This window comes from Uranotaenia lowii, chromosome 2 (genome assembly GCF_029784155.1).
Source record: "Uranotaenia lowii strain MFRU-FL chromosome 2, ASM2978415v1, whole genome shotgun sequence".
Lineage (NCBI taxonomy): Eukaryota > Metazoa > Arthropoda > Insecta > Diptera > Culicidae > Uranotaenia > Uranotaenia lowii.
This window is the reverse complement of record NC_073692.1, coordinates 83,269,671-83,410,967: the sequence shown is the minus strand read 5'-3', so window position 1 is coordinate 83,410,967 and position 141,297 is coordinate 83,269,671. Positions and strand designations below refer to the sequence as shown.

The 141,297-nt window shown below is 34.9% G+C and overlaps 8 protein-coding genes and 1 long non-coding RNA gene across 10 annotated transcripts; 2 read left to right on the top strand and 7 right to left on the bottom strand.

Moving 5' to 3' along the window:
* Positions 1 to 16,398: 16,398 nt before the first annotated feature.
* LOC129746003 (succinate--CoA ligase [ADP/GDP-forming] subunit alpha, mitochondrial-like) lies at positions 16,399 to 17,697 on the bottom strand. Its single transcript, XM_055739421.1, has one exon. It carries the CDS (start codon positions 17,530 to 17,532, stop codon positions 16,546 to 16,548), a length of 987 nt encoding a protein of 328 aa, XP_055595396.1. The 5' UTR covers positions 17,533 to 17,697; the 3' UTR covers positions 16,399 to 16,545.
* An 18,463-nt stretch (positions 17,698 to 36,160) lies between these two features.
* On the top strand, positions 36,161 to 71,964 carry LOC129747667 (uncharacterized). Of its 2 annotated transcripts, none has more exons than XM_055741972.1 (3): positions 36,161 to 36,304; positions 70,836 to 71,599; positions 71,744 to 71,964. In XM_055741972.1, exons 1-3 carry the CDS (start codon positions 36,287 to 36,289, stop codon positions 71,883 to 71,885), a joined length of 924 nt encoding a protein of 307 aa, XP_055597947.1. In that variant the 5' UTR covers positions 36,161 to 36,286; the 3' UTR covers positions 71,886 to 71,964. The 2 variants fall into 2 exon arrangements, with proteins under 2 accessions (XP_055597947.1, XP_055597948.1); XM_055741973.1 differs by lacking the exon at positions 36,161 to 36,304 and adding an exon at positions 63,185 to 63,507.
* LOC129747666 (deoxyribose-phosphate aldolase-like) lies at positions 71,905 to 80,106 on the bottom strand. Its single transcript, XM_055741971.1, has 4 exons — positions 79,922 to 80,106; positions 79,499 to 79,852; positions 72,378 to 72,610; positions 71,905 to 72,310 (listed from the first exon to the last, which is right to left on the bottom strand). The coding sequence occupies exons 1-4, from the start codon at positions 79,947 to 79,949 to the stop codon at positions 71,966 to 71,968; spliced, it is 960 nt and encodes a 319-aa protein (XP_055597946.1). The 5' UTR covers positions 79,950 to 80,106; the 3' UTR covers positions 71,905 to 71,965.
* Positions 73,214 to 76,029, bottom strand: LOC129747668 (uncharacterized). The gene is made up of 3 exons (XR_008737553.1): positions 74,994 to 76,029; positions 74,679 to 74,938; positions 73,214 to 74,621 (listed from the first exon to the last, which is right to left on the bottom strand). It is a non-coding gene; the product is annotated as an uncharacterized LOC129747668 (long non-coding RNA).
* A 343-nt stretch (positions 80,107 to 80,449) lies between the features above and the next one.
* On the bottom strand, positions 80,450 to 83,194 carry LOC129746679 (putative ATPase N2B). The gene is made up of 6 exons (XM_055740528.1): positions 82,542 to 83,194; positions 81,986 to 82,171; positions 81,390 to 81,631; positions 81,157 to 81,328; positions 80,947 to 81,093; positions 80,450 to 80,835 (listed from the first exon to the last, which is right to left on the bottom strand). Exons 1-6 carry the CDS (start codon positions 82,935 to 82,937, stop codon positions 80,593 to 80,595), a joined length of 1,386 nt encoding a protein of 461 aa, XP_055596503.1. The 5' UTR covers positions 82,938 to 83,194; the 3' UTR covers positions 80,450 to 80,592.
* Positions 83,195 to 86,024: 2,830 nt separating this feature from the next.
* On the bottom strand, positions 86,025 to 95,548 carry LOC129747593 (endocuticle structural glycoprotein ABD-4-like). The gene is made up of 3 exons (XM_055741881.1): positions 95,353 to 95,548; positions 86,669 to 86,844; positions 86,025 to 86,605 (listed from the first exon to the last, which is right to left on the bottom strand). The coding sequence occupies exons 1-3, from the start codon at positions 95,362 to 95,364 to the stop codon at positions 86,260 to 86,262; spliced, it is 534 nt and encodes a 177-aa protein (XP_055597856.1). The 5' UTR covers positions 95,365 to 95,548; the 3' UTR covers positions 86,025 to 86,259.
* Positions 95,549 to 116,973: 21,425 nt separating this feature from the next.
* On the bottom strand, positions 116,974 to 118,325 carry LOC129748958 (endocuticle structural glycoprotein SgAbd-3-like). The gene is made up of 3 exons (XM_055743774.1): positions 118,102 to 118,325; positions 117,200 to 117,370; positions 116,974 to 117,096 (listed from the first exon to the last, which is right to left on the bottom strand). Exons 1-3 carry the CDS (start codon positions 118,236 to 118,238, stop codon positions 117,030 to 117,032), a joined length of 375 nt encoding a protein of 124 aa, XP_055599749.1. The 5' UTR covers positions 118,239 to 118,325; the 3' UTR covers positions 116,974 to 117,029.
* A 9,024-nt stretch (positions 118,326 to 127,349) lies between these two features.
* Positions 127,350 to 128,253, top strand: LOC129741608 (endocuticle structural glycoprotein SgAbd-3-like). Its single transcript, XM_055733347.1, has 4 exons — positions 127,350 to 127,440; positions 127,578 to 127,725; positions 127,788 to 127,887; positions 127,971 to 128,253. The coding sequence occupies exons 1-4, from the start codon at positions 127,350 to 127,352 to the stop codon at positions 128,136 to 128,138; spliced, it is 507 nt and encodes a 168-aa protein (XP_055589322.1). The 3' UTR covers positions 128,139 to 128,253.
* A 3,796-nt stretch (positions 128,254 to 132,049) lies between these two features.
* Positions 132,050 to 140,045, bottom strand: LOC129746783 (endocuticle structural glycoprotein ABD-4-like). The gene is made up of 3 exons (XM_055740662.1): positions 139,882 to 140,045; positions 133,054 to 133,175; positions 132,050 to 132,576 (listed from the first exon to the last, which is right to left on the bottom strand). The coding sequence occupies exons 1-3, from the start codon at positions 139,888 to 139,890 to the stop codon at positions 132,306 to 132,308; spliced, it is 402 nt and encodes a 133-aa protein (XP_055596637.1). The 5' UTR covers positions 139,891 to 140,045; the 3' UTR covers positions 132,050 to 132,305.
* Positions 140,046 to 141,297: the final 1,252 nt, after the last annotated feature.

The window sequence follows — 141,297 nt, the reverse complement described above, 5'->3', positions numbered from 1 at the left end:
ATTATTGGGTATACCCTATACCACCTGCTGCCAACGTGGCCTTTTGTTGACTTTCCACTATCTACAGCTCGGTCTTTTGTCTTCGCTGCTGGAGAACGCCAACGATGATTATCACTATGGCCGAGGGGAACACTGCTGTGACACAATCTCGTGCCTGGTCCTTCTCCCAGAACGAACGGCACATAAGACCGGATCTATCGGGAGACACGGAACGGCACGGACGGTATCCACTCACTGGTTGGTATCAACTTCTCACAATTCGGTTCACTAACTTTCACGGGGAAAAAACACAACCGCTTGCGTCAACTGTTGCGAGACGAAAAAGTCCTTCGAATTATCCAAATAGGAATATTCAGTCACATAGTTTTTTTTTATTAGACTGGAACAAATATCAATTTCTTATTTTGTCACTCAAAACAAATCCCGAAGGGGGAATAAATGAAGTTTGAAGTATTTTAAGTAAATTTCAAATAAAAATTCAAATAACCGAAAGATTACAAGTTCAAGAACCGAATTCTGGAAGATGGAAGTGACTTCAGTTTGTATTCTTAATTTTAATGAATTTTTCGATAAAAAAAAAACTTGATTTATAGGTTTTATGCAATAATATAGTATGCAGTTTGGTTGCATACAAGCTTTCGTGCAATTTATTCCAACTTATTTATTTTTCGCATTACACACAGACCGGGCTTTTTCTCTTGAAAAAGCAGGCAGTCTGGAATGCTTAGTCATCAGTGCTGTAAATTTTCAGTGTCAGCTTTCAATATTCAATTGAATTTATTGCAGTGTATCGGTCAGTTCAATTCCAATTGGATTCATATGAGAATGAACAGAAAGCTCAATCCCGAAAGCACTCTGCACACTCATTCACCAATCAGAGACATCGATTGTTAGTATACATTCAGGCTCTTTGCAGGTTCATGAGATTAGCAAATCTTCATTTTCAGTTTCATGCAAACAATGCTGATAGTGATAAAAGCTTCATTTCAATATCATTAAGTTTAGTCGAATGGTGACAAAGCTTAGGCGAATCGACTCGCTAGGCTTGCGGAAGAAACTATGTTTACAACAATCAACGATGAAATGAATTATGAAAAAACCTTTCAAAGATGCGTTTTTATTTGCGTAGTCGGTCTCTTGCATGAGATGTAAATGTTTTATATTGAATTTGTTGAACTTCTAACATTTTGTTTTTAATTTTTTTCCCTGAAACTTATCAAATCCCTTTACGATTGCAGGTTAATATTATGGAATACTTATGAATTTGTTAGTGAAATTAATGCAATAATATTGATGAATTCATGGGGTGGTCATTTTAATTATCACAAGGATGATCTGAGAAAAACTAAAAGAAGGTTAGTAAAAAACACTATGTGCAGATAGTTCGTCACAAAAATAGACTTTATATTTTGTCATTCAAGTCATTGTCGCTAAAATACTACCCTTGAGAAAGTTGTAGTAAAGTCTGCATCAGCAACAAATTTCTAACCTGCGAAGCCTCCCGTCCCTCATCTGAAAAATCGTTTAGTCATTGCGGTTTACAAATCGTGTTTTCATTTAAAATTCCAATTGCAAAAATAGCAAAAACAAATGTCTGGCGAAATTATCAGCAACTTTTGCTGACACTGATTGAATGCTAAAGCTGCATTCACTGATCGAATACAAAGAGCGAAAATCGCTATCGTAGCAGTCGAGCGAAACAAGTTTGTTCTGGTTCATGAATGAGCTTTCAACTGACTGACAGATATATCGACAAAGCTCGACGAAAGCATGAGAATGACTGAGTCGATCAGAAGCTTTTGAATTTGTTGACGTCTCGGCTCCATTCATGTCAGCTTGAGCTTTCTACACTGATAGAAATTAAAAATCATTCTCATTCTGTGCTTTCAGAAAATTGCAGCACTGTTAGTCATACCTATATTGCTCCCAACAAATATTCAGTATTTGAATGACTTTTAATATCTTTGTTTTTTTTATAGAGTTTTCCGCACTCTTTTGGAAATTTTTTTCAATGTACTCTTTTTAGTATTGCGGGATATGTTAACGCAGTTAAATGCCTACACAGCAAATTTTTGTTAGAACCAGCAAAATCTTGCTGTGACGATCAGCCACCTGTAAAAATAGTTTTGATTAGAATATTTTAGAGAATATCTATCTGTCCAAGAAAAACTCACCCTTGTCTTGTTATATGGTTGCTAGAATATAGAGGAAAATAAAATAGTTATATTAATTTAACCAACATTCGTAAAATAGAATCTCACCTTGCTTAAGCGTACGAAACAAAAACAAACTCCAAATTGACAACTCGCTTGCTGATTTTCCAGCAAATTAGATCAATTGCTGGAAAGTCCAGCAACTTAAAAATCGATTGCTGATTTTTCAGCAAAAATGACAAGCACACAACCGAATGCGTAAAAATCCATCAATTCGAAAACCGATTGCTGGTTTCCAGCAAAAATTTGGATTGCTGAACGTTTCCAGCAATTTTTTTTGCTGGAAATCGAGGCAAAAATTTACAGTGTATGGAAAGGCAAGCTATTGCAACAAAGGCAGAGCGAATAAACGAGTAAGGTTTCTAATTTTTCGGCGAATTAGCATATTCGGGAATCGGGGAATCCAGAAGTCAATTCTTCGGGAAATTCGAAACATGTTTAGAAAAAAAGGACATTTTCATTCGACATAATTAGAATCAAATCATTTGTTAGTGTTTTAGATGAGTTCACTGCAACTTGAACAAATGGATACGAATTAAATATAAAAACATTAAAAAAAATTGATAAAATCATTAAATTGTATTTCTTAAATTAACTACAAGAATTATTTTGTTGGAAAATGTTCATAAATTTGACTAAGAATACTAATGCATTCGTTTCAAACAATTTCATACCTATTTTTTGTTTTCTTGATACTGATACGCTAGACTTTTGCTTGCCCATTTCCAATTCGAATAGATAGATTGACTTTTTAATTATTTTTTTTTCATGAAATTTTGACTTAAAAAAAAAGATACTATCTTATCAATTATTCAATTAATTTGATTGATGAATCGTCAATTGTCTCGTGTTGATGAAATTTCATTTTTATTTATATTTCGCTTTAGAATTTTTTTGTTCTAATTGGGCAGAGAAGGTGACATGAGTCATTATTTCATCTATTTTTTCGAAACTCACATCAATTTTTTTTTTCAATTGCCACTAGGTTTTAGTGCTAAAACTGCTGAGTATCACAAACCATAGGGGAGATAAGGGAGATTGTTCCTCAATTTTCACCATCATGTAATTTTTGATTTTTCTATATAATCAATTTTAAAACACGTTTTTACTTTAATTTGATGACTCGGGGCGAACAGAGCACCAGTGATGGGGGCACGATGAGCTCTTTCTGTCGCAGAATCTAGCAGCGAATTCAACTCGATGAAGTCAACTGAATTATAGAGCTACAGCTTGACTAGTTAACATCTGACGATTTAGCCTATTGGTAAGGTGTCGGAGAGGTAAGGCTATGATCATTTAGTATCCGGGCACTTTATTTCGGTGATAGCTACGTTAATAGAGCTCGCATATGCAAAACTTTAATAGCGTTGTGTTGGTTATAAAAATGACTATCTTTCCTATTTTTGATAGATTTTAAAGTTAACGTGTGTTTGAGATATTTACGATGCAAAAAGACATGGTAAAAATAATTTTGCACAAATTTGCTCCTTTTACGCATTTTGCGTCTCGAAAATTCTTCATTGTTCACTTGAAATCTCATGAACTGTTGTTTTTTCTGATTTTTTTTTCGGACCAAATGGTTAAGAAATATAAGGAGCCACTCTAGGATCCACACCAAGTTCAAATCAACCATCGGAGTGCAACCCTTGATCTTAAATATGGTAAAAAGTCTATGGTTGTGGGGATAACTGAATGCAGACTTCTTAAATAATGCAAAAAATCAATTTCCGACCGGCAAAATGTGTTTTCTGACTAGTAGACACCAAGTAAATAACTCATAATGATCAGTTCCGAAGATCGCAATCTGTGCATCCGGTTTTTACGCAATATGACAGATGTGTCCTGATAGACGAAGAAATTTATGTTAAAACCGGATTTAAGAGATCAAACTTTTCGAGATGCCTACTCATGAAAAGGTTCCAACCAGCTTCCAATTGCTTTTTCCAGGTGAGTTTGTGTAAAATATCATGATTTTGCAAAGGTTTTGCTTTTAAGGTAAAAATAATAGATCAATACATGACTGAAACAAGTGTGCAAAGATAAAAAAGAGATTTTATGAAAAAGTAAGAGTATTTCTTGAAATCATTGTTCAAATATTTTTTTTTATATTAAATGTCATATTAACACCTTCATTTCCTCCATAGAATTTTTTTCGATCAAATGAATAGTTTTTAAAATACACACGTTTGTAACTGCCCGGATACTAAATGATCATAGCCTTAGTCAGAAAACTCGAGTTCGATTCCTGGTCTACGCGATTTTTTTTTCATTTACCAATCATGATCGATTATTTTGATCTTCGTCCTCTGATTATCTCTCAGACATCTTACCAATAGGCTAAATCGTCAAAAGAAACTTGTCAAGCTGTAGTTCTATAAATCAGTTGCCTTGTCGAGTTAAATTCGCTGCTAGATTCTACGGCAGAAAACGCTCATCGCGCATCGATTCATGGTGCTTATACTGCCCCAGAAGGGTTTCTTCTTATACTCCTACAGTGACTTATTTTCAGTTTTCGTTGATTTTTTTTTTTTTAAATAGATTTCTAACGTTTTTATCTGATTTTTTAAATTTAAGTCAGTTAGGAAATAGTCTTTTTTAGTGTCTGAACACGAAACAGTGATGTAACTCACATATTATGACTGTTTTCTATGGTAAAATAAGCGTTCTCGGTACCCGTTGAAAAATAATATTGATAATGCATCGTAATATGTATCAAAAAATCAATTTTTTTGAGAAAACGTTGACGTTAAATTTTTACCGCTTGTGTCCTCAGTCCTCACTACATACGTATTGCCATTTTTCATAGTTAAGTAGACGATTTTTCTCTTATTACATTTATCCAACCCTTCGACAGAGTTAACCAAGTAATGTATGTTAATGTCGGCTTCGATTGTGTAATATTTAAAAAGGAACATGACTGACTCTCTTTCAATTGGTCTTTGATGCGGTTCGCTGCACCAGAGTGACTAAATCTCTGTTTACCCTTTCGGAGGTCGTCGATTAGCCGGTCTGGTTTTTTTCGCGTGTGCTTAACTATTGTGTGTGAGCATAGACTCTAGCTATCCATCCATCCATCCATCATACCTCATGGCATGGATCCTATACCTGCAGCCATCATTTCGAAACCCCGAATTATCGCAGGCAGAAAAGTAAATGCGCGATTCATTTATTGTTCATCTTTATGAGCAGCCAGAAGTAAATAATGGAAGCGAAAAAGATCTCCGGACAAATCTCGTCGAAGCAACCCCCAAGTGCAGAGCGTGTGTGTGCAGGTGCCGTGTAATTGTTCGGTTCAAAGTAATTCAGTTGCAGACTCGCGTTACGTTACTCGGTATTTACTTAACCTATAGGGAAGCAGAATTCAAATTGATGCTTAATGAGACCCATCTTAAACCTTGGGGTTATGAGTGTCAAGCTAATAAGAACGCGTTCTTAGAATTGGACTTAATTGGAAACTTGAAACGGGTTATCGATTTTCAGAATAAATGAAGTCCAAAAAAGTATACCAAATTGAATTCCATTTTCGGCCTAATCACTATATGAATGGAAAAAAATTAAGTCATCTGAGCCTCTAGTATGAGATTTGCGTTTTACTAACAACAGTTTTATTCAAAACAGTTTTTGTCACGTACGAGATCTTGTCTTTCCTACTGTGCATGTTTACTAAATACCACAGGTTGCTGCTGTTTGGGTTAAACCTGTGGTTAAACGTTGATACTCACCTGTTCTATTTTTATGTACCGGATAATTTCTGTAACAGCTGTAACTATCCTTAAGACAATCCGCTCTTTCGAAGCTGCGCTGCTGCCATCTGGGGTAGTACGATGTAGCGTGAGCAACATTCTGGGTGAACGATTAATTATAGACAACTTTACATTGCTTCGAGTTAAGTTTTCATAAATCCTAATGATTTTGAAAAATAAAACACTTCTTTGAAAAATTGGAGTTTGTTTTAAAGTAAATTTAAATAAATTAGCCTGGTAGGAGAGTCAATTCTATCAGTTCCATTTTAAAAAAGTCAGTCGGTCAGAGAAAACTAACATGGGGCCGTTCAGATACCACCTGGACAACTTAGGGGGGAGGAGGGGGTATGAAAATGTCCACGGAGAGGGGGATAGGGGTTTGGGTAGTGTCCACGTGGACATACTGTTACCGGTTGAGCGTCTTGCCCTACACCACCACACCAAGAACACTCAGGAAAAGCGAAGGTGAGTGTGAACGCACTCCACCTTAAGCTTAGCTGGCACCTGAAAGTAGGCAAGCGACAAAAATAACGTCGAAAGAATAACGTCCTTTAAATCTAGTTTATGTAGTCTAATTATTAAATGTTCTTTTTATATGTAGCATGTTTAATCTCAGTCGCTTCTAGGAAAATCGTTTACGTTATTATTCAAGTTCACTCTAGCATTCATAATCAAGTAAAGTTAACAGCTCAGGGACTCCCAACGGTCAACTTGAAAGGAGAAAACAGTTTTACACAATACACACATGAAAACACTTTACAAATCAAGGAACAGTACAAGAGGCTTTTTAATTGGAAAATGTTGGTCATGAATGATTATTAAACGGAAAAGTATAAGAAAAAGACAACGGTAGGGGTCTGCAGGCAAAAAGAAGTCTAAAGCCAAGTCTTTTCCACTCTGAAACGCCAAGCTGATAAGTCGTTACATATCTTATCACGCAGTGTCTAGCAAAGTGACAAAAGTGCGATATAAGTAACATCCGGTGTCCACATCTAACACTTAGGATAGTTAACAGTGGAATAAAAAGAATTTCGCTTGGAATAAGAGAAAATCAGGACCCATTATTTTAACCTGCTGAATTCCGGCCGAAGTTAGGTTAGGCCAGGCGGTCTAAAGGTACATCTGACCATCACTAAGGACGGTACCAAGGATTGGTTGGTCCGCCAAATCCAGCCAGCGACCCAGTGAAAGGCCACCTAACCAAACATTACTCCAGCTAACCGTCGGTGCAGTTCACCGGGGTTTGAGCCAGTAGCCGATTCAGTCGATCACGGGTTCCGTCATCCACCGGTGAATCCGTCTATCCGTCCAACCAACCACCCACATCAGCCAATACCAGCCATCGTCGAAGCAGCGTTCCTTCATCAGCCGGCCCATACTTCACACTACACGACACGAGGTTTGTAACAATACAATTCTTAAACTAAATGACCGGTGTTTTACTGCTATCCAGTGGAAGTCCTTCCTTGCCCAAGACCGCCCTCGAAGGCCTCCGTTGCCGTCGAGAGCCAGTCAAGTCGCCGAAAAAGAGGCCGATGTAGTGCCCACCCCGGATCAGTTATCGTGGCTCTAGACCAAGAACTGGGGGGATTGCTCTTTGGTCGAGGTCCCTCCGACTTAGACAGTATTAATACTTACTTTCAAAACATTTTCTAAAGGTGAATAAATATTAAGATGTTTTAATCAAAATCTTAAAATTGCAAAGCTTTCCAGTTTAAGTTAAAGCAACTAGTAGCCACTTGAAAGCAAGCTATAAATATGATAATTTTGAAATTAATAATAATTATAATTATTACAAATTAGATTAAAACACAACAATTTCAAATCTGTCCACGTGGACATACGGGAAGGGAGGCAGGGGTTTGCCAAATGTCCACGGAGGGGGAGGAGGGGGTCAAAAATCTCATTTTTTTTTTTGTCCATGTGGTATCTGAACGGCCCCTATGTGAATCAATCTTTTAGTCCATTTTCTTAACTTTTAATTTTTGCCAATAATCTATATTTTTTATCATATCTTCATATCAAACTTTATGCGATTCTCGTTAGTCTATATAAAAGAACGATTTTCTCGTTGTTACTTTAAACTATAACTATTGGATTTGGTTTAGTTGTTACATTTAATAAATATGTTATATAAAAATTTAAATAGTTTCAGCCTAAGACAGTATAAAATTTTAAGTTTTAATTTAAAATTTTCTACGGCTAGTGGTTGTATAAATATAATTTTCAATAAAATTTTCCAAAAAAAAAATAAGATCATGAGGTCCGATAAAAATACAAAACATTTTATAACCCTTGAACGATGGCAATTGAAAAGCATTTAAGTAAACTTGAATTGTGTAGTAATCCAAGGATATAATTTTTTTTCATGTCAACCACCATCAAATATAAAAATCCGCTTTCCAGCTTTAAAATTATTACGCCTGATTGTATGCAGCTGCAGAAGGAAACCTAATAGAAAATAGCAAAAATTTATGTTTTTCGAATAAAAAATTCTACCTTTCCAATTGTTGGGTCTTTCCCAAATTTTAAAGGAACGTTAATTGACTACTCTTTTAACAAACTGCAATTGAAAATGTGCATTTGGCTCGAGTTTTCATTCAAAAATATGTGAAATACTCAGAATAGTTTTTGGAGTAGTAAAAAATTGACCTTTTTTGATGTCGATTTGCGATGCTTCACGGTACATACAGAATTTCTCCTATAACTCACAATAATCTCTGAACCTTCTACTTCAAATCTGTATCCGTCATTTTCTGAAAATCCTAACCAAATCAAAGAAAATAGTGATTTATTAGAAGCTAGTATTTCCACCCGTTTGTTTACATTTTCTTGCACACACACGAGCTGTCAAAAATTAGCTTCGAAATCGCGAATTCTGAGCTAAATACCCAGCAAACATTTAAGAGGGTATATCGCAGGAACAGCAGAATTAATCAAACGAATATATCAGATGAAAAGATTGTATTAAACTTACCAAAATAGCATATAGCTATAAAAGTGGAGGCGATATATCTACAATGACAAGATTTTAACGATTCGATTTCCCCACAAAATGTAAAATATACGATTTGAAGTAATTTGAGTAAAACTCAAAAAAAAAAATTTCCCCGACCGAGATTTGAACTCCAGCCTCCGAGTTGTCTGTCCGGTATCTTACCACTATGCCAACTCATAAGTTGAAATGATTCGCGCTATAGCTCTATATGTGAGATTTTCTGTTCAGGAACCGGTCAAAGGAAGAAAGAAGGAAGGATCGCCCATTTATCGTAAATCAGTTTACTCAAATCGTAAATGTCGAATTAGCGTATTCTCAACTATTCGGAGACATATTTACGAATTGACTAAACTGCTATCCGATTCAACTTTTTTTGGGCAAAGCTTGTCGTATATGAATGATAGAAAATCACTCAATACCAGCTTGTTTACGATGGTTATTGATAATGTCTTAATATTCGATTTGGATTATCATTTCTATTACGATTTCATGTTAGCTGGGTAATCTGCTTTCCTACACAGCAAGAGAAATTCGTGTAAATTTAGATCGAAAACGATGCACGAAAACGGAACATCGATTTTGATGTAAAATTCTATCACGGTGTATTTTTTCCGAGGATGTAATTTTTGAGGCGCGTACATCAGGGGTGTCAGGTGTCCTGATTTTTCAGGATTTGTCCTGATTTTTGAGAGGCCGTCCTGATTTTTCAAAATCGATTGAATTGTCCTGATTTTTGAAAAATGACATTTAAAATGTCCTGATTTGTCCTGATTTTTTTAAAATATCTAAAATTTAACTAAATTTATTGTTAAATGGTGAGAAAATCAAACAAATATTATATAAAATAGTTTAACCGATGATAATCTTTGGTTCAAATTATATTTTAATAGTGTTTTTCGATGTTAACTTCAGGCCATCCAAGGTTCTTCTCGCTGTAGTTGCATAACTTTAGGCGTCTTCAGCACTTGTATTTTGCCTTTAGTTATGCAATCTAAGCAAAGCTGCATATTATTTTCATCAATTTAGTGGTGTCCTGAAAAATCCTGATTTTTATCATTGCGGTGTCCTGATTTTTATCAAAACCACCTGGCATCTCTGGCGTACATTTAGATCGAAATCAATGCACTAGATTGGATCACAAAAGCCGTCGTGTTAAAATACACAGGGATGAAAATTTTAAAATTTATCATCGTAAATATTGATATTTGTTCTACATATTAAGGGTTTTGCTTTTGTCTTGAATAAATACGCCGCATGTATAATTTTAAATTCACATTTATTTCCAAAACTGAATATAAAAAACACCATTCGGAAAGCGTCAGGCTGGAATTGTTGTTGCATCCGATGACTTCCAGCACGGGGATGTTTTTCGAATCAGCATGATCAGCATCCTCGAATGGTTCCGGAAATCATAATTTTTCGGTCAGCATCCTGCACACTTGAATTGTTCTGACAAAAGTTTCTCCGGATAATCACTGGCCGGATATCAGCCGCTGCGAAAAATCTGACCTTGCTATAATGGAGAGAAAACTAATCAGTTTCAACCATATTCTTCATTTCACGTCTTATATACTTACTACTAAGCCTCTTAAAGTGCTCCTGTAGCTACGCCTTTGAATGACTCATTTCCGAATAATTTTCCGACTTGTTTACTTTGTGCCCGACGCGCAAACTAACTTGAAATATAAAAAGACACAATTTAAATATTTGCATTCAATTTTAAATCAAACAGATATAATTTTACACCGTTTGTGATATAAATTTCATTGACCGGTTGATTTTTGCATGATGCAATGTAAAATTAAATCAAAACAGTTTATTTCTATTCAATTTTGGAAAATAGACTAATATTACATCGAAAGAAGATTAAAATTACATCTTTTTGTAATTACACTCAAGAAAAAATAGATCACTCGTGTTTTAGATTCCGTGTACTTATAGAAATTTTTTGCTGTGTACATTGATTTCTGTATCGAGACGAGACATTCCGGTCCAATATTTCTCTTTGTACACGTTATAGTGTATACATTACCTAGCTTCAGAACATTGCAGTCGTTTGCACAATTGTTCATAGTAAATTTATTATCATGGAAATTTTTCGAAATTATCTCTTACATATTATGTATGCGAGTCGTAGTGAAACTCGATTTCCAGCAAGTACTATAATTAACAAATTTCGCTGAAAACATTTGGTTTCACAACTCTATATTAAAAAAAATATGCATTGCATTTACAAAAGTAAAATAAAAAAACAAATTAATGCTTAGGTAATTGATTTATATTACAATCTTGACGAAATGATAAATTAGTATTTGTAATTCGTTTGGAAGATCAAAATTTTTGTTATTTTTTTTTAGTTTGAGATACCTTTTCAGTTTGTAGAAAAAAATTACCAATCGGAAAAAGAATCAATTATAATGTGAAATTTTAACTCATACTTTTAATCTGATATGTTACTCATCTATATATATAAAATTCTCTTGTAACGGTGTTTGTAGTACCTACTACTCCTCCGAAATGACCGAAACGATTCAAATGAAATTATTTTTAGGATATTCTATAGGCATGCGAATCGGTTTATATCGAATAAAAATAGCGAAAAGTCGCATCAATTGTTCCTAATAATTAAATTTGTAATAATTTGAACGAAATAAAAGTCATGGCTTCCATTTTTTAGAAATTTTCTTTCCTTTGGGCGCAGGGCGGTTTGTTTTTCGTCTCCATGGTCGAGGCGTTGCGAACAAACGTCGCGAAAGAATGTTAACCATGGCATAGCATACTGATTAGTGGGAACATTTGAGCGCGTATTTCTCAACCAGGCATACCTACTGTCAATGCACGTGGTGGCGCTATGAAGCCTAGATGTGATTTTTTACTTTATGATTCCCAGCTCTTTCGTACAGCACATATATTGATGAATGCGATCTAGATATTTTGCCGATCGAATCAAAACCATATAAATGATTAAACAAAATTAATACTACATATTTTGATTTCATGTTAATTGAATCAGCAATGGTTGTCTAAAAACATGAATTTAATACTGATGCATGTGAAAAAAATGGTATAACTCTTTGCGAACGATTGAAAAAAAGAAAGTGGGAAAATTTACGTACGATTGTATAATCCAATACGCCTATCCATAACAATCCATGACAGGATATGCATTTTGCCGAAGAATTTTCAGTTACGAAAGTACACTGAAGCAAGTGCAAACTTTCAACATTTACAAAAAAATTATAAATCATTTCTTCAACTATAAATTTTTGGGATTAATAAACAATCTGTCTAAATAAACTCAACTTTTTGTTATCATATTTCACCAAAAAAGTCTTTACTGTTAGTTTGCACACAATTCAAATACGTACTTAACATGAATGGTATATTTTGGTTTACATATTTTGGCTACATAGAAGAGACTTTTGTTGAAAAAATTTTTTTTATTGAGATTCCAGTTAAAGCAGACTTTTTTCGATACATGTTGATGATCTGAAAATGTAAAAATTGAAAATAATATTAACTCCTGTTATTTCACATGGTGGAAAAAGTTCAAACGCGCCTTTTTGCCATGAAACATCTACCTTTGAAGAATTTCCTTTTCAAAATGATTCAGCATTAGGTGAGAAAGGTCAGAAAGAAGTATCCCGTGTGTTGAATCTGAATATGATTTTCAAAATTAGTGGAGTATCAAACATTAACTTTTACTGATAACACAGAAATATCTTTAAAAAAAAGAAATAGAAATATCTTTTTGTCAACATTTTTGAATATTTTACTTTCAAAAAGAGTTTGTTGAGAACTGATTTCGTTATGTAACAAACGAAAATTGATTTTTTTTAAGATTTACATATTTTTCTTAGATTTATAAAAGTTCAACTATGGTAAAATCCGTTTCCACTTACCCCGGAGTATCTGAATTGAAGTTAAGATTGAAATTTAAAAATAGAAGCCAAAGAAACTTTGATACCTGTTGTTACGCTTCTGCGCGCAAAAATCATCATTTTAAGGTTTTGTGTGATGTTTACATTAAAAAAATAGGGAAGTTTATATCATTTAAACATACATTTTGACACCGTTACGAAGTCTATGAAGTTTATAAAAAATAGAGTAAAAGTTTCAGATCTTGAAAAACAAATTTAGAGACCAATTTAAAGAAAATAATATTAAATCATCTGTGCACTGAAACACGAAACACCATTTAAAGCTCTCTTTTTTAAGCGTTTGCTTCTTAATTATATCGAAATTCGGTTTAAAATGCCGTCTTAGAAAAAAAAACTAGATTTCCATAATTTTAACAAATTTAATTTATTTTTGGAAGATGTAGCAAAGCACAACGGGTCAGTTAGTATTACTATAAATTTCAATCCATAATAAACCATGATCAATTAACAATAAATTTCAGATTCCAAATTTCTTCACGTTCAGAATTCTGAAAAAGATTTTCAAAAGAGTTAAAAAACATGTCTTCAAAAAGTCTAAATACGGTTTCAGAAGAACATTAAAAGAGTTAAAAGAAAGTCAACAATAATCAGAAAAAAAAAAATTAAAAACAATAATTTAAAAAAAAATTAAGATAGCCTGTAAATAGTCTGAACATAGTTTTATTAAAAGCTCTAAAGTGTCAAAAGAAACTCAAAAGAGTCTCAAAATGGCCAAAAAGAGAGCCTCGAAAATCCCTCAGAGAGTCTCAAAAAGTAAAAAAAAAAAGTTTTAGAACAGTTTAAAAACAGTCTCAGATTAATTCCACGACTTTAAGAGTCAAGCCCTCAAAGTTTCAAAAGAGTCTTAATAGACCTTCAAATGGCTTCGAAAAGAGCTTTTGATGCTTTTCTGAGAACAGTCTACAAAAGGTGTCGAATCAATCTTGAAATAATTTTGAGAGGGTCTCAAATGAGTCTCAAACAAATCTCAATAACTCTCAAGAGTGTTTCAGAAAAGTTCCATATGAGATTTTCTCAATTTAAAAAAAATATTTTGCTTTTTTCTATTTCTTTTTCAATTTTAAATCGTGTATTTACACAATTTTTATCGGTTTCGATTCGCAATCACTAACTTTTCCCAAAACAGCATTCAAATTATCAAAGCATTATATCATATTTCGTAATTTTAATTTTTCTTACCTCGATTGTAAGTCTCTACAACAAACTGGAAATTTACATTTTTCTTTTTAAGTTTTGAATCTTCATATCAAATCGAAAAAATGTATTTCTGAATACGAATTCGGAGTGTGGATATACCTTGTGATAAGATTTTCAAGTTATAATATTTTTAATTTTTCCACACAGTCCAGATTCTAATTTTAAAGTAGAAAAACTGAGTATAAACGTGAATTCGGAATCTGGTTTAGAATTTTGCTTCTGCATATATGTTTTATTTTTCGTTTCTTTTTAAAAAGAATTCAATTCTATTCGCCTCTCTATGCATTTACGCATAGCCGTTGGAGGAGGGGTTTTGGGGGTATCCAGTTAAGGATTCTTGATTTTCAGTTTGAATAATCATAAGAAACTATAAATGAAAAGCTGCTTTGAAATCCTGGTTCAAACTTGGTTTTGCATTTCATTTCAAATTTGAATCATGTTTTTCGAAAATCATATGCATTTTTAATATTTGGATAACAGTTTTCTGAATATGAAAAAAAGGAAAAAATTGTTTTATATTCAAATTCAAAATCCTTAAACTTAATTCTTATACAAAATTTAAACATTTAAAGCATCGCAATGGCGATCCAAAGTTGAAAACTCGGATTCAGATTCATCATTTGAAATTCATATTTTAATTCAGACTCACAATACCGATTAAAAGAAAATATTTTTGATAATGAATTTAGATTAAACAAGAACTACAGAATCTAAATAATAGATTTATGAATGAGGGCTTCATAACTTGGCTCATAAAATTCTGATCTGGAATTAAGATTCGAAAATTGTAATTTTGGTACATTTCAGAAATCGTATAGAAATTCGGAATCAGATTCACAGTTCAATGTTCGAATTCAGAATCAGAATGCAGATTCAAAATTCAGAAAAAATATAGCTTGTAAATCAGTTTTACAATCAACATAAAATTGATGAGGAATTCAAGCGATCATGAACTTAAAATTTTGCTCGTCAGATAAATTTCCAGATTTCAAATTATCAATCAAAATTAGTTTGTACACACTTTTCTGCTGAAAATAACAAGTATAAAGTAGAATTTTAGCTTATTTTCTAAGTTTTATGGACAAATAACCAAATTTTATTTTAAAAAAATCTTCCACAGGATTTTCATTATGGAATTGATTATGGAAAATATGTGCTGTTAAAGAAATATGTACCTGATCTTCACCTGCAAAATCCGTCCAAAATTTGATGTTTTCTCGGTGCGTTGTTCAACATTTTCAATATTGCAGTCTTTTTAAAAGCCAAATTTCAAACTAAAATCATAAATTTGGTTGAAGTTTGCATCAAGAAAATTTAATCCGAAATTTTTTAACTTATTTTTTTTTTAATGATTTATTTTCATCAAAGGTTAAAATGTTTGAACTTGCAAGAGAGTTTGGAAAATTCGGTTTGTTGGATTTGAGAACAGGATAAGTTTGGTTTAAAGAAATCGAAGGTTCTCCTAAAAAAACTTATTTCATGCTCAAATCAAATAAGTTTGATCTACCAGACTCATAAACAAATTCAAATATTTTAACCATCGATGAAAGCGAATTCCATATTTTGTAACTGAAGGTGTCATTGTAAAAATCACTGTTTAGGTTTAGAATCTCTATTTTCTAAAGTTATGATTAAATACGGAAACTATTAATGAAAAAGTACCTACTTAAAATGAATAATCCAATAATTACAAACATGATTGGTTTTAATTTTTTTATTCGCGCATTGTTGGGCAAAAAATCAAAGATAAAATTAGTCACCAAACCACAATCCACAAAACTTTTCAGGTTCAGAAACATGCAGTCTGTGGCGTGTATGACGCCCTAATTCACGTATTTGGATGGTTTTAAACAAAACTTGGCTTAACAGTCGTAGTTATCTGAAAAATTGAATTATAAAAAAAATAGCAAACAACACTTGCTTGTTTAAAATTATCATTCTCTTTGAAAATAACTGAGAAATCATAGCTTGAGCTAAACCGCCCTCCTATGCATATGAGTCCCATGTGTGAAAAATGCAAACCGAGAAAAAAACTCATTCAAAGTTTTGTTTTGTCGATCCTTAGCACAGGTCAACGAACTTTGATTGGCATTTTATCCAAAACTTATGAGCAAAGTTTGTACAAAAACTGATTTTTTCCGGAAATTTAGGTTTGAAGCAAACGTTTTGCATGAAAATAATAAAAAATGCTCATGATACTCATACGCGCTGAAGGACAGTAAGGTTGTTTTCTCCAATAATGTGGTGAAACCAGGTTTAATCGAGGAAGGGTTTGGTGTTCTCAAATTCAAGTTTTTAAATGTTGATTTATTGTTTTAGAATTTTATTTCGGGTTAAAGACTTGAAATCTAAAATAAATTTGAAATTTAAATCAGCCTTATTAGGTTATTTTTTCTAGAGAAAATGTCAAATTGAGTTTCCACTTATCATTTATTGTCGAATTTCTTTAGATTTCAACCAATCAGTTCCCGTCTTTTCATTTCCCTATACAGTTCCTTGCCCATCTGAGCAGGGCTCCGGGTAACGATTACACCTGCCTTCTCGAGTGCATTAATCTTATCTTGCGCTCCGCCACGTCCACCGGAAATAATGGCACCGGCGTGGCCCATCCGACGTCCCGGGGGTGCCGATACGCCTGCCACGAATGAAACAACCGGTTTAGACTCGCCACTTTCCACAAACTGAGAAAGATATTCTGCGGCCCGTTCTTCTTCCACGCCTCCGATCTCTCCTATTAGTACGATTCCCTTGGTTTCCGGATCGCACATAAATATGTGAAGACAGTCAACGAAATCGGTTCCATTGAAGGGGTCCCCTCCAATTCCAACGCAAAGTGTTTGCCCCAGACCGACCTCGCTAGTTTGATGAACGGCTTCGTAGGTCAGCGTTCCGGAACGAGAAACAATGCCTACCGAACCTTTCTTGTGGATGTTCCCGGGCATGATTCCGATTTTACAAGCATCCGGGGCTATGATTCCCGGACAGTTGGGACCTACTAGACGAGATTTTTCTTGGGACAGTAAAGCACGTTTCACGTGTACCATGTCATGCTGAGGAATCCCTTCGGTGATGCATACGATCAGGGGCATCTCGGCTTCGATGGCCTCCAAGATGGCTTTGGCCGCCCCTGGTGGTGGAACATAGATGACGGTTGCCTCTGCTCCGGTAGCGTCTTTTGCCTCTCTAACACTGTTGAAAACTGGTAAATTTAAATGTGTTTGGCCTCCCTTTCCAGGAGTTACTCCCCCGACCAATTTGGTACCATATTTGATGGCTTGTTCACAGTGAAACGTTCCCTGTTTTCCAGTGAATCCCTGGCAGATGACTTTGGTATCCGCGGTTAATTTCAAATTTTTCCTGGTACATTCGTATGACGCATACCGAACCCCGAACGCGGCGCAATTCTTAACTCTATTTAAAAGCGACAAACTGGTCGCCATACCGGTTGAACGTAAGGTTTTATGAATTTAAATTAAATTCCACAACGGCTCTTCCGCGACTGCACCAGAACGATTCGTCTGCCTGTGATCACACCTCGAAGAACAAAACTCAACTAACAAGTGACGTTATCAAGAAGGGAACGCAAACAAGCTAGTTCTGGCCTACTGAATGAGCCCGGGACTGAATCAATAAAAAGCAGGAATGATAGAGACTGGAGAATCTCTTTCAACCAACCCAAATGTTATCGGCTGCACGCTGCTCTATACAATGTGTACTTTGACCCTTCGATGCGATCTGATGACCAGTCAGCCGTTTAGCTATTTTGTTCAAAAATGAATCCGGCTCTCTCACTCCATAGAACAGCATGGTCAAAATAATCGTGAGCACATGAAATATTTTAACTTTTTTACAAATTCAATTTCGTTTTAATTTTAGCAACCAAAAGTTTTTGTTGTTCAAAAAAATTTAAAAAAAATCAAATTGAGTTTATATAATTTTCTCACTCGTCAAAATTATTAATACACTTTTCTATTACTGAGTTCGGGGGGGTTTACAATCCTAAGTCTATGCTTTTGTGCCCACTCAACCAAATGAACGTATGAAGCTTTTCCATTCAGTAATGGGATGAACGACCCATAGATTCCGGCAGATTAAATTGTGATTCGTTCCATTAAGGGGGGGGTAGGGTCTAACACTTTCAAAAAATCGATTTTTTTATTTTTTTATTTTCTTATTGTAAAACATTTCAAGAATGTTGTGTCAAATTTTCAAGTCAATTGAAGCAAAACTGTAGAAGTAATAGGCCTTTATCTCCTCCTATCTAATACTGCAAGAAAGCAAGAGCAGAAACTTCAAACGCGTTTTTCTCGAAAGCACATTTTTAAAGACCGTGAACATCGTCATTTGAAAACTACTTATCCGATTCTTTTCAAATTTGGAACATAGTTTCTACATATAAAATACCAGACCCCAACGTTTTTCTTTTTTGATTTTTTTGCTTTGGGGAGATTTTATAGGTGAAAAATGGCGAATTTTTACGTGAAAAATCGTAGTTTTTACTTCAAACAGTCACAAAAATTTCATAAAAATATTTTTAAGTTAAATAAAAACGTTGGGGTCCAGAAAAACATCTATTAAAAATATTTTGCTCTGATTTTTTGAATTCAGATGATTCTGTGCTGAGATACAGTGTCCACCGCAAATCCTGTTTTCTAAAAGGCATCCTCGAAAATGCTCCGTCACCGGCTCATTTTTCAATATTTTTCTACGAAAAAATTACTAAATGTTCTTTTGACAATGCTTTGTATAATGCAAAAAATTTGAATACATTTGTTTGAACGATAGCTCTAGAAAAAAATCGTGAAAATGGTGTTTTTTTATACCCGTTAGACCCTACCCCCCCCCCTTAACATCGGGCAAGGTTGGGAATGAGTTGATCAGTACATTTATTTTGATTTTAATGAGGAACATCTTCTGCATTTGATAAAAATTGTTTGTGTTTTTTTTCGCTTGTTGTATATATTTATAAAGGCTTTAACTTCGCCTCTTTAATAAAAATTCAATACTGATAAAATTGTTTTATTTTAAAATCTTTCCGATGGATTTACACTACCTAGTTTACAGCAATTTTGAACTAAGTGAACTGAAGATTTTTTTTTCTTTTTGTATTGGTTATAGTCGTTTAAACATTTGTATGTCATTCGCGTTTCATATCAACGATGTAGTTTGCGGACAGTCAACTGAAGATCATTTCAAATGTTTAATCTTACGCGTAATCCGAAATTGCATTTTGAAAATATCTCAGTAGAACAGTTTTTGTGTTATGCTCTGAATTTGAAATTTGGTTGAACGAAAAATAGTATCTACTTCTACATAAATTGCCTTAATCATAATATGTCGGTCTACATAACTTTGTTTAAATTTTTGATCAATCATTTCAACTTAATTTTTGCGTACGATCAACAGAGTATTGTTAATATTTTTAATTCTTGATCGAAAAAACTATAAAGACATGTGATTTAAGGAAACGTTAAAAAAAGATAGCTCCTATGGACTTCTAATATAAATTTAACGAAAAGATTTAAAAGGTTTCTTCTCAAAATTTGTTTAAATTTGTTCGAGTTTTGATAATCTTGCTATAACAGAAATGTTTTTATTTTTTAATAAATAATACTAGTAAACCCGGTAAACTTCGTATTATCATGTTGAACTTGTCGTCCATTTTCCATTTATTCTTCGCTGATCAACTATGAAATGCGATAAATACTGAGTAGTCAAACCCGAAGAACCATAAAAACTTGTTTTAATTGCAATTTTACCCATGTCGAACATACTTAATTCCTTAGGGACTTGTTTTGGGCCACTCACCCACACCAGGCTGTTAATGTTATTGTACGTAATAAGAAGTGATACGACAATTTAAATAGATTGGTGAACACTATTTCATTCGCTTATGAAAAATAAAATTTGATACTAATCCATACTAATATTTAGTAGCTGTATGACAAGCAGTTCACAAAAGCTACAGCTTAGACAAACTAAAAAACATGAGAAATGAACCTTTTTTTAGAAAATTATTGTTTTTAATAGCTTTACGAAAAACTATTGACGTTAAGGTCTAAGAGAAACAACCATTCATGCTTGATGTTTTGAGCAGAATATGGTCCTAAGAGAGGTTGAAGTGATGAAATATAAACCCCGTCTAAAGGCGGGTTAAGTTAAAATCGACAAATATGCTTTAATTTTTGTATAAGTTGAAATATCTCAAATGGGTATCGAATTTTGAATACGACGAATGCCCCAACATCACTGTTTCGAGAAAAACGCGTTCAAAGTTTGACAGCTTCATAAGCTCTCAGCAAAAAATCTTTTTTGTTTTCTTTGTATCTCGAAAACCAAATATCCTTCAGAAATTTAGCGGAAATCGACCGAGAGCAGAGTGATGTGGGCATTCAAACGGCAGTTCGAGAAAAATTAGGTGGAAAGAGTGAGCAGTGAAAAAGAAAATTTGGTTCTGGAAAAAAGATTGGTTCTGAAAGAGCCGACGATAGCGGCCGGGGGAATAGTGGTGAATCTATGCAAGTATAGAAAGTGATGTGAAAAATTTAAATTGGTTAGGATGAAGGTGGAAAGAGGAAAGTGGATAAGTGGAAAAAAAAGTGTGGTAAGGTAAGGTAAGGTTAGTAGAGTTCGGCAGCAAGGTAAGATGTCTAGTGTATTTGATTTTTTTTTTTCATATAACAATATTAGAAAGATCAATCACCTGCAAACTTAACTATCCAGGTATAAACACGGATGCCGGAATACCTGATGAAAATTTATTAAAATTGTAATTTACAGTTTTTGTAAATTTTTGAATGGTTGTGTAGGTGATTGAAACGTTCCTCAAAAATAAATACAAACATTGACACAAAGTACATACAGCCACAACAGATAACACGAAGCCATGGTGCCGGGTATGGAAAATTCTGCATAAGAGATATGCCAAATTTTTAATACGAAAAATGCAGAGGTGCTCATACTTTGATAAAACTGCGGTGAATCCGTGTACCCATGGTGGATTACCAACATACATACATACATACATCTCGAAAACCAAATATCCTTCAGTTAATGTTGTACACTCAAAATGTAGGTCCCCGAACGTACCCAGCGAATAACTCCATTTGTTTACATTTGGCGCATTCACTCTATTCAAAATTCACTATCGAAATGTTTGTGAAAAAATTTAACAAAAATTATATAAAACTATAGCTACGAGACAATCGGATTGGTATTTCACCGAAAGAATAAAAACCAATGAACCGATTTTCAAAAATAATACTAGATTATGTGTGTGTCCAAACCATTTTTGTACGAAAATATGAATTCAATTTTGATGCGCATGAGAAAATGGCCCTTTTAACAAAGTAATTCGATATTAAAAATTCTTCCAAACAATAAACCTGAGAATGACACTTTTGCGAACGTTTATGAAAAATGAAAGAGAAAAGGTTGATTTACAATTTTTAAAACCTTGCATAAAGTAGGTAAATTTCGATTCATATTGGTAACATAAATATGAATAAAATGTTTTTCCAGAGATTGAACGAAAACATTTTGTTGATCAGAATGAATTATGACCACAAGCATTATATTAATTTTTGCATCCACAAAAGATCCGATGAAACTGAACATGTTAAAATCATTGAATTCAATTTATAAGTTGCAGTGATTCAAATCGATAGAAAAGAAGTATTGATGATGCAAGAGAACCTTTCTTATAAATATTTTATTTCTTTCTGAAATTCTTATTTATAAAATGTAATTTTAATGGAAATTACTGCAAAATAACTTGAACCCATTATCTTCAGCAATCCAAGCCTACTTCTAAAAAAAATGTGTTTCATTAAAAAAATTTTTTTTCTCATTAGTGATACTTAACCACTTATAAATAAAGTCCATTTTGTCTTTTACATTTCGAATAAGATAAGACTGACTGCATTAAGAGGCCGATTAAAGGAAGTTGATCAAACTAGTTCAAACATGAGCGAATAATAAATACTAACAAAATCGTTGTAGTTGATAACAATTTGATAACAATAAGTGAAAATATTCGTTTTCAGAAGAAGTTTTCGGTTGATTGCAAATTAAGACTGATTCCAAAACACTTAGTACACTAACAGGACATTTAATTTCGGTAAAGGGCGAACACGAAATTATTGCAACACATTCAACGGGGCACAACCAAACTTTGCACACTTTCTCATTGATGTGTATTGTTTACATGCTGTCAAACTCGAAGTCGTGTTTTTCGATTCAACGAAAATGGAGGTGAACCGACGCGAGTCGAGAGAACAAATTCTTTCCTAACACCTGGACTTTCATGACCTGTCGCACTAGGAGTTGGGAAAAATGTTAAACATTCACCATTCAACCGTCTGCAGAGTGTTGAAGCGTTTCCAGGAGCGGTTGACGTTGGACCACGCAAAGGAGCTGGAAGAAAACCGGGACCGGAGAACAAAAAGACGGAGAGAAAGATGAAACGGATGATTGAAGCAAATACCAACGTCTCGAGCCTTGATTTGGCTAAAAAGGATCGGCATGTCGCAAAGCTACGTCCAGAATGCAAAGAAGAGAGCTGGACTACATACATACAAGGTAGAGAACTACCCAAATCGCGATTAGCGGCAACAATCGATGGCTAAAACTCGAACACGGAAGCTCTACGAGAAGACGCTGACAAAATATATTTGCTGTGTGATGGACGACGAAACGAATATAAAAGCCGATTTTAAGCAAACTAAGGGGTTGGAGTTTTCCACCGACATTTCGATGTGGACGGCAAATTTAAGAAGAAGAAAATGTTAAAGTTTGTCCCCAAATATCTCGTTTGGCAGGGCCATCTGCTCTTGCGGACTGAGGAGTGAGCCTTTCGTGACTAAGGGCACAGTAGATCTACAAATCTGAGTGCCTCGAGAAGCGCCTTTTGCCGTTCTAGCAGCTGCACGACGAAGCTCCGTTATTTTGGCCAGATTTGGCATCATGCCACTATTCTAAAAGTGTCCTGGAGTGGTACGAGGCCAATTCTGTCCATTTTGTTCCAAAGGACATGAACCCGCCAAACTGTCCGGAGCTGCGCCCGGTGGAGCAATAAAGAAGCGGGAACTTCGAAAGAGCAAGAATACAGTCAATGACGAGAAGGACATGTTCAGAAAAAAAAACTGAGAAACTAGTACCGGATGACACTGTAAAGACTTTGATGGAAGTCAACAAACGAAAATACGTTAAATTTTAAACTCAAGGCTCCATCGATTAACTTTTCTTTTGATTTTTGAAGTAAATATATGTATAAAACTACCCTAAAATTTTGCATTTATCTTAAACATTATAAGAAAATTATAACCTTCTCGATGTCGCGATAATTTCGTGTTCGCCCTTTTAAAACCGGTATCGAGGGCTTATTCAAAAACAAACAACGAAATGATGGATATCTTATTGAGAATCGACTGCAATTTGTAAAATTCCAATTGATCCGAACATGAAGTGTTTATTCAACCTACGTTTCGGTGCTGATTGGCATAATCTTCAGGATAAAATAATGCATCTATTCTTTTTAATAATGCTTATGATAAGCCTATAGTCGTTTTGTTGGTCACTTGGTAGTTTGCAAATGAGATCTAATTTTGGTCTTGTAATCTGTATCTCAGTGACCGCCATAGATAACAAGACCGAAATTAGCTCTCATGTGCAAACTACCAAGTGACCAACAAAACGACAATAGGTATTATTAGAAAGAACAGATACAATATTTTACCCTGAGGAAGGTGCCAATCAGTACCAAAACGTAGGTTGATAGAAAACACTTCATGTGTTCACGAGACTTATTTTATGTATAAAAATACGCATTTTGTAAAACATAAACAAGTCGTAAATTATTTTCTATTTATAAAACAATTAAAACACAATGGTTGTTTTGTTTCTATCGAAGTCGTAGACACAATAAATTTTATATAATACTTTTCAATTTTCTCTTCGCCGGGATAACAAAAATCTGAAAAATTGTAAAAAAAATGGAATGATATTTTCGCAACATGCATAGAACATTTTGAAGCTATCAAATACCACTTCATTATGTAGAAGCAAGAATCTGTTTATATCGAATACAGTTGCTTTAAAAAGCGAACAAAAACAGTCGCAAATGAATTAGGCTCAACGTCTCGAAAAAGAGAAGTTTGGAATTTACGAGGAAAGTTTTACATTTTCAAACAAAAAGAACACAGATCTTTTTTGAAAAAAAAAAACGAGACGATTCTGTTACAAAAACAGTCAGAACTCGGAGAATGGATTTATCTAAAAATTGGTGACCAAATGTTATTTTCTGAGTATTGATTCGAAATGGTTCAGAAAATTAATGACCTCTAATATTGCGGCAATCCACTAAACAGGTTTGCGTTGTCGGCATCAGAATCAATGCGCTGGAAACAATCCTAAGGCAGTTATTTTCCCAAACAGTTTTTAACACCAATTCTACCGATTATTTCTCAACCCCCGTCTGGCAATGCCAATGTTAGCATGCTGCACCGCCACCGTCCGAAAGGCTCCTCCATGATTAAATGTTTGCAATTTTTTTCACTCGCTAACCGAAAGCTCCTTGTAAAAATGCCACACGCAGACATGACTAATTGATATCTATAGTCGTACTTATTCGGATCATTATTAACAATAATGAATCAGTCATCATAACGTTGTGTATGTATCAAAGTATAATTATTATCATTTAAAGAGCCTTTATTCTGAGATAATTTTATTTGATTCAAAAATTTATGCATGAATAAATTTTAAATGTTTAGTTAGAGTTTGTTTCGAATTTTACTCGACTTTTGTATACTTAGAATAACCCTAAAAAATTTGTGAAATTTTTAATCGATGTTGAACCGACCAGTCCATTTTTAAAATATGTTAAATGGCTGTCGTCTTGACGCCACTCAACTAGCTCAACTGTTAGACCACACACCAATCTCAATACAAATATGCTGAACACGACAATTTTGTGTTTATAGTTTAGCACCATGTTTTGGGTAATTTTCGGGTTGTCCGCTTGAGTGGGTAAGGCGGTTGTTGTAGGTGGCCATAAAACGTTTCTCATGCATATTTACCACTAAGTGGTTGGTGTTGGTCAGTCAGCCGGCCACCGAAACGTAATTGGCGATCGATGAAAGCGATTGATTGATACTCAAAATGCAGCAACAAGAACATGCTCTAGATAGACGATTCAAAGCGTTGTTGCAGTTGAGCATTGTGAAAATTGGTACAATGTTCTGATCGTGCATGTAGAATTATTAACTTCAACGAGCAGAACTTACGTTAGGACTGGAAGGGATTCTTAAATCGAGTGATCGGTCGTCGGTCGCTACCTTTGATGATACTGAGAATTTACAGAAATTTTATAGATGTTCAAATTATCATACTCATAGAAAGTTTTATTCAACGACACTATAGCATCAGGTGTTTAGTTTGAATATATGAATTAATTCATCTTTTTCATCAGATTAGGGATCAAGTGGTTCAGAGAAGAAATGGCTTAGCTCAAGCTAATTTTATTAATCGCTTAAAGCTAACCTATATCTCAACTGGCAATTGCTCGACAAATTATATTTCTCCAATATCACGACGCAACCTGCTTACACAATTTCTTTCTGCTAGAGCAACTTGCAACTCTCGATTTCCTCTTTCTTATTTAGTAACTTTCTGCAAGTCTCTTAGATCATAATGCTTTATACGCCAAATCGAAACGCAGCAGTCAACAGTTTGCTCTCACTCTCAGACTTCTTGATCAACGGTGGGTAAGAAACAAGACCTAAAACAGCAGAAAACAGCAGCAGCCATGCCAAGTCATACGCCCACCGTGCGTTGAAATCGATCGCATAATTTCCAAGACGAAACTTAATCTCTAGTTAACCAGTTTCATTGGCTTTCCCCATTCCTCATAAGCATAAGGGTACCTGCATAAGGTGGAAAACAGTTTTCTTCAACCAGATAGATGTATGTTGCATGTCATGCTTCCAGGAAGCTTCTCATTTGCATCAATTGGGGGTTAAAGACTGATTTTACACCTTTTCCATTCACACAATCGAGACTTATTGATGGTTTTTTCTTATGCATGAGTTTTTGATAATTTATTGGTTCATTTCAATGAACACCATGAACAATGAACACCAACCTTACTTGAAAATTTAAAAAATGAAAAACGACAAAAATGGCAAAAATGAAAAAAAAAGAAAAAAAAAAACAAAATGTTGGAAACGATTAAAAATAACAGAAATGACAAAACCAATAAAAATACAAAATGCTTATGCTTATGCTTATGATACATACACAGCCAGATCTTGTCAGCATCCCGGTGAGTAGTAAAAGTACATTTACTACTCATCTTAACTAGGCCGGGCCCACTGTGCAGTATTGGACGCAGAGACAACTGGAACACAAGGAGGAAGAAACGTGGACAACAGTACCATACGTTTCCATGGCTACTTAAAACTAAGATTCTAACGTTGGAAGCACATATGCTAATTTTTCTGTGCTCCTTGGTGATGGCCCGTATGCATTCGTCCTTCTGTGGATGGAAATGATGTTTTTCTGCACAGAAATCCAAAACTCCAATATTTCCTTCCAAATTTCCTTAATTTTCTTTTCGATCTGTATTGTATTAACGTGGTAAGTAATAGTAACTTAGAGTTTCGAATTTCGACGCACTATCATTTCTGGTCTTTGACCTTGGATATAGCGCCTTTGCTCGCTCTTGAAAAGAAATATTAGAACAAAAAAACATAATTAGTGTTTCTAAATCCCCTTCCCCCAGGAAAACTTGTTTCAAAATAATTCAACGATAAAAACATATTGCGCATTTTACAGCGTCAAATGCGGTTCAAACTATCAATATAATATTGGAGGTAATCCTGTGGATAACATTCAGGGGGTTAACTTTAAAGTGATTTTTTCTATTGAAACTTATTTGTTATAATAAACCTGTTGAAAATCTATTTTATTCATCGAAATTTATTGGAATTATTTAATTAACTGAAGATTAAGAAAAACACGTAAAAATCTATCACTAGTACGAAAAAACGAGAATCAGAAAGGCGAAAAATTGGAATTAGCTCACCGAGTTTGCTGCATTCGCTCGTAGTTATCACATATATTCGGATATGTGCCAAATGTGTTACGCCGACCCAGGGACATCATCAAGCACACATCGATTCAGCTTGCCTTTCTTCACTTCCCACCACAAATCTACCCCTTCCTCGTTTCACCCACACATACACTGAGAAGCCATGGAAAACATTGAAACTTTTCCATGTATCAGAAACAAAATTCAGAGCATTTTTGGGCATAAACTCATTCAGGACACATTTTTTTTCACTTTTTCAACGTCTTAAACATTGAACCAATTGAACTGATCGCAGTAAGCCTCGGTATGCAACTTTACGACGTTCGCTCAATCGTAGCAAAATAACAAATAATGTCCGCTTCCACATCCATTTCAAAATTTGTTTCTCAGATGCCTTCCAAAATACAAAAAATATGCACTCAAATGAATACAGAAATCTTACAAATTTTCATTTTTCTTCCAAGTCTCGTCTTGTGGTTGTAAAAACACTCTTAAACGCACAGTTATATCACTTCTGACACTATGGACTTCGAAAAAACGCGTGCGCTGCATCAAAGTCATCGCCTCTAACCTGATCTGAATGTTCTTTCTGAAAAAATGTTCACTAGACAACTTGAACTCTACGCATCGGAAGATTTGGTATAAACACTCAATCACTTCAACTCTCTCTGAAAGTTATAATTTCGAAAACTCGTAAATTTTTCTAAAAGTTATTACAAAATTTCCACGACCGAAAAAAACGCGTCAAAAACCAATAAAAATACAAAAACGACAAAAATTGCACATATAACACAAATGGCAATAAAAAATCAAAAATGACATCTAAAAAAAATTACACATAAAAAATGACCAACATGGCAAAAATGACCACAATGTCAAAAATTACAAAAATGAGAAAAAATAAAAAATAAAAAAATAAAAATGACAAAATTCAGAAATTACAAAGACCACAAATAAACAAATTATAACAAAAATTACAAAAAAAAAAAACAATTTTCCAAGTAACCCCACAAAAAAACCATTTTTAAGGGAAGGGTGTGTAACGTGACCCACTTTGATTATCTCGGATATGTGTTGAGATACAAATTTCAAGCCAACTGTCATCATCGTCGCTATGCGTACGTAAATATTTCCATACGTTGTTAACTTGTGTACGCCTTATATGTTTCCTTTATTTAACAAGCTCAAAAAATGAACTTACATAATTCTTCAAGCACCCACAAACTGCAGTGTAAAGTATCGTGGGCAAATTTTATTTTAATGTTTCTCAACACATTCATGACATTAAACATATTTTCCCTATATGTGACTTGTTGAACTTAAATAACTTAGATAAACAACTTAATCGTCTAGAATAACTAAAAAGACAAAATTTGACAAAATGTTTAAAATGACAAAAAATAAACACTAAAATTACAAAAAAACTACAATAATGAAAATCACTAGAAATGATAAAAATGTAATGCCTTTCTTTCTGTTTAGAATAGGATGATCGAAATTTTATGGGAATATCAGCAATCTAAAGAATATTCACAAATCTATATATATAAAAAGCAAATTCTGTATGTTTGTTTGTTTGTTTGTCCTCTATAGACTCAGCCGTCTTAAGAGCTAGAGGTTTGAAATTCGGCATGGATTCTCAAAAATGTTTTCAGATTTTCGGATGACCCCTTCTGGAGGGGGTCGTCCATACAAGACAAATATTGTTTTCGCGATATTGACGCTACTTTTTGTCGGATTGTGTTGAAAATTTGCACATGAGTGTTTTGAAAGATGAGCAATCGATTTCAGGTGTCAAATTTTGTTATATGATTTTAATCGCCGTAATTTGTATGAATATAGTTTTAATGGCCTGTGCGGCGGAATGAGAACTAGAGAGAATTTATTTTATAGAAATTTGAAAGAAAGGTGGATTGACAGGAATTAGTGCGCCAATAGGAGAAAGCTTTATAGGTGTTGAAATTTTAGGCTAGAGGGCATGTTGATGAAAAGCTCCCATGAATTGCTCCCGCCTTTGCTCTACACTAGCTAACTATACATGAGAAACCCAGAAAGAGAATTCCCATGTATAGCGAGCCCAGTGGTTTGAGAGCGTGTTTTTACGCACACCTCTAACGAGCGGGAGCAATTCATGGCAGCTTTTCATCAACATGCCCTCTAGCCTAAAATTTCAACACCTTATCAAGCTTTCTCCTATTGGCGCACTAATTCCTGTCTATCCACCTTTCTTTCAAATTTCTATAAAATAAATTCTCTCTAGTTCTCATTCCGCCGCACATGCCATTAAAATTATAATCGGTGTCAAATTTTGTGTATGGGGTCGGCCAAAGGGGTCGTCCATATTAACTCATCACTATTAATGTGATATTGTCGTTATTATACATCGGAATCAGATGAAAATTGGTACACGATAGTTTTGAAGGACGCTCAATCGATTTCAGGTATTAAATTAAGTGTATGGGGCCGGCAAAGGGGGTCATCCATATTAACTTTTCAATATTTTTGCGATATTGTCGTTATTTTACACGGATTGGGATTAAAATTTGCACACGATAGTTTTCAGGGACGGGCAATCGATTTCAGATGTCAAATGTTTTGCCAGGGATCGGCGAAAATGGTCGTCCATATTAATAAATTTTTTCACTATTTCTAGCAATATTGTCGTTATTGTTTTATGGATTCCTTTGAAAATTTGCACACGAGAGCTATGAGGGAAGGGCAATCCATTTCAGATATCAAAGATTGTATAAGAGGCCAACGATTGAGTCGAAATTTATACACGGGGGCTTTTTGGCACGGTCAGTTGTTTCCTGATTTCATATTTAATAGCGGACGACAGAAAAAGTGATCGTCCAATATTTTTGCAATTATTACTTAACAATGAATTCGGAAGTGCATCTGGAAAATGCTTGGCAATTGACTTTCATACAAACTGTTCATGACATATTCCAAGTTGAAAGCGAAACGGAGTTCGTATGGGATCAGCTAGTATACCATAATATCGCAAATTATCACGTATCACTTTTATCTTTAAAACTTGTTTGATTCTCAAAAAAAAAAAAATTCTCACCAAAATAGTTTTTAAACCATTGAGTTGCCGTCATTCTGCATCGTTTCCTAATTACTGTTTCTTTATAGATTAATATTTTGATTTTCCTTGCTTTTCTTCTGAAAATGGAAACGCGTGGATTATTGATCGATTCTAGCTCAAACAAAGTCATATTTTCGTGCTACACTGAAAATAATTTTCACTTAAAATATAAATGACCTCTGGAGTTAATTTTGGCCATAGGTAAATTCATGTGAAATTAAGTTACCATAAAGTGAAAATTTTCTTAAGTGAGCGGTCAAGTTAATTGAAAGTGATCGAGGATGTGGATTGTAAGTGTATATTCAGGGCATAAAATTTTTTCTGTGATAGCGATTTTTCTGTCATATTTTTTGTATTCGAGCAGATAACAATTTTTTTTAAAGTTTTTATTTGTTTAACCAATCAGACATTCAGATTTATATTTTAATTTATTTGTTTTGTTCTACAGTTCCTTAGCAGAAAAAAATGTTCCGATTCCGAGAAGTAATAATCGTCGCGAAAAACCGCTCCGGAACCTAATTTGTATTCTAATCTGGAAAAATTAATAAAAGATACAACCATTGATTGATTCATCATAATAACTTACAATTAAAATTTCAATGCTCGCCACGTTGATTGATGATTTCTCATAAAAATTGCAACTTTTTCCTATCTCCAGTTCTAGTTGCGTTATTGGTGAAGCGCTGCCAGTTCCAAACGAAATTGTCAACAAGCTCTGAAAAAATATAAAAGCTGTAAATTCAATAAATTACTATTTTGTTCTACTTACATCCGTTGAGTTTAATCGAAACCATGAAATAAAAACAATGATTTGTCCAATTCCAACGATAGAATTTCAAATACCAGTCACTTAAATTTAAGTGATGAATTAGTGGATATTGGATCGTTCACTCGAAACTTAATTGAAAGACAAATAAAATGTACATGAGTCATGAGTCACTTGAAAGAAAGAAGTCATCTCTACTATGAAGTGAATTCTCAAGTGTATTTTAAATGTTCAGTATAGCACAAGATATCTTTTATTTTTTATACCTGCTAATTGAGTGAAACACGAATAGACTGCCACTTATCCAATCTGTTTTTAATTTCTTTTAATTTTTTTTTTTTCAAATTAATGGTTTTTCAAGTTTTTTTTAGAGGTACAAACAATTCTCTACATTTTCTTTTATGTGATTCATACATGTATTCATGTAAACGACGGATTTGATACCGCGAATAAACATTCTGTGTAATAACTAGAGATGTACCGAATATTCGGTCGGCCGAATATTCGGCGCCGAATACCACGCAAAAACCGTTAAGCCGAATATTCGGCTCACCGAATAGTTGAGCTAAGTATTCGGCCGAATAAGCCGAATATCTATCACAGACTTGTAAATTTTTCAAATAATTTTGGATAATCAATAAAATATCCAAAAGTAATGTTGTAAAAGCTACACAATCATTAAAAACTTATGGTTTCAGCAAAACATCTAAGGTGTTTCGGCGTATTTTTCACTATAGATCGTACAGGAGAATGTTGAACGATATCGCTTTATACTTTTATTATAGTTTATTCCAGATTTTCTGGATATATTCAGGCTTGCCCATAAATCCAGTGAAGAATCCAAAAAAGTCACATCTGGCCGCGATGTCCAGATATTGTTTAAAACTTCCCAATTTTTGCGCAGGTTTATTCAGATCATTTGCTAAATGAAATAAAAAACTCAAATTCCTCTTTAAAAAATTTTAGATTTTGTGTTCTTTTTTTCAAAAATTTCAAAATATACACATACTTTTTAAATTTTTTTTTTTTCAAAAAGCGTTTTGAATGCCTGACTGTCTGGATACGTGTGGTTGAAAGTATTGTATGCTGAAGGTTAAAGATCATCTATCTTTTCCACAACTATTTTGAAGATATCTTGCTCAAATTCGACCTTCATCTAATTCAATATTAGAGAAGCAACTTCAAATAGCTTGGCACCTGTTTCGACACGTTTTTTATCCCAGGTAAAATTTCAAAAATCAGAAAGACCCTTACTTAGTAATAATCATCCGATAATATCATCTGGTTGAAAATAATCGACTAAGAAGCATGAGAGGCATTAATATGGAAGAAATAGTAAGCATTGAAATAATCGCTTAAATTTGTTTTCATTAAAAACTCAATAGAATATTCGTCCGAATATTCGGCCGAATATTCGTTTGGCCGAATAGTTGAAAAGGTCAATATTCGGTATTCGGCCGTTCGCCGAATACCACTATTCGGTACATCTCTAGTAATAACAAATATATTTCAAATTTGTTTTAAAAAATTGAAAATTTCCATCTTTGTTTTTCTTTCACAATGAAGTCTATGCATTGCATTGATGTTTTGCTTCAAGAATGGTTAGCTGAATCAGAATCTTACTGTAATGTTAAGAACATTAAAGTTATTCAGTATTTTCTTTTATAAACTTTGTTAAATGCTGCTTATTTTGAGAGAAAATACAAACATATTTCTCGTATGAAAGATTCTCAGTGTTGAACCAATGAATTCAAATTGAGGCTGAAGTTTGTTATTTTCTAGTGTAAATCGGTGAACTTTGTAAAAGTTTTCCAAGATAAAAAGCGGGAAGGCGGGACATTCAACAAAAAAGCGGGACCTGTCCGGGACGGATGGCAACCCTACCATAGATCTATTTGGGGAAGGAATCCAAAGTTATGACGATTTCAAAATTCAACAGTTATAGGAGCTCCCAAGTTAAATTGATGTAAGCTTTGAATTCGATAGAAAATAAAAGGAAATAGAAAAAAATAAAAGGAAATAAAAAATAACGTTTTGGAGCTGTAACGGTAATTTTTTGGTCTTTATAGCGAAACGTGTATTTCGAAACCGTGTAATATATAATTTTTTAAGGCCGTGTAACGAGTGGCCGTCTATCAAGGTATTGAATTGATTTTCAAAACTTTTTACTTAACAAAATTTTTCATACTGGAAAAATGAACCAGTAATAAAAAATCCATGGTTTAGCGGTCCCATCAACAGGGACAACTTCAAAGAAAAAAAAATCCATGGATCTTTTTTTTTAATTACTTCATAACATTTACATTATCGTTAAAAAAAAGAATGAAATCGCGCAGAGCAGACACAAATTTTCAACTTTGACACGATGGCATTTCTATCACTGTTTCTGTTGATATTATATCATGAATCTTTCACACAAGCTTCAACAGTTTATAACTCATCATTCATTGATTTCTGAATATTCTGCGTCGACTAGAAAAAGATATACATATATACAGCAATTTAAGTAACAAAAATAAGATAAATTTAGATTTCTTCTCATATAAAAAGTACATTGAAATTTCTTCTCAGTATTATTTGTAGTTTGTCGAATTTCATGTTAACAGGCGAACATTTTTATCACGTGTCAAAAAATCGAAAATTGTTTTTATATTTTATTAAACTTATAGTGCAGTACATAGTGAGTAAGAGTTGAGATGTCAACGATTACAAGCTCTTCTAACCTGTTGGGTTTCCCGATTCCCGGTTCAGCAAAATTTTTATTCTTGCAATGTTTTTCGCTGGACTGATTGAGCCTGAAAAGAAGGGGCTAGCACTGCGCCCTCTGGATCGATCCTGAACAATTTTTGCCGGGACTGGAAAGATGAGTACTTCTGTTTTTAATCATTTTTATTAAGTTTATTTAGAATGTTTTTCGTTGAAGGAATAAGTGACAAGAAACAGATGAAAATTGAACCGTGCGTTAGAAAGGTTTGACAGGCATAAATTTTATAACGGTTGCAAAATATTTCAACTTAAGGAATAATGATATGAGAATATCATAATTCCTTAAGAATGTCAATGTAACGGTATTGGCTTTCTACATAATTTTTTTTATCAATGACAAGGTCATCAATTAATCTAAACATTGACATTGACATCTATTGTTCCTTATAACGAACAAATATGGTGTAGAGATTTTAAAATTGAATATATGTTTTGGGCTCGGCCTTATTTTTAAGGAAGATAAACTTTGTTAAAATATTCTCTCCTCAGTTTAATCACCTATTCCTCCATGAACTCCTCTTGACTAGCGAAAAAGCTAGCTTGATAAAAGTCTAAATCTAAATGGTTAATAGTCAGGTTAGTTAACCTCGTGAACTTTATCGCCGTAGTATGAATTAAATATCATTATTTTAAACGTTAAAGGAATAATGCCTCATAGCTTAAAATAGGAATTTCTTTAGGAAATGTCTAGGAGCATAGAAAGTGTAGGAAATCGATGATCGCACCATTTACCACAAGGGATCCTGATCAATTACCTTGCCCCACTAACACAAACCCTTCTCTGAATACATAAATATAGATTCGCAGACGTATAGACGGTTTTTTTAAGTGGTGATATCGGTTCATTCTTGTTTCTCAATTTTTCAAAATAATCTTTTGAAACATGGGGAGACGAGAGGTTGCTGTAAGAACCTAAAAAGCATTTTACTAACATTCCTTCCTTTTATCCCCATTGACTACTAGAACGTGGTCAACGCCGTTGTTGATCATTTTTGAGAAGGACTGCTAGTCCCAAGCGCCATTCTATTGGACTTTGTACAAAATTGATGGCCTCGATCAATCACGGAGTAGCAACCATTGGTGATGTGGAACTTGTTCCACTTAGCCACGCCAGCGATCGTGAGCTTCGAAATGCACTATTGATTGATTACAAACAACTAAGTTTAGTGATAAGAAGAAAGGAATACATTATTTTGTAATTGGATAAATGAAATTACTGAAGCATTTCGGTTTTGACGATTTAAGGTGGATGTGAGAAGTCAAACAAGCTAAGCTAAGCTAAGCTTTGTCAAATTTCATGTTAATATCTTAAATATGGTGAAATTGATGAAAAAAGTATGTTTTAGTATCTGGTCAAATTTCAACAAAATCGATCGACGCATTCTTAATGAAAGCGATTTGCACATGAGGGTGGTGTTAAGGTAACATGAGATTTAACCTTTTTTGGACGGATGAAATGGATCAAATATAACAAGTTGACCAAAATACCACACACTTCCCTTTTTATCGCTTTCCTATTTTTAATGGCATAACAAATTTATTTGAAACTATTCTAGATGATAAGTTCGTTCAACAATATCATTTTCGTGTACAGTGGTTGAAATAACTCCAGAAATGCCTTCTTGATAGAATCTAACAAATGCTGGGAAAACAGCTTGAATTTTTTTTTTATCATTTCGGATTTTTATTGAAATTGTTGATTGTAGAGAAAATTATCATTTTCCTTATTGACCAAATAGAAATATGTACATGGCATTGATAACTATTTAAAAAGAAATCCCAGCCAAATTAGAATTCGCATTAGACATAGATTTTTCTTCTTCCACTAAACAAATAACATTTCACTTCGTCACTTTTACTGCGCTATTAACCCCTGCGCGCCCATCAGGTATTTACAGGTGTATTGTCCAAGGTCACTATCCGCGATTTCACGAGTTGGGTCACCCACCGGTCTTTCGTCACAAACCAGTTATTCCAGTTTCCCGGTAGCCTTTTACGAGCGCCATAGATAAACTATTTCAAGAAGATCTTTCGCTGTAGCCATGTATCTACGACTTCAGGCTGCTGTAGCAAGGTATCAACATAAAGGCAGAGCAGATCATCGTGCCATCGATAGGCAACGACGCTATAATGACAGGTTGATCCTTTGTGTTATTGGCTGCCTGTTATCTCATTCATTAGATGGCTACCGGCTGATTAGCCGATATTTCACCCGATCATCCTCTATCAATAATGGGCAAGCCGATTCACCTGAAGCTCAGCGAGGAAGATCATCTTCGCTGGAAGCTGCTGCTTTTGTTGATGGTTATGATAGAACATCTTCCTAGAACCGGTTGAGGAGGATAGCACTTCCTGTGATCATCTATAAAAGAATCAGCTTTGGCCGGGAAGACGCGCAGTCTGATCGAGGAACTACTCTGTGAAATATTTACACTTTTACAATTTTGTCAAGTTTGGAAGAGTTCAGGTTGGAAACCAGAGATGAAGCTGCTTCTTGTGGTGAGTCAACGTGTTTTCGTTTGTTTGTAATCACTTCGGAAGGAAATGTGTGAAAATCTAAATATTTGGGAATATAATGCAATAGTAAAATGTATTGATAGTGGAGCAGGATAAATCATTGTAGCCTGTATTGGATAATGTTGAAGTGATGAACCTAAACCTGAATCAGGAATTTCGAATCTAGTTTAATTTGTAGTCCGATTATGAATTTTGGATCTATGTTCTGAATCTAAATTTTGGATTTGAATTCTGAATCTAAATTTGAATTCTGTGCATTTTAATTTCCGCATATCGGTACACTGTACAGTAGGGTGAGTCAATTGCTTCTTTTTTCGAATTTCCAAACAGTACAAAATGTTTCTATTTTGGTGAAAACGAACATGGATGCTCTGTTGTGGTATGAGCCTACTTGGTTGAATGATTCAACTGAATCAAAGCAATCGAAAGATTCCTTTTAATTCAACCACGGTAAATGAAAAGTTCATATACCAGTATTTTGATAGGAACTTACTACCTTCTCCAGTGAACATCAATCGATCAATCGAAAACGTTCACTGGAGAAGGTAGTAAGTTGCTATCGAAATACTGGTATATGAACTTTTCATTTGCCGTGGTTGAATTAAAAGGAATCTTTCGATTGCTTTGATTCAGAAGATGGATGCATTTTAAAAATTTGTTCGGAGAATGTCACTTTTTTTGTTTTTTTTAGAATATTTTGTTCTCACGCAATGCATATGAAGTTCCAATGTATGGCGCTTACTGCAAAATTCTCTGACTACAAATTTGCCGAAGAAAACAAAGCGGTAGGAGTAGCGAGAAAAAGATATTGCGTCTCAAACAGAGCAATTTTTTTTTAAAAAAAACTAGCAATATTGACAGATTTTTCGTCAAATTCACAGTAATATTATTCTAAGAAGAATTGCAGAGTCTTGAAATGTTCTGATGAAATGATCTACATCAATTCTCTATCATTTCCAAAAAAATAAATAAAATAGAGTCACGAGATGCCATAGTGTTGCAAAAATTGAAATAAAATTAGGTCGAACTGTTTTTTTTATCATCACATTGTAATTAGGAACACATTTTTGAATCAGTTTGGGCATTTCCAATCGTGCAGCTTGTTGTGATCGACTTTTTTCAAAGAAGTAAAGCTTGTCTGAGGCCTCTGACAACATCTCAATCACTTATACTTGAGCATAAGGACTAAAACAATAAAAAATTTAATAATGAGGATAGATTTCTTTTTTTCAGCAAGAAAATTGTTTTTAATAAAGCTCGATTTTGGCAAAAAAAAATTGTCAAAACAATGTATTTTCGTATTCGTTTACCATTATTAGTGAGCATTTCAGTCCGATAGAAAAAACTAAAGGCTTGATTCATTAGGAACCCTTCAACGTCGTGTTAAACCTCTTCAGGAAAAACTTTGCTATAGTAAACTGTTGTAACTTTTTTGCCTAATAAGATACGAAATTACTGTCTTCAACAAAGGAATCTAGGCTGGAGAGAAAATTTGCGAGATTACGAACACATCTGTTACCTTTTCGATTTGGATTTATTAGAGAACCAACATCGCATAACCCGAGCAGACTTTTATGGCAAAATTATAGCAAATTTTGCTATCACGCCCTGAGAGTTTAATTTGCTCTCATTTTGCTTGACATAAGGTGGTACACAGCAAAAATGAGAGAAAAAATTTTCATACATGGTTAGCAAAGTGATACCAAATTTTGCTAAAACTGAGACCAAAACTACACCTCAATTTTCAAGAGCTTGGAGAGCAAAATGATGCCAATATAAGACATCACATGATAGCAAAATTAAGCATCATCGTGATTTCAAAATTTTCAAGAATACGACAGCAAAACAAGATATAGTTAAGGTTTCGATAAAAGGATAACAGGGAAGTTCTAAGCAATTCAGTATTAAAATTTTGTTCTTATATTTGCTATGTATCACAAGTCAACTCAAAAAACAGCAAATCAGGCTATCAAGGCGTGATAGCAATATTTGACCGAGTTTTTGCTATAAATTTTTGCTCCCAGTTGCTCGAGTAACCAGAAACGCCTACATGTATGCAACGTTCTAGCAAACTATATATGGAAATATATAAGGTACACCGGGGTAAGTGGGGACGATGGCAAATTAAACAATACTGGGCACTAATTTTTCTAACCTTTAAATGCAGAATGTTAAATTTACTTGTAATCTATCCAATAACTGTTAACGTTTCCAACAACAACACTGCCGTTGGAAGCATAATTGTCACATGTTACAAAAAGGCAAAGCGAGAAAAACGCAATTAAAGTTTCACCAAAACATTTTGCTGTTATCGCACAGTTTCGCAACTTTTGTTGACTTCAATTTCGTAGATCTCTAAAATATACTCCTATCATATGAGCCTCGATCAAATTTTTCGAAAATGAACTGTTTTTTCAATGAAAATCCTTGTGTGACATTTATGCCGCGAAATTCTATGAATAGTCGAAAAATGGACGCATATTTGTCACACCACGAACATTTTCTCAATAGTTGTTTGGTTTGGAATTTCGTGCGTGGCTCTTGTGTTTTATTCGTAAATGGAAGCTTAAATTAAAAAAATCAGGTCTGAATCGGATTATTCGAAAGCGTACATTATTTTGTGACAAACATGAAGTGTTTAACGGGTTCGATCAATAAAACGGCACGGGGAGCCATTTGCAGCAGCTCACTCACTGTACAAGAAGCAACATTTCTTCAACAAACTGTCAGCTGCCGTGCTGAAAATGTCGCAACCGCGAGAGAAGCGATACCAGAAGAGGACAATCAATCCGTTTGAAGTGAATACGGTCCTGGAACAAGATCCGGATGAAGTAACTCTGGCGGCATACTTCGTAAACATTAAAAAAACAGACATCTCCGGTATTTTGCGAGGTGCGTCAAAATAAAAACTCAAAGCAAAACTTAAGAAGAAATGGTCTGCTAAAACCACCGACAATCACTTATGGCCATACTGGACAATTTTGGATTACAATTCCACGGCGCCGGAAGAGTAATATTTGACTAATGTTGTGAAGTGTTTCGTCTGCATGCACAATTCCAAGCGCCAGCAACGAATCCGAAGCAGTTTGCAGAGTTTTTCTTGCACATATTGGGATGTCGCGAAAACAGTGACCCTCCCCCCTCTTTATATTTCCATGATCCCCTCCCGACTATCAAGGACACGTATGCCAAGATTGGTGAAAATCTATTTAGACGTTCCGAAGTTATAATACATTCATTTATTGGGTGTGACAAATATGCGTCCAATCGTCTCAGTGTGACAGTTATGCGTCCATTTGTCCCAGTGTGACAAATTGACTTTGAATTTTTCTCGAAATTTCTAGAATAAACTTTATGTTTCGACAAAGAATTTCAATAATACGTATAAAATTATCACGATTGGCATCAAAAAGTCAAAAACGTCGAAATGTCACATGTGACAATTATGCGTCCAACGGCAGAACAGATGTTTAAAGCAATTTTATATTTTTAACTTCGATGTCGAGTTGATGTGCACCTTTTTCAATTGCAAATTTCTTGTAAACTAGCTGGAAACAAACTCTACATTGAAACAATCCTTACATTCGAAATAACCAGTTAGGAAAAGAAACGGCGGAACTTGCTCCTCGGTGATTCATTAAAGATAACGCCTAGTCTTGAATGGGTTCATTACATTACATTTTCCCGATCATTTGAGCATGATATACTTATTTAAGTGGTTGATAACATTTCGTCGATAAAAGGATTATGTGATTAAATTCAGTTATTGCATGCTACCAAAATCAATCTGCAATGCTACCAAATCATCACTATGATCAATAAATTGGACATGAGAAAAAGAGAAAAAAAAAGTAATAATACAAATGTCTGTTCAGTGGAATGATTATATGGATGGTTAATTTTCCTCTTACTAAACATAAGTATGTTATAAACCTGAAAACAGTGGAATGCATGCATGCAAGTTCAAATTTTATCAAAAAACAGGCTATGTTTTTACTTTTCATTGTTGTTAACTGAACTTTGACATTCGAAAGCAATTGTAGGTTTTGTTTAAGTATTTTTTCTGAATTAAAGCAATGCCAATGACATTAAAAGTCCTGCTTCTAAACAGTGATTTTACCAAATGTTCTTCAAATCAAACAAGCTTGCAGCATTTACTAAGGATGATATTACTTTTACTTTGTAGAAACAATATTAATATAAAATTAAAGTTTCAACTTAAGGACATAATATATTTCAAATAAATTTTGAAGTTTCTCATCTTACCAAGCAAAAATAAGAAAAAAATACACTTACTTCGACTTTCCGATCTTTTCGGACATAATCAGAAACATGCATTCGAACTGGCTATGACAATCTCGTCTGGCAACTGGTGCAGGTACGTTGAATTGTTCCGGTGGACCATTAAATGAAACGACATCGCTTGGACACCAAAGGAAATGTCTGCAATCATTAAAATCAAAATTATAATGTTTATCAGAAGGATCAAAAAATCACTTACCAGCGCTACACACAACGAAAAAAATCTGTAAAATCACATCACATGTGATGTAAATAAAAAGAAGCATCATATATGACGGAATTTTCAGTGCTAGTTGGAAATTACACGCCAGTAAAATTTTGCAACGTGTAAAATAAAAGTGATGTAAAATTTTGCAACGTGTCAAATCAAAATGATGTAAATTATAAAATCACTGAATACTGGAATAAAAACTTTCCAATTGGAATTTGTTTTATTTAATTTATCGTTAATATGATTCAATAATGGAATTTTCTCATTTCCTAATAAAAAATAAAATCTTTCTGTAATTAATATAATTCATTTTATTAAACGGCAAAATTTTTTATCTCACAAATTTTGTTTGTCTTTAGGAGTTACATCCATACTTTTCTTTTCTTCCCCGAAGTACCGGATCCTAAATTTAATAACATGGAGCCACTTCCAGATCCGCATCAAAGATCTCCAGCAACCAGCAAGATCGATAAACTCACTCGCGGGAAAACTGCTTCAATAAAAAATTATAAAATATTATATATGGTGCACGACTAGACTTAACACTTTGTTGACATTTGTGTGTGCCTGTTTTCGATAGTCTGTATTTTTACATGACATTAACGCGTTCAGTGTTTTAAAATATTCATTGAATATTAATTCAATGTCCTATAACATTCCATGTCGTGTAATTTTAAGAAATTTCTATCTCAGTGCTGTTAAGAATTCTGTGTGACCAGAAAAAAGTTGTAAAATTACATCTACAGGCGTGTGGAATTTGAAAGACATGTAAAATATCAAAGACGTGTAATATTCAATTCGCACTGAAAATTCCATCATATGTGATGCTTCTTTTATTTACATCATATGTGATGTAAATTTCCATCAAATAATCGCGTTCCGTGTCAAGTAATATTTATGCCATTAGAATTCAGTGCTGTTAAGGATTCAATCTTGTTTTATTCTGTAAATTTACATTAATAAATCGCGTTCTATGTCATGTAACATTAAAGATTTCCAATTTCAGTGTTGTTAAGGATTCAGATTTTTTTTCTGTGTACCAGTAAATCCACTTCCGGAAGTCGGCACTTCAGTTTTGGAACTTCCGGACGCTTTCTTTGCTAACACAAATTCGGTTTCACTAATCCGTGTTTTTCCGTTTCTGAAGTTCGCCATCTCCATCTGAATGTACAGTTACAACCGGGATGATTCCAAGCGGCTGTTCAAGTGATTTAGCTCCGGAAAGGCCAGATGTGGGTTTTTACCTACGTGTTAATCCATGTACAAAGCAAATGCGGGATTCATTTTTCGAAGCACTTTCGCGAACAGGCGCGAACAACATTCCGAAACTAAACGAAAACTAAACACAAATGCAACAACTGTCAATTTTTGTTTGTTTTTATGCACGCTAATGAAATTGAACTCAAAATAAAGACAATAAGCTTTGCAGTGGTAAATTATCAAAATAAGTCTAAAATAAGGCCAATGACATAATGAGTGCGATGTGATGCGATGCGGCGAATGCGATTCAATGCGGTGAATCACATTTGATGAAAATGTATGTGAATCGCTTAAACCTGACATACTCATTGACTTGCGTCCGTAAATTGGCATCGCATCGCACTCACTATGTTATCGGCCTAAAACTTTACTACACACTGCGACATGAATGCAATTTGTTCAATCGCGACTATGAAATATTGCATGAAAACTAAATCACTTCTAAGGCAAGGGACATTATAAAAAGCAATGTATAAACACAGAAAAAGGTACACGTAGTAACTATGGAAATTTCAGTTAAAAATTATTTGGAGATTTAATATCAAAAGTTAAATTATTTTATACATTATAAAACTTTCTGTTAGGTACATACTTGTTTTACATACATTACATTGACTTAAAAAGTATAATTTTAAATGACATGATAGGTATTTATCAGTATTGACTTGAACAAACAATTCCTAATAGAAAATCATTTCTGCGAGAAGCTGAGTTGTAACAATCCTCTTCTAATATGTTTGGAACAAAAAATAGTTTTGACAACATTTAACTCTTTAATGCATGACTTTTTAAAATGAGAATAGCAATTATAAAGTCAGTAAAATAATAATATTGTAATTCGAGTAACATAACTAAGCAGGTTTAAAGCCGTTTTTTATGTCTTATAAAAGTAATGGGCCATAAAAGTTGAAAAATAATTATTGAGATTGTTGATTTATTTCAAAACGATTTTGCAAATTTCTTCAAAACATTTTTCATTGCACAAAGATGTTTAAGATTAAAAAAATTGTTAGAATTTTCAAATCTGAAGAAATTATAGCGATTTTCCAAAAACTACTTTCTTTAAAAAAAAAAATAAATTTGACCTTATAGATTTTCTTGCACACTTTCTTCAATATCTCACACATATATTAAAATATCGTAATTAAGATACCAAGGGCTCGTTTTTTTAAATCTCAAAAATACTTTTCGTGTTTCCGAGATGTTTGAATTTCAATTAGTGTTGATATAAAACAACACTGTGCATCAAAGGGTTAGAAGTTTACTGTTTACTACTAGTTTACTGAGTGATGACGTTTTTGTACATCGAAATAATTTTTTTTGAATATTTAGGAATTTTCCGTATTGATAGCTTTTTGAATTCTATGAAACTGAAAAACACTGCTAACACTGTAAAAGAAAAGCACATTATTTTGCTGCAATTTTGCTATATCAGGTAATTTGAAAAAAAAAAACAAATTTTGACAATCAACTTATTTCTACATTTGATAATGCTGTCAACTCCTAAATCTCAATTTTTATTTAATTCTTCCAAAACTTTATTTTGACCCATTTTCAATTTTTTTAAAATAATAAATGACAGCATAATGATGCCTAGTTTTGTTGTCTCACAAATATATCAACAGCTCATAATGCTATCATTTTGCTCTTGGTACCTCTTTTTGCATTCTGTTTGCTGTCAAATAAAAATAATTGAAAGCTTAGTGATGCCAACTTTTGCTATCGTCAATAAATGAAAAGCAAATGATGCTATCATTATGCTGTTTATACCTTATTTTGGTCTCGGTTTGCTTTCGATTTGGGCATCAAAGTCTGCTCGGGAAATGATCTGATGTTCTTTATGAAAGTTGAACGCGGTTTGACCAACTTAACATTTCTACGCTCACGATTGACAGCTAACACCAGCAATGTGGTCTTAAGAAGACGAAGACTTTACGCTCCTAAGAATCGCCGAACAAACTACAGTCGCAACGAGCCAGCCCTTAGGTTCATGAGGGAAATAAACAGTATTAACAGTGTCATTGATTTCAATTTAAGTTTATCTATAATCAAAAATCAAAATTTTATTATTAAGAAGACAACTGTATGTAAGAAAATTTTAAGACAGTAGGGATGACGGGCTCAGCCCATATATCCGGCATTCAAAGTTGTTCAGCGGAAAATTTCCTTAAAAAAATTTATAAATTGGCATAAAACCTTGAGTTGTTGATTTTTCAGTATAAAATATTCGATATACCCAAAAAAAAGTTCAAATTTAATCATATAAACGTTACCTTAAAATTCGGCAACAAATCATGGGTGAGTTTTAAAACAAAACGAAGCTTTTTAGACCCCAGGGTTTGAGTAATTCAAAAATGGCCCCAAATCGACTCATATGCATCATATTGCTTAGAGCTCGAGTCTTTATGCAAGTGATGCTTTTCCAATTTGTTGTTTTGTTCTGTTTGGAATTTTATTCAAAAAGATAAGATCTATGTAAGACATTAAAGTTTAAAGATATAGCTGAGGAATCAAGAATCCCCAAGGATCAAGTATTCTCATCCTCCATACTCACTCGCTTGTAGGCTCTGACCACTTATAAAACAACCATTCGGACCTCAAAAATTTTCTGTTGGTTCTCGGAAATGCGTTGTAACATTCAATTACAAACTCATAGCTCCAGGCTGCAGCACGACTTGTTGGTTTTAAACGTCTTGTTGAAAAAATTGAGTATTTTTCCGAAGTTTGTGCAAAATTAATTTGCACTATTGCTGTTTGAGTGACTCTATTTTTACAACTTTCAAAATACAAGAAAATTTTAAGCACGTTGAAAAATATACACTTTTAGCATACTTCATGCAAATTTTCAAGCAGTTCTTTTAGTATCCGGGCACTTTATTTCGGTGATAACTACGTTAATAAAGCTCGGATATGCAAAACTTTAGTAGTGTTGTGTTGGTTATAAAAAGAACTATCTTGCCTATTTTTGATAGATTTTTAAGTTAACGTGTGTTTGTGATATTTACGATGCAATAATACATTGTAAAATTATTTTGCACAAATTTGCTCCTTTTACGCATTTTGCGCCTCGAAAATTCTTCATTGTTGACTTGAAAGCTCATGAACTGTTAATTTTTTTTTTCGGACCAAATAGTTAAGAAGTATAAGGAGTCACTCTAGGATGCTCACGAAGTTCAAACTAAGCATCGTAGTGGAACCCTCGATCTTAAATATGGTGAAAAGTCTATGGTTATTGGGGATAACTGAATGCAGACTCCTTAAATAATGCAAAAAATCCATTTCCGGCAGGCAAAAAGTGTTGCCTGACTAGTAGACACCAAGTAAATAACTAATTATGATCAGTTCCAAAGATCGTAATCTGTGCATCCGATTTTTACGCAATATGACAGATGTGTTCTGATGGAAAACAAAATTTATGTGAAAACCGGATTTAAGAAATCAAATTCTTCGAGATGTCGACTCATAAAAGGTTCCAACCAGATTCCAATTGCTTTTTCCAGGTGAGTTTGTGTAAAACATCATAATTTTGCAAAGGTTTTGATTCTGTGGTAAAAAAATAAATCAATACATGACTGAAAAAAGTGTGCAAACATAAAAAAGAGATTTTATGAAAAAGTTAGAGTATTTCTTGAAATCATTGATAAATATTTTTTTTAAATATTTTTACATTAAATGTCATATTAACACCTTCATTTCCTCCATAGAAAGTTTTTCGATCTAATGAATAGTTTTTAAAATACACACGTTTGTAACTGCCCGGATACTAAATGATCATAGCCTTAGATACCCAAAATGGGTGATTTTTTATAACGTTTGCAAAGTGATGCAATTTGACATATTCGGCTCTCAAAAAAAAAAAAAAAACAGATGTGTTTTTGTTATATTTAAATGCTAGTTTTTTTTTTAAATTTTCTTTTTAAAGCTATTTAAGATGCCAAAATTCAGTTTGAACGAATTATTTCATGAGAAGTCAGAATACCAGATGGCTTAATCTGGAAGGAACGATTTTCTATAAGGGCTTTCAACTCTTCAGGATGGACTTGTCCCTTATGAAAGTAATGATAATTTAATATCGAATCGTTGCATCTGATGCAGTTCAGTATTCCAAGACACGTTTACTACCCAAGCACTTCAGGCTGGGGAGGGGGGGGGGGGGGTGGTGTGGGGGGAAGGGAACACGAAATTATTGCGACACATTCAACAGGGCATAACTTTTTTACCATTGGGTAAAAATCAACAAAATTTTGCACACTTTCTCATTGATGTGTATTTTTTACATGTTGTCAAACTCGAAGTCGTGTTTTTCGATTCAACGAAAATTAAGGTGAACCAACTCAAGTCGAGAAAACAAATTCTTTCCAAATACCTGGAATTTTCTGACCTGTCGCACCGGCAGTTGGGAAAAATATTGAACATTCACCATTCAACCGTCTCCAGAGTGTTGAAGCGGTTACAGGAGCAGTTGACGTTGAACCACGGCAAAGGAGCAGGAAGAAAACCGGGACGAGAATAAAAAGACGGAGGGGAAGGTGAAGCGGATGATTGAAGCAAATCCCAACGTCTCAAGCCGTGATTTTGCTAAAAAGATCAGCATGTCGTCCAGAATCCAAAGAAGAGAGTTGGACTTCATACATACTTCAAGGTAGAAAACTTACCAAATCGCGATGAGTGGCAACAATCGACGGCAAAAACTCGGACACGGAAGCTCTACGAGAAGATGCTGACAAAATATGACTGCTGTGTGATGGACGACAAAACGTATAAAAAAGCCGATTTTAAGCACATTCCGGGGTTGGAGTTTTTCACCGGCAAGAGCAAGTTCGATGTGGACGATAAATTTAAGAAGTTCGCCTCCAAATATCTGCCGTCTACTCTTGCGGTCTAAGGAGTGAGCCTTTCGTGACAGAAGGCACAGTATATAGCGAGATCTACAAATCTGAGTGCCTCGCGTTTTTCCGTTCTTGTTGCAGCACGACGAAGCTATTTTGGCCATATTTGGCATCATGCTTCTATTCTAAGTGTCCTGGAGTGGTATGAGGCCAATTATGTTCATTTTGTTCCAAAGGACATGAACCTGACAAACCGTCGGGAACGGTGCTCGGTAGATCAGTACTGGGCAATAATAAAGCGGGAACTTCGGAAGAGTAAGAAGGCATACAAATAAAGGGTGTCCAGGATGAAATTGCAACACACAAAATTGATTCGCATAATTCGAGTTTTTAATCGATTGCCACCAAATTTTCAGGGATTGAAAATAACTATTAAACTTCATTTTAAAATTTTACTCGTATTTTATTTACAGTCCATACGCAAAAGCCCGCACCTTGGCCTTAATCCCGGCCATAAAACTCTGCACAACCTGTGAATCAACCGTTTTTTGCATGTAAACTAGAGTGCCCCAAATGACCCGACTTTTGAAAAAGTTATGCGCTGCAGGCTAAAATTGATCCTTGGCCTAGTACAAGATCTCATGCCAAATTTGGGCCAGATCGGATCACGGGAAGGGGTCGCTCAACGAGCCTGAAGTTTGTATGGGATTTTGAGACATTTTGTTCGTGAGAAACATGAAAAATCAGTGTTTCATCAACAACTTTTGTTCCCGTCGGTCAATTTCTTTCAAAAACGGGTTTTCTTAAAGCCTAAACTAAGAAAAATATTTCATCCGAAGACTTTATTTCGATAACAGTTAAGATAAAAAAGTTATAAGGCTTCAAAAATGGGCTAACTTTTTTAACGGTGGTATTCAGCACTGTTAATGTGGCGTCAATATGTTCGACCGCCTCGACTCATTAACAGTGATGAATACCATCCTTAAAAAAGTTAGCCAATTTTAGAAGCCTAATAACTTTCTTATCTTAACTCTAATTAAAATGCAGTCTTCGGATGAAATATTTTTCATAATTTAAACTTTAAGAAAAACCTTTTTTGAAAGAAATCGGCCAACGGGAACCAAAGTTATTGATGAAAAACTGGTTTTTCATGTTTCTCCCGAACAAAAAGTCTCAAAATCCCATACAAACTTCAGGCTCGTTGAGCGACCCCTTCCCGTGATCCGATCTGGCCCAAATTTGGCATGAGATCTTGTACTAGGACTAGGATCAATTTCAGCCTGCAGCGCATAACATTTCTTAGGTTTTGAATTTCCCATACAAATTTGGGGCAGTCTAATGTAAACCCATACTTTCTTCAGTTTCTCAACTGTCTTCGCTATCTTAGGTCGTTTATAAAGGTGCTGCTTTATAATCACCCAGTTCAACAAGTCCAAAACTAAGGCTGGGCTTCGAACGTTCAAGGTACAAAGGCCCCTGATCGCGACGAGAAGCAGAACAAGTACACGTTTGTATGGGAAATTCAAAACCTGTGAAATGTTATGCGCTGCAGGCTAAAATTGATCCAGGCCTATTACAAGATTTCATGCCAAATTTGGGCCAGATCGGATTCACGGGAAAGGGTCGCCCAACGAGCCTGAAGTTTGTATGGAATTTTGAGACATTTTGTACGGGAGGAACATGAAAAACCAGATTAACATAAATACCTTTAGTCCACTTAAGCCGATTTCTTTTGAATAAGTTTTTTTCTTAAATTCTAAATTATGACACATATTTCATTTGAAGACAACATTTCGATTAGAGTTGAGATAACATTAAGCTTCAAATATGGCATATATTTTTTAAGGGTGATATTCATTACTGTTAATGAGGTACTGCGCTGAGCATTTCGACGCAGCATTAATAGTGATGAATAACGCCCTCAAAAAGATCACCCATTTTTGATGCCTAATAATAACTTTTTTTATCTTAACTTAAAACGAAATGCAGTCTTCGGATGAAATGTTTGTCATAATTTAGGTTTTGAGAAAACACATATTCAAAAGAAATCGGCCGAAGGGGGCCAAAGTTTTGATGAAAAACTGGTTATTCATGTTCCTACCAAACAAAATGTCTCAAAATCCCAGCCAAACTTCAGGCTTTTTTTAATATGTCTTCATTCGTACCAATTAATCATTACATTTATATTATATTATTACATTAAATTAGGTGTTCAGTTCAATAATGAACTGTCCAGAGCCCTATAGTTTACTAATCACTAAAATTTATTTATTTGACTTAAATTTGCTTAGCGCAATCAAGTATTTTTATGTAGGAGAACACCCTGTAATGTCAAAAATATTTTAAACTTGTAACTAAAAATTTAAACCATCCTAAAAACTAACTTAATTATGAAGAAAACGAATCTCTGCGATGGAAGAATGCATCGATTTGCCCCTGAAGTTAGAGATGATTTTGGCCATCTCTTCGATCGATTCAATGCCCGCAATCCGATGAAGATCTTCGGTGCTGTGCCAAGGTGGAAGCCGGAAAATCATTTTCAGAACCTTGTTCTGAATCCTCTGGATGGCTTTCTTCCTCGTCGCGCAGCAGCTAGACCAAATCGGCTGGTCTGAACAACTGTTTGTATAGATTAGCATTTTGTTCCTCAGGCAGAGTCTGGATTTCCTGTTGATGAAGAGAATAAAGAGATTTAGTGTATTTGTTACATTTAGATCAGGCATGTCAAACTGGGGGTTCGCGGGCCGCATGCGGCTTTGGTCAATGCGGCCCGCGTAGTCCCGTCTTAAATTATCACAAAATTCTCTACTACACAAAAGTACGCTGGCTTTCCTGCCACAAAATATTAAAAAGATTATTTTTTTGCTACGAGAGGAAATAATATTATTTTTGGAAATGAAAGATTTTTAATGCGGCCCGCACACTTAAACGAGCTTGACATGCCTGATTTAGATTGAATATATTCAATGTGATTTTTAAAAGTAAGATTCCGATCAAGTTTTTTAGTTAAATTTGACAAACTACGAGAGCTATATTTTATAATCACAAAACGAATTATGGGCCGGAAAGGTTCAAATAATTTCCTCACGTTTACCCTACGGTCGAGACAAAATTCTACCAACAATACGAAAAGCGCATCGAATAATTTTCACGGCGCGCGCAAAGTCATGCTGCTGAAATCATTTTCCGGTATTGATCGTTGTGGCTCTATTCTTGCGCTCTCGTGTCTCGCTGGGGCCTAGCAGCTATTCAGTGGTTAAGTAGGTGGTAGTTACTCTGGGCCCGGTCGATGAAGTTGTTGGATACGCAGCTGACCGAGGAAAAGCTCGACTTAATTGTGTCACTAAGTCACTGGTACGCGCAAACGCTGCGCTGCTGTCTTAAGCGACCGTTTTGAATCGAAACAAGATCGCCATCATCGTCGAGAGCGCCTGTTACGAGATATGTACGATGGAGGAAGTTTAACCATCGATGACGTTTGCCTCGGCACCTGGTCGATGACGACTGATTGGAAAGAACAGGTTAAGATATAGTCTATCTTTCGTCCATCGAAGAGGTTGGTGGAAAGGTATCAGATCGAACCGGTAAAGAGTGGCCCGGGCTGATCGGTTACGGTTATTGGCTTGCTGCAAATAAATATTCCCGGTTGAAGTAGTCAGTACTGAGAGAGATCGTGTCGAGCGATTGCGCAATTTGCGAGCAGATCACAAGAAGCTAGTTGCTGCTGCTTATGCGCATTGTGTTGATGTTGGAAGAAAGTGTTGGCGGTCTCTAAGGCAGTGGGTGACTAGGTAATGATGCTGTAAACATGTGAGCTACTCGAGCACAGAAAGAGAAATAGATGGAAAAAATGGGTTACTTTTACTTTTCTTGGCGAGGTTTACATTTGCTTGTAATGTTTAGAGAAGTTAAGATCACTGTTTTCCATCCCATTTCTTCGTGGGTTTCAAGCTGGCAGTTTAGCTCCGGGGGTTCAATTGCTGGCTCGTGGTGCCTGGTGGCGGGTTTCTGCTTTTTCAAGAAGTTGCACAGATTATTATATGGTGGTCCGCTGATTATGGCAGCAGAAACGAACGAATTTGGACAGATAGACGCACGTACTTGGGCTACAGTTGTGTAATTAGTTATTGCGATTGCGATTTAACTTTTCACTCGGAGAGATTTTCTGCTCGCTTAGTAAGTAATTTACTTAGAATATACTTGAGAAGTCATTTAAACTTCACCTACAGTGTCAAACATGAGAAAAATAATAAAAATGACAAAATTAAGAAAATGACTAAAAATATGATAAAAATGTCAAAGTGAACAAAATTTATTAAAATTTTGTCATGTTTGGTAAGAAACAACAAAATGATCAAAATGTCAAAAATAATAAAAATGACAGAAAAAAAAACATTCACGAATATAACAGAAAAAACCAAAATGACAAGAAATGTTAAATTAACAAAAATGACAGAAAATACAAAAATTATTAAAATGACAAGATTGGACAAAAATGGCAAACATGATGAGAAATACAAATAATATTAAAAAAATTCAAAAATAACGGTATTTTAACAAACATTTCAAAATATTTTGTCCATTTTGTTATTTTTATCGTTTGAGTCCATTCTGTCATTTGTATGAGTTTGTTTATGATAATTTTTCATTTTGTCACTTGTTCATTATTTGGATTTTGTCTTTTATTCATTTTTAATCGTTTCTATTAGTTTTTGTCATTTTTGCAGTACTTTTCTTAGTTTGTTATTTTTGTCATTCTGGTCCATTTAGTAATTTTCCTCATAGTGTTAATTTTATTAATGTTGTTGTGTATTTTTCATATTTTTCTGTCATTTGTAATTTTAGTATTTTTTTTTTTTTTATTTTTGTTCTTTTATTTTTTATTTTTGTTGGTTTTTAATATTTTTTAAATACAGACCCCGTTCGTTTTTGGCAACATTCGATTTTTGCATATGTGCCAAAATCGAACGGTTTTTAGAAGCGACATTATAATTTAGAAAAAACACCAAAAATACGTTTTTACTTTCAGAAATGGTGATAAAATACAACAACAAAAACAAAAGTTTTTTAAAAAAATTATAAAGCACTCAAAAATTACAAAAAGATGAGAAAATAAAAAAAAAATCAAAAACAAATACAAACAAAAGGCTAAAAATAACAAAACTAACTTAAAAATGATGAAGAATGACAAAAACAGCAAACATTCCAAAATGCATCAAAAACATGAGAAAAAAAAATTCTAAAAATGGTCGGAAATTGACTTAAAGTAACGTTAATGATAATAAAAATAGTTATTTTGTAAAAATAAGAGAACAAAATTTCAGATAAAAAACCGTTCGATATTGGCAACATTCGATTTTGGCAACAGAAAATGTTCGGGCATGTTGCCAAAAACGAACAGGGTCTGTATTTGCTTCTTTTTGTTTTTTTTTCAGTTTTGTTTTTTTTTGTCATTTTAGTAATTGTTGTTGTATAATCTCTTTTTGTCTCTTTTTGTCTTTTTTTAATTTTTTTCTTTTTTCATTTATGTAATTAGTATAATTTTTGTCATATCCCTCTATTTTCTTTGTTTTTGTTATTTTTGTTAGTGTTTTTTTTCATTTTTGTTATTTTTGACATTTGTGTTATTTTTGTATTTTTTGTATTTTTTATTATTGTTGTAATTTTTTTGTCATGCTTGTTTTTTATCACTCTTATTATGTTCATAATTTTTGTAAATTTTGTTACATTTCGATGTTTTGTTTTAATATTTTTTTTTCCTTTTTCATCTTGGTTTTCTATTTTTTATGTTTATTTTCAATTTTTGTCATTTTTCTGGTTTCGGTCATTTTTGTTTTATTTGTCAGTTTAGGGATTTTTGTAATTTTTGGCCGTTTCAGTAATTTTTCATTCTTTAATTTTTTTCAGTTTTAGTCATAGTTTTCTTTTTTGAATTTTTTATTTTTCATTTTTGTTATATTTATTATATTCGTTAATTTTGTGATGTTTATTATATTTGTCGTTTTTTGGCTTTTCGTCATTCATTTTTTGCCATTTTCCTTAATTTTGTCATTTATGTTATTTTTGTATGTTCTGTATTTTTTGTCACTTTTTTCGTTTTTATCATTTTCTCAAAGTTGTAACTTTTGTTTTTTTTTTTGTAATTATTTTTGTTATTTTCGTAATTTTTTTCTTGGTTGTTATTGTAAATTTCGTTATATTTTACATTTTTGTGAATTTTATTTTTTTTTTCAATTTCGCCATATTGTCGTTTTTGTCAGTTTTCAATTTTTGTCTTTTTTGTTGTTTCTGGAATCGGATTTGTCGGTTAATTGAATGTGAGCTAGAGGAAGAGATAGCTGATGTTTATTCGAATTCGCAGATTAATCTCATGATCAGAAGCCTATTCTATGTATAAATTAACTTTCATTATTTATTTAGAAAAATGACTACTTTCTTTGAAGTGGTTTTCTTAAAGTGATCTCTTTAATTTTTACTTTTATTTAATTTCCTATTTTTTTAAATTTTGTAATTTTTTTGTTTTGGTTATTTTTATGTCATTTGTAAATTTTGGCATATTTTCATTATTGTCGTTCTGGTGAGTTTTGTGATTTTGGTTATTTCTGTAATTTTTGCATATTTTAATTTTTTCCATTTTTAACCATAATTTTGTTTTTTAAATTTTTTTTCTCATTTTTGCATTTTTTATTTCCTTTTTTTTTTTTTTGTCATATCTGCCTTTTGCGTCATTTTAAAATTATAATAATATCTTTGTCATTTTTGTTATTTGTGTTATTTTTGTCAGTTTTGTATTTTTTGTCGTTTTTATCATTTTCTCAAAATTGTAATTTTTTGTTACTATTTGTTTTGTATTCGTGATTTTTATGTCGTCCGTTTTTGTTAGTTTCTTTTTTTCATTTTTGTCAATTTTATTTTTCCACATTTTTGCCATTTGGTCGTATTTGTTGTTTCTGGATTCGGATTTGTCGTGTAATTAAAACTGAGCTAGAGAAAGAGATAACTGAATTTTAATCGAATTCTCAAAGATTAGACTCATGATAAGAAGCCTATTCTTTTGATTAATTTTCATTATTTATGTTGAAATATAACTGCTTTCTTCGGAGTGGCTTTCTTAAAGCGCGTTACTATCTCTGAGAAGCTCTAACAATCGCCATTAACTGCGGTGTTACTTCATTGCTGCGGTTGTTGGGGTGAGAAAAAGCTATCTAACATAATCATTGTGGCTACCGGTACTATATGACCAGCACTATGGTCGATCTTTATTTTATTTAATTATCATTATTGAACTCTTGAGGCCTGGAGGTTAAGGCCGATGTTAAATTTAAAGCATAAAATGCTAACTTCATCTTCGAATCAATTGATTCATCTTTAAATTGAGAAAGTTCATTAAAAACAAATTAAAAATATATACGCATGTGGTAGACAAAACTACTGAAAACAACGCTGCTTATCATTCCAAAGCCAATAAACAAAACTCAGTGGAATTGGAAGCAACTTGTTAAGCGAGCTACATCAGAGCTTTACTATCGCCAAGCATGTTTTCGCCATTCAGCGTGTGTTTTTTTTTGTTATAATCGTCAAGACATTTAGGACTGATTCAGAGAAAGAGCCCCGAAAAAAAACCTTAAGGTTCAAATGCCTCAAGCAAGCTGTTAAGTTTATTTGTGCCAATAAAGCTTTCAAGGGTATTCTCATCTGGTTTTAAAAGTCTTGCGTAGGGATTAAGATAACTAAAGAGTAGGTTCTCGTGTGAGTTTTTGTTTTGGTTGTCAACGATTTGGATAACGAAAATGCCTAGTTCTCAATGCAAATGAAGTGAAATATTCGCCGTTCTAAGTTTTTGGATAAATATGTTGTTTAACCCTTGAATGCAAAATGATGTTCTTTGACAAAACTAAATGAAATCAATATATCTCAAAAACTCATTGATATTGTGTAATCACAAAAGTAGAGTAGATAATCACAAGGAATTTCTCAAAACAGAAATTACCGTAAACTGGGGAAACATTGATCACTTTTTTAATTCACTTTCGAATATTTTGGAAGGGGTTGCTTTTCTGTAATTTTTTTTTTAAATACTTAGGGGAGAATGAGGATACTTGATCCCTGGGGATACTGGATTCCTTAGCTATATCTCGAAACTGGAATGTCTTACAAAGATCAAATGTTCTAGAAAAATGTGCCAAAATGAGCAAAATAACAATGCTTGTAGTTTAAATTTTTTTAACAAAATAATTGTTTGAGTAATTGAACTTTGTTTGAAAAATTTCACAAAATGTAACTTGAAGATCTTTTTCCATCACTTTAAAATGTTCCTTACATGGGAAAATTATGAAAAAAATATTTGTTCCAATGCATCAATCGTTTTTCAGAAAAAGTTTTCTAAAATGTTGATTATGGGTACAATTGATCCCCCTTCCAAACGGCATATTCTTCTTCTGAATTGATCGTTATGATTGCTGATTACGAAATAACTAATATTTATCCAAAAACTAATATTTATCAAACAATTGTCTGAAGAAAAGAGCAAAAATAATTAATTTTCTCTTAATTATAAAAAATAAGGCCTTTAAGTATGCAATGTTATTAGCGTTGAGACAAATTTATAGCATTTTCTTCTTATGTCTGCTATAAATTGTGAAATGAGAACAAACATGACCAAAATAGTCAATTAACATTCTATCTTGGGGTTTTGTTTGATTTTTATACAAGGATTAGGGCTTCCTGAATAAAAGATCAAGTCTCCTTCAATAGGGGATCAAGTCACTCTAACTTCAGAAAAATCGCAATTTTTGTACTCCCACGAAAATGCTTCTAGTTCATCAACGGGTTCAAGTATCGTTCTAATTTTTGGAGCATAGAAACCTGAAGTTACAAGCTGTCAGAAAATGTCAAAGACGGCGAGTTGCTAAATTTTTCCAAAAAGATATGGTGAAAGTAAGAAAAGGGGATCAAGTATCCCCACTCTCCCCTACTGAGGTAAGGAGTATAAAGCATTATCTTTGATAGCAGAATATTCAAAAGACATTAGACTATAACCAAATGTTTGTTAAAAAACCAGATTTCATATTTCGGGGTAACTTTGATCACTATGGTTATAACGTATCTAAACATCTTCCTAATTATTGTTTTGATGCCAATTAGCACAGAAGGCTTAAAACATCAATAACAGTAATGTTTAGTTTGGACTTAATCGAATTTGTTGACGTTTTCTTTCAAAAACAAATATACTTAAAAGATTGACAATCCTGCTGCATACATTTAGGGGCAAAAATTATAAACATTTCTTAATATTTTTTGACCTCAAAAACAAATGAAATTTCACCTTCATGCAGTTCCCTAGGTCCTCCCACCGTTCCTATGTTCTTTTTTTTATTCAAATTTAACCATTTGATAGGGTTTTTAGCAGAGATGTACAAAACATTCGGCGCCGGATACCGCATAAAAACCGTTAGGCCGGCTCATCGAATAGTTGAGCTAAGTAATGTTGAACATCTAAGCAGTGGTTTTCCAAGTGGTCCCTAACGCACCCAAGGGAGCGTTTAGAGTTTTTAGGGGAGCGGTGAGCTAAATTTTGAAATTCGGGGGGCGTTTGAAGGGCTCAGGGGGTCGATTCACACATTTTCAAAAATTACGCAACAACTTAGAATTGAAATAACAACGAGTACGTTCAGTGCCTAACAATGAAACGACTTTGAAGTACTCTGAAAACCAAATTATAGCCAGGTTAAGGACAAATATCTGTAAACTCACAAAGTTGGCAAGTTTTTGACTCTATAAATCACAATCACAAACAGATTTTTTTTAAATAGTGAAAGATTTCGTATACGATCTGTATATTGATCGGGTTTTGTAAGTTTATTTTGGGATGTACTAAAAATCATAAATTTTGGATGGGAATGTGTTCCGGGTCATATAAATTTGATAAATTTTAATGTTTATACAATGTATACAATATACAATCTTCGATGAGAATCTGTGATAAAATGCAAAAGGAGAATGCAAACGAGTGAATGGATCTTTTATTTTTAGTTCTGATCTGCTGATCTTTTGTTAAATCTATGAAGAAATGAAATTCGGTAATTTTTCATGATTTAACATCAAAAGTTATTCGATTTTCACTAAATTATCGGAATTGAGTTGTTGAGACCTACGTAAAATTTTTAGACCCGCGAAAGAAACAGTTTTCAAATTTGGTCTACAGTTGTCATAAATAAAAGTTTGAACTTTATTTGTTTATTTATATAATCCAACGGACCGAAAGTCTTACTAAATGGATGTAATGGGAAAAGCACTATGCAAAAAAAAACATCTAAGAAGATTACATGAACGATACAACAGTTATCAGGGGCAAAAACTAGCACTAATGGATTAACAATTTAAATAAGAAATTTCATTAAAAAATAGTAGGTACTAATTACACTAGTTTACAAAATTTGAAAAAAATCGTGAACTTAATTGACTGATCAATATTTTTAATGTAAAATCGGGCGCTGAATCCGAAAATGAAATTCAAAAAAATCTCAGTAGAACCGTTTTTGAGTAATGCACCAAACATAAAATTTTGGAAAAATAAAAAAAGTTCTTGTACTTAGATGAAAATATCTCGGACGGCATAACAGTAATTTGAAATCCCTCTTTTACATACTGAAGGTGATTTTATGGTAAAGTAGCCATAACTTCTTCAATTTTCAACCAATTTTGATAAATAACCACTTGAAATCTTTGTTTTAAATTGACATTTAAGCGCAAAAGAAAATCAGATTTTTTAAATGTTACCATCGAGTCTAAAACTTTCGCTGAAACAAAATTTTCTCTAAAAGAAGGCGTTTTTTGTAATTTTTTCGATCATATAGTCACTAATATCAACAATACTGTTGATCATACGCAAAAACAGTGTTCAGATGATCGATAGAAAATTTAATCACCTTCAATATGCAAAAGAGGGATTTCAAATTACTGTTATGCCGTCCGAGATATTTTCATCTAAGTACAAGAACTTTTTTTATTTTTCCAAAATTTCATGTTTGGAGCATAACTCGAAAACGGTTCTACTGAGATTTTTTTGAACTTCATTTTCGGATTAAGGGCCCGATTTCACATTAAAATTGACCTTCAGTTTACTAAGTTCAAAAATGCTGTAAACTAGTTCTGCTGTTCTGTAAACTTTTCATGCTATTTATCTAACCGAATTATCAGTAAATATTTTGTGAAAATTGAAGCCAAATTTAATTTTCTAAAGGATTCTGTTTACCGAAATCTACCAAATCCTACGAGATTTTTTTTGTTATCAAGTTTAAGTATTTGTAGTGAAAAAAAATATATTTTTTTAAATTCTAGTCTTGGTGTTTGAAGTAATTTGATCTTCCATTTATTTTGATTTTTGTCTTGCTACAATTCATGGTTATGCGTTGACCTTTCAGTTTTTTCAAGTCAATTATAATAATTTTTAAATTATACTACTATAAAATTTCAAAAGCTTATGGTTTTGGAATGATGCGTATTAGAATTCTTTTTAAAGAGTTTTCAAAAATTCGCTCAGGGGGGTGTTGAGCTAAAAAAATTAGCGAAAGGAGGCGGAGAAGCAAAAAAATTTGAAAACCACTGATCTAAGGTGTATTTGTGTATCTTTCACTGTAGATCGTATAGGAGAATGCTGACAAGTATCGCTTAATACTTAGATTATCGATTATTCCGGATTTTCTTGAAATGTGAATCCATGAACCATAAATCCAACAAAGAATACGAGATAAGTCAAATCTGGCCGGGATGCCCGGCTTTATTCAAATTATTTGCTAAATCAAATAAAAAACTCTAATTTCTCTTTGAATATTTCAAGATTTGTTGTTCAAAAACAATTTTTGAACTATTTCAAAAAGAAAATAGTAGTGCTTTTTAAACATACAGTCTTCGGCACAGTGCAGATTTCAGCACATTATCGGCACGGAGATTTGCTAAATAGGCATTGGATTTTTGCAACCTCTTCCATGGGTGTAGCTTTTAAGCCATTTGTTCTATACAGGCTTTCTCAGAGAAAATGTTCGTTTTTTTAATATCCAAAAATGATAATAGAATGACCATAAAAATAACTCTAAAACTTTACCTATACAAACTTTCATATAAAACAACCCATTTGCTTCTAAATGCTACTATTCCATCAGGAGTGGTGTTTGTTTGTGAGTCTTCGAAAACACAGATATTTTAAAACTTTGAAACTACATTTTAAGTATCATTAAAAAATCTTCAACTACAAACCAAATTTAGCCTATTTGAAACTCAATTTATAGGCCTTCAAACGTAGAAAACAGTTTTGAGAATTTTTTCACTGATCAAAGTTCCCCCTGTTGACGGTACCTTTGATTAAAACATTTATTTCCAACTAAAAACCGCTTTATTAAAAACGGCTTTTATTGAAAATTAATAAAATATTAATTAAATATAATAAGCTGTACTGAGAGATGATTTTTAAGCATGAAAATAAAACTAACCAGTCAGCAGTCCGTTTGTCTTTTGCTACTCAGGTTAGAAGAAATTATAGAGTTTTTTTTGTTATTTATAACTTAAATTTATTTGGACTCAATATTTGTGTTCCAATAATTTCATTAATTATTATCATCAAATCTATGTAATAAAAAGTAATTTTCTTTTTTTTGTTTGTTCGTTTGTATGTTTGTCTCCAATAGGCTCAGCCGCCTTAAAAGCTAGAGAGCTGAAATTTGGCATGGGTGCTCATTAGGACCAGGAATGATGAAAAATGTTTTTAGATTTTCGGATGACCCCTTTTGAAGGGGGTCGTCCATACAACAACTGTTTTATTCCCACGAACCAAAAGTCATGGCACCCATTTTGTGAACCGATTTTCGTTTCCGTTCGTTTCGTTGGCGGGATTATTTTCAAAATCAGCATGGGCCGGGTATTAGAAACGACCATCCAGAGCTCACATGTACTGGATAGCAAATCAAAGCTTGCTAAGCATTAAAAATATGAAAGTAAAAATTTAGGCCAGTGTTTTTGTACCTTCTACTGTTCAAAGCACGTGCTACCGGTACGAGTATTTGGATACAATTATAAGCCTACATTTTGATTGAAAAATTCAGGTAGCCTGTTAGGAATATATTGACTAGAATATTAGTGGCTTTCAAAGTGCTCTTTACCGCCGCTGGGGGGCTTTGAGGGTCAACCATTTTTATATTTTTGGAATTCCTCATAGAGAAAGAAAAACTTTTTCGATTCAGAGTTATAAGGTCAAGGCTGCGATTTTAACGCTTCAATTGGGATTTTATTAGGGGGTTAGAAAATTGATTAGATAATAAAATTTGAGGTTTTAAATTTTAAACAATTCGATTTCACTGACCAATTTCTAACTTTTGAGTTATCATTGATGACCAATGTGGTCGATTCTACCATCCTTTAATGGGATGTTTGTGCCCATGAAGAAAAAAAACAGAACTCAAAAAAAACCTTTTCCATATTATAAAAATGTTATTTTCGAGATGATTTGTTTTCGATAACTTCAAAAAGCTATTAGTAGAACTTTCAACATTTAAGATAAACTAATAATAAAACAGTGCGAAATTGAAAAGCGAAAAAATTCACACATGCAATTGATAACATGCAAAGTGAGTTTTCAACATGCTTCAACAAAGTTCGGATGTTTTTTAAGAAGTTTCCAAGTAAATGAAACTTAAATATACCATTTTACAGGGAGATCATCCATATTGAAAAGTGGGATAATCTTCAACAGATATTTTCATTAGATAGGGGATGGAAAAGATATAAAAAGCAGTTTAATCTTTTGAAGATAAAACTTTTAGGCCAAATCTATTCAAGCTTCCTAAAAAATGATGGTTGTAAAATATGTTTTTCATGAAAGGATGAATTAGCATACCAGGATTCTTTTTGAATTTCCATTAATTAAAATCTTATAAGGTACACCGGGGTAAGTGGGGACGGTTTTTCGTATAGTTCAACTTTAAAAAATCATTAAAAAATCAGCAGTGGGTAAATTTAAATAAAATCGCGTTCAATGTGATGCAGAACATGTTGTTCACACATGCTGAAGAGATGAGCTTGATAGACGCAAAGCAAAAAAAGTTATCACGTAAATTGTAATGGACTGCTGGTGTCTTCACTTACCCCGCTTTATGGGGTAAGTGGGGACGGTAGATTTTCCCTTTGATTTCTCAGGAAATTTTCAACAAATTTGTGTTTTTTTGGTTGAATACTTTACTTAATTGCTCGGTCCGTTCGAAATTTTGAAAAAAGTTCATGGTATTATAAATAAGGCATCTTTCGATGATTATTGTGTGTAATCCGATATTATCGAAAATATATACTTATTTCAGAAAAAATAAGTACTTTTCCCAACTTTTCATGATCTGAATGCTAAATAAAGCTAAATTGTATTGAATGAAGAAAAGAAATTTGAAGAAATGTGTCAACATCAAGTATGTATAAAGCCGTCCCCACTTACCCCAGATAGGGTTTGGAGACAAAATTTTAGACTTTTGCAAATAAACCCTTTTTTCTCAATTTTTAACCAACGTTTCTTTTCCTAACTGGTTGTTTCGAATGTAAGGGTTGTTTCAATGTAGAGTTTTTCGTCAACAGCCAGCTAGTTTACGAGAAATTTGCGATTCAAAAAGATGCACATCAACTCCACATCGTAGTTAAAAATAGAAAATTTACAAAAAGTCACCGTAAACATCCGCAATTGTCGGAACCGTATCTCTTTTACAGTTATTGGATAGATTACAAGTAAATTTAACATTCTGCATTAAAAGTTTGAAAAAATAGTTCACAGTATTGTTTTAATAGCCACCGTCCCCACTTACCCCGCGTCCCCACTTACCCCGATGTACCTTAACTATAAATTTTTTCGATAATACGAAAACGATGAACAGTGAATATTCTCAATAAAAAAAACTTTCAAAAGACTAACAAAACTAACTTGGCCAAACTTGGGCCAAATTTCTTATAATGATGAATATAAAACTTCCAAAATTTCGAAAAGTCAAACGATTCATTTTGATTTATATTTTATGTGAACCCGAGCAAGGCCGGGTAAAATCAGCTGGTAAGTTTATAAAGTTTAAGAATGGCGTTTAAAAAAAATCAAACCTATAAAATTGATAAAACTTAAAAATAAAAAATATTTAGTTTTTTGAAGAGATTAATCACCGTAATTTTATGTTTGTTACATGAATTTATCAGCCTTATCGGCGAAAATTGATATCCTTTTTAGTAGGGACATCTAAAGATTACGAAATTTTTATAGATGGATGGAAGGTTAGACGAAATGAAAGATGGTGAAAATAAGCGGGTAGAAATTATTTAGAAGCATTATCATCACATATCAAATTTTTGATCCACACGGGCCAACTACTATGAAGTGGTAGATACAGATAGAGTTGCATCTACCACCACACATTAGTAGGCCAAGCGTGGTTCGCCCCACAAGCGGGAAAACTTGCAGTGCGGACGAAATACAATAAACCTTCGTTTGCTAACTGACTCAGTTGGTGCACTGTTTAAGTTATCGGACTGGCAAGTCAAAATAAGGATGTTGCGTTGGGTTCGATTCTCACTATTTTTTTTTTTGGGATAAATTTTCCTATAGAATGATTATCTCATATAATGTTTTTCTTATTTCCCTTGAATGTAGTGATCATTCATCATTTTGCTTGGAGCTCGAGTCTTGAATCCGGTAGTGCTTTTCCAATCATATCATCTGTGGTACAGAACATATTTCAGCGCATTTTGTTTGAATGAAGTTAGCGCCATTGAAATTTTGCAACTTCCTGTTTGGGTTTAGATTTAAAGATAATTGTAATTTTACTTTTTCTTTTCAAATATATTGATATCTGAAAACTTCGTTCATTCAATTAATTTTTTACGCCAAAAAGTTAACGTTCAGATCACAACACAACAAGTCTAGAAAAAAACATTAAAAATAAAACGAACTAATGCCGGCAAAGGATCGATCAACGTTTGGGTCGGCGGCGGCTTTCGTTAACTCTCGATCCGAGCCGATCTGCTGCCCCCAAAACGATGCCGCCCGAGGCTCCCCCGCCTTGAATGGCTGGCTGGCTGGCAAACGCGACGACTCCGACGACAACGACGACGACGAGGCTCTTGGTCGTGAAGCGCCTCGGCACGAAGAATCGGTCGTTATTTTTTTCCGTTGGAGCCCAAGAAACATTTGCGGCACGTGCTCGAACCACCTGGTAAATCTATATAAGTATGATGGAAAGAACGATCTGAGCGATTATTTACATGTCTCCGGTGAAAAGTGATGGACGTTTGACTGCTGCTCGTTGCTAATCGAAGGGTGGAAATTGGAAAACTGGCTGGAGGGTGGTTTGTGCTTGTGGAAAATTGATCTGATCAATTCGAAGAAAAGCGGGGCATAATTCTTGGACTGTTTCGGTTTTGGAGTGTTTATGAACTCTATATTCCGTGAAGAATAAGTTAAGATTTAAAAACAGTGCAACGGATTATCGTGTTATCGTGCGTTCGCTGATAATTGGCGTAGATACAGAAGGAGGAGCGAAAAAGATTGCAAAATGAAGTGCTTATTACTGGTAAGAAGGTGTTATTCATCTGTGTTTTGAATAAAATCGTTGGTGGTCGGTCAAGAAACGAAGAAAAAAAAAACATTTGATACGCTTGGAAAAGTTGGGGCGGTCGTTTCTTGAATAATTTAAAAGTGGCCAAGCTTTAAAGAGTCATGCGAGATAATTTGTGAATGAATCAAGAAATTTGGGCGAGCCGAGCCTATTCGATGCTGTTGTTTGCTACAAGAAAGCGAAAATTGCATAGTGATTTAATTGGTCCGGCAAGACGATAATGGGTGCTTGGGCGAAGCGTTTGATATCAATTTCGCAATCAAAATCACCGGCCTGTGTCAGTTTCGAAAGATTGAATCAAAAGTGATTGGGAGATAATGGTGTACGATGATAATGTTGCGTGATTTTTTCGATTGAAATGTTAAATGGTTTGAGTTTTACGTCGAAAGGACCTTGAAAATTAAAGTTGTTATTTAAAAAATTAAGTAGTATGTTTAAGTTTGAATATCGTGTGACAAGCAGTGAAAGAATCGATTAATTTATGTTATTTATTGTACATCAGCAGATCACATATTGATCCTTACGAAAAAAAATTTGCGCTAATGTGAAAAAATCAAGCATATCTTCAATAATTTGAAGAAAACTAACCTTTAAAAATTCTTTTGTGAGATTTAAAAAAAACCTGGCGTTGTTAATCCCATTATAATTTTACTTAGTTATATGAATTATAACTTTGTTCAGTCTGATATTTTTATACAAGAAAACGAAAGTTAAGGGAATGTTTTCAAATCCTAGTTCAAGAGTTTTCCTAGAAACGATCAAGGTACCGTAAAACGGGGTAACATTGATCACCGGGGTAACTTTTATCAACATGAAATTTTTCCAAATAATCATCAATAACTAAGTCTAAAGTTAAAATATCTCAAAACTTTTTCATACGTTTAAAAACCTATCAATTGAGTTTTAAACTAGGAAAACTTGGATTGTTTTTGAAAACTGCAAATGTAAGTAAAAAAGTAATTTCTAAATCTTGAAATATCTATTTTTCGAGGGCTGCAAACAAACACTTTTCCTGATGAAACCAAAGCGTTTCAGGTTGATTTATGTGAGATTTCAACTTTTTTCCTCAGTTTCCTTAGTTTTGGTGAAGTTTTTGTTGCATTTTGAGGTAAATTTTTGATATTAAAAAAAAAAAAAAATAGGGACATTTTCCAAGAGTAATCCAGTCTAGGAAAAAAGGCTTGAATTTCAGTCAGTCAAAATTTCATTTGTTTTCGTTGTTAAAATTTTATAAGTTATGTTAAAAAATCAGCCCCACTAATTTATGCAGCATCATTGTCCATCTAAAACCCACATATATGTTAAGCGTATATGTGAAGCGTTTATTTTATTTGTTTCACTTGGTTTAAAATATCCAAAATCTATCGAACTGCCTTAGCAATTGATAAACTAGCATTTGTAAATATTTTGATGGTGTTTTTTATATTCAAGAAAACTCGTTAAAACCGTCAAAATTGAGACTGATCAATGTTACCCCAAAGCATCCATTTTGAAATCCAATTGAAAGTAGTCTAAGAAATTTTTGCAACCATGTTTTACGTTCATAGGAGTCCAGTACTGGTTTAAAAACATGAAACATTCACCTTAGCAGAAAAAATAATTGTAAAATAATGAAAAAAGTGATCAATCTTACCCCGGGTTACGGTATATGTTTGAAAATGTTTTCCAAAACCTCACAAAACTCTTTCAAAAGCAAAAAAAAATAGTTTCCATCAAAATATTAGGAAGTTTACAGAAGTTTATTCGCAGGCGTGTGAATGAATCAATTTGAACATTAGAGCACATTCTCATGTTTTTAAATTATTAAGACAATTGTAAAACATGTATTACAGAATTCGGTCCCGAATGACCTCCCAAGGTTAAAAGGTCTTTGAAAAATATGATTATTCACATTTCAGTACATGCGAAAACAATAATTAAAAATCAACTATAATCGAAACGAAAAAAAAAAATCAAAATCAACATCGTTGAAAAAAACAAATCTATCTTTTAGGTTGATTTGTTTTTTTTTTGTATTTTTGACATGGTTTTTTTATTTGAGCTTACTCTAATCACATTCGAATTGATATGCTGATAAATGTATTTTTGAGATCGTTACAATTTTTTACCAAACTTTTTTGACAAAATTGTGTTTTAATCATCTTCAACTATTTGCGGTAGCTTTCGCATAAGTATCAGTTTTTTTTAAAAAAAAACGTCTTTTTAATCATGTGATACAATACCGATTATTTATTCTAACTTTTTCATTCAGCTCTGGACAAATTGTACTTAAACCAACAGTTGTTATTTCGCCCCAATAACAGTGAGATGTTTTAATAAAGGGTGTTCGGATCAAAATGTGGTCAAACTAAATTGCGCGTAAATCGATTTCTATTTGTTTATACAAAAAATCAAAGTATCCTTCTTTTTGAAGTTCAATACGTATCGGACGGAAAAAATGGTCAGTTAAGATTCCGGTCGACCTAGTCAAAATTGGCAAACCTTTCGTTTTACGCCTGCCATTGAGAGTGTCCTACCCGGGATTTTCCGACCGGGAACTCCCGGGAAAAAGAAAAATTCGGGAATTCCCGAATCCCGGGAAACACTGAAACAACCCGGGAATTCCCGAAGCCAATGAAAAGTGCTAAATACTAAAAAAACACGATGGAAAAAAATGGATCACATTGAGCAAGGAAAATGAGTTATACCTCGATACATGGCTTAGACTTTTTTTTGTTATAAAAACTGGTTAATACATTGAATTTGATAAAAATGATTTTTCGTTCGAAAACTTAGTGTAAAAGTTAAAAACAACAAAGAATCTAAGAAACCAAACAGTTCCAATAAAGAAACGCTACGAAAAGAATCTGGATGTTCTATTTTGCAACATTTATCATTTTGAACTACAGTAGCAAAATGATTGGCTAAGAAATGACTCATTTTGAAACAAATCTGAAAATTTACGAGATTTGATGAATAACCTGAAGTCTAGCTAACTAACTTCTATCGATAGTGAAAAATCTTTCTCAATTATTTTAAAGTTTTGCAACAAGAATAAGTGATGTTTGTCGATTTAAGTAATTAGTTTTTGGGTCTTGGGTTTTATAATTCCTTGTTGATTTTTGAGGCAATAATAAATTTCAAATGTTTTGCAATACTTCTATCTAATATTTAAAAAAAAAACCATATTGATAGGGGTTTTTATGCAGTAGAGTGTTCAATCTTAATTTTCAATTTTTCCCGGAATCCCGAGAATTTCTGAGAAAAGGATCAAATTTCCCGATCCCCAGTAACGGTGAAATACCCGTGAAATGGACACTCTACTACTGGATCAAAGCAATCGAAACATTCCCTTTAATTCAACCAAGGTATTATTTAGAAAATTTCAGGTACCGGTATTTTGATAGCAATTTATTATCTTCCTAAGTAAGCGTTTTTGATTGATGAATCGCAATCTGTTTATTTCAATGGTATTTTTTCGGAATTCTCAGAAATTGATTCGGGGGTTCCTCAAGGTTCTATTTTGGGCCCTATTCTGTTCTCGCTATTCATAAACGATCTTCCTTTGGTTCTGAAGTTTTGCTCAGTGCATCTTTTTGCTGATGATGTTCAGATATACGCAAGTACTGATGGTTGTTCTTCCTTACAGCAGTTAGGTGCTCAAATGAACCATGATCTTTCTAAAATCCACGAGTGGGTTGTTGATAACCTTCTGCTTATTAATCCAGCAAAAACAAAAGCACTTTTCATCAACAAGTTAACTCCATCTGTCCTACCTCCTAAACTTTATTATGATGGACAAGAAATTTCGTTTGTAGACCACGCTGAAAACCTTAGTGTTATTTTTGAACAAAGTTTCTCTTGGGACCGCCAAATAATCTCCCAATGTGGTAAAATATATGGATCTTTGAAAAAGCTCTACTTGACAACTAAACATTTGGATACCTCAACGAAACTCCGCCTATTTAAGTCGTTTATTTATCCTTTTTTCATCTACGGTGATTTTCTTTATCAAAACGCTTCGGAGAGATCTATGAGAAGACTTCGCATTGCGCTGAATTCTTGCGTCAGATATGTTTTTAATCTGGTTTTTTGGGTGTTGCCTGGTAGTGCTTCATTATTATCTATCCGATTCTAGATATTCTCGGGTAAATTATTACTGAATTACTGAAGAAGATAGTGAGTTACTATCAAAATACCGCTATCTGAACTTTTTTTATACCGTGGTTGAGTTAAAGGGAATCTTTCGATTGCTTTGATTCAGTAGAATTATTCAACCAAATAGGCTCACAATACATTATAAAGGGACACTCTACTGTCATCAGAATTTGTACAGTCCCCTTATCCACTTTCTTCGTCGAAGAACGCCAGTTTGCTTCTCGCTGCTAACAGTTGTTTTGGTCTTCTTAAGAGGTCTTCTTAACTATCGCCAATAATTTTCGATTGGGCAAAGTACTGGTGTGTTGGGAGGGTTCTTATCCTTGGACACAAACTGAATGTTGTTAGCGGCATACCACTCTATGACTTTTTTTTCCATAATGGCAGGGTGCCAATTCCGGCCAAAACGCACTGACAAATCATGTTTCTTCGGGAAAGGCAGCCAACGCTTTTGAAGACACTCTTTCACGTAAATTTCCTGGTTGACTGGTCCCGGTTGCCACGAAAATGTCGCTTTTCAAGTCACAGGTACAGATAGCTTGATAAACGATATATTTATTGGCAAACTTTGATCGTTAAATATGCTTGAAAAGGTCTGCCAGCTTTCCCCTTCCGATTACTGTAGAATACTCTTGTCCAGGAAGCTGTCTGAAGTCTGCCTTGGCGTAGGTTTTGTCGTCCATAACCACGCAATTAAACTTTGTCAACACTATCGTATACAGCTTCCGAGATCTTGTTTTTGCAGTAAGGTTTTGCTTATCGTTGCGATTCTGCGTCACTACCTTCTTATAAGTCGATAGTCCTGATGGAAGATCATTCTACACTTAAGTTGCCAGAATATTTTCAGCACGTATCCGGGCCGGTCAAATGCAAGCAATTTATATAAAAACCTGGCAAAATCCGGGCATTTGATTTCAAAATCGACGACCAAAAGTTGGGCAAACCGAGAAATCACTCAACAAAAATCAAGAAAATACATTTAAAACAATTTTTTTTTTCAAAATCCATCGACAGGTTTTAAATCGTATTTAAGGCTTTTAAAAGACCTTTCAGGATTATTTTTATAAAACTTGCTCAAAAACTTTTGTTTTGGAGACCAAAAAAAAGTGAATTAATCCGGCCAAAATCCGGGCAATTTTCAATGTAATCCGGGAAACCGGATCGGGCCGGACTGTTCCCAAATTTTGTGTTAAATATCCTGGCAAACCCGGATAAAACCGGGCAATCTAGCAACCTTATTCTACACACACTCACACACCTACAAAACAAGGGGTGTTCAAGTTTTTTTTTATATAAGAATGATTAGACAAAACACGGTGAATTTAAGTTGACCGCTTTTTTATTCGAACACCCAAGACGATAGGGGAAGGTACATCCCGGCGTATCCAACGACGTAGAGGAGCCACTCTCAACGATGCGTGAAGTTAAGGAAACCATTTACCAGCTGAAAAGGAACAAGTCGGCTAGGAAGGAGGATGACATCGCAGCTGAACTCATCAAAATGGGCCCGGACAAGTTGGCCGATTGCCTACACACCTGTTGATAGTCCGGATCTGGGACACAGAACAGCTACTGGAGAAGTGGAAGAAGGGGGAAATAAGCACCATCTATAAAAAGGGCGGTAAATTGGATCGTGAGAACTGCCGAGCGATTACTGTCCTCAATGCCTTCTACAAAGTGCTATCCCGAATCCCACTCCACCGCTCAGCGCCACAAGCAAACATATTCGTGGGAAGTCATCAGGCCGGCTTCATAGAGGAACGATCTACGACGGACCAGATCTTCAAATTACGGAAAATCCTTCAAAAACGACACAACCGATCGTGGCGAGCTATGGAAAATCATGGACGAGAACGACTTTTCGGGATGACGACCAAACTGATCAAGGCGACGATGGATGGAGTGCTGTGTGCGGATTTCAGGTGAATTGTCGAGTTGGTTTGAATTGCGCATGGGGCTTCGACAAGGCGATGGTCTATCCTGCATGATGTTCAACGTGGCGCTAGAAGGTGTTATTCGACGAGCGGTGGGCAAAATGCGGGCACGATTTTCAAAAGATCTAGCCAACTTTTCTGCTTTTTCGACGACATTGACATAGTCGGCAGATCATCTGCGACGGTGGAGGAGATCTACAGGAAGCTGAAAAGCGAAGCAAGAAGAATAGGATTGATGATCCAAGATGAAGTACATGCTGGCCTGCAGATCCGAGACCAACCGAGCCCGCTTGTCCAGTAATAACAAGGTCACGATCGACGGCGACGAACTGGAGATAGTCGTAGACTTTGTCTATCTTGGCCCACTGGTGTCCGCAGACAATGACACCAGCCGTGAGATCCAGAGGCGAATGATCAGCGGAAGTCGTGCCAACTATGGACTCCACAAGCAACTGCGGTCGAGAAGACTTAGCCTTCGCATGAAGTTTAACCTGTACAAACGCTCATTAGACCGGTTGTCCTCTAAGGGCACGAAACATGGATATTGGTCGACGAGGACCTGCGCACACTCGGAGTATTCGAGCGACGAGTGTTAAGAACCATCTTTGGCGGCGTGCAGGAGAACGGAGTGTGGTGGCGAAGGATGAATCACGAGCTCGCGCGACTTTACGGCGAACTAAGTATCCAGAAGGTGGTGGAGGCTGTCCGGATATGCTGGGCAGGACATGTTGCGAGAATGCCGAACGACTATCCTGGTTATCTGGCGAATGTGAGATGTCCGAGAAATTGGATGCATTAAGTTATGCCGTGAGACGAAAAACTTATAAAATAAAGAAACAATACCCTTTAAATAGATTCCTTTTGACACATTTTGTATCAGTTGACTTATGACATCAAATGTCTGCCAGTAACAGTGGGGATTATAGCTACAAGGCCGAAACAGAAGAATAGGTTCTATGGAATCTAAGGTTTGGTATTGGACCCTTTTTGATTTTTGTAAAGCTTTGTTTTATAAGTTGGTTTTCCAGAACTAGGCTTACAGTGTGTGGGAATCTCAGCTCTTTGAAATTTAGTTTTGTAAATGCTAGACTGTTTAATTATCAAATACATAAATGGAGACCTTTGTTAAATTAGCAAAACATACTAAGACTACTGTGTATGCAATATAACTTTCATCAGTTTAACTAAATCGCTTTTTCCCTTTACTTGCAGCTTACACTTTGTCTATCGTGCGTCATACTTCGGACCAATGCCAGCCCTCTCAAGTACAACAAACCCAAAGCCGTGATTGCGAGCCGAGCCGACTACGTGAATCCAGAAACTGAAACCGCCGAAGCATCCAAAGACCAGCAGAAGCCAACCTATCAGGCCCCGCTGGTGCCCAAGGAACAGGATGAGTTCGAGCGGATGATGGATTTCTTTACCGTTGGGGAGATCGCTGTACCTAGCGAATCAACTGCTACTTCCCAACAAAACACCTACGATTCCTACAGCCCACGTCAGGACGATCTTACGGAACCCCTACTTCCACCACCCCAGGAGCAGAAGGAACCCAACTACTACGTCGTGAAGCCCAAGAAGTCCAAGTCCAAGAAGTACATTCCCAACCAGAAGCTGATCAACATCAAGAACCCGGAGAACGTGGAAAAGATTGAAAACGAAAAATCGAAACAGAACAGTTTCCAGCATGGAGGCGAAATCGACGAGGAATATTTTCTAGATGGTCTGGATCTGGACCGGCTGATGTCCTCAGCCTGGTTATCGGAAGCAGATGGTGATGCCGAAGCCACCGGAAGAGCCAGGAGCCTGAAGGAAACCCAGCTGAACATGGGCGAGTTCATACCGAGTCAGCAACGGCGAGTCGATGAGAACACTCGACGATTGCCGTCGGAACACGAAGGTGCCAGAGTTGATTACCAGTTACATGGTCACAAGGGTCCAGACAGCTATGCCTTTGGTTATGACACTGGTAGAGGGTAATGGGGGTTTGAATTGTGACTAATTGCACGTGATGGTTTTTTGGTTATGGGGAATAGTTTTGTGCACCAATTTTCTGTATGTGTTTTTGATATTGTTTTACAAAATAACTCAACTATCAACGTGATCTTTTTAACCAATAGGAAGAATCGCCAGTTTCACGTAGAAGAGCGTGATGATCACGGAAACGTGAAAGGTCGCTATGGATACTTTACTAGGAGTGGTAAGTTCCGAATTGTGAAATATACGTCGTCACCCGAGAATGGCTTTCGGATCGAGAGCTGAGAGTGTGCAACCCATCTAGTTATTTATTGTTATTGTACAAATATACTTTTAAATAAATTCCAACTTCACCCAAACCAAATTTAACAAGCGGTGTTCTTATTGTTCAGTTTTTCGGTAAGAGTGTAGTACTGTTTTTCGACATCGTCCAACAAACCGGAAGCTCCGAAACGAAACAGCTCCGGCTTCAACCATTCCTCTCCGAGAGTCTCCTGAATCATGACCATCCACGCTACAGCATCTTTAACAGTTCTCACTCCTCCAGCTGGTTTCAGACCTATCTTTTTACCCGTAAGCCGATAAAACTCCTGAATGGCACGAATCATTACCAGTCCCACTGGCAGAGTAGCATTTACAGCTTCTTTTCCTGTCGACGTTTTAATGAAGTCCGATCCGGCCATCATCGCTACCATGGAAGCTTTGTAAACCTAAAATCATAATTAAAATAAACAGTCAAAAAAATCTAATTTTCAATTCCGAACCGAAATCCCTCACATTGACCATCGTTCCGCATTCGCCGATGCCGAGAATGGTTTTCAAATGTGCCTGATCTCCGCACGCGTGACGCATGGCGACAATTTCCCGGTACAGGTCCTCCCAGCGGTTGTTCAGCACCAGACTCCGATCGACAACGATGTCAATCTCGGTGGCTCCCTTCTCGATGGCGTACGTTATCTCGGCCAGCCGGCTGTGCAGTGGATAGGACCCCGATGGGAAACCGGTGGCCACTAAAATTTAGTGGAAAGGATATTTTACCAGTTTTCCAAAATTTGGTCTTGTTTAACTACATGAAGTGTGTAGTTTTAGTTTTTATATTTATTTACAAGTAGTTTTATTAAGGCATTTAACTCATAAAGTATTTTTTGTGCCGAGTATTCGTTTCACTTTTGTGTGGGTTAGTAAGAGGAGGGCCGTAATCGTCGCGGCCACTCAACTGTTAATTAATTTAACTTGAGGAAGGGAAGAGGATAGTGTAGGGTCGCTCTCGAGAACAGATTTCCGTCTTTGGTCGGTGGTGGCTTCCTGTAACGTGGTTTCGTAAGCTACCGCAGGTATTGTCTTCCTGGCCAGCCTTCTTTCCGGTGATATCGAACCAGTCGTAATTTTAGTTTATAGAACTCTAAGGCACATATGTATGTATTAAAATTATCCAAATAATAAAAATGCCACTGCTTTGCTCTTCGCTTTTCGAAGCCACCTATCGTTAAAAAATGATTAGGTTCTTTTTTTATTTGAGACACTTTGAAAGCTTTGTGACATTCGTATTTTTCTGATTTGATTTTTACAGAGTTTAATAGATATTATACCTTTCTTTGGTGTGTTGTCGATTCGACTGGATAAATAATTGGGATAGCCAAGTTGTTGGTTTTACGGAAAATATGACTTGACCTTTCAATTAACGATGTAATCGGTCAATACGTATCTCTATTCTCTGCCATTCGAATTCTCAGTTTGCTAATCGCTGGGTCAGTAAAAGACGAAAAGATAAGCAGCCAGCTTTAACTAAGATGAAAACTACTAAGGAACTCGAACGAAAAGTGCTGGCTTTATTATACCCAGCAGTAAGCAAACACTGATACTGCGGCTGGTTAGACCAACTCCATACAATAACCTGGAGTAATCATCGAGTTGCCAACCTGTAATAAAGTTTTGCGGTGACGTCTCTTGAGCTTATACCCAAGTATTTTTAAAATCCTGGCTCGATTCAAGCAGCTTTGCTGCACATGAGTAAAGTGCTGGCAAAATTAAATTTTGGACTCTCGGAGTACACTTAAAATCCTCATCTTTCTAACTTGCGGTATGGGTTCTTCGTTCAATTTGATGGGTCTGCTTGCGAACGGTGTTTGCCGCAGCCCGTGGCCTTGAGGATAGCCTTCAATTCTTCTAAGCCAGCGAGCATGAAATCGGATCCCGGTCACGGCATACACACTTTCTGTGGGATGGTGGTTTTAGCATTTGTAAGATGCTAGCAAAGATATTCTATTCTATCAAGATACCCGGCTGAAAAGTCTTTCAAACAAGTAGTCTGGGACATCAACTTTTTGTTTACAGTGCTGCCACCAGCGAACAAGTCTTCAAGCTTCCAACTTGCATTCAAGCTTGCAAACACATAAGTTTTGCGCCTGGCTGACGAAACCACCTGAATATTACAAACGGAACACACTTTTTTTTTTTTTTTAATTTTCTGAGTTAAGTTTTTCTCCCACAGAAGTCGATTTTTCGACTTCTCTTGAGAAAAGATGATGTAGTTGATTTTCAACAAGAAGGAATTGTTGCGGAAAAGTTTGAAAATGGTTATTCTTAAGTCATAACATTTAGCGCTGTTTCTCGTAGTCTCTTGAAAGTAGGAAAAATGAGAAATAGAAAAAAACAATTTTTGTAATGATTGATTTTATTTCTTGTACGAAAATAGATGGTATTAAATATTTTAATTTTGAAATTATAAAAAAAGCAGTTCATCCCACAATAGATCTAGAAAATCTTCACTGGCTGGACTTGAGATGATTCAGCCCCGACACGCGGCAGCAGTTATAGGTACGGAAGTGAAAGTTCCTCACGACCGCAATCGGGATAAAAAAAAAAAGTAATTCGAAGACAGGGTCGGGAATTGTCGAAAAGAGTAAAATTTCCTTAATTTCCTTAGCTCAACATTCTGTTGAGCCCTTCGGATATCTGGTACCCACCAGTAGTACCAGTTGGTTTTCGTGGACAGGTGTTTCAACACGGGAATTTGACATGCTAAAATAAATAAATTAGTCAAAAGCATTAAAAAAAAACTATCAGCAAATAAATTACCGTCTCATTTTAGGGTCTAAAATTGATGGCATCAGCTTCAGCCACATCGATAAAGGGATTTTTGACATTCTTCGAAGGTTGGGAGGGTTCTAAGCGGTTTCTGGATATCCTTCACAGGCAGGGTGGACAATTTGTAGCGAAGTAATTCTTATTATTCCTCTTCTTCCAATTCGAGGGCCCAGCAATTAGTTACTTATCAGTAACTGTATCAAATTCGAATTATCACTGAAGGGACAAAGTGAAATGCTGCTCCGACAAACCTGTAAAAATATAATATTTTTATGTGGGAAAGCTCACGTGGAAAGCTTCACATACCTGCCAGTTCTAACGTCCGAGTTCTGGTCCATCCATTTTAAAGTGTCTGCTTCACACTGGTTACACAGTAGAAACAGCAGCTGACACTATCTCTGACAAATAACGAAATAAATTTTCTCCACAAGATATAAACAAAAATTCCAAAGCATGCTGTTAAAATTTTCGAATTAATAATTAAAGCCTTATTCGTCAATATTATTTTGGCGCTAGTGTTTTGTCCCCAATATTTCTCAGAAGCCGATAGTACCTGATGCTAGCCATCATATTCTCGATAAATGTACGCTTATAGTTAAGAAAAAGGAATCTCTTCGAGGAAACCTCAAGTTTCATTGAGATCCTGTAAGTGTTTGCGTTCGTTTAAAAATTTTGCATATGTACTTGAGCTTAGACTTTGGCGCCGAGATTGTAAAACCAATATTCTCCGTCCATTTGATGGCAGAGTTGACAACTGCCTTCAGCTGCTGGCGAATTTGTCTTGTTCACACCTTTGGCTGTCAGAAACACATCATCAGCGTATAAAAGGACCTCAATGTTTCCGGGAATTACTTCAAATAATGGCTGCATGGCTACTAAAAATAGCGTTACAGAAAGCGTGGATTCTTGAGGAACTCCGTTTTCAGCTTGTGCAGACCTGTCCGGAGGTCTGCGCCCCGGAAGCAACACCGGCGAGCCACTCGATCTCGAACTACTGAGGGAACGACGCGCTACCTGGCTAGCTGGCTTGCTAGCCGATTGACTGGCCGACTGGCTCCTGACGCTTGTGACGAATAACGCGGTATCGGTTTAATCCACTCACACATCCCCCTCCTATTCCAAACAAAATAATTTAATATAATTAATAAGAAACTGTTATAAAATCGTTTCTTTTTATAAGGTTTTCAAAGAAAAATTGAAATCGACAACAAGTTTGTTTTTGTTTTAGGAAACTCATCTAGTTGTCTTCTGTCATGCATCCTATCAATGGAATGATGTGAAGTAGGTACAAACAACTTGCGCTACAATGCGTGACAAGTTTTTTCTATCTCATATCCACCTCTCTTTCAATTTCTGTTAAACGAAATCATCCTAAACACTTCGATGAAATTAGATCTCTATTTAATCATCGACTAGCTTTCGACTTGCGAATCATTTCTCAAGCTGTTCTCCCAACCCGCTTGATTTTGAAATTAATTTTAAAAAAAGTCTTCTCGACCCGATTTTCTCAAATTTCAAGTTGTCCTCTCGACTCCCTTTAAATTTCAATCGTATTTCAATCGATCCTTTAAAGCGGTTTCAAAAATATAAAATTTGTTGCTCCAATTCCTACTTTTCACTTAATGGTCGCGCGTCGATTCGTTGGTTCAATTCACTTTAAATTAAAACATATTTGAGGTTTCATTACGATGCCCGTCATGCATCGTTCTTAGTTGTCCCGCCTATGTTTCAATTATTTTTTCTTAAGCTGTCCTGCTGACTCGCTTACTTTCTTATTATTATTTTCTCAAGCTGTGCTTCCAACCCGCTTGGTTAACAATCAAATAAAGTACATAACTCGCCTTCTAATTTCAAGCTCAACTCGCATGAAATTTCTTATGATGCTTTCATACTCTTCCCTCAACCTGCCATTCAATTTCAAGCTTTCCTCTCAACTCGCTCGAAATTTCTAACGATACGGCTGTCCTCTCAAATCTCCTGTCAATTTCAAGCTGTCCTCTCAACTCGCTAGAAAATTATATCAATACTGTCAGGCTGTCCTCTCAACTCGCCTTTTAATTTCAAGCTGTCCTCTCAAGTCGCTTAAAATTCCTATCGAAAATTTCAGGCTGTCCTCTCAACTCGCCTTTCAATTTCAAGCTGTCTTCTCAACTCGCTTAAAATTTCTATCGATACTTTCAGGCTGTCCTCTCAACTCGCCTTCAAATTTCAAGCTGTCCTCTCAACTCGCTTAAAATTTCCATCGATACTTTCAGGCTGTCCTCTCAACTCGCCTTTCAATTTCAAGCTGTCCTCTCAACTCGCTTGAAATTTCTATCGATACGTTCAGGCTGTCCTCTCAACTCGCCTTCCAATTTCAAGCTGTCCTCTCAACCCGCTTGAAATTGTGAACGTGATCAAGCTGTCCTCGCGACCCGCTTGGAATTTCATTTTTATATCATGTTGTCTTCTCAACTTCAATACTGAATTCATCAATTCCAGTTTCGGCATTATTTCACAACCCACTAACTTGCCAAAACAGATATTTACTAAATTGTTCGTTTTCTCTTTTTTTGTCCACTTCAATCTTGATAGCCCTCGGAAATCCTCTAACAGCGTTGCTTTTTTTCGAATAACTCATTTTATCACTGTGTTTTTCACTATGGGTAATTCACAAACTTATTGATTATCAAGCAAGTTTGATGAAAATACATTAACCGTGAATCGATGACCACGTTTGTTTACATTTTCGGTCCGAATTTCTCAAAATAATGTTCTCGTTTTCAATGCTAAAGAGACATTACCTGCCACGGTCGCCAAATGTGCAGACCTGTCCGGAGGTCTGCGCCCCGGAAGCAACACCGGCGAGCCACTCGATCTCGAACTACTGAGGGAACGACGCGCTACCTGGCTAGCTGGCTTGCTAGCCGATTGACTGGCCGACTGGCTCCTGACGCTTGTGACGAATAACGCGGTATCGGTTTAATCCACTCACACACAGCTGTCTATGGGCTTGAGAGTGACCCGTTTTCAGATACTTCGAAGGTCCTTTTAGGGTTCTGGTTCCGACCAAACAGATTCATCCGTCCCGAAAACGGTCGTCAAATTACTTGCCTTTTTATTCATATGCGCTTACTTTGCTCTCTCTATATTTATCGATGTCCTTAAGGCCAGGACAGTGCTAAAGCAAGAGTCAAGACACTAAAACCCCCTTTTACTTTTTTCAGTGCGGTACGTGTGGAAACCACATAGTGTCAAATATTTTTTTCCGGGTGTCAATTGTTTTTTTGTTAGGATTTTAAACCAAATGGTTTATTCATCCTCATTGGTGGTATCGTTTCACGTATTTTTCTGTGTTTTATTTTCTTCTTCTCTTTTTTTTTTGTTTTTTTAAGTGTCAAATAATTGTTATGCCACAAGACACAAGGTACACTCCACAGATCCATTACATTAGCGATTGATACCACCAGCTCATATGAGAGCCTCTGCTTGGAGTCTTGTTGATTCTTTTCTTGTGCGCATAGAATTTGGCGGATGCTCGTTTCCTACCGTCGGATGCTAAGACCTGTTGTATTTTTGTTTCACCTACTCCAGCTGGTCGGTGTAAGTGCTGACCACAAACAGCAACAGCTTTTCCAGGGATTTTTTTCTGCTGGCCCGGAACGATGGCGTGGCCCCGATTATTCCGAAGGCTGCAGTACCTGTCGACGGTTCCGACCCCGGTGATTTTTTTTTTGTGGTTGTACTTTGTACAGCGCGCCTAAAAGAATCCCCGGAATTTTACTCACGTAACCAAATCGTATACTAATTAAAATTGCCGACGGATATTTTTCCTCCTGCAGAATTCTCACCACTCACACAATCCGCAGCTCGTCGCCAGTTCTAGGGTTCTGGTTCCGACCAAACAGAGATTTACCCGTCCCGAAATCTGTCTGTCAAATTACTTGTCTTTTTCTCCTAACAATGTGCTTACTTTGTTCTCTCTATATTTATCGATGTCCTTAAGGCCCAAATAGAGAATAGCGGCTGAAATCCGCACAGTAGACGAGAACCTTGGCTGGCAGCAAGTGAAGACACTGGCTCCGGATCGCCGGATCCTTCATCTCAGCCCTATCCGTCGGTCAATCGGCGCCGGACCCTTAGGTAGGTAGGTAGGAAGGTAGGGGGGGGGGGGTAGTGAGAGGGATGTTTGCACTATAAAATCCGAATTAAGAATGACGTTTCCGCACGTGCGCTTTTCTTTTAAAAAGAAATTTGTCCACGCATTTCGCTGAAAATATGATACAATCTAAGCAGTCCGTGCTTCCCGATTATCTCATTTTATCTGTCCGTCAGATGGTCCCAGAACAGAATCAGAATCCATAAACATTCGGCTTTAATCTTTTCCCTGCCTAATCTGTATCCTACAAGGGGATTTTGGAAAAGTCCACGTTGAAGAAGGGGGAGGTTTGTTTGGGCTATCTCCACGACGATATATTAACGTTTTAAATATTATCAAATACAACTTGCAATTTGATGAAGACTTGTTTGTGAATAATTTATCAAATAACCTAACTGGTACTGCAGCAAGAAACCAGAATTTCGGAATCGGAACCGAAACGGACGCCACGCTTGTTCTCCGAGGAGCGAGACACTTTAACTATGATCAGTGCTTTAACGGTCAATTGGTTTGGTTGCATACATTCAGGGGTAATTTTGGTCGAACTAGTAACAAAGAAACGGTGATAGTGATGACTTAAAACACCTGAATTTGCTCAATCACATGATGTTTAACTAATATCAATGATAATCGGCTCCCTCTAGAAGGTGATTTAAAAATCATTATCACTTACCAGCAGCGATCTGAATGTCGTCCAGCTTCCCTAGCCGTTTGAGCGTCCGATGGGCATCAGCAACCCGGCTCGGATACACGCACACGGCAGCCGTATGAATTTTCCCATACAGTTTCGAATCGACGCACCGTTCCGAGAAGGGATAGGCCGCCCGGAAGCACAACCGATCGACATTGGCAGCGGTATCGTCGCCGCTCAGCGTTGTCAGATCGGTAAGGCTTAGGGCCTTCAGGGTCCAGTGGAGCAACTGCGTCGGTGACGACGAATGTTTGTTGATAAGCGCCGATGTCAACAGGTCAACCGAACGCTCCACGCTGCGTAAATTCACGTACACCTTCTCCAGCACCTTGGAGTCTAGAAGATTGAGAAGGGGTTGAAGGATTAGATAGAAACTCACGAATCAACGAGTGGGAATAGTTTTACCTAAGGGTATTTCCTGGTTGACCAACATTTTAGCACACGGATCGGAGATGGAATGTATTCGTGGAGTCTTCAGATCAGAAATAACTAACTCCACTTCAAGTGATAAGGACAGGTTGTGCAGAATTTATGCTGTGATGGCGACCATACACGCTCAATTCGATTGTTGTTTTGGCGATGTTGTTGTTTTCAGTGGAGCAACTTTTCTGCAAAACCCTGCCCTATGTTGATTTATTTTTTGATTGGTTCTTAAATTTCAGTAGTGCTATGATGAGCAAACATCACACATTAAACAAAAATTAGCTCGATTAAATGAGTTCTTATGAAAAGTATTCAAATTCGAACTAATTCAAATTAACACAAAACTAAGTATTTTTTCCTCAGCGTGTACAAATTCAGTGTTGCCAATTTTTTTATCCAATGTAAATACAACGAGGGGTACTAAAAAAAATTCAAACGGCTTTCTTTCGCATCAGTGAAGAAAAATGATGTTCGCAATCTATTTAAATATTTTTAAAATAAATATATGTACATTGAACAGGTAGGACCCGTGTGCGTGACTAAGCTCCCACGAAAGCCTTCATTTAGCTAATCTGACACCTCAAGCCAGCTTGTGTACCTCGGGTTAGGCACATTTCGTACAATAAATAAGTACTGCTTCTGTACAGCCTCTCTTATCTGTGTTTCTCCCACAAGGACCAGTATTCGGCAGTTTGCATTTCCGCCAGACGGGAAACCGTACGCTCGAAAGCGAATGCCTCCTCGTCGCCGGTAAAAATGTTGGAACTGGCGTCGCCAGAATCCTTGGTAATTTTTAGGTCGTCCATAAGCATCCGGTGTTCGTCCGAGGTGTGAATGTCCGTTGGTTTTTCGTTCGAAAACAGTTGCTTGTACGGCATGTCCGATGAAACAACAATCTGAAATTGCATGGGGAAAAGCATTTTAAAATAGCATATTTACACTTCCGTGATTTAAGGGTAGAGCACGAACAACAATATTAAACCTGAATAATAACACAGATAACTCACCCTCACACGATTGTCGTACAATGTGTCGATCAACGTGATGAAACGGCGTGTTTGCGATTTCAGTTTCAAGTTCAGTTGCGGAACATCTCGTATCAGTACGGTGTGGAAGTATTGTGCTATCTGAATGTAATCCGATGCACCGATTGGCTTGAAAAAATAGGAAAAATTATTAACCATAATAAATATGAAAAAAAATAAACTGTCTCTTACTCTATCACAAAGTTCTTCGAACGTGCTATCCAGCACCTGGCCACATGTTTTGGCAAACGAAACGTTACGACCGAAATGGGTGAACGTCTTCGGGCGGATCATGTCGTTTTCCTGGCTACATAATACTTTGAATACCTTATCTAGTGCTGCATCAGCATCGACTTTCGATTTCCTGAATTAAAAAAGATTCGAATAATTTGTTATTTGAACTTTTGATTTAAAAACAAACTCACACAAAGTAATGCGCTCCTTCACCCTTGAGCGTCGCCGTTCGATAATCTACTCCACTGTCCAACGTAATGACATCGCAATGGCTTTTTAAAACGCCTATGAATGGAACGAAATTACTCCGCTGCAGTCCGTTCTTGTACAGATCATCCGGGGCTCGATTGCTGGTGGCCACCACGATGACGCCACTATCAAACAGGTATGTGAACAATCTTTTGAGGATCATCGCATCGGCTATGTCGGTGACCTGCAAAGCGTGAGAGAAAAATGAATTTGAAAACCGCTATCGATAAGCGTAATGTTCTGCCCGGCAACAGGCTGAAGCAATATGCAAATGTATGCTTACTGGTTGGTTCATCGATGATTCAAAAGTTTTTTATGTTTTCAAATCGTCTAAATTTTTAAATTCAAGACTAATTTTTGAAAACAACCTGAATGGTGGTTCTTTAACTAAAATTTAAAATTCATTTTTCTAAATATTTGAGGATCTAAACCTTTTTGAAAAAGTGATCTCTACAGATTGGGAGGCTCGCCCTTGAGTTTATACCACACTACTTGGGCTTAACGAGAAATACTTCCTACAAACGAACAACACACCCACCTGGAACTCGTCAAAGCATATCAGCCAGGAATCGTTGGTGATGATTTCGGCGACCGGTTTAATCGGATCGAAGGGTTGCGGTTTGTTGTTGCTGGCGTCCCGGACCTGTTTGGATTTGATCTCGTGCACCTTCTTGTGGACGTCGGTCATGAACGAATTGAAATGCACTCTTCGCTTCCGGTCAACCTGTAACAAGTGAGGGACGAAAATCGATAACTCTTCAACACTTATATGATAAGTTGGATAAAAATTTAAATGATTTTTAAACTACCTACTTATAAAATGCAAAGTAAATGACAAAGAAATGGTTAAATTACATTGAAATAGTGACCTAAAGCAAGCTTAATAGTTGATACGTATTATGCAAACCATTTTGTATGCAAATTAAACTAGACGCTTTTCAGTTAAAAGTTAGCGCTATACGCCAAACAAATCATTCGCCCTTCCTCGTATGATATGCACACATTTCTGTACAAGCGAACAGCTGCTATTTGCCAGCACTATGTCATTAGGTTAATCTAGCTATAGATACACAAACTACCGCGAGTCCACTCACCTCACAGCAATCGTAGAACATGTCCATCAGCATGGTTTTTCCTCCACCCACACTGCCGTAGATGTACAGGCCCTTGGGAGCATCAGCTTTCCTCGCCCCGCTCGAAAACCATTTTGCCAGACCGCTGGCCGGTTTGGGTGGCTCGTAGCCCTGGATGTTGTCATACACAATCTGCAGCGCCCCGGTGATCTTTTCCTGGTGCGCATCCGGTCGAATTTCCTTACGCACCAGCTTTTCCCGCAACGTCTCGACCGGTCCCTTTGACCCGGAGGCCATCCACCTTCGGATACTGATAGCCGCTCCATTGAGTCCCGAATTTACTGCTGTTATTACGCAAGGACAAGGCTGTCGAAACCAAACACTAGCAATGAGCGCTGAGTTTTTTGTTAGGAACATTTCCACCGAGCACACTTTCGAGGTCAAGTTTAGACATTTATTACATGAGGAAAACTTCTTTCCACAAAAGACGCTTCTACTGATGGGAGAGATCCATTATTGACAGGCGAACAACGACGGTAGGAAGTGCACTACACTTGTTTGATGCCTAGGTATTCAAGCAGGAATCAACTAGCGGAGGTCAACGCGACTGGCCGATTAGAACTACGGCTAACGGGGAAGTGAGTACGTCACCGTTCACTATTCAGGCGCGCGTGAATCAGGTGTTTTCTTGCTGAGGGGTCCAGCAATGGGTGACCTTCAATTTTCGTAATTTTCGCAATTTTAGCAACAAAGTCAAAATTTTTAATTTCAACTTAAAAAAACTTTTAAAACTTTAATTTAAAAATTTCAAAAATAATTTCACAATTTTGAAAATAAATAAAGAAAAACCCCTCGAAAAGTGAAAGATTGGGTAAGTTTTCAGAACCGACCGCCAGAGGCGCGATTGGAATAGAAACGAAAAGCACGTGAATACGCGAAATGAGGTAGTGTGCGTGGTGTCGTGTTTCAAAACAGAGCAAGATAAGAGCAAATTTTTTTTTCGCAGAACTGTGGGGGAGAAAACTGCCAAAGAATAACTGGCTCATACACCGTTGAGTTGATTGTCGAATATTATGAAACTTTCTTGATTTAAAAAGTTTGTGTCATTTTTGTAATTTTTTTCATTTTTGTCATTTTTGTCATTTTTGTCATTTTTGTCATTTTTGTCATTTTTGTCATTTTTGTCATTTTTGTCATTTTTGTCATTTTTGTCATTTTTGTCATTTTTGTCATTTTTGTCATTTTTGTCAATTTTGTCAATTTTGTCATTTTTGTCATTTTTGTCATTTTTGTCATTTTTGTCATTTTTGTCATTTTTGTCATTTTTGTCATTTTTGTCATTTTTGTCATTTTTGTCATTTTTGTCATTTTTGTCATTTTTGTCATTTTTGTCATTTTTGTCATTTTTGTCATTTTTGTCATTTTTGTCATTTTTGTCATTTTTGTCATTTTTGTCATTTTTGTCATTTTTGTCATTTTTGTCATTTTTGTCATTTTTGTCATTTTTGTCATTTTTGTCATTTTTGTCATTTTTGTCATTTTTGTCATTTTTGTCATTTTTGTCATTTTTGTCATTTTTGTCATTTTTGTCATTTTTGTCATTTTTGTCATTTTTGTCATTTTTGTCATTTTTGTCATTTTTGTCATTTTTGTAATTTTTGTCATTTTTGTCATTTTTGTCATTTTTGTCATTTTTGTCATTTTTGTCATTTTTGTCATTTTTGTCATTTTTGTCATTTTTGTCATTTTTGTCATTTTTGTCATTTTTGTCATTTTTGTCATTTTTGTCATTTTTGTCATTTTTGTCATTTTTGTCATTTTTGTCATTTTTGTCATTTTTGTCATTTTTGTCATTTTTGTCATTTTTGTCATTTTTGTCATTTTTGTCATTTTTATCATTTTTGTCATTTTTGTCATTTTTATCATTTTTGTCATTTTTGTCATTTTTGTCATTATTGTCATTTTTGTCATTTTTGTAATTTTTGTCATTTTTGTCATTTTTGTCATTTTTTGTCATTTTTGTCATTTTTGTCATTTTTGTCATTTTTGTCATTTTTGTCATTTTTGTCATTTTTGTCATTTTTGTCATTTTTGTCATTTTTGTCATTTTTGTCATTTTTGTCATTTTTGTCATTTTTGTCATTTTTGTCATTTTTGTCATTTTTGTCATTTTTGTCATTTTTGTCATTTTTGTCATTTTTGTCATTTTTGTCATTTTTGTCATTTTTGTCATTTTTGTCATTTTTGTCATTTTTGTCATTTTTGTCATTTTTGTCATTTTTGTCATTTTTGTCATTTTTGTCATTTTTGTCATTTTTGTCATTTTTGTCATTTTTGTCATTTTTGTCATTTTTGTCATTTTTGTCATTTTTGTCATTTTTGTCATTTTTGTCATTTTTGTCATTTTTGTCATTTTTGTCATTTTTGTCATTTTTGTCATTTTTGTCATTTTTGTCAATTTTGTCATTTTTGTCATTTTTGTCATTTTTGTCATTTTTGTCATTTTTGTCATTTTTGTCATTTTTGTCATTTTTGTCATTTTTGTCATTTTTGTCATTTTTGTCATTTTTGTCATTTTGTCATTTTTGTCATTTTTGTCATTTTTGTCATATTTGTCATTTTTGTCATTTTTGTCATTTTTGTCATTTTTGTCATTTTTGTCATTTTAGCATTTTTGTCATCTTTGTCATTTTGGTCATTTTTGTCATTTTGGTCATTTTTGTCATTTTTTTTATGTTGCCTTAGGACGTACTTCTCCGCGGAAAAATGTGGTTTGCATACCTTCGGGGGGACTTAAAAAGTAAAAAAGATATTGTGGATCACAAGTCACAACACAAGGCACCTCAGATAAATGTGAATTTTGTTCTTATGTTATCGATGCTAGCTTTAAGGTTCTTTAGTAAGTTAGTAACTGAGAAAGGTGCTTAAAAAGTTTATTCATAAGGTTATGGATTAACATAATGGGCCGTTCAGATAATACGTGAACAGAAAAATGAAATTTTTGACCCCCTCCTTCTCCCCGTGGACAAGCGTGGACATTTGGCAAACCCCTTCCCAGATGTCCACGTGAACAGATTTGAAATAGTTTTTTTAAATACCTATAATTTGACAGTTAGAAAACACCACATTTTGCCTTTTGTTATAGAAATGGCTAATTTTGAAAAGAAAAGAATTTTTAAAAATTTTAAATTTCTAAACTATCATATTAATCACTTGCTTTCAAGTAGCTACTAATTGTTTAAACTTAAACTGGTAAGCTTTGTGATTTTTAGATTTTGAATTAAACATCTTAATATTTATTGTCCTTTAGAAAATATTTTTAAAGTAAGTATGTCCACGTGGACATGACCCTACCCCCTCTCCGTGTACAAGCGTGGACATTTCCATACCCTCCTCCCCCCCCCCCCCCCCCTAAGTTGTCCACGTGGTATGTGAACGGCCCCTAAGTAGGAAAACTGTCAAGACACACAAATTTTATCAAAACTCAATACCTAATTTTTTTTTCAAAATATATTAATTTGCGATTAGTAAAACGACGCATTTACTAACCAAAAGAGTAGGAAATCACAGTCTTGTATATGCAAATCTTTTCAACGGTAATATGCCGGTTGTGAAACCCAGCGGTTAGAAGCTATTGGTAAGCTCAGAAGTTTCGCTATGTTACACTGTACTACAGCTATTATAAATAAACGGAATGGAATCTTAGCGCGCTAACCGATTCAGCTCAGCAGTTTCGAACCTACTGCTGATAATACTGGCCGTGGTAATCGAGTTCCGCTCTCTGGGCAGCCGTTTCCGCATACTTGGGATTGGACTTCAGTTCCTGCTCCCGACGTTTGATGCCGGCATAGATCTCCTCCAGCCCCTTCTGGATTCCGACCGGTATTGGAGGTTCCGTTGGAAGGTGATCGCTAACTACTCGGAAGCCACGCTCATCGGCCGTGTATTGCACGTGGATAATCTGCCCATCGGGGGCTTCGTACGAGTAGGCTCCCTGCTGGACCAGAATGCCGTTGGGGTGCGCTTCGGAAAAGTCCTTCAGATATCCGGATTCCTCGTGAACAATATTGTTTCCGGTTTGGTATCTGTTGAGAATGTTATAATTTTTAGATGGATAAAACATATTTTTATTGAAGTAAGGAACCTACTCATGTTTGTAGCTTCCATCCTCGCCTTGTTCTTTGTTGTACTTCAAAATCGGAATCCATGTGGTGGTTTCTTGTGGACCAAGGTGTTTCTCGTGGTTTTGTTGCTGCTGATTGTAATTATTGTTGTTGCTGTGCTGGGGACGAGCACTGGCTATTACCACCAATGCTGAAAAAATCTGGAATAAAGCATAAAATACTGATTTAAATATTAATAGCAAACATGTGTGATTGATGAAGCATAATAGGTATGGTACTAATAAACCAACTTAATTCATCTCTAAAGAAGGCAGACTTAATTGAATCAAAATTCAAACTGATTTTTTAAAAACATTGAGAGTAATACCTGCTCTTTCTTTTTAAAGTAAATGTGTGACATAGAATCATTGCATTTGATATTAACTCAGGCAATAGCTAAAAGTAGGGGAGATAAGGGCGTAACGGCCACCTCAAGGAAAACGCTTATTTAATTGTATTGTTTATATTATACACTCAATATAATAAGTGAGTTGTATCACATGATCGTGTTCAGTCACTAAATCTGTAAAGTTCAAAAATGCATTTTAAAAACGTATTCCAAAGCTGAAAATCGTCAATGAAAAAAAAATCACCTCGACCAGGAATCGAACTCGTGTCCTCTGAGTTACCTCTTTGACACGTTACCATTAGGCAAACCACTAGTCAACAAGTTAAAGTATAAGGTTATATGTAGTGAAAAAGCAAAACTCCAATGAAGGTGAATTTTGAGGAACAATGTGTCCATCATGTAACACTGCGTACATTATAGATCAAGATGATTTATCAATGCTTAGAGCTTTTTTTCCGATGATTGAAAATGATAATTTTTTTGTCACTTGAAATCAAAGGTCATGAAAATTTATTAAAAGAAAATCCAGGGAATCCAAAAATTGTTATCCTCCGATAAAATTAGCCGATCAAAACACCCGTGAAAAAGATTTTCATCCGAATGAACACTATATTAGCGCTTATCAACTTCAATTTTGCTCTCGATAAGTTGTGCATTCCGATTCAAATTCTTCGTCTCGTGTAACGTTAAGGATAAGTTCTCACTCCCGGACGAGAGAATGTTTCTCACTATTTTGCATGGAGTTAAGGGCGCGGAGTGTCAGAATGGACATTTACCGCTAGAAAAAAGCACTTTCTGTGCGCTTGATCGCTTCCAGTTTTGTCGGAGAATATTCTCAGATCTAGAACTGCCTGAGAGAGAATAATTTCGGACGAGTTGTCTTGATCGTCATTGGAAAGGGATGAGGAGTCATCGCGTTCTCATATTTATCGATAAGTGTTAATCAAGTGATAAACCAGTTATCATTATAAGATCTGCTCGATTTGCTTCCCTGATCACATCTAGAAGTCACAAACAAAACCTCCTAAAGGAATTGATGTGACTTTGTGTATTTTTTTGTAATAAAACCGAATTCTCATGCCTACAAAATATTCTGAAAATAATTTTATTAGAATCGGTTAGGACATTTCGGATGAGTAGTGCGACACCGTTACACGACAATTTTATAAAGTAGATTTACAGTCATACAAAATGAGCTATTTTCTCGGCTTCAATGCTACACAGCTACACACTACCAAAAAAATCTGTAAAATTACATCACATATGATGTAAATAAAAAGAAGCATCATATATGACGGAGTATTCAGTGCCAGTTGGAAATTACACGCCAGTAAAATTTCACAACGTGTAAAATAAAAAATGATGTAAAATTTAGCAACGTGTAAAATAAAAATGATGTAAATTATAAAATCACTCAATATTGGAAGAAAAACATTCCAATTGGATTTTTGTTTTGTTTTATTTATCGTTAATATGATTCAATACTGGAATTTTCTCGTCTCTTAGTAAAAATTGAAATCCTTCAAAAATTAATATAATTCATTTTATTAGGAGACAATATTTTGTTTATCTCACACATAAGTTTTATTACTTTTATTTTCTTCCCCGACGTACCGGATCCAAAGTTGAGCAACGTGGATCCGCTTCCTGAACCGCATCCCTGCTTCTCGAAGATCTCCGGGAACCATCAAAACCGATTAACTTAGGCCGATGACATAGTGAGTGCGATGCGATGCGAACCGGCGAATGCGATTCAATGCGGCGAACCACATTTGAGGAAAATGTATGCGAATCGCTTAAACCTGACATACTCAACGCGGCGAAGCAGATGTCAATTTGTTCCGCCGCTCGAGTTCGCATTGGTCGCGTTCGCCAATTCGCATCGCATCGCTCTCACTATGTCATCGGCCTTACTCGCGCGCGCGGAAAATACTTTGGCGCACGACTTGACTTAACAGTTTTTCTCACATTTGTTTGGTCCTGTTCTTCACAGTTTATAATTTTACATGACATTATCACGTTCAGTGTATTGTAATATTTCATGTCGTGTAATTTACAGAAATTTCCAATTCAGTGTTGTTGATTATTTTGTGTGGCCAAAAAAAAAAGTTGTAAAATTACATCACATATGATGGAACAAAAAAGAAGCATCACATATGATGGAATTTTCAGTGCGAGTTGAATATTACACGTCTATAAACTTCAACAGACGTGTAAAATTTGAAAGACATGTAAAATATTAAGACGCGTAATATTTGATTCGCACTGAAAATTCCGTCGTATGTGATGCTTCTTTTTATTTACATCATATGTGATGTAAATTTACATCAAATAATAGCGTTCCGTGTCAAGTAATATTTGTGTCATACGAATTCAGTGCTGTTAAGAATTCAACTTTTTTTTATTTGTAAATTTACATCAATAAATCGCGTTCCACGTCACGTTATGATACAGGTTTTCAATTTCAGTGTTGTTAAGAATTCAGATTTTTTTTCTGTGTAGTAAAAATCGTGTAATTTTAGATCGAAAACAATGCACGAAAACGGAACATCGATTTTGATCTAAATTTCTACTGCGATGTATTTTTTTCGAGAATGTAATTTTTGAGGCGTGTAAATTTAAATCGAAAAAAATGCACGTAATCGGATGACATGAATCGTCGTGTAAAAATATACAGGGATGTAAATTTAAAAATTTATTACCGTAAATATTAGAAATATTTGTTAAATATTAGGATTTTTTGTGTTGTCTATAAATAAATACGTCACATGAGTCATTTTATTCCACTAATATTTCCGATACAATATGCACAAGAATATGACCCCTCATTACGGGCAGCGTCAGGCTGGAATTGTTGTTGTATCCGATGATTCGCAGTACGGCGATGTTTTGCATTTCATCATCGCAGTTAATCCTCGAACATTACCAGAAGAACGTAGTAGCCGGAATATTCTTAACACCAAAAAATTTGTAACTGCAATAATCTATCATTCCTGCAATCGGAAAAGAATTTTTAGTTTCACTTTTTTTTTAATATATTTATCTAACTTACCACTTTTTTGTCCAACTATTCAACTGCGAAAGAGAAATTTTGGCTACGTGCAAAATAAATCACCATCTCGAGTCAGGTTTTTATGCCACGAAAAAAATGAAAACAATTGATCTGCCATGTTTTACATTGTTTTCAATGTAATTTTATATTAAGGAATAAATTTTAGATCACGGCATGTAAACTTACATCATATAAATTAATTTTATACCAACGAACCAAAAATAGATCAAAAAGAGTTTAAAATTACATCTTATTTGGATTACACTGCTGAAAAAATAGATCACCCGTGTTTTAGACTGCGTATACTTTTAGAAATTTTTTGCTGTGTATATTTAAATAATCGCGTAGAAACCTCAATTTTTTCACGAAAAGTTGCAGGTCATGTAATAGAATGGTCGAACAATCCATTTGGAACATTATTGAGTTGGAAAATGTCATGTTTCAAAACATAACGGCCTATATCTCTCTTGTTTCCAACCGATTTAAACAAAATATATAGTTCGATAAACATCGTACATAATTAATTAATTAATTAATTAATTAATTAATTAATTAATTAATTAATTGTAGGATGCCGCTTTAATGAAAGACGCTTCATCACTGACCATACTGACTGGACTCTCGATTTCGTTTTCTGGATAATTTTTCCAACAGTACGCAATATCGATTCCAGAGTGTGCATCGATCGATTTGAAGAAATGCTATCCCAGTTAGGAAATGTCACCCAACTTTAAAATAAAAACTGGCAATTTCTGCGAAAAAATCGGGCTAAACAAGTCCATTTTTCTTACAGGGCATTTGTATCGGAAAAATGGTAGTTTCGCCACCTACCGTCGGTATTGCGAACCTACTAAATGTGACGAAAAAAATTAGCCAGAAAATGATCGAATTTTTGTTCTAAGTGTCCTGTCAGTATGATCAGTGCTTCAAGTTTAGTTTTGCTTCTATAAAATTGAATGTTTCGGGTTAACCTGACATGATTGGAATTGTTGAAAACCGTAGCCTCTCGATTTAACTAAACTAGCCGGATTCCTACATAAGAGCAAGTTAATTGGTGTTGGGACAAAGTGATAGAAATTTAGACACTTTACCATGCAAAAAAAAATTCGTAATCCTTGCCCTTCAAGAATTTTTACAACACGTGTTGTATTCTAGCATGCTGTGATGCAAAAATAGCATTATTTCTATCACATACGGCTGAAATAGAAACAGTGTTGTAAAAAATATAATGCCCCAAGATCTTGAAAACATTTTTGCATGGTAAAATTTTCAAAATGTGCTACAAGTGTCAAAATTTCTACCACTGTCCCCAAACACCAGTGAACTTGCTCTAACGTAACGCAATTATGTTTTCCGTTATTCAAAGTCTTAGAAAGCAATCCGAAAAAATATGCTTCAGGAAAAAGATTGAAGATCAGCGAAATGCCAAAAATTTCATTTAGTGTCCAAAAAAGTTGAATTTAGAAGCTATACTTTGCGCACAAGGATATATTTTTTTATTTTTTTAGTTCATGACCACAAAAAATGAGAAAAAGAAGTGTTGTTAGAAACGTACTTTTCAATGTATTTGACGTAATTAACATTTTGGCATCCTCGAAAAAAAAAAAAATGGGAAGATTTACATTCAATTGTATAATCCAATACGCCTAGAAAGTAAGTTCTGATTAATATCGATAACAGAAAAAAGGATAAGATGTTTTCGACAGATATAGATCGAAAACATAGTACTTAATGGAAGCAGATTTTTTTTAAATTTTTTTTTAATATGACCTGAAAGTATTGCAAATAATCTTAAGTCATGTCATTTCACACGGTGGAACATGTTCAAACGCGCCTTTATGCCATGAAACATCTACCTTTTAGGAATTTCCTCTCCAAAATGATTCAGTATTATGTGAGAAAGGTCAGAAAGGGGTATCCCGTGTGTTGAATCTGAAGTGGATATTCAAAATTTTTAAATGGTTTTTTTTTTAATGTAGGTTCAACATTCAGTAAAAGTGGAGTATCAAACATCAGATTATACTGTAGAAAATCTGCAGATATATCAATGAAATTTGCTAAAACAAACAGGAACACATATTAAATTTATTTCAAAGCCTTAACACTATGCTACGCATCTATGATTTAGTACAAAAAAATCTTTCTGTCAACATTTTTGCAAAATTTATGAAAGTTCAACTATGTTAAAATCCGTTTACTCTTTTCCCGGTTTATATCTGAATTGAAATGAAGATTAAAATAAAAAAAACGAAGCAAAAGAAACTTTAAAACTGTTACCCTTTTTTGTAATTTTTTATTTGAAACGGCTCAAACCTTGAGGTTTTCAAAAGGAAATCTTGAAAAACAAATTTAGAAATCAATTTTAAGAAAATATTATCAAATCATTTTTGTACTGAAATTCGAAACTCCAGTTGCAGCTTTCTTTGCTTCAAAATTATGTTGAAATTTAGTTTGATATACTACACAAGAAATAAAACCAAACGTCAATTATTTAAACAAATTTCATTTGTTTTTGGAAGGCGTGTGTAGCAAAGCACACCGGGTCAGCTAGTCTGTGAATTTCTGTCTGTCTGTACCCTATTGACTCCGAATCTACTGAATCGATTTGCGTGAAACTAGACATGTGGGGGTATTGGACGCCAGGGGAGGCTCCTAATATGATTTGAGACCCCTCCCCCTCACAGGAAGGGTCCCAAACAAAAGACTAATGTTTGCAAAACTCGAAAACCAATCAAGCAAATGGTACTAAATTTGGCATAGGAGGCTACTTGAGTACGAGAAATATTTCAAATATTTTTTTAGACCCCTCTTTTTTCCTGTAGCGAAAATAGAATGGGGTGCTCTCTTACAATTTCTTACATAACTCGAAAACCATTCAAGCAAATTGAACCAAATTTGACATGGATGGTATAAGGGTGCAAGAAATGTTTCTTTAATTTTTTTGCACCCCTCCCTCCTTTCAGTAGAGAGATCGGAAGAGGGAAGGAGGGGTTTCCATAAAACTTTTGTAGAACTGCCGAATAGACTGTCCCAAATTTGTATGGGAAATTCAATACCTGTGAAATGTTATGCGCTGCAGGCTAAAATTGATCACAGGTCTAGTACAAGATCTCATGCCTAATTTAGGCCAAATGGGATCACGGGAAAGGGTCGCTCAACGAGCCTAAAGTTTGTATGGGATTTTGAGACAATTTGTTTGGGAGAAACATGAAAAATCAATCTTTCATCGATAACTTTAGTTCCCTTTGGTCGATTTCTTATGAATATAGTTTTTCTTAAAGCCTAAACTTTGACAAATATTTCATCCGAAGACTGCATTTCGATAAGAAATAAAATTAAAAACTCTATTAGGTTTCAAAAACAGGCTAATTTATTTTCATTCATCGATGTTAATGGGTCGAGGCGGTCGAACGTATTGACGCCTCATTAACAGATACGAATACTACCCTTAAAAAAACCTAATAACTTCTTTGTCTTGACTCTAATCAAAATGAAGTTTTCAGATGGAATATTTGTCATAATTTGGGCTCTAAGAAAAATCGTATTCAAAAGAAATCGGCCGAAGGAAATAAAGTTATTGATGAACAACTGGTTTTTCACATTTCTCCCGAGCAAAATGGCTCAAAATCCCAAACAAACTTCAGGCTCGTTGAGTGACCCCTTCCCGTGATTTGATTTGGTCCAAATTTGGCATGAGATCTTGTACTAGGCATAGCATTGATTTTAGCCTGCAGCGCATAACTTTTTTAAAAGTCGGGTCATTTGGGGCACTCTACTGCCGAACCAATTGAACAAATTGAACCAGATATGGCATGGAAGGGTATTGGGGTGCGATAAATATTTCCATGAATCTTTGGTATCCCTCCCCCTTCCAGTGGAATGATAGGATGAGGAAGGAGTTCCTTCACATTTTCCTACATATTTTGAAAACTATTCTAGCATGTGATACGAGATATGATTATATGACTATTCGAAACCCATTCATTCTTCCATTAGGGATAGAGGCTCCTAAACAGGTTTTTTTCACAACTCGAGAACTTATCTAAGAAAAGGAATCAATTTTCACATGGGAAAGGATATGGTCTCGAGAAACGATTCAATTATTATTTGAGACACCACCCTTTTTCCAATGAGTGCATAGGAAGTGGGGAGGGGCCTCTATGCAATTTCGTTGGAATTTTTTAAATTTGTTGATTGTTCGGGAAGTATTTTAACACCAACGGTGATGGTATAGAATAATAAAGGCAATATGAACTTTGGAGGTGATATCATAAAGCCAATCCATCATACTGGGAAAAGCGTATCATAATTGAAAAGGAAAATCATAAATCGTCCAGATCTAAAACCTTGTATCGTCATAATTTCCCTTTCATCTCGATCTGGTTCCAATCGAAAGCTTCTTTCCAAGATGGTCACTAGGTAACAGTTTTGTAACATAGCATATTCTATGTAGTTGGAGGGAGTTCCAATCGCTTTATGCCCTATTTACCACAGACAATCATCATTAAAACCAACGACGACGATCATGCCTGCCGTGTTCTGAAAGTCTCGTGTCACTTCTCTCAAGAGACCTATAGATCAGAGCACAAACAGGTATCTTTTCAGGCCTGCGGAAAGATGAAACCCGTATGCGGCTCGGAAATATTGTGCATGCACCCCCGCAAACCTAACCCAAGCAATAACTATCAACCACTTAAAGGTATAGAAGACATTTGATATTTCTGAGCAATTCTCTCGACTAAAAGTCATCTGCTAGTCGATTGCTCTCGGTCCGTACCTAAATGTTAGGTAATCGTGGGCCGCTTGTTGACGTTGGGGTGGCAATATCCTCATGTTGCCAAACTGTGAATCACGAGAGGAGTGCAGAGTGTGTTTCCATTCATTGGGGGCGACCCAACCCAGCCCGAACCAAACCCATTCCATTAACAGCAACAGCAGCCAATATTACTAAGGCACTCCGATGAATGGGAGATGCAATTGAGATCACTTGGTGGCACCATGTTCCTTTACCTGGCTCCGTCCAGCTGCCGCTAAATTGACATCTTTTATGACCCGCGCGACTCGACTATGATTTATCGATGGCTTCGCAACACTCGTTTTAACGCTTCTACACAAGAAAGCAGCACCTTTGTTATTACTTTTATTTGGGTCACTTGGCCGCGTTAAAGTTCATTCACTTAATTTTGCAAAAAGGCAGCAAAATAAATTATGTGAACCCTCTGAACTTTGTGACTCAAGAAACTGGATCCCTTGGGTAACTGCACTTACCAGAAACTTCATCTTCTGCAGATGTTAAGGTCACTGACTGGTACTCTGGCTCACACGCACTTTTTTCTACTGATTTTTATCGGAACAACTCTAGGCTACCCCCAACTTTGGCGATCAAAACAAATCTTAAGCAACACGAGGACACTGAACTGAACACGTGCTCGCAACTATGCTCTGGGAAAGAAAGTAAGATCTAGACTGCCACCCGAGATCCCCAATGATGGGTCTTTATATAGCGTACGACTAAATCTGATGCAGTTTTTGGTTTTGTTTTTCCAGCTCCGAGCACGACGACGAACGATGCTCGGATGTTTTCCAGCATCTTAAAATGAGCCAGTCGTTTGGCCTAGCAAAATACATACATATTAGGTAGCACCAATCGCATTGCTTCGACGCAAAGTGATCTTACGCTATAGGTTTCCTTTCCCTCTCTTCTGACTGGCAGCCTAGCTGGGGGAAATACATGAACGAGCAACAGCATTTCCCGGCAAGTGGACTTTTGGATCGAGCCGGTTCTTTGGCGTTTGTGTTTTCTTCGGATAGAAGCTTTGGGGGTCTGCTCCTCTAACTAATAACCATCTACATACCTCCCGCGCTTGCGCTTGACCAGCCTCTTGATAGCGATTTCCTTCCTTCGGCGGTACATTTAACATCTGAGACTGTGTCATTATGTGTATTATGTGTTAGTTGTATCAACTCGTCACTTGTTGATGGTGGTTATGATGATCGAATCTCGTTTTTAATCGTTAATCAGCCCGGTAACAGTTGCAAATTATGTTTCTGAAGACTTCCATTCAGTTTAGCGAGATTGTTTTCCAGCAAGATTAACAAGCCCAGGTAGCAATTATCCGTTTTGTTTCTGTGATGATCACCCTGGAAAATGTTTTCCAAACCTCACAGGGATTTCATTCAGATAACGATTGTATCCCATTTACCCGAAAACCATTGCCCAGAATGAATTTTTCCCAGAATGACAAATACCCGAAATCAAACCCCAGTATGAACCATTTCCCAGAAAAAAAATTCCCCAGAATGCACCATTTACCAGAAATTTTTTCCCCAGAACTGACCATTTCCCAGAAGTTTTTTTCCCAGAATGGAACATTTTCCAGAATGGCACAATTCCCAGATTTTTTCCTCTAGTATTTTTATTTTTTTTCTAATGAACTCTTGTAAATTTCATATAATTCGAAATTAATTTTTTCGAAATGATTTAAATGACTACAACTTTGAAATTTTCCAACTAAATTTATTTTAGAATAAATATTGTGCTTTGTTTATGGTTTGGGTACTTTAATTGATTCAATGCTTACCATGCTACTTTAAAAACCGTTTTGGTATCCGACTCCTCACGCTGCGCGTTTGAACTTGAAAGACGTTTTGTCCTTCACGCTGTTGCATGGCGGACGGGGCTAAGGGAACACCCCTAGCTTTCACGCAGACCTAGGACGCCCCGGCAGACCTAGACCAATGTAATGGGGCCGCCGCTTCCGTCTGGGGAAAAAAATATCTGGGGATTGATTCTTTCTGGCGATTGAAATTCTGGGGATTTTTTATTCTGGGCAATGGTTTTCGGGTGAATGGAGTACAACCCAGGTAACTTGAAAAAAATCTAAAGTAAAAAAAAAAACCGAAATTTAACATTCCTGAATTTTTAAAGGGTGAATCGAAATTTAAAAAATAAATATCATAAATTGGATGATGGCTTTAAAGTGTACTTCAATCTACTTAAAAAAGGAATATTCGGATATTTTACAACTTCAAATAAAACTCTATTTCAATTATCGATATGAAGGCTCCATATGTACCGTAAACTGAAGGAGCTTTGAAAACTTTTTCCATGCAATTTTAATTATTTTTGAACTGATTGTTCTTTCAAAATACCTTGAGGTTTTAAACGCCTACTGCAGTAAGTAAAGAGTTAGTAGCAAGTTGACTAAAACTCCATCGATATTATTGTTATCAACAAAATTTGTATCACAATCGTCAAATTTAGTTTTTCTATATCTCAACATCATTGTTGTTGTGTCATTTCTCATTGAAGGCAGATGTAGAAAAATATAAAAAAAAATTTCTATAGTCCATTTTTTCAAGCAAATCGACGATTGTAAGATTTATTAATATGTGTTAGTGTTAACCCTTCATTCCATGATTATTTATTTTTTCTTGAAAAAAATTCTCAATAGTGCGCAATGATGAGCACATGAAGGGAAAAATAATGAAAAAATATTTTTCTCACATATTCCGAGTATTTAGCCAAAATATTAATTGTTGCAAATTTGCAAACATGAAATGGTTATACCTTTTTGTTCCTCACACAAGACAGCTAGAAATAAATGTTTACTCTTAGTTTATCTTGCACCAACCATAGTTTTAGCTCGAAAACTTCGAAGGACTAGTGACCACCATTGGAGCTGAAAATTTAGCTGGGTGCAGTACTTATGTATATTGGTTCTATACCATGGGTGCACAGATTCACCGCAGTTTCTGCCTAATTATGTGCTTACATGCATTATTTAGGTTAATTAGTTCGACAAATCTCCAATGCAGCTTACACTTCACCTGGACCCCATGGTTTCATATGAACTGTTATGGAGAAAATGTACTGCTTGTGGGATGGTGGGCTAGTTTACTATATGAATTCCGGCATTCATGTATATTTACCTGGACTGGGAAACTGATTGAACATTCTTATATATGAGAATTTCAAGGAAGCACATCTTACCTGTTGGCCATTTATGTGATTCGGACCTAAAAGTTTTCTGCCGATACCTGTAATCGAATTCAGTACGCCTAGCGTACCAAACCAGACTCACGCCAGCCTACTCGCTAGGCAGCCTCGGCCTTTATTAAGTCCAGAATTAAGTTGGAGATAGTTATGCGATAATATACCAGCTAGTGAATTAATCATACGTTTGCTTGAAGATGCTATATGGAAAGCTGGAACGTTTTTCCAATACAACTTTTTTTGAAAAAATAACCTTGTCAAAATCAATATTTCAAAGTTGTTCTTGGTATAACATTCAAGCTCTGGACTTGTATTCAGTTCTTTTTCAGTAACTTCATGTTTGTGAAAAGTTTTATGGTAATCTTCGTGCTCATAATTTTTTAGCGCAATATGCAGCAATCTAAAAAAGCTCATTCTCGGCTGACAACAATGTTTGACTTATAAAACCTTGAAAAAGCGATTATTGTGCACGGTATACTTAGTTTCAAAGGATCAAGTAACTTGAAAATCATGAATTACAAATTTTTGAAGTAACAATTGACGTTGTTTTTTCAAATGCCTATAATAAAAAACCAAAAAAATATTCGTATTATTCCTTAATAAAGAAAACCGATGGATAAAATACATTTAAAATGGTTTTACCCGTATAACATTTGTTAAATTTGGTATGCGTTTGGAAGAGTAAACTGAATTATAAGTAGGACCTAAATGGAACAGCCATTTTCAGCGTTCAAAAAAGTATATTATATACTAATTGTTGGACCCCGACGTTGTGTAATTCCTTACGTTCCAGGTTTACAACGTGCAACGGTTTTAACTTTAAACTTCCGTACTAGATGGCGGGCTAACTCAGCTGAGGCGACAACCAAACTTGGTTGTGAACACTTTTCGAGGGGCTCAGATAAAACACACCGGTAATTGGAAACGAAACTTTATTACTTGGAAACGAACCTTACTGAGTAACGATTGCGTCCTAACTAACTTTATTGAAATCATTCTTACTTTCTATACATGACAGCTGGCGTTGATCTGTACAGTGTGTATGTGGTTGTGTGGGTATAATTATGGTAAACAATACTAGGGATGTCAGTGTTTTCTTGAGAGATAAACTGCTCGAATCCTAACACTAATATTTTTCCAATAACTAGTACAAATCCAAAAAATGTTTTTATCCTAAATTTATTAAATAAGGCTTTTAAGTATGCAATGATTTTAGGATTGAGACAAAGCTATAGAATTCTCTTCTTCTTGAACTTTTAAACTGTAAAATAAGATCTAAAATGTCCCAAAAAGTAAATCGACATTCTTTCTTGGGATTTTGTTTGAATTTCTTTCCCAAAGATAGGCCCCCTGAATAAAAGATCAAATTTCCTCCAATAAAGGACTTGAACTTTAAAAATATTTCTATTTTTGCCACCCCGTGCTTCTATTTAATTCATCAACGTGATCACGTATCGTTCTAGTTTTCGGAGCGTATAAACTACATGCTGTCAGAAACTGCAAAAGGCAGCGGTTTGTAAATTAATTCAAAAAGATATGATGGAAACAAGAAAATGGGAACAAGTACCGCCATTTTCCCTGTTTAGTGCAAATTTCAGGTTTTGCGAGTTTTTGCCTCATACCTTTTTGTTCGAAAGTAAGCTTTAACTTTTCTCGAAAATAGCTTTCATCTGTCAAGTGGTTTTTTCCATAGCGTCCAAAACTGAAACTCATTGACAAAATTTTTAGGACAGGATCGAGAAAAATCCAGAAAAGTCCCAATGGGAGAACCAAAAACCACTGGAAATCAACTATTCGACCAAAGTTCACATGGTAAAACGTTTAAAAAGTTCTAAAAGACCCAAAAGTGAGATGAAATTTGAATTAAAGTGAAGATGATTGATTCCATGAAGTGAGAGAAATGTAGAAGGTTTTTTTAAGCTCAATCCCAAATATGAATAGATTAAGTGATTAAAAGACAAATTTTTCTGATTCGTTCGTCTAGCTGGCTTATAAATAGTTCTGACTTCATCCCTACAAGGTAAAAAAGCAGTCCACCGATAAAATAAATAAAATACGGTGGTCAAATCTTGCGCAAAACGGAAGGTTTCCAATTAGAAACTTTTGGCTGTGAAGTCTCGCCTGTATATTCCGGAGATGAACAAGATGGAAAAATTGAAAAATTTAATGTCTAGTACTTGAGGGGGCGATCTGTGGAAACTGCAAATAACTCAGTCTTTCATAACGATTGACACGATAAAAATACAAAGAAGACTGCCTCCAAATTCGACCGTTTTCTCTGAAAAGCTTTTTAATAAGTCCCAAAAAGTTTATAGTCTGTTAATGTTGGGTCTGGACTCGTGCCATAAGGGAAAAAAACAATGGTGGAGTGATAAATAGTAGTTTTTGTGCCGAAGGAGAATCGCCTAAATTTGTTATAACTTCGACCAAAATCAAAGTTTTGAGTTATTTTGAAAGTCAAGCTTCAGGAAACAACAAACTTAATCAAAGATAGCCTTGATTTGATAAAAAAGGTCGTTCATAGTTTGCACCATAGATGGCGCACGAGTTGCCCAAAAATTTAAGTCGAAAAATTTCTTCATTGAACGCTTATTCAAAAACCACTTGTCAAAACATCACAAAAATTTACATATGTAACCATTACATTACCAGGTATCTTTGCTGTAAATTTCATCATTTTACATAACAAATCACAAAACAAAGTGTTGATTTTTTTTCGAATACACTCCTTAGAATTAAAATAACAATGAATGACTAATATTCAAAAAGAGAATTTAAAAACCTCATGACTGAATGAACCTACGATTGGAAGTAGTCGATGACTTACCTACTTCGAATTAAGCCACTTTGGCTAAATTTGAAGAAAACATCAACTACCATCATGTCACCATCTACCGCCCAGTTAAGCGGTTTTTCAACTTCAAACATGTAGAATAAAAAAACGACGGCAGATTTTTATGCGCTTTCTTTTGCAATTCATCTCAAAACTCAAAATTTAGTGGAATGCGAAAATTGTACGCTTTTCAAAATAATTAACTAAATTTTGGGGTGTTCTACTGGCCCTATTACCGCCCACTCGACTTATTCGGGTATCGATAATGTTTTCTTAAGGAAAAACTATCTAACAACACGGAAACTGTTCTTTTTAGTGTTTTCCATGTAGCGAGCTGTCAAAACCATATTTTGGATCTTGAGAGAATACATTTTGTGAAATTTTTCCCGCAAATTTTGTACAAATTTTAACAAAGTGCGTTGACTGACAAAATGACGATTCCCGGCAAGGCAAGGCAGCCTCAAGGAACCGGTTTCTTTCAGCGATAAAACATCATTTTCTATCATAATCCAACTAAATACTTCTTACAATTTACTCATTTGACACAATACTTGCGTTAAAAACAAAGAAATTGTGCGTGACCGGTCATTAGGAACCCACACTTTTTTTATACACCAACTAGCTGATCCCGTACGAACTTCGTTTCGCTTTAAATCATTGGTACGTCAAAATGAGTTTAGAAAATGAATTCGAAACATTCTTTCGACAGTTATGGGGAAAAAATTCAACAGTGTTTAAAGTCGCTACTGTTACCACTGACCACACTGACTAGACACTCGATTTCCATTCTTGGCTGCTCGAAAAATTAACGAGCAATGTCGATACCAGAGGCGCTTCGATCGATGTTGTAGCCCGGCTGGAAAATTAAGCCAGACATTTGATAAATATCGATCAATTCAGACTACTCGAACGGACTGAACAGGTTGGAGTCCATGCTATTGTACCAAATTTTTATGCTCGAATTGCTACCGCGCAATGTCGGCGGTAGGAGGCTTTTAGACAAAATTTGAACGAAATTTTGTTCTAAGTGTCATGTCAGTGTGATCAGTGCTATTACTATTACTTGAAATTCGAATTAAACGGTTGATTGGCTTTTTATTAAAATTTATGTGAGAGTGTTTTCTTCTCGATCGGTTGCAAAATCTAGACATTATGGCAGAAACATGTGCTATTTGTTTATGTGCACGACTCTTTTGCTTGACCTTCACACTTTAATTGGTATCAATTAAAAAAAATTATAGCACAAAACACTGAACTTTCAATGAAACCCTCTTTTTCTTTCCCATGGCCCGAAATTCGATAATTGAAACCAATTATACGTTCCTCAAAACTCCCTTGTGCCATTTTTTCTATTAAAATTATATGTAAAATAACGTCAGGAACTTGAAAACAGTGATCAGTGAATATAGACGCCCCTTTCGCCGACCCTTGACACGGAACATGCTACCTGGAGTCAAATGCTCATAGTTTATAACCCTCATCTGAACATTTTCATCTCAATCCGATGCATGATCACGACAATATCGCGAAAACAGTAAGCAACTAACATGGACGGCCTTTTTTTGACCACGATTCAAAACTTGACACCTGAAATAAATTATCTTTTCTGTTAAACTCCCATGTGCAAATTTGCATTACAATTCTATGCTCAATCAAGAGAATATCGTAAAAGCAGTGAACAGATAATAACCCCTTTTGCCGACACCTGAGTCAAGATTTGAAACCTGAAAGCAAAAGAGCGTCCCTCAAAACTCCTATGCGGAAATTTTCATCTCAATCCAATGTAGAATAACGTCAAAATTGCAAAAACATTAAAGTTGGGTATGGACGACTCCTTCAGCCGACTTCTGATCCGCAATTCGAAACTTGATATCGATTGCTCGTCTTTCAAAACACTCATGTGCAAATTTTCATCACAATCCGATGTATAATAACGCCAATATCGCAAAAACATTAATCAGTGAATATGGACGATCCCTGACCCTAAATTTGATAACTGTAATCGATTGCTCGTCTCTCAAAACACTCATGTGCAAATTTTCATCACAATCCAATGTAAAACAAAGCCAATATCGCAAAAACATTAATCAGTGCATATGGACGACCCCTTTTGCCGACCTCAAACCCTAAATTTGATAACTGTAATCGATTGTTCGTCTCTCAAAACACTCATGTGCAAATTTTCATCACAATCCGGTGTATAATAACGCCAATATCGCAAAAACATTAATCAGTGAATATGGACGATCCCTGACCCTAAATTTGATAACGGTAATCGATTGTTCGTCTCTCAAAACACTCATGTGCAAATTTTCATCACAATCCAATGTAAAGTAAAGCCAATATCGCAAAAACATTAATCAGTGGATATGGACGACCCCTTTTGCCGACCCCTATCCCTGAATTTGATAACTGTAATCGATTGCTTGTCTCTCAAAACACTCATGTGCAAATTTTCATCACAATCCAATGTAAAACAAAGCCAATATCACAAAAACATTAATCAGTGGATATGGACGACCCCTTTTGCCGACCTCAAACCTAAATTTGATAACTGTAATCGATTGTTCGTCTCACAAAACACTCATGTGCAAATTTTCATCACAATCCGGTGTATAATAACGCCAATATCGCAAAAACATAAATCAGTGGATATGGACGACCCCTTTTGCCGACCCCTATCCCTAAATTTGATAACTGTAATCGATTTCTCGTCTCTCAAAACACTCATGTGCAAATTTTCATCACAATCCGACGGAAAATAACGTCAATAACGTGAAAACAATATTTGTCTTGTATGGACGACCCCCTTCAGAAGGGGTCGTCCAAAAATCTAAAAACATTTTTCATCATTCCTGGTCCTAATGAGCATCCATGCCAAATTTCAGATCTCTAGCTCTTAAGACGGCTGAGTCTATAGAGGACAAACAAACAAACAAACAAACAAACATACAGATAATTGCTTTTTATATATATAGATTACCGCCCATCACTGAACACTTGAAAAAACAACAACTATTGAAAAAATCGCAAATTTCCCGATGCAAATCTATTCTACGAAAATAAAAAAAGACATACACCGTCTTGGCCGATTTAGGCTTTACAGACTGAATAAATGACGTGGACAACTTAAGATTAACATTTAACACCCAGTACCGAGATGGGAATCGAACCCATGCCATCAGTGGACCAGCGATTACCGTCTTACCACGCTAACCACTCGACCACTGAGACGTACAAGATTATCGTGTATATGACGTCATATACACGATGGGCGCGTTCGCTACACGCTATTCGCTACACGATGGGCGCACTCCACTCCTATCGTTTCAAGTCAATTTTAGGTCAAATAGGTACTATCTAGTAAACAAAAACCCTTTTTGCCCTAGGAGTACAGTAATGCTTAGTTCGCTAACAGGCGTCGAATTCAACAATTTGACCGGAAACCAAAAACCAAACATTTTATTCCTGGCTATAGTTAGCATAATTAAGTGAAGTTTTTTCTGTGAAATGGTCGAACAATGATGCCGACACAGAACACAGGTCTTATTTTTGGAGAAAACATCCCAGCTTTTTCAAAATACAAACAAAAGTGTGATTTTGGGCGGTAAATGGTGCCTGGGCGGTGAATGGTGACTTGATGGTACCTCCTATGTAACATTACAGAACTCATCACCAAAACTAAGCCAGTAACAAGACAAAAAGAATTGTTGAATTGTTACGAAATTCACAAAATAATTTGATTTTTGGTGTATTTTGTAAATCTTTAATGTATTTCATCATGAATAGTTTTCCGAATATAATAACGCTTTTGAATAAAATCAGAGTTAAATAAGTTAAAAGATTTGATCATAGGTTTTGGAAAGAAAAAAAGGCGTCAGATAGTGTAATTTACATTTAAACTTATTACGTATTTGTCTGCATCTGGTGGCCAACCAGTTGTGCACTATCTGCTGTCATCTTCATATAAAAATCGCTTTGACTGCACTATTAGTGCATAACTAGTGGACCACTAGGGTAAAAATAAATACGGCATTAAACAGAAGCCGCCAATTCGACTTTTTTTGTTTAGCCCTTTCACCTTATACTCATATTATGGAGGTTTCAAGCGATTATCAGTAATATACAGGTTTGAAAAGAAAAAAAAAGATGGTCAGATTGCGAAATCCAACTTCTACGCGTTGAGCCCTTTCAACAAATTCCCATATTCCTTCCGCGCAATTTTCAGTCATTTACAGCATTTTGAAGTTGAGTGGATGTCGCCATCTTGGATTTTGGGATGTCGTCGGACCGCTTAATTCGACTTCTATTCGTTTAGCCCTTTAACCAGATACCCATATTGTGGATGTTTCATGAGATTTTCAGTAATTTATAGCTTTGAAAAGGAAAGCGGAAGCCGCCATCTTGGATTAACGATGGCGTCAAGCAACAATTTTTTTTCTCCTACTAGTTGGTCCCTTTCCACTCAATACTCATATTGTAGTGATAGTCTTATCACTAATTTGGAGTATTTCAAAACAATATTATATTTTTTTTTATTTAACTCAAAAACATCACACATGACTTATCAAAAATGTGTAAAAATGGGAATTTTAGTTCAAATATGTGCAATCTAGTCTGAGCGTGTCATGTTTTGACATCTTGGTCGAGAACTGTCACCTAATTTTATTACGGTTTTAGAATCAAGCACTGCTTGCTTTTATAAAACATGCAAAAATAAAGATTGAAGTGAATTTCTATGTATTATTAAAGTTATAATAGAGCATTCAGAACTCTTTCTAAACAACTTAAACAACGTTAAAACTATATTTGCGTTTTCAGCACTACCTGAAAACAAAAAGTTGAATCAAGAATCTAAGAATTTTTCGTGATCATAATAAAACAGTAATAAAACTAGTAGTATATAAAATACCACAATAAAACCATAACAAAACTTTCTAATGCAAGTTGACTTTAACCTGTGTTACTTGGATAGTGCGAACCATATCATCCTAGAAACCTTATTTATCAATTTTTCCATTTTTTTAAAGTTTTCTTCTGTTCACCCGATATCAGGATACTCAAGATTTTTGCAATCCTTTTAATCCTCATAATATTCAATAAATATTATTTTTCAGCATTTTATATATTTGATAATCAACTTAATTCACAGTTGTTTTTGAATCTCTTCAAATTATAATTTATTTAAAAACATTTAAAAAACAAATTTTTAAGAAACCTTTATCAAATAACAAAATCTAACTAAAATACTATGCTTAGAACGGACACCATATGGTTTCAAAACACTACCGAAACCCCTAGAATGCAGCACTTCCGGTGATCGCTTGTTGCGATCTGATGGTACCCGTTAACTCCGACATCCCAGGCAATGCCGTGGGTACCACGGATCTGCAGTTATTCTTCTGTTTTATCAAGCTTGCAAAAACTATCATCTTTAAGACCGTGGAGTCATTTGGACGCTCGCCGTTCAATTTGAATCGGAATAAGCTCCCCAAACGGCATGGGCATTTGGGCATGGAAGCTGATGCTGCTGAGCTGGTGGCATTGGGAGTTTAAACCCATCACCTTGAAGCGGTCGTACTTCTTCAGATCGGACTCGAAAAAGGGGTGCTGGCTGCGGGAAAACAGGTACCGGTAATTACCGGTTGATCGTGTAGCCGTACAATACTGATTGATACGTAACAGGGACGACCTTCGCCGTCAATTTGCCAGATCTGGGTATATGAACAGCGAACGATCGTGTTTTGGTGCATCCATTCGCGTGACTATACAATACCTAACCTGATCTAAGGTCTGCACTATACACTCAACAATACAATTGACCTTATCGATCTGCAGGGCAACAGTGAACTTGAACGGTGCTAAGCACATCTTGAAGATGGTTTTCATTGTAAAATGAATTGGATTTGCATGGAACGTCACGTCACTAATAACATCTCCGCGGAGGCTTTTTAATCAAAAATCAAAACTACGAAATGAGAGCTCATTGAACCCGTTTCCAGCGAATGAAAGTGTGCCAAACTTGACGTTAGGATGCCAATCTACATTTGGCGCAAAACAAAATTAGATCAATTGATTTAACCGGCTCCACAACTTTATTGAACAACATGGAAGACCGACAGACGTAAGCACGTAAGGATTGAAGTAGCTAGTCGAATGTGAGATGAGATGAATGCATTTGAAAACAAATTGAACCAGTAAAAACGCATCTGAAATGAATTGATTTTTGTGTGTTTTTTTTTATTGATGCTTAGTTTATCTTTGAACTTCTCCTTTGGTTTGGATGATTATAGCTCGAGCTTTCCATCAAACGTCGCGTTTTCGATGAACGTTTCGTGTTTTATTTTGCAAATGAAACATTCGGATTGCTCATTTATGTTGTGCTTGAATGTAAACACATACTCTCGATTTTAAGGAAAAAAACTTTTCCTTTCAGTTAAACAGGTCTACAAAATTCAACTTTTTCCGAGCTGCTAACAATTTGAAGCTGATTTTAACTATAATCTGTGACCGCTGGATCCAGACATGAAGTTTTTTTTTCATTCACTTTTAGTTCTCTAGATTCTAGGAATAAATTTAGAAAATATTTCGTATTTATAAAAAGATGGCTAGACTGTAGAAATTTTAAAAACTTTCTCAAAGATAATGAATTATTGAATTCAAAAATAAAATTTTTTGTTTTTTGTTTATTTTTGGTAAAATATGAAAACTATAAAAGAATTTCATATTAACCCTCATCCGCATTAAAGTGTAAATTTGACACTATTGCAAGTTTGAATGCTTGTAACTTTTTTTAGAAGCTTCAAAAAACAAAAATTTTTTCGGGGAGCCTAAATTTTCTAAGACGGTGTATGTCTTTTAAATGAATTCAAAAGTTCTTTAATACTGCATTTTTACTTTTTTATGGACAAACCCTGAAAGCGTGGACAAAAAAAACTCCCTTTTTCGACTTAGAGTGTCAATTTGACACTCCAAAAGTAAAATCTATCTAAGTCGTTTGAATAATAATTAATTTCATTTGAAACTTATATCAATAGAAACCTTGTAATGTCAGAAAAATATGTATAGAGTATAGAACATTATTAAAACCTAAAGCCACTAGTTTTCTCGTTAGCATGAAAGAAAAAAATCCGAATAAACATGCCCCAGGGAAAGTGCTTTAGTTTATATATTACACGACCAAAAAATAATTTGCCGTATGCATATGAAAGCTGAAGTTATTGTTTACATTTTGAAGTCAAGAAACATTTTTTAAAATTCACAAAAAGTCACAAAAAGTAAAAAAGAAATTGGTCTGAAAAACCTACTTTTCATTCGATTGCTACTAATAACTGTTCGAGCGATGGTAGAGTTTTTAAAAAATATACTACAAAATTTATTCTAGTTCTAACATTTTGCTGTCTGTAGATTTTTGATGCAACAAAAATTGAATTTATTGGAATTTTTCAAAGTTGACTACTTTGCGCGATTTTTTTTACAAATTGAAATTTCATCCTTTGTACCCGGATTGCCAGTGCATTTACTTTGTTTGAAACAATCAAAAATATATCCATTGGAAAGGAAATTTAATCTACATTCTAATAAGATACAACAATTTACGCTGTGAGATTTCACAAAAATATGAAAATTATAAACGTAAAATCATTCCTGAATGTCTGGAACCACAGGCAGAACGCGTCCAGCAGAACGTGTTTGTTTGCTCTCCTAGTCCTACGGTGGGAGGTGATTGAGGCAGAGAGCAGAGCAAAATGCACGAAATAATGATGCGTGTCGTGCGTTTTTTGGTTGTAAATATTCTATTGATTGTAGTTCGCATTTGCTAGTCTCGACACGCATGATTATTTCTCTCACTCTCTGCTTAAGTCACCTTCCACCATAGGACTCGGAAAGCAAACAAACACGTTTTGCTGGTCGCGTTTCGCTTGTGGTTCTAGACATTCAGGAATTATTTTACGTTTATAATTTTCATATTTTTGTGAAATCTCACAGCATAAATTTTTGCACCTCATTAGAATGTAAATTAAATTCCCTTCACAACGGATATAGTTATAATTGCTTCAAACGGCGAGAAAGCACTGAAAATTCGGGTGCAACCTAACGCTGAACTAAAAATTGAAATAAAATTTCAATTTGTTAAAAAATCGCGTAACGTAGTCAATTTTGAAAAATTGTAGTAAACACATTTTTTTTTGTATCAAAAATCAAAAGACAACAAAATGTTAGAATTAGAATAAATTTTTAGTCATATTTTTTTAAAAACTTTATCACCCCTCAAACAGTCTTTACAAGCAATCGAATGAAAAGTAGTTTTTTCAGGCCACTTTTATGAACTTTTTGTAACCCTTTCATTAAAAAATTTTAAAAAATATTACTTGACTTCATTATGTAGACCATAACTTAAGCTTTCATATGCATAAGATAGATTTTTTTTTGAGTATGTAATGCATCAGCTGCAATAATTTTTTTGAGGCATGTTTTTTCGATTTTTTTTCTTTCCTGCTGAATAACGAGAAAACTAGTGGTTTTAGCTGTATATAATGTTCCAAACATATTTTACTGACATTACAAGGTTTATAGTGATTTAAGTTTCGTTGTAATCGGATAGATATGAAAAGAGTAATAACGATTCTAGCTTGGAGTGTCAAATTGACACTCCTAAGTCTGATAAGGGTAGCGAAATCTACCTTTTTCTAAAAGCTATCGATTTTCGTCTATAATTCTTTATATTTTCATATTTCCCTATCTATTTTCTTTTTTCTTTAAAAGTGAACTAGATATAAGCACACAACTGTTATCAAACAAAACGAGTTTGGCTCCTTAAAGCCTAAAGGTGTGAGCCGTTTCAAATAAAGAATTTACAAAAAAAAGAAAAAGGCTAACGAAATCTAATGCGGATGAGGGTTAATTGATATCTTAGTTATTTTTAAAGAAAAAGACAAAATGTTTAGCAAGCTTCAAAAAAATCAGGACACCTCGATGGAAAAAATTAAGATTTTCCAGGATACCACTAAAAAAGAATAGCATAGCATTGGGTGACTACACACATCTTGTATTGGCTGATACACGATGTACAACTAATAATCAAGCCCAACACGAGATGCCAAAATGAGTACCTGGGTTCAAGTGTTGAAATTGCAAATTAGTATGGTACCAAGATACACACCGTGACTAGTCAATGTTATCATAAAGGGATGGTCGGAACAACAAATAAACTTTTCAGGTGCAGAGATCTCATACGGCCCTACATATATAGAAGCTGTTTCAGACAGGAAAGGAGAGGGTTATTTATGTTTATAGAAAATCCTATTTGGCAGCTAGGATTGATCAAAATAAAAATAATGAAATGTACACAAATACACATAAAAATGGAAAGCGCTCACCAATGTTTTTTTGTTGTTGCTACGATGCTTAACAATTTGCGCTGTTATCGACAACCATGGGACCAGTATAACCACTTGCCGTACTCTTGTTTGAACTAATTTGAATCCACTTCTGATAAAACCTTTGCTGTTGGAACTCCCAAAATCACATTATTTGTCCAATTTACAATCAAAGAAACACAGTAGGCAACAAGTTGCGAACTGTATAGGTAGGGACCAAACAAAACCATGTGCTCGACACATTTTCATTTTTTTTTATAGTTTTCATTATATTGCTTCACTTACAATTCAGTTATAGCAAGTTCACTGGTTTTGGAAAAAAGTGGTAGAAATTTTGTCACTTTTCGCACATTTTGAAAATTTTGACATGCAAAAACATTTTCAAGATCTGTGTCATTCAAGTTTTTAACAACAAGAGTTGTAGTTTCGCATGCTTTGATGCAAAAATAACGATATTTCTACACTCAGAAAAATACTATTATGTATGCCATAAGATTCTCTTATGAAGTGGCGCCATAAGAAAAATTAATGAAATTCATAAGATTGTCTTATGACGCGAATGAATTCTGAAGATGAACGCCTACTTCAATGAGAGGTTGTTGCTTTTCATAAGAGATTCTTATGGAAACAGTAAATCACTTTCTAATAAGAAAAATTCTCGATATTTCTTGCTGAAAACATTCACTTTATTGTTTGCCAAATTTGTTTAAAATTAAATCCTTCATGGTCACCATCAGCAGCGCATCAACAGACGGCTCCATCAAAGTTTTTTTTTGCCGCATCTTAATCTTCGACCTTTCGTTTTTTGCCGATCGGCTTGCTGAAAAGTAAAGAAATAATGTATTTTAGTTTACTAATATATTCAACGTTCACACCAAAAACATCAAATCGAACTTACCATTCCGGAGATAACAATAACATTTAACATTGAAAGAAAACTATAATAACTATGAACTGGCGATTGCTTCGTACTGTCAGATGATGAAAAAAAAAACTGATGCTATGAATGAATGTGTTCATCATTTTTTCACAATGCCGTTTCTTCTATTTTTTATAAGAACATCGTATGAAAATTGAAAGAATTTCATAAGACTCTTATGAAAAATTTGTTTGGACACAAAAAAGTGGTTCATAAGATGTATCTTATGAAATTTAAAATAAGATTTCCTCTGAGTGTATCACATACGGCTGAAATAGAAACAGTGTAGTAAAAAAATACAACGCCCAAACATCTTGAAAACATTTTTTTATGGTAAAATTTCCAAAATGTCAAAATTTCTACCACTTTTTCCCAACACCAGTGAACTTGCTATTATTTTCCGATTTTTATCTTCTCAATATCATCAAACCCGTTAACACACTAGCACAAGGCTGATAAATTTCAGTCAATATCGTTTCATCTGACCAACACGTCTAGTAGTCAATGTTATCGAAAGAATATCAAAGCCGTCTACCAGTTGAATAACCAAGCTTCAATGTCAGTCAAGCAGCAATGTCAATATTGAATGACATTTTTGCACTCCACTCGACTCACACATACGATCGATTTCTATTTCATTTTCTGGCTGAGTTGGAATGGATTTTACGTTAAAAGTTGATCAAAAATCAGTATCGCATGACATAGACATGCTAAGCAGTATCAAAGTCGACTGATATTGGCTTTCTGACACTGATAATTTGCAGCTCTGCACTAGCACTTAAGTAGAGTAACTTACTCCACCCAAGGCTAGCACAAAAATCATATTTTAGGAAATTGAAATCTTGTTATCAATGTAAGAGAATATCATAACAATCCATTAGAAAACATGGAAAACCAAATGCAAAGGACTCAGTTCGGTCTGGCTGAACGAAAATTTATACAAATGCTGACGATCCGCAACTTGAAGTTTTTGGCCACTAGAGCGTAATTCATTATTGAAATTATAAGTTTACAGTTCTTACACAGGCGAAGAACAGTTTCGAATCGGAAAAATGAACAAACTGCAGATTTCCGTACAAAACAAATTTTCTTAAGCAAAACGTGCTTTTATTTTTCCCTTTAAGGGGGCTCTCAGTTCACTTTGGCGCAGCACACTTTTGCCAATTCCACTGTCTGGAACATTGATTTTTTTTTCAGAAGAACCTTAAAAAGTTGGAGAAATGGCCTGATTCTAATAGAGCAGGTAGTTTAACATATTTTGCATCAGCTGCAATAGATAACTCAATTTTTTTCAATTTGGCGTTCAGTTCGATCTGGTCGAATCCCGACTAGTAATAATTTAGATATTTTTTAGAAATTTAGAACAAATCAGGACATTTTTTAGACCATTTTTCAAAATCAGGACAATTCAAGCGTTTTTGAAAAATCAGGATGGTCTCTCGAAAATTAGGAAAAATCCTGAAAAATCAATACACTTGGTACCTCTGGTAATGCCTGACATGGTTCAAGTTTTTCTTTTGTTGCAAAGTATCTAGAAACTAGAACATCTAGGAAGATGTGAATCCAAAATTGAACACAGGCTACAAATGTATTTAAAATATCTTTTTGATTTTACTCTAAGTTTATTGATTTATTAGTCTTGCTTAGTTGAATTATCTTAAAAATGCTTATAATATGAACTTTCAAATGCCATAATGGGATCATCGTCAAAAGAAGTCGTTCGCATATGTTCAAGATACTAAATTTTTATTTGATAACAGAAGGAAAAGATAAAAAAGTTCAATGTTATCATTTGAAGATAAAGAAGTATAAGGAAACATTTTTTCAAGCTTCCTAACTAATTGTGGTTTAAAATGTTTTCAGGACAAGTACAGGACAAATAAGCATTCAAGGGAAATTATTTTAACTCTAAATAAAAAAACCTCAGAACTATTAGTTGACTTATATGAAAACGATAAACTAAGTAAACTATTCCATTCGAAATTTTAAAAAGACTCACAAATCTTTCAAACCTTATATGGCCAAACTAGGACCAACTTTGTTGAAAAGATGAGTAAAAAGCTTCCAAAATTTCGAAAAGTCTTACAACTCATATTTAATTATTTTCTATATGAACCAGAGCAGGGCCAGGTGAAATCAGATAAGAGAATATTATCTTCAATATCAAAAGCTCTAAAACGTTCTCAAGCGATGTCAGGAATAGTACATATTACCCTTTTAAAATAAATGTTTTCTAAAAAATGTTGGACTTTATTTTTAAAGCATTGTTTCTCTGAAACTAGAACGTTTCAATAGAGGATTATAAATACAATGTTCATTAGACTGCCCCAAATATGTATGGGAATTTCAAAACCTGTGAAATGTTATGCGCTGCAGGTTAAAATTGATCCTAGGCCTAGTACAAGATCTCATGCCAAATTTGGGCCAGATCGGATCACGTTTAGGGGTCGCTCAACGAGCCTGAAATTTGTATGGGATTTTGAGGCATTTTGTTCGGGAGAAACATGAAAAACCAGTTTTTCATCAATAACTTTGGTTCCCGTCGGCCGATTTCTTTCAAAAACGGGTTTTCTTAAAGCCTAAATTATGAAAAATATTTCATCCGAAGACTGCATTTCAATTAGAGATAAGATAAGAAAGTTATTAGGCTTAAAAAATGGGTTAACTTTTTTAAGGATGGTATTCATCACTGTTAATGAGTCGAGGCGGTCGAAAATATTGACTCCTCATTAACAGTGCTGAATACCACCGTTAAAAAAGTTAGCCCATTTTTGAAGCCTAATAACTTTTTTATCTTAACTTTTATCGAAATGCAGTCTTCTGATGAAATATTTTTCATAATTTAGGCTTTAAGAAAACCCGATTTTGAAAGAAATCGGCCGATGGGAACCAAAGTTATTGATGAAAAACTGGTTTTTCATGTTTCTCTCGAACAAAATGTCTCAAAATCCCATACAAACTTCAGGCTCGTTGAGCGACCCCTTCCCGTGATCCGATCTGGCCCAAATTTGGCATGAGATCTTGTACTAGGCCAAGGATCAATTTTAGCCTGCAGCGTATAACTTTTTCAAAAGTCGGGTCATTTGGGGCACTCTAATGTTCATATAATTTTTTGACATTTGTCAGCCCTTCAATTTTCAAAGTTTGATTTTACTTAAAACTGATGTATTTTTAAATTTTTTTTAAAAATTTGATAAAAGATGGATTAATGAATCTGCATAAATTAAGGTGCTAAACAAATGAAATTTTGTCTTCATTTAATTCCCTAGGCCCTCGCACTATTCTCCTTTTATTTTTTCCTTCAAACTTTACCATTTGATAGGGTTTCTAGCCTTTTGTCCCTGGCTTACTCTTGAAAAATGTCCCTATTTTTAAATATAAAAAATTAACCTCAAACTTCAGATTTTTTGCGTTTAAATTTTCGGGAAAAAATCAAAATTTATTACCAGAATTTTTTTATCGTAGTGAAATCCGGTTTGTTCGGAGATTAGGTGGTCTCAAAACCCAGCTTTGGAGGGGGAAAATAAGTGACCAATAGTGTTCACAAGTGCGAATGGCATGTTTTGCACAGTTTGTATCCTATTTCTGCTGTTGTTTTTCTCCAGCGGAGAATTCTTGTAGACTCAACTTTGTGCTGCCTTTAAAACTTATAATGTTAATAGTGATAGTAAATAATTTTTTTGTAAAATTGACCACTACGAATAATTTTTCCAAGTAAAATATTTTCACTCCCGCAAGCATCGCAAAAATTGTGTTAAGTTTGTATCAACCACGTATAAACGGAAGAGCATATTGGGAAGAGTGGAATAGCTGAGATTCGATTCCCCGGCAGGGAAATAATTTTTGTGCTAAATGGTGCCTAAAAGTGTGTATTCGGTTCTGATTTAAGAATCTATTCACTATTCCAATTAATTATATCCAATTGATTGGTTCTTGTGTGATGAGTAATGAGCAGAAAAAATGAAAGAATGGAAGAGAAAGGCAAAATGAAAGGGGTAAAATTTCGTCGATCATTGAGACGTTGCTTGCTCTGATGTGTTTCTGAATGCAATCGGTAGAAAAACACAAACGCCAGAATAAGTGTGAAAGTGATTGCAAAGCCTTAGGTCCACGTTCAAGGAGTTGGGCGAAATTTATCATGAATTCATGATATTATGATAATGGTCTGGAGTTCAGGTTGCTCGGTTTATGAGATTCAAAATCCATCATTTGCGGTAGGGTAAAGGCTCAAATTCTGATATCGGCCTATAGGTAAGATGTGTCATCCCCATGTCATTGAAATCTATTAAAAAATTCAAAACATTATTCATCAAGTAAATTGCCAGGATTTTTTTTTCCATTTTTTGCACATTATTCATGCAGAATAAATGTGAGGGGGGAATAAATTTTTTGAAAAAAAAAACCTTTCGAGCTCTAAACAGACCTTGATAAGTTTCATGGTCTACTGATATTTTCCGTTTCTCTTTTTTATTTTCAAGAGCGAGTAAAGGCGCTTTATCCTTGGTCGATGACCAGAAATGATAGTTCACTGGAATCCTCAACAGTTTAACAATGAGAATAAAAATTTAAACTGAGGAATCCTTTTATTTATAACATTAAATTCTTCAAAACGCTTCTAATCTAAGATTTAGGGTTTCTGTGTACAAAATAAATCATTTCCAGCCCTTCTATAATGGTCTTAGGCTAGAATGGATTGGCGGAGTTTCTTCACATTACGCATGGTTACTTCATCAAGGAGCATTTTTCTTAGCATGCTTCCAACGATATTTCCCATTTGAAACGTATGGTACTCCACGTTTGGTCCACGTTTCTTCCTGTTCCTGTGTTCCGGATGTCTCTGCGTTCTCTGCTCCATGGTAGGCCCAACCATTTTGTGTTTTTGATCATTTTATTGTTTTTATGTTAAAATAATTAAAGACATGAACAAAGACAAGAAGAATAATAAGACACTTTAATTATTCTTTGGGACTCAGACATAAGTTCTGGCTGTGGAAGTACGATTAGTGATTAGTGATTAGTGATAAAAAATTAACCTCAAACTACACCAAAACTTTACATTTACTAAGGAAAAAAGTTGAACTGTCTAATGAATCAACCTGTTTGCTTCTAAACGCTTTGATTTCACCAGGAAGGGAAAAAATAGATATTGCAAGATTGAGAAATTAAATTTTTACTTACATTTTAAATTTTAAAAAATTAAACCAAGTTTTTCTCAATTTGAAACTCAACTCATAGGTTTTTAAACGTAGAAAAAAGTTTTGAGACATTTTAACTTTAGACCAAGTTAATTATGTGGAGAAATTTCATGTTGATCAAAGTAACCCCGGTGAACAATGTTTCCCCGGTTTACGGTGCCAATATTAAAGTTCAAAAATTCAATGAAGATTTTAGGTAAACTTCATGTTGCAATAGATTATTTTTAGCGCTCATATCGTTTCATCATCTAAGAGCAATGTTTAATTCAAATCCGTTTCCATGTATTTCATAAGCAGATAGTTTATGTTTTAGAATTCAAAAATAAGTAAGATTATTTGACTTTCGGTATTTTAACTAACTTGAGGTTTCCATAGAATTTGTGCAATTCTTTTACATTTTTCCAGTGCTTTAAAAAATACACTCGAACTAATGAAGTCCAGAAACTTCTTGCGTTTATTGATGCGTATCACTAAGTCAGGGAATGTGATACACGCAGTAACCGTGACTAATTGAAATGTTAAAAATAGGAAAATATATTTACAAACATCGTTACCACAATACAAATGTGGTTGAATTGTACTCATACGTTGCGGTTTCATCTTACGAAACATGGCACCAGCCCTAGGCAGTGGGAGCTGCTGGAAGGTGATCTGCCTGCGGTTGGAATCCATTTTCATCGGCAATGTACCTGGATGGAGGTGCGAAAGTGAAAGCGAAATGTTAACAACAACACAATCGAACCGGATAGAGTCTTAGCAGGGAAGATGATATTCTGAAGCTCTAATCAATACCTCAGGGTATAGATTTGTCCATCAGGGGCGGTGTACTGGAACGATCCGGTTTGAACGGCCACGGGGACGACATCTTCGCCAATGGTGCGTCCAGTTTCATCCGTCTTGGGAACTCGAACTTCCTTGATGGTGCCCTGGTCTTCTACCTTGATGCCGTTTCCGGTTTCAAAACTGTAACGGAAATGGGTGGGAGGTTGTCATTTGGATTTGATTAGATACTCATTTTGATTCGTTAAGATATTTAAATTCAAAAGTAAGGTTAGGTAAATAAACAATGTAAAAATCTATCTTGGGAGGAAAGTTTGAAATTTTCTTTCTAATCATTAAGACCAAGCCCACCGCAAGTTGCTATTTCGGTCGGTATTTTAATGTTTTGATTGGTTGCCTTTTTAACAACTCACTTATTTTCGCACCCATTGTTGCGATCCAGGTAGGTATTTGTGTTTGTTTATTTTCTGATAGCAACTACCGGCTGCGTTACTACCGGGTTGCTACATAAACGCATCCTGTAACAACCTACTGCTCGAATGCTATTTCTCGAATGAAGTTAGCGACTGTTGGTGCGATGATGGGTTGATAGATATGTTGCTGAATGTACTCGATTCGAGGTTTAGCAACCGTTGGTGGGCATGGTCTAAGATGATGTATTCTAACAATCATCGTCATCTCCCTTGAAGTGTTAAGCCTAGTCCACACTAGGTGACGGCTCGTCTCGAGACGGTCTCAGCGTCTCCCATTTTCTTCGGAAGACACTGAGACCGTCTCCGGTTTCCAACAACAACAACAGACAACAAAGTTCGTCTCATAACAAAAATCGCAGTTCATGATGCCTAGTGTGGACTAGGCTTAAGAACTAAATAACAAGGCACTGTTTATCACTCTAAGAACCTCGGGATACTTACGCATACTGGAAGCTGCCATCCGGCTGGATGTCGGAAGTTTGAGATACAATTGTGGCGTCAAAATCCGCAGTTCGACCTTGAGGAGCTGCGTGCACTAGAGCAACGGACAGGACCAGAACAGCGACGAACACCTTCATGATTGAAATTAAATTTTCGTACTAATGTAAAATTGGTTAAACCAAAAAGAAATTATTGGAAACGAATGTGCTTTGTCCTGAGTGATAACAACAATGGCACTGTGACTGCAAAGCGCATCGAATCAGCTTTTTATATGGAAAATAGTCGTCCCAAAATGCGTGTGTGGTTTTTACGTGTGATTTATGTGAGCTATTTGTGTGAAATATGCGACAAAAAATTTGTCATTAACCGATCTTCGACGGGTCGTCCTCACGGTTCGTAATCTTAGAAGTGTGAAGATTATTTACTCACTTTTCGTCATACGACACTCGCAGATATCGAAAACGAATGGGCAGTTCGACGAACGTTTTGCTTTGTGCAAGTGCCGAGCACCAGAAGAATTTATTTGGTTTTACTGAATTCAAGATAACACGGCATCTGACAAAGTTATCGATATTCGATAGATTTGACTGTCTTAGATGGTGTTAGATTTGTCATTCAGAGTGCACAAACGATCAATGAATATTCTTCACTTGGTTAGGGTGCTCCTACAAAATAATATAAATCTAATTTACGATAAGACTTCCGACTTGACAAAAATGACAAAAATGACAAAAATGACAAAAATGACAAAAATGACAAAAATGACAAAAATGACAAAAATGACAAAAATGACAAAAATGACAAAAATGACAAAAATGACAAAAATGACAAAAATGACAAAAATGACAAAAATGACAAAAATGACAAAAATGACAAAAATGACAAAAATGACAAAAATGACAAAAATGACAAAAATGACAAAAATGACAAAAATGACAAAAATGACAAAAATGACAAAAATGACAAAAATGACAAAAATGACAAAAATGACAAAAATGACAAAAATGACAAAAATGACAAAAATGACAAAAATGACAAAAATGACAAAAATGACAAAAATGACAAAAATGATACAAAAATGTGACAAAAATGATACAAAAATGATACAAAAATGATACAAAAATGATACAAAAATGATACAAAAATGATACAAAATTGATACAAAAATGATACAAAATTGATACAAAAATAATACAAAATTGATACAAAAATGATACCTAAATGATACAAATATGATTCAAAAATGATACAAAAATGATACATAAATGATACAAAAATGATACAAAAATGATACAAAAATGATACAAAAATGATACAAAAATGATACAAAAATGATACGAAAATGATACAAAAATGATACAAGAAGGATACAAAAATAATACAAAAATGATACATAAATGATACAAAAATGATAGAAAAATGACAAAAATGATACAAAAATTATACAAAAAAGATTCAATAATGATTCAAAAATGATACAAAAATGATACAAAAATGATACAAAAATGATACAAAAATGATACAAAATGATACAAAAATGATATAAAATGATACAAAAATGATACAAAAATGATACAAAAATGATACACAAATGATACAAAAATGATACAAAATGATACAGAAATGATACACAAACGATACAAAATGATACAAAAATGATAGAAAAATGAAAGAAAAATGATAAAAAAATGATACAAAAATGATACAAAATGATACAAAAATGTTACAAAAATGATAAAAACTACAACAACTACAAGTTATTAAGTGAGTAAGTAAATAAGTTATTTAGTAAGTAAGTAAGTAAATAAATAAGTAAGCCTTTTCACAAAATGCGGATTTTTATTACTATTTTTTATTCATTCATAATTCCAGCGGAACCCTACGACTTCAGTCAATACCGGGGACCTTCACAGATCTTTCTCCACTTGACGGATGAGCCATTCTCACCTGTACCGAACGACAGAGAGGGAATTCCGTTCATAAGTCATGATGAAGCTTAGACTTTGACATCTTCATTCTCTCATTTCGGTACCTACCGTTGTCAGTGGCGGTGGTGGCAGATGCATCAACGAGACAAATTCTGTGAAAAAAAAGAACCCATCAGAAAAAAATAGTTTGGCGCACGGTACCCTCCTAAATAATACTTTAACGAACGAGGCGTGGAGAATTTGCATGCTTATTCAATTTGCCAAAATGAGCCATTTGGAGGTCGTCCGTTCGTTGTTTAGTAAAGTATAGTATATAGTAGTGGAGCTCCACCTCGGTTGATGAGATTTTGAGTCCTATAAGAAGTGGCCCGATGACCTCTCCGGGGGGCTTAGAGACGTTCAGCAAATTTGCCGTTTCTTCGTGTGATAAATGGGTTTTACGAGCATTCATCGGAGTTTGTTTGGCGTGGCCCCTCGACGGTAATAAACTTGGATCGCTGCTTGCTGCCAAGGGGCTAGGCCCACCATCACCGGTAGGTTGTTGGTAGATGGATAGAGGCAGATCACCCGAAACCAGATTTAGATCATCTTGCTTCTCGTGATGTTTGGGTTGTTTACCCGAACAACAAAGCAGCAATGATCTTTTTGTTTGGGTTGCGCAAACCTTGCGCCCAACATGAGGAGAGGGCGTTGAACGGGCCGAGACTTTCAGTTTCAAATTTGTACCGTTGCCGTAGGGTTTGCACTACCGATGTTCTATGTGGAGTGTTTTTAGCAAGTCCAAAAGGGAATGTTTAAAAGAAAAACCTAAAAATAAATTCAAAGTACCTACCAAACAAAATACAAAACCATTTATTTGAAATGTAAAAACTTGCGAATTGATGAATTCCATATACCTATATCAGAATGTGAACCAGAATTCATACCTAGATAATTACTATATAAATTTAATAGAACTATGTATTCCACATGCGACATGCTTTTTAAAAAATTTCCGTGCTATGCGAGTGTTAGGAAAAATGTAAAACCACTAGACGTTAAACATAAGCTTGTCGGGCTGCCTGATTTTACCCGGATTTTCGCGGATATTTTATACAAAGTTTGGGATAGCCGGGATTTAGTTGAATAAAGCCCGAAAGAATCCCTTTTTTTAAATGAATCGAAAAAATGAATTGAGTTATAGCGTGTTTTTTTTTCACCTAGTGGCAAACCAGTTGTAACCTAGGTTCGTTCTAACTACTGTCGTCGTGCTCATTTATTGCTCTAGAGGCAAACTAGTTTCGTTCGAAAAACGACGGAGTCGCCCTTAGAAGAAAGTCAGTTTTGTAAAAAGTTCACCAATACTGTTACAAATGTTGTCAAAACAACAAACAGCTGTTTGTAGATGAAAGCAAAACAGTCGAAGTAATGGACGGAAAAACTATTGTTGCCGCGATTTTGAATCTCTCAGCCAAGCAAAATCGTACTATTTGCTGATCAGTGCAATCCGGACACGAAAAAAGACAATTCGGATGTAAAGAATCGAGTGAAGAAAATCCAGAAGGAAAAACAAAATGACAGAGCTGCATGTAAACATTGCTCTTGTTCTTACGCACACTTACGTTTGGAATAACCCGAAAATCGAAAGTCGCTTTTTTATTCAGACGAAATCAGAAGCAAACTGAGAATCAAAAAAAACACGCTATTAATAAAATGTGTAATTTTTGTAAAAAAAAAACAAAACTTTCGAGAAAATTGCATCTTTATAAACACAAATAACATGAATGAATGAATTTTTTGATAGAATTAAAATGTTTAAAGTATTTTTTTTCCAGTTTTTTTTTAAATTCAGCACGACCCATACATAAATGCAAAAATCTGTTATCAAGGTCATCAGTGTTTTTCATGATTTCAACATGATTTTAAAACTTATTTACTCATTCAGGCATGAAAATAAACATATCCAGAAGATATAGTTCGATTTGTACACTTTCGTCCTTTTCTCTAGGCTTTATTCTCTAGGCTCCTTCGCAATATAAGCCTTTAATATTGAAGCAGAGATGGAAGCCTTCATCGACAATTGGATGGAAAGATGCTCAGGCCTTCGCTTAAACATACGCTCATATAAAAATATATCGGGGGGTTGAAATCCGAACTCCCCGGAGGCCAATAATCCTTCATATTCTGACCGTTTTGAGACATTGCATGGGCTCCATCTGGTTAGAAAACAATATTCTCGGGTTCACCGAAGTTTGCCGAATCCACGGGAGCACCTGAGTTTTCAAAATGTTCTTGTAGACTTCGGTATTTACGTTTACTCCAGCTTCTATGAAAACAGGAGGCATTTTCAATCCATTTGAAGCCAACGCTCCAAATACTATGACTCTGGTAGAATGCACACTCTGGAACGTCATTAGCCATCAGAGGTGGAATTTAACAATCCGTACGTGAATTGGGTACCGCATCTATTGTAAAAAGATTCTCGTCTGAGAACACGACGATCAGCTGGCTTCTTTTCCAACTTCGGCATAAATCGCTCCGAACACTTTTCAACTTCAATGGCTTGTCTACAGATGTCTACAGATAATCATTATTCTTATGTATCAATAGTTTTAAGATTAATGGGACATCTAATTGACGTAGACTTGCAATTTTCACTATATTTAGAAAAGGGGGTAACTTGCAACATAATGTGTTTCCAATGAAAAATCTTATGAAAACGTATGAAAATTTGTAGTTTTTGGTAAATTTGTGATGCCATAAGGGCCATTACGCATGCATGTGATGCAAAAACTTATAATCTGGCATATGAAAAGGAGATGTGCAAGGTGTCTCTTCATTTTGCATTTTGATGCATATCACCCCGGACAGGTAACAGAATTTTAAAACATTTGTATTAAAAATATTGGTAATTGTTCCAAAAAAATAGTAAAAAGTTTGGAAGGGATATCATTGAGCCCTCGTTATACTGGGTAAAGCTTTTCACGCTTGAATCCCGTCTCATTGTCTCATACAAGGCAATCAGAAGGCGGACTCATTAGCTAAGGTGGGCGCGTTACAAGGTGAAATCTTTGAGAGGATAATAACTTACAATCAATGTTCGGAAAATCGCTCATGAAAAGCAATAAGGATTGGTTTCTAGCTAGAATACTGATATCCTCGAGTGCTGTGATACGCACGTGGTAAAAGTACCCATTGAATATATGTCGAAAATCAACACTTACTTGATACAAGAAAATATACCATGCCCCATCGGAAACTACCGTTGCTATTCGTTACGTGGCTAATCGACGGTGATCGACATACTTGGTGATACATTTTGAACGTCGCTCCCTCAATCATTCCCGAACGTCTATCCTCGCATCATTGTTGATAATGTTCGTTATTGATAGACGATCATGAATGTTTCAGAAGGAAAAATCTGAAGAAATACCAGGACCACATGTTCAAAAAAGCCGTAGCACATGCTGGACAGTTCATTGCGGTTACTTAGTAATGATTTTGTTCTTCTACGCAAAGCGAAAAACTAAAAATCATTTTGTATCCTTTACACATCTCTCAGAACTGATACATATCAGTTGTGATCCTAGAAGGTTGAAAACCATCAAGGAAGGCAGTCACCATCGAGACGTTCGTTGCTGATAGTCTTCATCCTTCTTTTCCACATCATGTTTTGCGGGAATGTATCAAATATAGCAGCGTCGTTGTCATGCATGATTGTTTATATGATTTGGTTGGAGAGGAAAAATTGACTGCTTCGATTTTTTGGCTCTGAATGCAGTAAAGCATGGCTGATAGAAAATGATTGATTTTCGGAACATTGCTTACAATGAATACTTTTCAATACCTCGCACTTTAGCGATTAACGCTTGGCAGTCTAGCTGGGATAATGGCACACTGGGACGTTGGCTCCATACGATTATCCCTAAGGTTCCGACGAAGGCATGGTTTAAGCATTTTAACTTGAGTCGCGACTTCATTCGCGTGATTCCTCGGCTCATGTCAAATCACTACCGGCTTGACGCGCATTTGTTTCGTATACAACTAGTTACAAGCAATGTTTGTGTTTGTGGGGATGGCTACCATGACATTGATCATGTTGTGTAGACGTGTGAACGGTTTGATCGATCGAGGTCTTGACTACTGGATACCCTTAGAGCATCTGTATTTGTGGTCCAAACAGCCGGTTTAGACCCAAATTCCGACCCGAGCAACCGCACTGGTGATCCATTATACCAGTTTCAACTCAACTTTTTTTAGAGCTGGTATAAGGATTGATCCAAAACTGATGAGATTTGGATCCAATTTGACGTAGTTCTAAACCGTTTGACAGTTAATGGAACACGAGTGCAGTTGCCAGTTTTTTCATTGGATCGGATCTAATTTCTGTGGTTCAATTCTTGTAGAACCAAGAATAGACCACGAATACAGATGCTCTTAGGGCCCGATGTAAACCGTCTGGTATCCCAATGCGAGACATCTTGGCAAGCTTTGATCTTGAATATTTGTAGCCTATTTACAAATTTATGAAAATGTCTGACTTGGTCGTCTAGTCCCCCTACCTTAGTAACTTCCCCTAGAGTGCCTATAAGAAGAGTGACGCCAACTGTCAATATTGAAATAGCGATGAACTGTCAGTGTCATTCCAAACGAACAAATGACCTGTCAAATTCAGCCTTTTCATGCTGAATTTGACCGAATTTGACAGGTCATTTGTTCGTTTGGAATGACACTGTCAGTTCATCGCTATTCCAATATTGACAGTTGGCGTCACTCTTCTTATAGGCACTCTAACTTCCCCCTGTATCTGTAGCCTTTTAATGTTTTCTTTGTCTCATTGTTAGAGCAACCTTCCATCCGATGGGTTCGACAAATTCCATCAGAAGGCTGGCCAGGAAGACCACTACCTGGGGTAGCTACAGCGACCACAGCTACAGAATGCCACCACCGAACGCAGATGGAAAATCGTTTTATAATGAACCCTACACGTCCTCTCTCCTTCTCCCAAACTAGATTCAAAGCTAACAGTTAAGTCGCCGCGACTATTACGGCTCCCCGTCTACTAACACTCGGCAAAATGAAACTTTATAAGTAAAATGCCTTAATAAACAAACATATGTTTAAAAAAATATATGTATAATCGGAATGTGACATAATCCGATAATGCAACATAATCGACCATGTGACATAATCCGACCATGTAACATAATCGGACCATGTGACATAATCCGTTCATGCAATATTAATCGGACCATGTGACATAATCTTACTATGCAACATAATCTGATCATGCAACATAATCGACCATGTGACATAATCCCATCATGCAATATAATGGACAATTTGTCATAATCCGACCATGCAACATAATCGAACCATGTAACATAATCCGACCATGCGACATAATCGGACCATGTGACATAATCGGATCATGCGACATAATAGACAATATGAAACAATTCAATCATGCAACATAATAGGACCATGACATAATCCGACCATGCAACATGAACGACATAATCTATCTTCCATTTAGACTTTTAGTTCGATGGATTAATGGATTAATCGACCTATGTGACATAATCGACCATGTGATATAATCCAACCATGCAACATAATCGGACTATATGGCATAATCCGATTATGCAACATAATTCGACTATGTGACTTTTCAATTTTGAATGGAAAAAGAAATTTTGCGGTCTTATGATGCGTAATGAGTGAATGGTACAAATAAAAATAGTAGAGCGCACAAAGTGACTATCATTGTACATTTCTGTGTATTTTTAACTTATTAACTCTTGGAAAGATTTTAGAGTTGCTTATACAATCTCTACGGATGTGTTTTGTAGAACAAAGCATATTTCCATGTTTTGAAAATCAATACATCGCTGTTCCTTCTGTAATTTTTATGAGTAGTTTGAAAATCCATTTTATCTAGTTTTTATAGTTATTCTTATTTTCGAATTTGCCAGGGAGTCAGGATGCTAATTCATTCTATAAGTTGAAACTTAATTTGTTTTATATATACACTTATAAGATAATTTGCCCTTTCAATTAGACTAACCACAATCTATAAATTTTTATTAATCAAGAATTTCTTAATTATTCAATTAGCTTTGAATTTCAGATTTTCACAAATGCAATTCCTTTACAATATTGGAAGTTCAATCATACATTAGTCTAATCACTTGGAGATTTTAACTGAATTCTATTTAGGTGAAATATTGACAATCAGTGTTATTAGAGCTAATTTTTCTAATTGAAATCTGTTGAATGGAAGATTATTTTTTAAGTTCTCTTACATTTGGTTTAAAAGTATCGATTTTTTATATGATAAACGAGACACAAAGATGAAAATGTTTAAAATTCTCTCCAGTGTCATATGCTCTCCCAAATCTCTATAATTTTGCTTGTATTCATTGTTTGTTGAAATACTTAAGTAAAAAGGGATCATATCTGAGCGATCACATACCAATTCTATTCGGTCATTTTCGCTATATTTCATTTCGTCTTACTTTCTTACCGTCTATAAAGTTTCAAATTCTTAATTTGTTCTTACTCAAAAGGACATTACTTTTCACCGATGAAGCCAATAAATCATGTGACAAACGGAAAATCAAGTTTAGTCAAAGCCGCTGCTCAAAACATTTATAAGACTGGAACAAATATCAATTTCTTCTTTTGTCAAACCCCCCCCCCCCCCCCTTCGAAATTTCCAATAAACCAGAAGGGGGGATTAATTAAAGTTTGAAACATTTTATATAAATTTCGATAAAAAAATCAAATATCCTAAAGATGACAAGACCAAAATCAAATATTGGAAGATGGGTGTTATTTTACCTTTTGTAAACTTTATTTTACATTGTAAAATTTTCGATAAAAGAATAATTGATTTATAAGTTTTGTGCAATGATGTATTATGCAATTTTGTTGCATGCAAGCTTTTGTGCAATTTATTCCAATTTATTTGTTTTTTGCATTATTTTATTTTTCATCCCCCCTGGCGATGTTCCAACTCCGAGTGACAAAAGAAGGATTTGAAATTTGTTCCAGCCTAAAAAGTTTAAAAAATTCATTCCGAGAATAAACCTGAAATAAGGTACATGGATTGAATCAAACAATAAAAAAAATGGTAAGTATGACAATAATGTAAGGTTGACATAACCCTAGCCAACCCGTAAAGAGAGGAACAAACGGCGGAACTAAATTAGGTGAACAAGATCATACACTTTCCGAAATGCATTTGCCCTATACGGTTCTTGTACTGAGTGCATTTCGGGGGATAGGCCCGCCAGTTTGCATGCGGCAAACTTCAACCGCGCGGCTCCCCCACTAATGATGGGGAATGAAACCTGCAATGATCACGACCTGGTTGCCATTTCGTTCTCCGTAACTCGGATTGTATCGATTCTGGGGTGCATCGGGTTGGGTTTGCCGGCATCCGAAATTAGAACCTTTATTTTGGAGGATTCTCGTATAAAAGCTTGAAAGTGGATCATTCCTTGGTACAGTATTCTGACGTCGGCTACCCGTAGCCTGATTTTTGCTTGAGTGATATTATTCCAGATTTTGTGAAGAACATGTTCAAGCTGATTGTTTTGTTAAGTGTTGCTCTAGTTGTGAGTGGTCAAACCAAACCTCCTTCCAAGTTTAAGGAAATTCCGATTGTTTCATTGGAGAATATTCAGGAAGTGGATGGAAAGTTTCGCTATAGGTTGTTCGATTTTGTATCATAGAGTATGAGTGAGATCTTAAACTGATTTTTTCTCGCATCAGCTACGAAGGAGGTGATGGAACTCGTGCATCCCAGGATGGCCAACAAATCTTCGTGAATAATCACGCCGGAACTGCAACTCAGGGGCAGTACACATATCAAGTAATATTGTTGAAAAACTATTGTTTTATATTGTGAGTTGATGTTGAGCAGTGTTAATCTTATTTTGAATCTTCCATTTCTAGGGAGACGATGGCAAAACCTACACAGTGTCTTACATAGCCGATGAAAACGGGTACCGGGCATCAGCCGATCATCTGCCCACACCTCCCCCGGTTCCGGCTCCAATTGCACGGGCCCTGGCATTTCTCGCCACCCTTCCGCCGCAGCGGGAAAATCAAAGGAAATTTTAGTTTCCACCAGTACCGGATCAAGTTCCTGTACGGCCGGGTGCTGCACCTGCAGATGCAGAAGATCAAGCGGAAGTTGCTACTGAAGCGGATGATCAATTGTTGGGAGGGTAGACTGAAGATTGTCTATGGTCATAAATATGGTTGATCAGAAAAAGCCGAATGAGTCTTTTGTTTTTGTAATAAACTGCTAAAACACGTAAATTGTAAAATTATGTTCATAATTTAACGAAATCCTGAAACATTCGAACTTCGGTTATCTGACCGGACATGATAAATCACTGAATTAAAGCGAGCATCTAATGGACGAGCACATCGGCGATTGTTTTTGGTGATAAATTTTATATAAACATATTGTGGTTCATACACATAACCTAAGAAATTGACTCGAGAGTATTTTAGATTTGATGTTTAAATGGCCAAATGTGAACACATCGGGTTATTAGATGAGTGAATAACGTTCAAAGTCCTTCATTTTAGTCGTAAAAAATGACCAAACTTTGTATTTGAGGTTTTAAGAAAGAAAAATATTGTTTTTGCCGGGAGCTTTTTTTAACTGTGCAGCTTAAAAGGCGATTTTCTCAAAAAGCTACTTCATTTCAGCGAAAACAACAATAAATCGAAATTTGACAGATCGATTGCTGGTATTCCAGCAATATTGATCAAATGCTGAAAAAATCAGCAAGACGGGAAATTTTTGCTGGTTTCAAGCAAAAATTTGGTTGGCTGAACGTTTCCAGAATTTTTTTTTGCTGGGAATCTAAGCAAATATGTAGGGGAGAGTGGGGTATCGTGGGCCATGGGGAAACGTGGGCCACTTTTAATATCTCAGATGTGTGATGAGATAAAAATCTCAAACCAACTGCCATCGTCGTCGCTTTGCGTGAGCATATATTCCTATATGTTGTTGACTAAAATACGCATCATATGCTTCTTTTATTTATTAAGCTAAAAAAAGTTAGAAAAATTTACTTACAAAATTAAAAAAATAACCGCTAATTTCATCGATGGGGAACCTAAAGTGCATAACAAAAATATGCTCATACGCTTATGATCTTTGTTTTGTCATGATCTTTCACGTGGAAAAGGAATTTTGGATGAAACATCAATAAGTCACACAAACGCAACCAATTTGCAAATCATAGCTTGTGGGGAATCGTGGGCCACACATCTTGAATCACCTATATTTTCATGTTTTCATACACATTCAGAGCTTAAAATACGTTTTTCCTATCTGTAAAGTTTTCTTATGCCAAATGAAGAGTTATGAAAAATATTTTGTCCATTCTATATAAGAAATTCGCGAGCCAGGTTTTGGAATCTATGCGATCATACACAGCTCTCTTTTCTATTTCATCATCTGAAATTGCTTTAAAATAACGAAATGAATTAGGAAATCACAGTTTTGGGTCAACTCATTAACTTTGCATGTTATTTGGTCAATTTGGATTTGGCCCACGATTCCCCACCATTTTTTAAAATCCAAAAAATATAGCTTTTTTTCAAACAGTCAGAATTTGGGGAAAATAACTTATTAAAATTTTTAAATAAATACCTTATGATACCTTGAAAATGTATAAAACTATACCATTTTTTATTTTCATTTTATCTTTTATAATAAAGAAGTTATGGAACAACGAAAAAAAGTGGCCCATGATTCCCCACTCTCCCATACGTGTTTTTCATATTTTTGACACAGTTTTGGTATATTTTTGTTATTATTTTTGTCTTATTTTTAATTTTTAACATTGGTCTTATTTTTGTATACATCTGTCAGTGTTTTTATCAGATTTGTTACATTTTTGTAAAATTTTTATCAGTCGTTCTTCATCTACTTTTTGAGCCCTTTCACTCAATACCAATATTGTGGATGGTTCATACGATTTTCTGTTAATTACTGCATTTTGAGTTAAACGAAAGCCGCCATTCAAGATGGCGTCGGGCAGCAAAATTCGAATTCTACTTATTGAGCCCTTTCATCCAACACCCACATTGTGGGGGTTTCATGTGGTTGAGTGGGAGTCGCCATATTGGATTTCAAGATGGCGTCGGAATTTCAACTTCTATACATTCAGCCCCTTTTTACTATTGCCAGTTCCAATTTGTTTCCATTAAAAAAGACTGATACCGCGTTTTTTTTTGCGAAAGCCACGTGAAAAAACCGTATATTTTTCATAACCATAAGAGGAACGGCGATGATAATTAAATAAACAAACTTTTGAAAAACAATTTTTGCAAAATTACATGTTATTTGCGATCAAAAATATCTGAGAGAATATTTTCAGTGTATGTCCGGATGAACTGGATGAAATCGCACGACCGAGCCGGTTGTTCGAGCGAAAAATCGCTTACACTGTGGCCGGTCGATGTTTTTTCAACGTGTTTCAAGTGAAGCGGGTTTTCGCGCGAATTGGAAATCTGCTTCGCAGTTCGCTTCGCGCTCTCTGTGTCTTGGACCCTTGGATACAAATGAGGAAGCGAAACCCATTTTTTATATGATGGGATAGACTAGATATAATTTATATCTTATTTTGAAAATTTGTAGCATCAAATACTAAAAAAATTGAAAAAATGTGCAATCAGACTACGGGCTGCCTTGGCGACAAACGTGTTAAAGTTTGAACTTAACAAAAGACTTCAACTAGAGTTCTTCTGCTTCTAAGCGATGAACCCTTATTTCATTAGGCCTTGTGAACAATCACATGTGGGTAATTTGGGTTAGTTGTGGGTATGGGTTAGTTGTTTTTATTTACAAAAATCAATTTAAAAGATGTCACATTTTGTAAATTTGAATTTGCTTTATTGACGGTTAGCTAAGGTTTGTTAGTGGCTATAAGTTATATCAGATTACCAAGATTTGTGGAAGTCCAGATTACTTTCTATTTTGAACATTTACCATTCAGAAGGAAGTGTTCAATGACTGATAAATCATCATATCTATCCTGTATGTGTTTGTGTTCGTTTAAAAAAAAAAAAAAAGATAGATAATTAGGTATCGAAATTCGAATACGACGAATGCGCCAACATCAGGATTTCGAGAAAAATGCGCAACAAAAATACTAAAAAAATTCCCAACAAAAATACTATTATGTTTTCTCAATTTCTTGAAAACCAAATATCATTCAGATAACTTTTCACGTTCAAAATGTAGATCTCTAAACGTTCTTTTTGACTCAGCTAATGACTCTATTTGTTTATATTTGGCGCATACGCCCTTTTAAAAATTCACTACCGAAAAAATTGAAACTTTTAGCAAAGTTATAAATGATAAGATATTTGATTGAAAGAAGGGGTTTAATTTTAATTGCCTATATCAGACAGGTAAAATGCCTCTTTTATGAAATAATAGGCCAACCATGTACTATTTTCGATTTTTTCCATTGATACAATTAGCGCTTATATAAAAATTTTACAGTGAAAATTTATGACATAAAACATGTAATATCTAAAATATGGAAAAAATCAGTTTCGACGTATGCTTAACAGCAGTGAAATATAGCCCTAATTATAAATATGCACTTTTAGCCCGTTCGGTTTTGAAAATCGTTTTTTTTTTTGACGACTTTAATTGTTAATTAAATTGAAATTAAATTTATAAAATTAATAAAATTTAATAAATTAAATAATTGTTTAATAATTTTCTCAAAAACTGTAAGAGATTTTAACATAAAAATGGCTTTGAGCTTAGAAAAAAAGATGCCTGCTCATGTTTTCAGACATCACTCTATTGGAATGTTGGATAAAATAAATATTCTTCTTAGTATGCGCATTTAGCTAGCCTCTCCTGTACGTCACCGTTCTTTATTTATTTACACAGAAATTGGTCATCTTCCTATTTGAAATCAGACTCTGAATTATTGTTTTTTTTCATAATGCGATTTTATTAACGCTTTTGAACACAAGTAGATATTCGGCAAGGGAGCTTCGAAGATTTGACATTCTTTACAATTTTACAAAAATTATTGAACACGAAAAACTTTTTCAAAGGTCTTCATTTGATGGTAATACCTCGGTTTGCTTCAAAAAATGCTACAAAATTAAACACAAAAACACACATTCAAACAATAAAAAATAAAAATCAAACAAAAACAAAAAAAAAATAATAAGCTGAGTATTTTTCTATGGCCTACAGAGAGACGTCCTATGACAGCGCAGTTAGTTCAACCGATTCTAGCGTCGCCGATTGTTCGGTGCAAACTGGGCCAGATAGTCCAACGCTCGCTGGATCTGCGGTGGAATTGGCGGGGGAGTCGGCAAATGCTCACCCTGCGCTTGGAAACCATTCTCATCGTCGGCGGCATAGTTCAAGGTTATGACCACACCTTCCGGCGAAGTGTAAGAGTAAGAGCCCGACGCAATAATGACGTCACTGGTATCGGGGCTTGATGACTGCTTCAGCGTTCCCTGTTCCTGGCCCCGAATTCCGTTGGCCGTTTCGTAGCTGAAAGCAGCATGAAAGAAAAAACAAACAAATAAAAACGTTATCTTCATTTGGTGCCATCAGATAAACCCTTGGAAGAATCAGCTGATGGAGCATCCAGCAGCTCGGAGAGAACGCTAATTGCCTTCCAATTATTCCACCCTTTGCCAGCAACTTCATTTAGTCGGTCAAGAGAGAAAAATTGCGCAATGCGCCGCAAGTTTGGTTCATCACAATAGGCTCATTCAACAGAAACCCCAAAGCATGAATGAATTCGGTATGGACCTACCTACATGAAAGCAATTCCGAGATTCATTCGATGCACATGATAATGAGAAAGATTGACAGAGATAAGTTTGCTTTGGGCAATTGGCACTTTTTTTCGTGTATGATTTATTGAATTAGCTTACCAAATGAATCGATGGAATTGAGCCTATCACACATATGTTGAAAAAAAAACCCCGCTGTTTTGTTCATTCCTCGATTGTGTTTACCTACCTGTACTGATAATTGCCATCCGGTTCGATGTTATTATCTTGCGATATGATTTCGGCCTCCGCCTCTGTCCGTTGCGGTGCTGCGAGGGCTGCCGCGACGAGAGTCGTTAGAAGAAGAAGTTCCTGAAATAGGAAACACGATAGTTATAAATTTTTAAATTTATCAGAACCTAAACATAAAGTTACACAAATGGATGAGAAATGCTATGCTAGAAAACATAGTGAACCTTGTTGGTACGTAAGATTTATTGTAATACAGTGGAAAGTCCAGAAGAAAAAATAAGTTTAAGTGATCATAATTATATTTTCAACTTCACATCCAATTCACAGGACAGAATTCAACATTTCAAAGGTAAAATTAATGTTTGAATTTATAACTCAGGTTCTCTCTTTTCTACTCAAAAGTAGTTGAAGTATCAAAAAAAAAACAAATTTAAAGGGAATAGTGGAGTATCATGGTATAATTTTTTTTTTCTGTGCTCCATAACTTCTTTGTTATAAAGGATAAAATGAATAAAACATAAATGGTATGGTTTTTTTTTATTTCAAAAATATGACTAGGCAATTTTTAAATTTTTATTATAAATTTTTCTCCCGAATTCCGCTTGTTTAATTTTTATTTTATTTTGTAAAATGGTGGGGAGTCATGGGCCAAATTCATATTGGTCAAATAACATACAGAGTTTATGAGTTGACCCATAACTGTGATTTCACGATTCACTTACTTACTCTAAGGGAATTTCAGGGGGAGAAACAAATAAGAGAGTTGTGCATTATCGAATACATGGTTCGCTAACGTTTTGTCAAAATTTCTTCTATATGATTTATGTTCCTATCTAAGGCATTTAATAAAATTGATATAATTTTTTTAGATATTGAGGTATTAAATTTTAGTGGGACTCAGAACAAAAACTCAGCCTTCTAATTTTTCAAAATTTGTGTCTTTTAATCATAAGAATGCATATGTTTATGTTTTATATTAGCAAATAATTTATATTCGATATGATGTGGAAAAAAATCGTATAATGTGAAAATAAAAATGAAAAATGTGGAAAAAATGAATTAAAACGAACAATTTAAAAAAAACAGCAGCTTTCACTGTAATTTTAACCATTTTTCCAAAATTCCAAAAGAAAAAAAAATTGTTGGACAATAACTAGTTTGCAAACTTAAATCGGAAATAGTAAAATAACGCATTGTAATTTGGTAGGTAAACACAATTTCTTGATTATCTGAACTGAAACATTTGTAAAAATATTTCAGACAGTTTTTCTACTTAGAATGTTTCCAGAAGAGAATTTTCATGATCTTAAACTATGATTTATCAATCCTAAAATTTAATTCACAAGCTAAAAATGTCGCAATTGTGCAGAATGGTGTTTAGATTAATGTATTGCAATGATCCATGATTTAGCAGTTATTTTGCCAAAAAGTTGCTTTTTAACAGCAACGTTCGAAAATTCTTGCAACGTTTATTGGATTCACGGGACATATTCAACGAGCTTTGGCAGATTGGAATAAGAAAATTTTGCGTTTTTGTTTCTTTATTATATAAGTTGTATTTTTTTTTAATTGATACACTAGAGTATAATTTAAAAAAATTTAACAGGATAAGCTCACATCAGAAGTTTTAAGAAAAAAAAAACGAAAAATTTTAGTATTAGAATTTCAAATACGTGTTGATGCGGTAATCGTGTTCGAATTCACGTCCAGAATATGTATCATAAACTAGGGGTAACTTTGATCAACATGAAATTTGTCTACATAATCATCAATAACTAAGTCTAAAGTTGAAATATCTCATAACTTTTTCCTACGTTTCAAAACCTATAAGTTGAGTTTCAAATAGCGAAAAACTTGGTTAGGTTTTGAAAATTTCAAATGTAAGCAAAATGTAGTTTCAAAATTTCGAAGTTTTTATTTTTTCAAAGGCTTGCAAATAAACACTCTTACTGATGAAATCAAAGCGTTTAGAAGAAAACAGGTTGATTTATGAGAGAGTTTTACTTTTTTCCTTAGTAAATGTTTAGTTTTGGTGTAGTTTTTGATGCAGTTTGAGGTAATTCTTTAAAATTAAAAAATAGGGACATTTTCCAAGAGTAAGCCAGTCTAGGACAAATGGCTCGAAACGCTATCCAATGGTAAAGTTTGAAGGAAAAAATAAAAGAGGGTAGTGGGAGGGCCTAGGGAATTGAATGAGGGTAAAAATTTATATGTTTTTGTAGTTAAAATGTTATTAACAATGTTGAAAAATTTAGCCCCTTAATTAATGCAAAATTCAGCATTCGTTATTTCAGAATTCACTGGGCCAAAAGATACAAATTTAGTACCTTTGAGTCACCGAAATTGTTGTGTTCAATTTTGAAGAGTTTCATGATATATTTTATAACATTTCAGTTATGATTCCATAACTGAACTATTATGATTCCATAATAATAGCTCATTCGCGGAAATGAAAAAACGAGAATTCTTATACATGGTTCTCAATTTGTTAACAAATAGCGTTTTCGATTATAAGCAGTTGCAATTTATTTCTCCACGAGTTTTACTCAAACTGCTGTTTATTTTATTTGTTCATTTATTTATTTATTTATTTATTTTATTTGTTTCATTTGGTTTAAAATATCCTATATGTTCCTAGCAATTGATAAACTAGCATTTGTAAATATAATGAAAGTGATTTCTAAACTTCATGATCAAGAAAACTCGTTAAAACCGTCAAAATAGAGACTGATCAATTTAAGCCCAATGCATCAAATTCTAAACAGAAACGGCATCGATTTTAAAATTAAATTTATAGAAGTCTTATAAATTTATGCAAGGTTTTTAAAATTTAAAACATGCTACATGCCCCTTACAGAAAAATAATCGAAAAATATTGAAACAAGTGATCAATCTTACTCCGGATTACGGTATTCGAAATCTGAAAATTCCATATTCCTAAATTTATCTTGATTTTAAAAAACGTTTTCCTAACGAAACTTCACCCTTTTCTTGTGTACGTTTGAGATGTGTACTTTGTTTCGTTCGGGAAAAAAAAAACAAGAACAGATTCATGACTTCGAATTGTTTCTATGAAGTAAACTTTTGGATAAATTTTACACCTACCGAATTTTATTTTGATAATATTTGACAGTAAAGATTGAAAGCGATGATTTAGTTTTCAATTAAAGCAATAAGTATTAATTTCTCGTGCAAATTCACTAGGTGTATATATGTATATTTTTCGTGCATAAATCTTTAAAGGTTTACCAAAAATTCAAAATAAAAATATTAACGGTTTTTAAACAATAAAAACAATCAATTTTGAAGAAACATTTTTCAGTTAAAGAAATAGCTGAGTAAGTTTGCTAGTTTAAACTTATTTGAATTCTCTGTCAACTTTAAAACTTCGAAATCCACATTTTTTCCGCTGAAGAATTCACAGAAGCTTAGTGTTATGATTACAAGCAACGTTTTCTCTACAAAATACTTCAGAGATGATGAAAAAATTTCGACAATTTTTCCAATTATTGCATAACCACATAGGCACACTCACACGTCTTTCAGTTTTTTTCGGTTGTAGTTTTTACATATCTACATCAACCATTTTTTCTTTAATTTTAAAACATATTATGACATACAGCTATATTTTAATATTATGTTTGCTTGAATTGTTCCGCATAAAATTTAGATATTTCAACTTATATGAAAAGTGAAAAGATATTGTAGAAATTTTTCGAATTGTTGTCGTTTTTTCCCAACCCCGCCTTTTGACGGGGTTTATGTTTCATCTCTTCTTCCCAACTAAGGATATTTTTTTACTCAAAAAATTAATCCAGAATGTTGGTAACCCTTTACTACATCAAAATGCAAATTAAAGATTCACCTTTTAAATCTAGTTTCGTTATGCTGGAATATTATTGTTTTCCATCAGTCGTTTGTAAATTTCAAAATTTCATCCATCCAAACATTTTTTTAAAATATCTGTTAGTAGAATTTTTTGCATTATGTTTACCCCTTAATGTATGCAGAACCCCTTTTTTTAAATCATTTTTGACAAAAGTAAAAGTGAAATTCAGTTCGAACAAAACCATAAATTAATACAATTGGTGTTTTATGCGTGATGATAACACAAATATTTCAAAAACTATTAATTTTCTAATGATTTCGTTTGATTTTTCACTATGAACAAAGTTTTTTGCAAATTTTCCCTTTTTCTTAGTAGGGTGAAAATCGAATGTTTTTGTAAATTTAAAAATAGCAGGCGAAACCAATAATTTTTCTGACTAAAATTTGATGTCCCATCGATTTTAAAACTTTTGATACACAAGTGGTATGATTACCTGTGGACAATAAGTTTTTAGAAGCCATTGAAGTTGAAAAGTGTTGCATGATGCCCCAGTTGACGGATAATTAAAAGTTACCTTTAGCTACTCCGTATTCAAATGTTTATTTCTTGTTACGAAGTTTGGTTGTGGAAAGACCTGCTATTTGTACCGAAACAAAAACAGTGTCGAAAAAGTAGTACTAAATGTACCCCTTTTTGCAACTTGTTGTATAAAAGTTATTTATTTAAAAGGTTGTAAAATGTGGATTATTTCAGCACGAGTCGGTAATTTATCCAAAGAGGTAAGTACGTTAAATGCTGAAAAAATCGAGTTTTGCAACGAGTTGCATAAACAATTTTTTTTGGAATACATACCGCATATCACCTATCAGAATCAAGTTTATCATCCTGAAGAAAAATATTGCAGTCTTTTCCTTGCAAATCAAAATAATGTCCAAAAGAGCTACTTTTCAATACTGTTTTGAAAACTGTATCGAAAAACAGTAATTTTTGAAAAAATTTTTCGGTTGGGATAGCCGGCCATTTCAAAATCAACTTTGCAACGATAATCAAACATTTTAGGGAGGGGTTGCATGTTGCACTACACCAGGAATAGAGATGTACCGAATATTCGGTCGGCTCGATAGGCGGTATATTCGGCTCACCGAATAGTTACACTAAGTAATCGGCTGAATATTTAATTTATAAATATTTACAATCATAGACTTGTCGAAATGTTCTTATTATTTTGGATCGATTATAAAATATCCAAATGTTATGTTTCACTGTAGATCGTACAGGAGAATGCCGTCAAGTATCGCTTTATACTTTTTATTATCGATTATTCCAGATTTTCTTGAAATATCCTGGCTTTACCATAAATCCAATATAGAATTCGAGATGAGTTAAATCTGGCTGAGATACCCGGATTTTTTTTTTCAAATTATTTGATTAATCAAATAAAAAACTATAATTTTATTCTGAAAATTTCAAGATTTTGTGTTCAAGAACGATTTTTAAACTTTTTCAAAATGAACATAAATTTTTGTGTAATCCTTAGATACGATTTTAATACTGCTGCTGTGATTCATTAAAAACTTTAAAATTTAAGTTATTTTCTTCAACTTTCCTCCTGTGTGTTTTGGCATAGATTTTGTTCAAATTTGCCCATTTTTTTAATCGTCCTTAATTGCCTGACTTTTGTTTTTTGAAAGTATGGAATGCTTGAGGTTTAAAATCATCGTTTCATTAACAACTATTTTGAAGATGTCTTGCTCATATTTGACTTTCATCTAATTCGATATCAAATATGCATTTTGAAATTGCATGTCACCTGCCTGACGTGTTTTGCCTGATTTCACAGGAACCCACTCTCTTTGGTGGTAAAGTATTAAAGCCTATGGAAGAAAAAAGTCTAAATTTGCAATGGTCTTCAATAATAATTTTGATGATCCTGCAAAACAAAACCAAAAATTAAGGTACGGGGTTGGTGGGGGTTATCAGAACAATACTGTGCATTATTTTTTCAAAATATTAATGCACAATGTTAAATTTACTTATAATTTATCCAACAACTGTAAAATAGATACGATTCCGACAATCATGGATGTCGCCTTTTTGTTAATTTTCTATTTTTCTTAACTACGATGTCGAGCTGTTTGAAAATTTCTTGTAAACTAGCAGGGTCTTGACGACAAACTCTACATTGAAACAATCCTTACATTTGAAATAATAAGCTATCAGATGAATTGGCGGTTATAAATAAAAAAAAGATATTTAAACAAAATACTAGAATTTTTCCTCCAAACCCCACCTTGAGTAAGAGGGTCGGCTTCATACAGACTTGATGTTAACAAATTCTCTTTCCGTCATTCAAACCAAATTAAGACTGTTTGAGCAATAAAGAACAGTTTTCAAATAAGAAAACACAAGTTAGTTGAAAGTTACCTGAGAAATCAAAGGGAAAATATACCGTCCCCTTCTACTAAGTGAAGTCACCAGCAGTCCATAACAATTTACGTGATAGCTTTTCTCGCTTTGCATCTATCAAACTAATCTCTTCAGCATTTGTAAACGACATGTTTTGTATCACATTGAACGTAATTTTATCAAAATTGATTCATTGCTGATTTTTAATGACTTATTTTCAGATCAACTATGCGAAAAACCGTGTACTTTATGAGAAAATAATGGTTATTCAAAAAGTTTGTGAACTTTTTTCGTTACCATTTTAATATTGAAGAAAAATTGCTTTCTTGCTGCTTGGATAGTATTTAAAGAAAGGATTATTTGTTTGTAAACCATATTTTTTGTATAAAAAATAGTTGCATTTTCTTATGAGGTATGCATAATTTTTCAGGAGGTATCGTAGATTAAGTTAAGTTTTGTTTCATGGCACACTTCTCATTGCTTTCCATAAATGCGACGCAAAATGGTTTCATCCCCAATTATTTTGCACTCAAAACCACTTTTCTCTCGAACGATTAAAACTATTTTGTTCAATATGATACGATTTCTTACTATTTTCATGACGACGAAAGGGCGTTTCCGAAAATCTGACTACCAACTGTTACAGCTTGAAAAACTTCCGCCAAATTTCTAGTGAAGTTTTTCACACTTTACACACGACCGACGACAACAGAACGCAGCTGCACTTGGATGCACTTTGAATGCCGACTGATAGTGGCCCGTACTAATGAGCCCCTAGAACTTGCGCTACTGTATTTATATGCAAGCTTAAAAGTCATTATAAGTGAGATGCACACCCCGAAGCTGTCTCTTCGCCAAACAACTTTTTCTTCGCGGTTACACGCATCTTAGAATGTTTCCAGTGGGGAATAAAAAAAAAGTATAATCCGCAAGTTCTATCTCGGTTTCTGCATAACTGTTGTGGATGTATTGAATTGTTTGTGTTTTTTTTTGAACCCAACGTATTGTCGCAAAAGTTTAAATTATCCAGCATCTCTACCTTGTCTTTCTTATTATATCAGAAATTGACAAAAACTAACAATGTTGAATCCATCCCATAATCCGTGATATGAAGTTTGACAACCAAAATAAAAATATGGAATGCGTAAAATGCCATGCCTCATTTCGCATACTAAATCTCGTCTACTTTGAGTAAATATGACAATGTTCGTATAAATGTGTAACTATTACTACTTCTACTCCTAGTTCTTTTCAAAACGTGTGATTCACTTCTGTTTGATGAGTTAATTTGGTCAAGAGAAAAGTAATTTATCCGTTGGAATTACCCAAACGCATTAGCAACGTCCTTTGTGCCCCGAACTCCATCGTCAGCGTTGATGGAAGCTGATAGAAAAAATTGTACCCACTAGTCATCAGTTGCCATTTCGATACATCTGCCTGGTGCTCTTCATTAACTGCTTAACTTTTGTAGCGAATACCATATTTCACCCCATAAGTGAATGGTTTCTGATCCCCTCGACGAGGATCGATCCAGCGGAATCGCTTTCGATTTCAACCGAATGGAAGTAGAAGCATTCGAGAATCAGTTCTAGAGAACAGACCCAATATGCAGATGTGCACTTTCCGGCTCACTCATATGATGATGATGGGTGTAAATCAGCTTCATTGAGTACCTACCCGTAAGATGCGTTCCGATAAACGCAGCAGATACTTACTTCGTACCCAATCAACTTCAAGAGGCTGGAAATGTCAAATGGATTGACGAGAAAGGGAAATGGTTAGAATATGCAAACGCCAATTTACCGGCAACGGAACAATGCTAAGGCAGCGAGCGGATTGCATCATTGATGGAATAGTTACACATTTTATTCACTGCTAAAGTTTAAGGCTAAGCACGTGCATTGCTGAGTGGGTTAGGATTCAATTTTAGGATGCTTGATCCTTCTTGCTGATATTATTTAGAAACAAATTGTAAAATGCTCACATTGACTTTCAGTGAATTCTGTG

Bases quoted from the DNA above. Each gene is read 5' to 3' on its own strand.
- LOC129746003 (XM_055739421.1), bottom strand. From the start codon at position 17,532: ATGGCGACCAGTTTGTCGCTTTTAAATAGAGTTAAGAATTGCGCCGCG.
- LOC129747667 (XM_055741972.1), top strand. The intron at 71,600-71,743 runs GTAATGGGGGTT...TTTAACCAATAG, and splicing joins GGTTATGACACTGGTAGAGG to GAAGAATCGCCAGTTTCACG.
- LOC129747666 (XM_055741971.1), bottom strand. From the start codon at position 79,949: ATGTTGGTCAACCAGGAAATACCCTTAG. The intron at 79,853-79,921 runs GTAAAACTATTC...TCAATCTTCTAG, and splicing joins CAACCAGGAAATACCCTTAG to ACTCCAAGGTGCTGGAGAAG. The intron at 72,311-72,377 runs GTGAGGGATTTC...TTATGATTTTAG, and splicing joins AATGCGGAACGATGGTCAAT to GTTTACAAAGCTTCCATGGT.
- LOC129746679 (XM_055740528.1), bottom strand. From the start codon at position 82,937: ATGTTCCTAACAAAAAACTCAGCGCTCATTGCTAGTGTTTGGTTTCGA. The intron at 81,632-81,985 runs GTGGGTGTGTTG...CACGCTTTGCAG, and splicing joins TATGCTTTGACGAGTTCCAG to GTCACCGACATAGCCGATGC. The intron at 81,094-81,156 runs GTAAGAGACAGT...TATTTTTTCAAG, and splicing joins TCGAAGAACTTTGTGATAGA to CCAATCGGTGCATCGGATTA.
- LOC129747593 (XM_055741881.1), bottom strand. The intron at 86,606-86,668 runs GTAGGTTCCTTA...CATTCTCAACAG, and splicing joins GATGGAAGCTACAAACATGA to ATACCAAACCGGAAACAATA.
- LOC129748958 (XM_055743774.1), bottom strand. From the start codon at position 118,238: ATGAAGGTGTTCGTCGCTGTTCTGGTCCTGTCCGTTGCTCTAGTGCAC. The intron at 117,371-118,101 runs GTAAGTATCCCG...TTTCCGTTACAG, and splicing joins GATGGCAGCTTCCAGTATGC to TTTTGAAACCGGAAACGGCA. The intron at 117,097-117,199 runs GTATTGATTAGA...ACCTCCATCCAG, and splicing joins GGACAAATCTATACCCTGAG to GTACATTGCCGATGAAAATG.
- LOC129741608 (XM_055733347.1), top strand. From the start codon at position 127,350: ATGGGGAATGAAACCTGCAATGATCACGACCTGGTTGCCATTTCGTTC. The intron at 127,726-127,787 runs GTTGTTCGATTT...TTCTCGCATCAG, and splicing joins GATGGAAAGTTTCGCTATAG to CTACGAAGGAGGTGATGGAA. The intron at 127,888-127,970 runs GTAATATTGTTG...TTCCATTTCTAG, and splicing joins AGGGGCAGTACACATATCAA to GGAGACGATGGCAAAACCTA.
- LOC129746783 (XM_055740662.1), bottom strand. The intron at 132,577-133,053 runs GTAGGTAAACAC...TGCTGCTTTCAG, and splicing joins GATGGCAATTATCAGTACAG to CTACGAAACGGCCAACGGAA.